Source organism: Camelus ferus, chromosome 6 (assembly GCF_009834535.1).
Source record: "Camelus ferus isolate YT-003-E chromosome 6, BCGSAC_Cfer_1.0, whole genome shotgun sequence".
Classification (NCBI taxonomy): domain Eukaryota; kingdom Metazoa; phylum Chordata; class Mammalia; order Artiodactyla; family Camelidae; genus Camelus; species Camelus ferus.
Genome location: NC_045701.1, coordinates 86,783,311 through 86,927,489, shown reverse-complemented (window position 1 = coordinate 86,927,489; position 144,179 = coordinate 86,783,311). Strand labels below are relative to the sequence as shown.

Below are 144,179 nucleotides of genomic sequence, written 5' to 3'. Positions count from 1 at the left end.
CTGGGAAAAGGTCTCTGCCTATCTGCCGTTCACATAACCAACCAAGGGAGAGAGTCAGAACGTATATAAAGAAGGTCTACAAGTCATTTAAAAAAAAAAAAAAAAAAAGACAAACAATCCAAAGGAAAGACTGAGCAGGCATTTTACAGGGCAAGAAACACAGAGAGCCCACAAGCATATAAAACGATGTTCTGCCTTGCAAATAACTGGGAGAGGCAAACTGGATGTCCATGGGTTCCAGCAGTTGTACAGGGTCCAAAGGGGGCCCACATATCCCATTAGGAAGCAATGTGATTGCTAATAAAATAAGGACGTATTTTTTCTATTTTTTCTATTTATATGTGTTATTTCTTTCCAATGGCTGCTAAGAAGGTTAGGAAATTAACACACCCAGTCTGGCCACTGCAGAGGGTCAGCCAACATCTGACCCACCTGCCACCTGACAGTGGAGACTGGCCTTTTTTCAGAATTCAGGATGGGGTTGTCACACCAACCAGCCAGCCAGCCACCTGGATCCAGCCACGTCTCACGCACCATTAGCAGCTCCGGCATGGCATCATGGCCTCCTCATGTGGGCTCGCTTATCATTGTTACACGCAGCCTTCTTAGGCACAAGGAGACAAAAGCAGCAGTTGGGGAACCCTGTGCTGATTCCCATCCCGCCTCCACCTCTCCGTGCTGTGTGGTCATGGGCCTGTTATTTCCCACTCTGGGTGCCCATTGGCCCATGGGCCAGTGGCCTTGCAGAGCAATGAGTGAGCAATTAAACCCTTAAAATCTATCTGCAATGGCCCCTGGTACGTGTCTCTGAGGCGCAAACCACCATGAGTCGCCTGGCAATGGTGGAGCATCTCATCCCCGGGAGGGAGGGTTGTTCTCGGAAACGTCAGTCACCCAGGGTTGCCATAACAAAGTACCACTCACTAAAAGATTTAAACAATCGAAATGCATTGTCTCAGAATTCTGAAGGTGCAAGTCCACGATGAGGGTGTCGTCACCCAAGATCAAGGTGTTGGTTCCTTCCAAGGATGGGAGGGAAAATCTGTTCATGCTTCTCCCCCAGCTGCTGGAAGCCTCCAGCATCCTCGGCTTGTAGATGGTTTTCTCCCTGCGTCTTCACGTCGTTTTCCATCTGGGTGTCTCTCTGTGCGAATTTCCCCTCTATATCAGGGCACCAGTCATACTGGATTAGGGGACCACCCTAACGACCTCATTTTAACTCAACTACCTCCATAGAACGTCACATTCTGAGATACTGGAGGTTAGGACTTCCCCATATCTTTTGGGGGGTGAACACAATTCAACCCATAACATTGAGCAACAGTGACAACAAAATGTGTCGATGCAGCTCCTCCTCACCTCTAACCAACTAGAGGGCGTGGATCCTTCCAGAAGGCAGTCCACCACTATCACTAGGGAGGCGGGAAGGTGGCAAAGAGGAATCAAGGGCGGCATCTGTCGGATCCTCATGGTCAGAGGTCAAGTGCATGGCCATGCTGCCTGGGTTTGAATTCCCAGCTTTGTCCTTTACTAACTCTGTGAACTCAGGCAATTTCCCTAAACCCTAGAAGCCTCAGTTCTTTCTTCTGCCAAATAAGAATAAAGTCGTGGTCCCTGACTGTGAGAATCGAGAAGATGCGTGGAAACGCCCAGCACAGTGCCGGCACGTGGTGTGCCCTGGATGAGCCAGAACCATTATTACTGTTTGTGTCTCCAGTTTCTGGCACATTGTGGGTGCTCCATCCTTGTGTGGAGAGTAAGTCTGAGAATCAGAGAATATCTAAATGTGAGCCAATACGTTGACATAATTTTTCCAGGCTTAGAAATGATCACTAAACTTCCTTGCTGATGGAAATAACAAATTGCACCCTGGAGTTGGAAAGGTCACCAATGCCGGTGCGTGTTTCCACCAGGGGCGCCTTCCGAGAGAGAAGGCAGCTCCACAGTTTCTCCCACTGTCGAGACTGATAAATGTTTTACACTTATTTACAAGGCAGAGCAATTATGTATAATTATTCCATAATGCAAACACATTATGAGTATGTACAGCACCCCGATTCCCCCTCCTCGTAAGGAGTCTGGCTGAACTGTGTGTGAAAGAGATTTTGTGTAATTGAAATTTGGAACAGGTGTAGGAAGGAAAAGAGGCTTCCTGGCGGAGGTGAAGGAACCTGCCATAATACCGCTCAGGAAAGCTCTCCTAGGGAGGACTGGGGACGGCCCTGTTGCTGAGGAATCCCGCACGTGAGAGCGTCACACATGACGGGCCGAGAAATCGAGGCCGCCAGTGAAGAGATCCTCACCCTAACACGACCCTCTTTGTTTTTCTTCATGGCACTTGTCCTTCTGAAAATATCTTCTCTGGCTCCCTTGTCCATGGCCCACGTGCGCCACTGGAAGGGGAAAATGGGAGGTCTTGTTTACCAGTGTGTCCCTGCAGCCTCCGCACCCCAAAGAGGGCCAGGCACACTGTAGGTGCTCAGTAAATACCAGTGAAATAAGCAAGTGAATCAATGAATTCGTCACTCCCCGCAGGGAAGGAGTAACGGGGGAGGAATCAGCACTAAATGAGCACATGATCATATTCACTCTCACCGACACTCTTGGGGTTTGGGGTGTGACCTCCAATGGCAGATGAGGACCCTGGTCTCAGAAGCACCGAGATCACACAGGTACAACACTGGGGAGATGAGAATCTGGCTCAGGCTTGGGTTCCGTCCGCTGTACTGAACACCTGTCTTCCCCATCTAACACCAACATCCCAAAAAAGGGGGCGTGTTGTATGGGTGCCCAGGACATCATAAATCCCCCAACTGAACGCACTGCCGTGGTCAAAGGAGCCGCCAGACACAGAAGCTGTTTTCAAAAAAGAAAGGGGGATCCAAGCATCCCCCGGAGGCTGTCCGTCAGGGGAGCTCATTTTCCCAACAGCTGAGTGGAAACTTGAACTACAGCCTCTCAACCTGAACTTCGACTTGGCCTAATTCTATATTGAGCAACGACAGTTTGCCATCTGTCCTGGGTCTGGCCCGCGGAGGACCTCAAAGGGCAGATCTAATCTCCCCTCGCTTGGTCTTGACATTCAAATCCTGTCTGCTCTTACTTAAGAAACAATAACAGCATTGATGCCCTGGCCCCTCACAGATGGCTGGACAGTCTCCTGCCCCCTTGTCTGTCCCTCCATCTGAGAGAGTCAGGAAGGGACGGTCACTTTAAACAGAGGGTGAAGCTGATAAAAGCCCTCAAAGAGCATTTTAATTAGGATGTGATAAATGAAACGTGTGCACCTTTGCCCCAGTGTCAACTGGAGAAGCCGCGTGGAGAGAGAGTGGACTTGGGAGTCAGACTGTGGCTAGATCCTGGCTCCCTCAGTACTAGCTGTGTGACCTTGGACAAGATACTTTATTTCTCTGTTCAGCTATCTTAGCTAGAAAAATAGCCCCTTCCCCATGGAGTTACTGAAGATTTAATTTAATAGGATAATGTATGTAAATCACCTTGGATCCCACGCAGAATGAGCTTCTTAAACAGTAGGTATTATTGTTAGTAGATTACTTAGGCAAATATGTCTTAAGCCAAAGAAGTCTCCGGGAACACAGCTGCAAAGCTTTTTCTTTGTTGAGCTAAGCCCTTCCCAGAACTTGTCCAGAAAGTCAGTTCATCACAGGGCTATGAGAGACCTTAGAAGTCATTTGATCTGCCCACTTTAAAGATGGGGAAACCAAGGACCAGAGAAAAGGGTTGGCCAATGCCACCCAGCGAGACAATGGTGGAGCCAGAAGTGGAACCCCCAGGTCCCAGAATTTTCCCTTTTAGCTTCTCCCACTCTATACATTCTGTATCAGTCACTGTTGCTGCATAACAAATATCCCCAAATGTAGTGACTTTAAACAGATTTTATCTGTATTCACTTGCTGGGCTGCCAAAACAAAATACCACAGATCAAGTGGCTGAAACAACAGAAATTTATTTTTTCATAGTTCTGTAGGGTAGAAGTCCAAGATCAAGGTGTCAGCAAGTTTGGTTCCCCTGAGGCCTCTCTCCTTGGCTTGCAAATGGCCATCTTCCCCGTGTCTTCACCTGGCCTCTCCTCTGTGCACCCACATCCCTGGTGTTTCTTCTTCTCATTAGGACTCCAGTCCTATTGGAACTAGAGCCCCACCTTTATGACCTCATTTAACCTAAATCACCTCTTTAAAGGCCCCATCTCCAAACACCGTTACATCCTAAGGTACTCGGGGTCAGGACGGCAGCTTATGAATTTCGAGGAGGGGGACGTAGTTCAGCCCCAGACTGTATCTCTCACTGTTTCTGCAGGTCGGGGGGGTTGGAAAGGCTCAGGGAGCAGTTCTGCTGGGGGTTTCCTGCCGTAGCAGTCAGATGGTGGCTGAGATGGGACAGTGGGGGCTGGCGCATCTGGGGACCAGCGGGCATTTCTTTCTCTTCACATAGTCTCAGGGCTTTCCCAGGTGCTCCCTCCCTGAGGACTAGTTTGGACTTCCCCAGGCAGCAGGGCTGCTCACCTGGCAGCACAGGGCCCCAGCCCAAGGGATCAGCCAACAAGCTGGCAGTGGTGCAGCCCCTTCTGTGGGTCACAAGCCCCAAGCTGTACTGGGTTGAAGAGTGTTCCCCCAAATCATGTACACCCAGAACCTCAGAATGTCACTTTATTTGGACACAGGGTCTCTGCAGACATCATCAGTTAAAATGAGATCCTCTGGGAGTAAGATGGGCCCTCGGTCCAGTGTGACTTGTGTCTTCATAACAGAGGAGGGTCAGCTCCAGAGACACAGAGGAGACACAGGGGAGAAGGCCACGGGAAGACAGAAGAAGAGACTGCAGTGACCCAGCTGCAAGGATGCCGGGGCCTGCCGGCCGCCCCCAGACTCAGAGAGGCAGAGAAGGAGTCTCCCCTAGAGCCTTCAGAGGGAGAGGGGCCCTGCCAACACCTTGAATTGCTGGTGCTCAAGAATCAACAACAGGAGAGCAAATTCCTGCTCTTTGAAGTCACCCAGTTTGGGTAATTGTTACAGCAGCCACCGACAGCGGAGACGCAAGCCCACTCAGATTCAGGGGGAAGGGAGCTAGACCCCCACCACCTCCAGAGGGAAAGTGGCAGAGTTCTAGAAAAGCACAGGAGAGCTCACAGGGACCACCTTTGAATAGAACCATCTGCCACAAACTCTGAGTGGAAAAGTAACCTGAAGTCACAAGCCTCCAGGCCCTCCAGAGCCAATCCAAGCTCTCTGGGCGGACCCCCGCCCCCAGCCTAGAGAGCTCCTGGACCACTTAGGATGGTGGCAGGACTGGGGGGAGGAATGGAGGTGGAGGCTGCCTCAGGTGGGCAGAGATGCTGGGGAGGAACGCCTTCTGGACCAGATGGAGCAGGCAAACACCCCATGACCCTTGAAGTCAGAACAGAGAAGTTTACCAGGTGACATCAGGAGTCTGTCCGAGCTTAAGGGAAGTTTCACCTTTGCAAGGCTGGCTGGGGCTGGAGAGGAGGCTCCTTCTGATTCTAGAAGCTCTCTGCCCAGCTGGAGCTGCTCCAGGCTGCCCAGCCCAACTTCTGTCCTGCCCTCTTACCACCACGCCCTACACTGGGGCCAGAGAGAAATGTATTTTGCATTTCAAACGTCAACCTTGACTCAGAGGGTAAGGTTTCTGGGGTGAAGGGGACCTCCAGCTTCCCAAGGCTGCATGCTGAGACCAGTCCCCAGAAGTCCCCACAGTAAATCCTCACTGTTCAGTCAGCTGGGCTGCTAAGGGCTGCAGTAAACCAAAGCTCTGCCTGGGGCTGCCTTGATCTCACAGGAGGTGTTTGACTTCCTCACAGTGCAAGACCAGAAGTAGGGCAGCTCCAGGCGTCCTGTACCTGTTAAGGAGACCCTAGTGCAAGTAAAAGCAAACTCACAAGTGATTGATGGCTCCAAGTACAATAGAGGTTTACTTACCATTCATGTAAAGCCCAAAGCAGGGTTCAGACCGGCAGGTGTCTCTTCTCCAAGTTGTGATGCAGGGACCTAGGCTCCTTCCATCCGCGGCTTCTCCGTCTTCAATGTGTGGCCTCCGACAGCTCCATGCTCGACTACATCACTCCTGCAGAAAGAGAAAAAAAGCAGTGATGAGCTCAGAGGTGGAGGGTTGCTCATTCCCTGTCTCCCTGACAAGAACACAGGCTCTGTGAGGACAGAAAGATGAGTCTGTTTTATGCTTTAATATACCACCAATGCCATGCTGTCCTTGGAACACTGCAGACCCTCAATAGGTCTATGTTGGATGAATGAATAAAAGGGCTATGAGGGCAATCTGGGCTGTGTGCTTCCTGACTCACATCCAGCAGGACAAGGAAAAAGGAGTAAAAAAATCATGTTCCTCCAATCATGAAACATGTTCCTCCTTTATCTGGCTCTTGAATCTGACCAGGCCAGTTTAGGAGGCATGTCTGCCCCAAGACTAGGATCCACCACCCTCAGTGAGCTGGCTCTTGTTTTCCACTTTGTCCCTCATGGTTGCAGTATGGCTGCCATAGCCCCAAGCATTGCATCTTCACACTGTTGTGTCCAAACAAAGAAATAAAAAGGAAGACCCTAGCAAAAGGAACACCCCACCCCATATACACCTCTCTTTTCTTGTCAGAGAGGAAAATCTTTTCCCGATGCTTTCCTGTGCATCTCACAATCCAAAACTAAAACACATGACCACACCTAGCAGCAAGGGAGCCTGGCTAAGGGAGTATCAGGATTTGTGAGCCTCCTGTGTGGAATGTGGGCAAGGGCGAAGGGTAGGCAGCCAGCAGGGTTGGCCACATAGCCTTATGCAAGACCAGCTCAATGTAGGACATGGTAGAAGCTGCATGGAGGAGGCGTCCAGGCTATCTTGGGGGGAGGTGCCAGGCAAGATCAGAACCGGCACAAGCCGCACAAAGTTCCCAGTTAATTAACTAGGGCAGAGACAGGTCTCCGAGTCTCCACGGCCCAGCCCAGAATCCTCCCTCCAGCTCCAGGAAGCCTCACACCATGGGAAGTGAGCAGGAAAGTCCTGGGAACAGCCCACTGGTAGGCTCAGAGGTACCTGCTCCCATAAGAACAAGCAGAAGGATGGGGATAAAACACTTCGCTGCAGAGAATAATGGCTTCTTTCAATTCAACCCTGCATCTCTGTAAAGGCTCCTCTCCACTGCGCACTGACCAAGGCAGAAACACCGGACATCACTCCTCACCCAGCCCACGGTGCCCCCACGTCCTTCCGAAGCTGTTTTCCTCCTTCTTTGGGCCACTATAATACACAGTACAATATATTTTTTCCTGGAAAGGAGCTATTTTATCAGTATTACGAAGCACCTTCAATTTGCCTCAACTTGTAACCACTGCTGAGGACCACTTCACTTTTAGTCCCTATTGTGTTGAATGTTATTCATTACTTTTTCTTATTTCCAGCAATATGTTTTCTATCAATGTGTATCTTTTGGAACTCTTTTTCTTTTAACAGGAATGAATTCTTTTCTACCGCAGTATTGCACGTGGAGAACACACATGCTAAGCCCCAGAGCGTCTTCGACTCCTTGGGAAGAAAAAGCAAAGTGGCACTGAATTCACGCTCTGTTTCCTGGCTTGTCCTCAGGACTTGCCAAGACCCACTCCCTCCACCTCCCACCCGCCTGATGAGGACGGGGCTCCGGGGGACCCAGGGCGGTGCTGGTCTTCCTGGTCATCCCAAGCTCTGGGGCTCGGTGGTCCCTGTGAACACAGATCTAAGACAGAGAGAGGTTCGGTAACTCTGGACATACATCCGCATTGGAAGGAAGGACTGCTCTGACAAAGGATGTGGTCACAAACGGTGACAAGCATGCCCAGCCTCGGCACGGGGGAGAGTCGGGCTGGGAGAAGAGTGGGCAAGTCACTGAGCCTGGGGAGCCCCCATAAGCCTCAGTGCCAATCTCTGCAAAGTGGGCTCATCCCCCAAGGCTGTGTGAGGGTCACTGTCTCTCCTGGTCATTGTGTGTGGCCGCCTCTCAAGGACAAGGCTCTCTCCCTGAGCATTGTGGCTGGTCTTTAGAAGAAGATAAAACTGCCAGCAGGGTTGTTGCTCGCTGGACCCAGCAGTTTGGGAGGGTAGAAAGGCAAGAAATGCCTCCTATCCTCAAGGTGTCCTGTCCAATGCTGCCTCCTCCAGGAAGCCTTCCTGTTGCTCCTTACAGGATGCATGGTGGGTCTGCACGTCTCTGCCTCACCTGAGCTTTCTTCACTCATGTCTGAAAGCCCAGAGCCTAATTTCTACTCAACACTCAGGAAACACTAGCTGACTCAATTGAGGCACCCAAGGGTGCAGACACAGGCAACCACAAAGTCCAACAGCGTCGGCCTCGGCAGCTCCAAGTGGGTAACGTGAGCGCAAGACGAGGGCTCCTAGAAACGCAGCTCCTTGGAGCCCAGCCGTAGGGGAGGCAAGGCCCATCCAGGGGCCGGGTCACGGCCGAGGCATGGTTTGGAAAGCTGAATCTCGTCATTTCCACGTCACGTGGAGCGCCTGAAACTAGCCAGCACCTGGAAGGCACGTTGCCATCTACAAAGAGCTCTGGGGACGGGAAGGGGAAACGTATTTGGAACGTCTGCCCCAGCGCTGGGTTAGTATCTTGAATGGGCAAGAAGCTCCTGCCAATCAGTAAAGGAAGGAGAGCAGATCGAACAGAAAAGTGAACAGAAGAAAAGAACTGGCAACGTAGAGAGGAAGAAAACGAAAGACCAACAGGTAACAGAGAGGTGCGTGGTGTGAGTAACCAGGGAAACGCTACTTAAAACAAAGATCGTGCGGTGCGTGCAGGAGACTGGAGACTATCAGGAAGCCGAGTTATGCCGAGTGCTGGCCACGACGTGGGCTTTGGCATCACTCAGTCAAATCAGATGCCGGGGACTCAAACGACCCCACTTGTGGGTTTGCAGCCCCGAGGAAGGGACCGAGCAGGGACCATGAGGGTGCTCACTGCAGCACCACAAAGTCATAGCAATGTTTCACTGAAACGAAGGCTCAGTCCGCTGTGAGAAGCGCCAATGTATTATGTACATCTGAAAAAGGAAGAATCCTCTGCCAGTGAAACCATGACCAAATGCTTTCTTGAAACTTAGAATTTTTATACTGGTTGAAGGGGGTCTTTTAGACTTGTTTAGACATGACTCTTTTCAAAACTTATTTTCCTCTCTTAGACACACAGAAAGAGAAAAATGTACATGAGACAGATTGAATGGTGTCTTCCTACTGCTCCTCCGTGTCCAGAGCCCAGCTCTTCCGAACCACCTATGACCGGAGTCATCGGGACCCATCTTTTTCTAAACTGCATGGCCTTCAGAGAATTCATCACGAACCGTCTCTTAACAGAGGGCTCTGCTGTCTCCTCCTGCCGCCGTTTAGGCACAGTCCCCCTTGCATGAGTTCCAGCCCTGGTAGTGGTGATGTCTGGGTGGGGGCAGGCTGCAGCAACTCCGTCACAACTGCCAGTAGCAAGCATAGGGACCACTTGATTTCAGAGATGTTAAAATAACAAAAAACGTGCACTTTAGAATCCCTGAGACATGGTATTTGTGGATTTGGAGGTCACCTGGGAATGATGGGGGACATGAGGCGGAGATACCAGTGAGGTTATGCTTTGGTTGGAAATGCATTGGGCAGGGCGCGCACATGGGACTCTACGTAAATCAGAACATCACGAAACCTATTGAGATGGTCCTCAATGTAGAGGGAAAGATAAAGAAAAGAGGGGCGTGGGGAGAAAGCAGGAAACTAACTAATTAAGTAATTAACAGCAAGAACAAGAGTGACGCAAACGAGAGCGGGGTCTTGATGATATTAAAAGAGGTCACGTGTTCAGTTCATTCAATCCTCACAGCTGTAACCACCCGCTCCCCACTGTCCCCCAGAACACAGATGGTGAACCTCAGGCTCTGAGACCTTGGATGGATGGATAACCAGGTCCAGGAGCCGGAAAACTCCCATTTATTGAGCACCTGTTGCCAGAAGCTCATTTAGTGTCCTGACAGTGTGCCGGGCAGGCATGACTGCCCTGACTTTGTAGATGCACAAACTGAGAGGGGAGTGCTCTTGCCTGGGGACACACAGCTCATCTGGACCAGGCTGAGATTTGAGCCTGGGAATGAGACTCCAAAACGTCCATCTCTCCACAAGTTGCCTATTTCACCGCATGCCCATTAAAGGCTCAGGCCAGGAGAGGGTGGCAGAAGAAACTCGGAGGAACTGGAGCCCAAGACCGTACCTGCAGGGAGTAGAAGGGCTCTGCGTGTTGAGAGAGGATGGGCACGGGGAGCTGCAGCCAGTGAAGGAGACAAATCCCATCTCACACCATGAAACTGTGTGATCAGATGGTCTCACTCACACAGGTTAACGCTCTGACAAACATGCGTGGCAGAGGAGGGCCGCAGCCACAGGGACAGTCTTGGTGGACAGACCACCCTGCACAGGTGTCCTTGCCACATCCATGCTCTGCCCAGACCTCCAGGCAGGGCTCAGAGCATCGTGCCTGAGCCCAATCCATCCTTCCTTCCAACTGCCAAGACACACTTTCACACCCAGTCTTGGGGTTAAGAGGGGCAGGTTGGGGGAGACTGATGCCCAAGGGATGGTTCTGATGCAGCAGGGTTAGTATTAAATTATATGCAAGTTGGAAGTCAGGGAGGCTTCTCGGAAGAGGTGATCTTTGAGCTGGCCAGAAAGAAGAATGACAGCAGCTCACCAAGGGACGTGGATGGAGAGTGAACGCCAGACTGAACGGGCTGCAGAGGACAGCGCTGTGCCGCAGGGAAGGGCGTGGCCTGCGTTGCACTGATGGAAGTTCTGAGCCTTGAAGACACGAGAACTCACTCAGGTAGGTTTGCTTTAAACCCTGCATCCTTTCTGCTCTATCCCAATGCCCTGCAGATACTCAAGGCAAAATAACCAACAGGGCACAGATGTGCCTGTCAAAAGGGAAGCAGACTGGGGGGACCTCAAACAGCTCCCGGTAACTGGAGCTGAAAGCAGAAAGAGTGATCATTCTCTCCTCCCAACATCCTCGTTACTTTACTTGTTCCATTTCTCTCCTAGTAGACTGTAGCCTCCACGAGGGCAGGGATTTTGGTTTGCTTTCTTCTTTGCTACATCTTCCTTATTTAGAACGATGTTTGTAGATAGCCAGCCTCAGTAAAAGCTTTGCTGAATGAATGAAATCTTGCATGTCTTACATCCATGCCAAGGTGCATAGTAGCTCCTTTCCCAAGGTACTGGGGTGGCCACCGGGGAATCTGAGCAGGGCTGGGACGTGCTCAGATCTGCTGGAGTAGGTAATGGTTAGGAGCCAGGCTGCCAAGGCATGACTCCTGAACCTACAACGGGCCAGCCTTGTAATTGTGTGCAGGTCACTGAATCTTAGCTTCCTCATGTGCAAAATGCAGATGAAAACAATATATCCTCTGCAGTGTTTTGTGAGCAAGAAATGAGTTAATACACATGGTGCCCAAAACAGTGCCCGGCACTTAGTTGACACTATGGAAGTGTTAGCCATGTATCTGTCAGTGTTTGCTGTGTAACAAACTCACCAAAGTTCATGACTTAAAATGGCAATTACTTATTTAACTCGCGATTCTGTCATTTGGTGATTTGAGTGGACCAAGTTTGCTCTGCTGTCCTGGCTGGGCTTACTGGTGTGTGTGTTGGCAATTAGTGACTTCACTCATTTGTCATTTACAGGGGGACCCAAGCATGTGTCTCTCTCATCTTCTGGCAGGCCATCTTGGGCATTGTCACGTGGTGGCAGCCATGGTGTTCCCAGGAGCAGAAAGAGACGTGCAAGCACTTTCCAAGCTCCCGTTTGCATCATTTTGCTAATAACCCACTGGCCAAAATGTATCCCGTAGCCACCCCAACTTTAAGGAGTAGAGAAATAGATTCCACCTCTTGATGGGAGGGGAAGAATCTGTGGCTGTTTTTACCATCCTGGGCTGCCTTTATATTTTCAGAAAAGCCAAAGACATCTAAAGAGACCCAGAAAGCCCTTGCCAACAGCCAGGTTTGATAGAAGACTGAGCGCTCTCCCGGCATGAGCAGTGGGAGAGCAGCCTGCCCTACCCTTTAACCCTACTTCCCAGTCCTCTGTCATAAAAACCAGTTATTTGGTATATGGTAGTGTATATATGTTAATCTCAAACTTGTAATTTATCCCTCCCTATCCACCCCTTTCCCCTTTGGTAACCATAGTTTGTTTTGATAAACAAGGACCTACTTTATAGCACAGGGAGCTATATTCAATATCTTGTAATAACCTATAATGGAGGAGAATCTGGAAAAGAATATGTATATATGTGTATGTATGATTGAATCACTATGCTGTATACTTGAAACTAACACAACATTATAAATCAGCTATACTTGAATTTTCAAAAATTGTTTTGAATGAAAAACAGTTATTTTGAGTGGTAAGAGAGCTAATGCCAGAGATTGACTTCTGCTCTGTCTCACACGGGCCTGACACTCTGGGTGATGCGGACAGGGGTGGAGTGGGGATGGGCTCAGAGCAGCCTCTCTTTCAGAGAGTGGTCAGCCTCTGTCTGAGGCATCCTTCTGAGGGTGGCATTCTCATCCTCAGTCTGTACAATCCAGCCTCTAAAAGCCCAGTCTTACTCTTCGCCTTCTCAAAAAATCATTTGAAATAAAAAAATTCTGCTCCAACTCCTCCCCATGATTACTGAGCTTTAGACCTGGGGAAGCAGACATTTCTCAACTGAGTCCTCCATCAGTAATGACCATTATTGCATAACTGGGGACATCGGAAGCAATGGAGGGCCCCGAGCGGCCAGGTCCGGGCTCCCACTCAAATGACGCCCTGAATCCAGCGGCTGGGAGACGGGGAAACGTGGGTAATTGAGACTCACAACTGTTCTGCAAAGCTTTCTAATTTTCTACAGTTAGTTCCTTTTCATTCTGCAGTGGGATCCTTTTGATAACTGACTTTCAAATACTATTTGTTTCATGGCGCACTGAACCAGGAATATTCCTGGCAGGGCTGAGCTGCACGATGGCTCTCAAAGGGGATTTCATCAGGGGAGCCAGCCCTACAGGTCTGGGGCACCCCCAACATGCCCACCACAGGCCAACACTCGAGCCCACCAGGTACGTTCACACAAGTATCAGTGTACAGAAGTCACGGCTTCACCCACATGTATGCAGAGCAACCACGCACGTGATCCCAGAATCCCTATGTTTTTTCTCTCACTTTACAAGATCTGGTGGCTTTAGAAGGACTAATGATAAACAAGGAAACCGAAGCTCATCAAAGTTGGACCAGCCCTTCACAATGAATTTTATTGCACACCTACTGCACGCCCAGCATCGGGAATATGGACGTGCATAAGTTAGGATGTTCTCAGCCTGGAGGCGGGGGTGCAGGGGTGCGGGGAAGAGAACAGGCAGACAAACAGTCATGATGCAGCGAGAAAGCCTGCGTGATAGAGATTTACACAAACGCAAAGTGGGGCAGAGAGGAGAGTAACTCTCTGTGGGGACTGAGGATGGAAAAGTCAAGTCAGGCCTTGAAGGATGTCCAGGAATCAACCTGGTGGAGGAGGGGTTCAGGCACCCCAGTTGGAGCAGCAAACAAATGTGGGGAAGGGGAGCGTTCCCCAGGACCCGCGTGCCAAGAGCGTGGCCGAGTGTGGACTGACCTCATGTCCTTGGCCTTGACAACACCCACGGGTTTTGTTGGCGTGTGCTATCCGACTGCTTTGCAAATCCATCCGCTTCCGGGCTTGCCTGGAACCTTTCCTGACGTCCCCGTGGGAAGCCACATACTCATTTCACTGGGGCTGTCACAACTCCAACCTCATTTGGATTCTTATTTTAGAATTGCCACTGGAGTCCATTCGTCGGCCACATAACGGGTTTGTTTTTATAGCAATACAATGTTTTTGATCCCAAATGCTATATTCCACAGCACGACTACCCATTTTGTTGCTGGATTTGGCGGCAAAGAATTTGGAACTATCTCCAAACATTAAATCTAGCCTCAAAGGTTGATGATGGCCTCTGCCCCGCGCATGCTCGAAGAAATACACTCTGGGGGAAGCGTGCACCTCAGCCTGCTGCCTTTTCCACCCCTGCCTGGGGGAGGAACCATCTGATCAGTAGCTGCCAGGACCCCCATTTGGGCTACTGCGGGCAGGGGACCTGGTGCCCAAAGGCTGAGGCCCCTGAGCGTCCATAGGTGGCACTTGTCCTTCATTTGTGGGGTTATTAAGCTGGCCCTGTCCTCGCCACCATGTAGGGAGTTCAGCCAACTCATTCTCATCCAAACGCGCTCACTTTCATTTCGGATTCTTGAAGCACAAAATCAGTCAGAGGAGCCCAAGATAACAAGATCTGGACGGGGGGCTAAAGCACTGAAGGAGGCTCTGCTTGCTTTGATAGACGACATACTTGTTAAGGTACCAACAATACGGAGTGTTTGTTTCAAGAAGTCTGGTGAGTAATGCAAAGCCACACCTCGCAGGCAGACGATGCTGGGGAGGGCAGCAACGCATTTTCCATTAAAAAGATTGGTAAAATCTTTTTCAAGGGAACGCGATCCTGAACCCAGAATGACGGTGGGAACCAAGAGCCCATTTCTAGACCAGAGTGCTAGTTGCAGGACCCCCCTCCCTCTCTCGTCGCGCGTGGAGGTGCCGCCCAGCACCCAGGCTGGGGTGTAAGCCCCCAGCCCAGAACCATCACCTCGAGGAGGGCACTGCGGTGCCGGGACTCCCACCCTGGCTCTCGGGAGTACATGCTGTGAACTATTGAAAATAAAACCCCGGGACCACACAGGGCATCCGGGAGGAGCACTGGCATTTCTAGGCTGGGACTTGGAGATTGAGGCGCCTGGGTGGGGCCTGCGGTCCCCGCTCCTGAGGGCAACCGGGGCAGCTGGCTGCCCGGCTTTCCACCCGCGCTGACGGGCCCGGTGACACCGTCACTCACCGAGAAAAGTTCACTTCCCAAAATACCACACGCTGCAGGTAAACGGAAGAAAGGTCAGCACGGTGGACGTGTGCGTGCTATAAACCGTCTCGTACATAAAAATTGCCTAATTACTGGGAGGACATGGAAGAGCACATATTACTCAGAGCAGCTGACCCTCGGGGCTCCGCACGAGGGGAGCGCATCTCGGGCCGCCTAGAACTTCAGACCTCAGGCTCGCGCCCGCTGCACAGAAAATGCCAGAATCCTTTCTGCCCCACCCCCGCCAGGAAAGCAATCTCTGTCCAAACAGCATGAAAACACCATATACATTTAAATCTTTTGTATTCATTTCATACTTAAATAATGTGACTGATCATCGCTTTTTACTCTTTGCTCTTGGATTTTCATTATGAAGATTCAGAAGGTATAAATTTCACCCGTTAGGTTTGGAAGCATGCATAACGTTATTTGAATGAATTAAATTTTGTTGACTTCTATTTCAATCAGAGTTTGAAATAAGATGGGTGAACATAGTGTTCCCCATCTCCTCTATTTTGCTGGGTACCCAATCTCTCTGTGCCCCAAACTCAGCAAATAGGGGCTCTGTATCATTCAAAGATCAAATCCCTTCTGAAGCAATACAATTCTCCTTTTAAAGATAACTTCATGATTCATTTATCCCACCAAAAAATCATTTATTATGTGTCTCTTATTTTCTAGACATTGGACATGAAGGATTAGGTCAGCAGATGTGTATTGTTCCAATATTTCTGTGAGCTTTTGGGAAAAAAACAACATATAGATATGTAATTATAAAAATAGTTGTTTATAAATGTAAAGCAGGGAGCCAATAGGAGGGATACCTAAGCTAGGCTGATGGAATCAGGGAAGGCTTCCTGGAGGAAGTGAAGCCAGACTCTTAAAGAATTAATGGGAATTAGTTAATTGGGAAAAAAGGAGAAAGGGCTTTGGGGGCAGTGGGAATGCCCCGTGCAAAGACACAGAGGTTTGATGGAGCAGCTCATTTGAAAAACTGCCAGTTGTTTGAGACACATGACACCACCATGAACCATGAGTGGCAAACTATTTTCAATTAGTTTTTCTGTGCAATAAATAGAGTTCCTTCTCAAGTCATCCTTCTTTCTCCCCTCAGGGTATGATTGTGAATCAGTGTCAAAAGTCCACACCATTTTTTTTTTTTTCAAAAGAAAATAGCCACTATTAGAGAGAATGCATCAGCCAGGGTAACAGAGATTTCTAGGCAGACAGACGGGAGTTAGAGGACTGAGGGGGCAGTGAGGCTCTGGGAAAAAAAAGTCTTGTGAAACGAGGATCCAGGGGCGACAGGAAGCAACTCTCTGATCATCACAGGACATATGGCAGATGCAAAATCAACCATGAAAAGGGGCTGGGTTCTGCAATCCCATCTCCCCGTATGCATGTGTGAACACACACACACACACACACACACACACACACCCCTAGGGGTCATCTGGGATGGCTCCTGGGTCATTTATTCAGGTAGAGGGTGGATCAGACCAGCAACAGTGATTGCGTGCCTGGGGAAGAAACCCCGGAAACAAGGGCTATTCCATCAGAAAGGAATACCTGCAGAGCAGAGAGTGGGTTGCATACATGCCAGGAGTCACCAGCATCCTAGTCACAGAGTCAAGGGCATCCCCAAGATCCCATCTGTCCACTCAGAAAAGAAAGGGTGGTTATGAGAGAGGGGACGGCCTGACCTCTTGAGGACTCCCAGAAATGTGGACTCTGGGAAGCCCACCCACAGAATGTGTCATGCAAATGTCCTCCAATGCTTTCCATTCACTGCAACTCCTTAACCTTGGGGTAAATTTGAACTGTTTTCTAAATTTCTACTATTTCCATTTTCCCAAAGAAAAGAGAAGTATTACAACCGGAACTCTTCTGGAAAGTCAACTACCCCAGGGAAATTCCTTATGGAATGCATTAATTACGCAACACACCAGTTACCCTGCTCAACCGATCTTTCCCAGTGCAGAGCTCTAGCGAGGCTAGCTGCTGTGCGGATCGCAGGAGAAACAGAGGGCATGGCCCCGGTGCAAATGAACTCACAACTTCCCAGGTGGGGAAGGAAGATTTCACATAGGAAATGGCAGCACACGGCAGAATGCAGCCAGGAGCCTGAAACACATGCTGAACTGGGGCTGTGGTCACCAGACCTTTATTGAACGTTCATTCCATCACCGGTTCATCACCTCTGCATCATCTGATGTCCGCCAAGCACCTTCCAGGTGCCAAGAACCATGGGGAACACAGGGGTGGAGCAGAGGCCAAGCGTTTCTTGCCGATGAGGAGCAAGACGTGAGGAGAAGACGTGACTGCCGTGTCGGGTGGGGGCTTAGGGGGGCTGCACCTGCGCTGCTGTGGGAACCTAGAGGAAGAAGGGCGCTGACCCGCCCCGACCCCGGGCAGCCGCATCTAGCAACAGAGCGCCTCTTCCCAACTCTGCATCCAGTCACATCACCGTGGCAGCTAGAAATTGGCCATGGCTGGGGGGTGGAATTGCCATGGAAACTGGAAACTACACATCAGGGCTCCTCCCCTCCAGGAAGCTGTTGTTAAACTTGCACCTGCTCGCTGTGCCCCACGGGCAGTCCTGGGACACTCAGTGAACTCCCTGCACCAAGACCCGCTCTCAGCTCAGGGTCCCTTCCCCGGGGCCCTGGCTTAGGCTGCCAGGTGATCTTAGGTGGGCAGCTCTGCACAGCAACCTGCCTCGACCCTGGGACCTCGGGCCCTTCACCTAATCTCACTGAGCCTTCTTTCCACTTCTCAAATGAGAGCCCGGGATGCCCAGGGCACCTGCAAGGTGGTGGAAAGGATACCTAACCCCCAACGGGACCTGGGACCTAACTCCTAGTGTCCCCATCTGTAAAATGGGGACAAGGCCCTCAGGTGGTTACGAGGACTAGAGGAGACCAGCGCCCAGCCTGGGACCATCTCTCTGCACCTGAATGAAAGGCTCCCGGACGGCGGTGCCCTGAGCACTGGATGCGTTTCTCCCCCAGAACCCAGTGGCTCAAAAACACACGCAGCGATTAGATGGAGCAGCCCCCGGCACTGAAGAGACACGGTAACCAACCGACCCAAACGCAAGATCTTTCACTCACATTTTTTCTTCTGTTGTCACTGTAAACAGAAGACAGTTAGAGAATTCTAGGAGAGGCCTTTAATGGCCAAAGAGTTAAATTAAACCACCTCTTTAGAACCACTCAGTTTTGCTTCCCACTGCCAGGCGACTGGCTAGCGCACGAGGAAGGTCTGTCTTGGGTTTCGGCATCACACTCCTGCTTCATGGACTGGCTTAGTTTTCCCCACCTGCCTCCGTCCGGCTACGGTGGAGGGCTAACGGTCACCTCGGAGCACGTTTGCTGTGTGGTTCTCTCCTTGTGGAGGATTTCTAGTAACCGACGACGCAGCATCATGCCTTTCCTGGAAGCAGACGAAAGCCACTTGTCCTTAGCGTTCTGCGGTGCACCTCGCTGATTCCCCAATTATGTGTTCGAGATGCAGTCTGAGACGCTGCTTCTGTGTGCCGTTTGGCAACGTGCTTTCCTGAGCTCTGTCTCACATTAATTGAAAACTAGCGGCAGGTGCCTGTCAGGTGGGGTTTAGCAAGTACAAATACAGGACATCCAGTTCCATTCGAACTTCAGATACATAATGAATCATAGTTTTAGGATAAGCATGTTCCAGGCAAGGTTGGGAGATATTTACATGAAGAAATTGCGTGCTCTCTGAAATTCAAGTGTAACTGGACAGCCTAGGTTTTATCTGGCAACCCTAAGGTCAGGGAACTTGCAGAAACCAGAGAGAAATCCGTGAGGTTCAAGTTGACGCAGCTTCAGGGAGTCTCCCTGATCTGAGTCATGGAAGACAGGTGTCACGTCAGCTGTCTCCCCACCAACTCTAACTCCTCGTGCGTCGTGGCTGCAGGAAGGCCATCTATGAGGGAAGACGAGACATGGCGACATTCCAGTGACCTGAAGTGAGAACTTCCTAGCTTAGAAACATCATGACTTTTAGAGGTACTGCTGGAGTAGTGGGTGGGGGGAATGCAGAGGCAGGAGTCCCCCCAAACTCCACACACACTGAACACAGCTTTGGCCACACAGATAGAGTGCCTTCTAATTGGTTTTCATCTCTGCCCTGTGAGCAGTTCCTGCCCCTCGGTCCATCACCTCCACATTCTTCTGGAAACAGAGGAGATCTGCAAGTTAAGATAAGAACCTCTGCCCTTTTATGTTGGCTAATGTCTGGATTTGGAGCCTGACTTTCCAAACAAGGACAGAGTGCTACATTATGCCTGAGAAGCTGGCGAAGGGGTGGGACGGGTGGGCAGCGGAGAGCGAGAGCTGGAATCAGAGAGAGATGGAGCTGGGGGAGAGAGAGATGGGGAGAGACAGAGAGAGACGGATGGAGATCTGAAACTGCAGCGCAGGACCCACCCTCGGCTGTGGACGGAAGGTGTGTGATAGATTCCCACCTGCATTCCAGGACCAAACCCCCGAAGAAAGGGATGGGGCGCATCCAAAATTCTCCACACGCCTGTGGCCTATCAGAGCAGGGCTACCAGGGCTCACATTCTGCCACCAAGGCGGCACCCGAGGGAGTGAATGACTGAGATGTCCTCACGGTCTGTTGTTAATTATAAAACTATAAAATTATGAAATTATAAAAGATCACCTTCCATGAGTTACAAGAAAATTCAAGGCTCATTACTTAACATCCCTGCCATTCAGGTCATGATCGGACACCAATAATTTATTGCTATTTTTAAAATTTTTATTTATTTTTTAAGTTTTATTTATTTTGGGGGGAAGGTAATTAGTATATATGTTTTAATGGAGGTACTGGGAATTGAACCAGGACCTCACGCATGTGAAGCATGCACTCTGCGACTGAGCTATACCCTCCCCGACAATTTATTGCTATTTTTAACTTCCTACTTCATAGGTGTGAAAGCCATTCATGTTGGTCACCAAGTATTCCCAGTTCTTCTTCCCAGGGCAGCCTGGGTCATGGAAATTTCAGAAAGAATAAATGCGTGTGATTTTTAAGCCACTGAGATTTTAGAACCGTGTGTCACGGCAGTATGACCTAGCCCACAGTACCTGATACAGCCAGGGTTGAAAACATTTAGGGGATGCAAGGGCCAGGTTGCAATGGCTGAGCATGGTGCCCGAGTTACGGAGATTGTGGTTGCAGGGGACAGTAGCAGAAAGGGTGGTTTGGGAGCCGGGCAGGTTTGGTCTCAGAGCCTGTTGTACCGCTCATGAGCCGTGTGACTTCGGGGAAATCATTTGAAATCTTCTGAGCATCAGACTCCCAGGAAATCATCGCAGCCTTGTCGCAGGGTCACTGTGAAGATGAGTGAGATAGTGCGTGTAGGAGAGCCCAGGGCCTGGGACGCAGCGCGTGCTCAGAAAGTTAATGCTATTAACAACATCTTGTATGTATTATTATTACAAGGTGGAGGCGCTAATACGAGACTCCCACAACAGTACTGCCTGGCACTCTCTGCTTGAAGTTTCCGGGCTGAGGAAGGAGCTTCCTGGCTCACTGGGGCTGCTGGTTCTCCTGGACTCAGTCACTTCTCTGTGTTGTGCCCACTCCTTGAACTCCCACCTCTTCAGGCTCCTGCCTCCTCCAGGATCTCAGGAAAGACCTATTCTTCTTTCACACAACAGACTTGCAAATACTTGTAGACACTGCCCTTCACCACACACTCCCCACGACCGCTTCTGTCCTCTTCTCCAAACCAAATGGTCCCAGTTTTTCCAGTGTCTCCTCATGTGACGTGGTTTCTTAACCGCTCTCCAGCCCTCCCACCCTCCTTTGGAAGCACCTCACTCTGTCCAGGTCCACGCAAACGGGGCACCGAGAAGTAGGCTATCGCCTGCAGAGAAGAGCAAGCCAGCCAAGGCGCCTCCATCCGCCGTCACCCTTCCGCTGACCGAGCCCGGGAGATGGTGCGCAACCCCGGCCTCCTTCCCCTCCCGGGACCTGCTGCCGGACCATGTCTTCTTCGTCCTATTCTTGGGTAACTGGGACTTTTTGCCTGAACTGGCAGATTAATTTCACTTCCCAGCTCTCCTCATCTTCTGACCTGTCATTCATTCAGCAAACATTTATCCCACATCAACCATGTGCCAGACACTGGGCTTAGTTCTGAGGCTACAAAGACCAAGACAAGAGGGCCACAGGCTGCTGAGGGAAATGGACTGGTGATCGGACTGATAATTTAATAATATCAAGAGTCATCCACTTAGCATCCAAAGTATAAACTGCTATTCCTAGTAAATGATTTCATCTGTAAGCACGATAAGCAGGTGTCTAGGTCTTTACACAAGGCGACTGAAGTGTGCAAAGGCAGGCTGCGCGTGGCGGCAGGGCAGCGGGGCCTCCTCTGGGTGAGCTCCGCCAGCCAGCTACGACTCCACCTGACGGCACAGCGCCCGTATTTTTGCACTTTTTGCAGGACATTTTGCCTTGTTAAAATAAAGTTTCACTCTTTTTATTCTTCCTAATTCCTGGCAAAGTAAATACACAAGGGAGGACGGGAGGGAAGGAAACTTTAAAACATGAAGAAAAGAAAAAGATTTAGGTTAGCATCATACTTACATAACTAAATCCAGAATATAGTATGACACTCACATTTGGAGACAGGCCCACTCTGGGTTGCTGGCATTTTTTAGTTTTTCTGTGATTACTCAAAAATCACCAAGAGTTTCCACCACCACACACCAGCACACTCCAGCTGTCCCCCAGGCTGCAAGCCATCAGTGCCTGATGGACAGCTGGATTCTCTGGATGTGCATCCTGAGCGCTGAGCATCCCTTAGAGAAGTATTGTCCTCTAACAGTTCTGCTTGTCCTTTCCTCCGCCTGCACTTGCATAGTGCCTGTGGGTACCCACTGACCTGGCAGAGCAGAGGGAGCCCCTGGAGGGCTCCCCTGAGCAGCATAGGACCCTGAGTTCCTCGGGGAGCTGGGAAGAGAGGTGCAGGGTTGAAAACTAGGCAGCTCACTTGGACCTTAGCCTTCCTTGGATAGGCGGGTAAAAGGACAAAATGAAGAAAACAGCTCAAAAAATGAAATAAAAGATTAGAGAAAAAAATAGGACGGAGGTCTAACAAGTAATTTCTAAGAGGTCCAGAAACATAAAACAGAAGTTGGAGGAAAGGAAATAATCTAAGAATACAAGAACATTTCTCAGAACTGAGAACAAAGTCCTCCGGTCTGAAAGGGCCACGGAGCCCAAGCCACATCCCATGACAGTTGAACCGGCCTCCGCAGTGGTCACCCCTGGCTTGCACCCTTGCTCCTTTGCAGCCCATCCTCCCACAGCAGCTCGGGCGGTCTCCTAAAAGGGGGAAGTGGAGCCCATCGCTCCTCTGTGTGTAACTTTCCAAGGGCTTTTCACATTTTTTGTTTTTAGTGGAGGGACTGGGGATTGACCCCATGACCTTGTGCTTGCTAAGCACACGCTCTACCACTGAGCTATACCCTCCCCACTAAAGCTTTTCATTTCAAATAGAATAAAATCCAAACTCCTTTCCATAGCCCTGCGTGATGTGGTGTCTGCTGAGCTCTCTGGCTTCACCCTCTGCCACTCCTTTTGTCCACCACTCCAGCCACACCCTACTCCCCAGACATGATGAGCTCAGAACCTTGACACTTGCTTTTGCCTCTATCTAGAACTGTCTTCTCCAGGCAGTTCCCTCCTTCTTGTCCCCCAGGCCCCAGCTCTAACATCACCTCATCAGAGGGATGGTCCCTGGCCACCCTGACTAACACAGCACCCGCTGTCCTCAGACGTTCTTCAAATTCATTTTCCTCTTTCATAGTCTTCACCTGAAATTATTGTAGTTATTTGCATAGTTCTTATCTTTTCTCCCTACCAGATTGCAAGGTCTGTAAGAGTGAAAACCTTATCTGTCTTATTCATGCAGAATGTCCAGAGTTTAGAACAGCGCCTGGGACAAAGTGAATGCTCAATATTTGACAACACTCTTAAAAAATCTGAAGGAAAAGAATTTTCAACCTAGGTTTCTATACCTAGCCAAATTATCACATGTGAAGATAAAGATATTTTTTCAGACATGAAAGGATTAAGAAAATTAACAATAACCTCCCATGTATATTTTTAAAGAAGCTTCTGGAGGGTGTATGAGTGCAAAGCAAGGGAGAAAACCAAGAAAGAAGAAACAGAAGCCAGGAGTAGGAGCTAGAAGACAGCCAAGTGGTAAAGAAACGTTCAGCATTACACGGAGGGGGCGCCCTAGGTGAAGGGCTGTGCAGGGACCCAGGGAATAACTGACATTCAATGGAGCAAGGAGGAAGGCTCCAGAAGGGATGCCTCTAATTACAAAAAGAAAACTAAATTGACAGATTTTCTGATACGGCTGAGTATGTAAAAGAAAAAGGCTACGGATGGATATGATAATGAGTCTGACAGAGTAACTGTGAAGAATCAAAAATATGTAGAAAACTTTACAAGTAATTTTTAAAAGTGAGGTCTTTCTTAATTCCAGGAGAAACAAAAAGTTTTCCAAAAAAAGGAAACAGTATCACAGTACATGGAAATAAACAATACCTACCTAGTCAAAATAATGTAAATAGTGACTACCAATTTCTCTAAAAATATGTAACTTTATTGAAACGATAGGAGAGGAAAGAGTAGAAGAGAGCTAAGATCTTTAATTTTTTTATTGAGTCATAGTCAGTTTACAATGTTGTGTCCATTTCCAGTGTAGAGCACAATTTTTCAGTCATACATGAATACACATATATTCATTTTCACATTCTTTTTCACTGTGAGCTGCCACAAGATCTTTCATCCTTTCTACTATAATAAGAACTCAATACTTGAGTTTTAAAATTGATAACTAGTGAGTTCACTGATGTCACATGACACAAGATCAACACACAAAGCTTAATTACATTTCTTTATACTAACAGTGAACCTGTGGAAACCAAAATTAAAAACACAACACCATTTACAGTTACTCCAAAGGAAATTAAATACTTAGGTATACACTTAACAAAATAAGTAAAGGACTGGCACGCTGAAACTTACAAGACGCTGATGAAAGAAATCAAAGATTTAAATAAATGGAAAGAGATTTGCGTTCACAGATAGGAGGACTCAAATAGTAAAGATGTCAATTCTCCCAAAATTGATATGTTTTAATGCCATTTCTATCAAAATTCCAGCAAATGTTTTATAAACATAAACCAATTTATAATAAAACTTATTCAGAAAGGCAAAGGTTCTAGAATAACCAAAACAATCTTAAAAATGGGCCAAGTGGGAGGAGTCCTTCTACTTAATATTAAGGCTTACTACATCACTACAATAATCAAAACAGCACCCTGGGTTGGCAGAGGGATGAACACAGAGATCAACGGAACAGAACAGAAAATCCAGAAATAAACCCACTTACAATATGTAAACTAAAAAAATCTGCAGTCTACTGTGTATATGTATTTACATGCAACATAATGTGAATGTGCAGTCGAACTGTAATAATTCTACCTCATAAAACTGAAAAAGGAGGAAAAAACCCACTTACAAACATGTCCAACTTATTTTTGACAAAGATGCAAAAGCAATTCAATGGAAGAAGGATAGTTTTTCAACAAATGGTCCTAGAACAACTGGATATCTATAGGCAAAAAACTGAATCTTGACTTAAAACTCAGACTTTATGCAAAAATTAACTCAAAATGGATGACAGGCTTAAATGTAAAACACAAAAATAAAACTTTTGGGGAAAAATGGAAAATCCTGAAAATTTAGAGCGAGGCTGAGTTCTTAGATTTGACGCTAAAAGCATGATCTGGACAAGGCAAAACCCACATGCCGGGTGGGCCTCACAGACTGAATGCCTGCGTCCCCTCAGACGCATCATGTTCAGTTCATCCCCTCAGTGTGACGGTATTAGGAGGCGGGGCCTTAGGAAGGTAATTAGAATTATATGAAGTCATGAGGATGGAGCCCTTATGAGTCCAAGAAAGCGTGCTTCCCCTCTCTGCCCCCTCTAAGTGAGGTTACAAAAAGCTGGTGGTCTGCAGCCGGAAGAAGGCCCTCACCAGAACCAGACCACGCTGGCACTCTAACCTGACTTCCACCCTATTTCTCCAGAACCCTGAGAAATCAGCCACCCAGTCTATGATGACTTTGTTACAAGCAGCCCGAGCTAAGACAATAGAGCTCTCTTAACTTTAGTATTCATAATTCAACTCTCCGGGCAAAAGAGTCTTCTCTATGGAAATTGGCTAGTCCCAGAGGGAATATCTTAGGATAATTACCTGGCAGTGCATCGCTTCAAATCCTGTCTCGCTCCAGCCCAAGCTGCAGTGACAGACTCCACATGGCTTCCCCCAGCTGCTGCGTGTAACCTGATGGCCACTCCTATACTTCCTTCTCTGGGGTCTGTATGAGAGGCCTGCCAGGAACAGTGGACGTTCCACACGTATGACTCAATAGTGTGGGAAACTTAGCACCCAGAGAAAGAGAGACGGGGTGGAGACTGTGAGATGCATTGCTGCGGGCTCCCTGGAAGGTCCTGCAAGATGTGAGTGCCTGTCACTCTCAGCTGTAGCCTGCCTGATGATGTATCCGCGTGACCGCTCTCCCTTCCTCCCTATTTCCATTCCCTTGTCCCTCACCTCTGCCGAGATCACGTTCACAAATATACGCTCTGCACATAAGCCTTCACCTCAGGCAGTTTTCTGAAGATCCCAGGTTAAGGATGAGGCCCTTCTAAAAATGGCCCCCCCAAGTCACTTTACAGGGAAGCCCCCCAAAAGACAGCTCTAAACCCCTCTCCTTCACACACACAGACTCAGAAGTCCCAATCACCTTTTAGTGGCCCACACTTCTATATAAACAGACAGCTGAGGAAGTGCCAGGCATTTGAGGAAACCATCTAAAATAAAGGACAAAGATCAAAACAAACAGGATGGGGCAGTGGGCACTTGCAGAGCTTGCAGAGGTCATGAAGGGACGAGACAGCTTCCAAACACTATAATTAAAACTCTCACAGATATAAGAAGATCCTGCATCCACGAGAAAGGACATTTGGAGAACAAAGAGCTCGTGGAAATTAAAAACATGACAGTAGAAAATTCTAAAAATCAGAAGAGTTAGAACAAAATATTGAGAAATCACCCAGGAAGTAGAGGGAAAAAGACAAAAGAAAGTAGGTGAGGGGAGAAGGAAAAATGCTTAGAGGATCAACCCATGGTCCCAACATCTGAACAGAAGTTAAGAGAGAACAGAATGGCTTCAAGTGTGCTCAACAGCAACGCTAGACCCTAGAAGATATCAGAGTAATGGCTTTAAAATGCTGAAGGGAAATTATATCCCATCTGTAACGCTAAACAAGTCAAACTACCAGCCAAGAGGAAAGGCAGAACAAAAGCACTTCCAGACATGCAAGATTTCAAAAACTTTACCTCCCACACATCTTCTTCTCAGGGAGCTAGTGGAGGGTGTGCTCTGCCAGACAAGAGGAGGAAACCAAAGAGGAAGGCCACACTGGGCCAGGAAACAGACGATCCAACACAGAAAAGATGCAAAGAGGAAGCCCCACAGTGAGGGAGAAGGAGCGGCCCAGGAAGACCACTGTGCAGACCAGCAAAGGTTTGGACATCTGTGCCTCAGGACCGCTCTAGGCTCCAGAGCCAACCACTTGCCTCCAGTGTAGACAGGCAAAGCCAGCCTCTCTCACTGACGGGAGCGCTAGCAGACTTTCACAGATGATGGTGCAAAACCGAGACTGACTGACGAGACAACACACCCCCAGACATCATGAGTAGTCACATTACAGTCAGGCATCTGACCTCATAGCTTGGCTACAGCCTCTATCCCAATAAATTGCAAATTAGGTGGTTTTCATTCTTTCCCCTTTCCTGTCTGTCTGTCTGTTTCTCTCTCTCTCACACACACACACACAAACACACACAAATGGATTCGCAGACAGTGGCTTTGGAAGGTTGTCCAAACCTACAACAGTTGTTATTTCTGGAGAGGGAACCTAAGGCTAGGGAAAAAGAAAGTTTCTCAAATTATTTATTTTGGTCATGGATTCTCTCAGTTTTTAATGCAATAAAAACAAGATTATTTTCTATCCAGACTCCTTGGAGGTCCATAATCTTCAATTTAAGACTTCATTATTTATCTTTTAAATAATTTATAAAAGATAAATAATTTTTCTCTTAAATGAAAGCATTTTTATATATTCTTGATGCTGAAAGTTAATTTTAGCACGTATATTTAAAATACAATAGGCTTCCAAATATATGATTTGCTATTTTAAAATTTCTACCAGTTACTTTTTCTCTGTCATCCTCTCTATATAGCCTTTTTCCCTCTTTAAATGGATTTTTTTAAGTGGCCACGTGTATTTTTAAATAATATTAACAGCATACGTGTGAGATACTCATTTTACAGATAATGCTTGGTGGGTGCTATGTGGGGATTCAGAGCAATGTCTTTATTGAAGTACAGTCAGTTTACAATGTTGTATCAACTTCTGGTGCACAGCATGTTTCAGTCATACATATACATGCATATATTCCGCTTCATATTTTTTCATTGTAAGTTACTACAAGATATTGAATGTAGTTCCCTGTGCTGTACAGTATAAACTGGTTGTTTGTCTATTTTATACATAGTAGTTAGAGCTTTTTTTGAAGTATAGTTGATGTACAATATTACAGAAGTTACAGGTGAACAATAAAATCACCGTTTACCTCTATGCCTACTGATTTGTATATCACGTAACCATACATGTATTACTTAATTATTCAAAGAGTGACTATTTCCTAAAAATTAGTTTAAAACGGTGTGCATGTCGGGGAGGCCTAACATTCACTTAAAGCGCGCAAAGCCCCTCCGTCAACAGCTAGAAGTTCCCTTGAAAGACTACAGCCAAGCTTCAGCCTTCATGGGAGAAAAAGCGCCAAGCCGTAACCTCTTAAGAGTCTGTGAGCCGATTTTCAAAGCCAGTTCTATTTTTATCAAAGGCCAATTCTTTATATGTATATTTTAACAGCATATTCACTTTATTGTATATAACCTAACACGGGTAGATGGCTTCCTTGCCCTCTTCCTTCAGCTTCCGGCAAAGGACAAAAACCGGCAGAAGGCCCGCTGGCGTTTCTGGTCCTTTGCTCTTCACCTCTGTCAGGGAGGCCACACCTACTGATGGCACCTTGGCCACCTGGCCAGAGGCTAGAGAAGCCGATCCGGAGGAAAGATCGCATGTGGACGTGGGCTACTTCACGCACTTGAAACGGAAGCCTGATTATAAACAACGTGGGCTGCACTGGAATTGGCCTGCCAGGTGGCCTTCAGGAGGGAGGACAGCGCCATCAGAGCTAAAGCCTGATGGCAGCTCTGGGGAGTCAGAGAAACCTGGGAAGTGGGACGTATCCAAACTTGTTTACTGCTTTAAAAACAAAGATTAAACTACAATTTCTAGTCCCTTCTGAATGGGGAAATAGAAGAAGCCACCATTTGGAGTTAGAAAAAAACCTGTATATTTTTGAAGCAGATAAACTATTCATTTCAAAGCAGACCATGGGCAACATCGTCACGATGGGAGTGGGGACGTGCTCAGATGCACTCAGCTGAGTCAGGGTGACAGGACCTCTTCGCCTACCGCTAGCTCTCCGCATCTTCATTCCCAGGGTCCTGATGACTCATAGACAAAAGGTCAACTGAACGTGCCTGGACTAGTCTAGTTTCTTTTGACAGCCTGCTTCACAAATTATAAAAAATTTTGAAATTAAGTATCTTTGAAAACGGAAAACAGACCCACTGTCCCAACGTGGAGGGAGGGGGCATTCAATGTAGAAAGTAAAATCATGGTTAAACCAATTTACAAAGGGTTGGGGGCAGGTGTCAGTGTTTAAAATGGTCGGAATTTTAAAACACGAACAATGGGGACTATCAATTAGGCACGAGGGCTCTGAGCCTGTATGCTGGCTCATCTACAATTTTTTTTAATGTCTGGCAGAATGTTTTACAAACTAAACCCAGCAAGACTACAATTCTACCAGAAGGTGCCTCAGATGGTTTTGCTAATAATTTTGATCAGCTGAAATGGAGAAAAACATCATTTCAATTATTCATTTTTCAAAACCTGTCAATGTTAACTTGGAATATTAAATGCCCCTTTCTTCCTCCCTCCATCACCTTCAACCAAACACTACCAAACCCCAAGAGGACCCTCTCAAAAAGGAAAAGGGGGTCAGCAGTGACATTTTCGAACATGTTAACGTACTAAAAATCTTGCTGACATTAATTTCTCATCCCTTGGAAGTGGCGTCCAGCTTACAGGTAACTTTGAGGAGAGGAGGTTCCTTTAGAGAAGTCAGGAGAGGCTGGAGCTGCTCCTGCTGCAGAGATGGAGCGCGAACCACCGTATATTGGCTTTTGTTTTAATAGCCTTTTAACCAACTTTGTTAATGGACTGAATGCAATTTAGATATGGAACTTGGCTAAAACGTAGCTTCAATTGGCTATTAAAATTTAAGAGCCAACTAAGATAGCTAATTACAAAAAAAGCTCCAGTGATAATGCTAAGCAGAATTAGTAATAGCAAATGACAGTCTGTCTAGTCTTATTCCCATAGGGAAAGAAACTCTTAACTGAGAAGTCAGCCAGACAATGCGCAGCAAACCTAATTGCATTACTGGTATTATGGCGTACAAATCTGGCAGCTCGCTGGGACAAGACAGGGAGTCAAGTCTGTCAAACGCGAGGCAGAAAGCAACTGACCCTCTTTTACATCCCAGTTATAGCAGGTTCCAAGAAATTTCAGCTTTATTCACAGTTGATGGGGAAGTGTTCCTTCCCGAGGAACCTCCCAGTCAAAGCCTAGCAGGGACCGAGCAGTGAGGACGATGGGAAACAGGCACCAAAAAGCAGCTCAAAAGGAACAGATCCTTCACGGACACAGAATTATATTCCCCGTTAGATATGTAGGTCTGAAAAAGACAACAGTAAACATCTGACCGCAAAAAAGTTGAGCTTGAGGGGGTGCGGGGGCAGCCTTCCACTCTGTCTCGTTACAGACGCCCTCCTCACGGCCTCAGCTCAAGTGCGGGCGGCTCTCCTGTGAACATTTACCATGTACGGTGGCCACTTTGGATCGGAGGTGCTGGAGTCTTTAACATTCCCTAGTCAAGTGTCTCCCTGCTGTGCCTGTAAATGTCAGTCCAGTTTTTTCACGGCTGTGCGCACAGATTAGAAACAGCAGGAGAGCTTGGGAGTATGACTACAATACCAGTCAGGACACTTGTCTTCGTGGCACTGCTCAAGAGATTCTTGGAATGCAGGACCCTGCTGTTTTCTAATATTTACACACAACTGGAGCCATCAGGAGCAGTAAATGCAGTCTAAAGGCGGCTTGCTGCTTTTGTTAGGGACTTTACATTCAAATAGAGATACCAACACCACCACCAAAAAAACCCCCACCGATTTATAAAGTTTCATACTCTGCTCTTCCCCCACCCAATTTTGCTGCTAAAAGACCAACCAGGTATTAGCGTGTCTGTGCACTTAGCTCGACCCTCCCTTCGGAACATCTTCTACGTGCATCATACAGTTCACTGGGAACAGCAGGGGTTCCAGATTCTTGACCTGAAATTGTGTTTGTGCCGGCTGGCTGTGGTTTCTCCGACCTCTACAGGAACAGGCAGGGCCTTGGAAACCATTTTGATGTAATTTCTGCCACCTTTGCTTTCTCAACACTTTGCACGACACATCAAACTTATTTGGGGCCTGCAGCACCTGGAATACAGACTTCTCTTTCAAAAGCCTAGTTAGGAACTTTAAAAGGGGGGGGGGGGGGGGTCAGACCCATTGTGACTGCATGTATATCTTAAGAAATGTCTTAATGATCCTTCTTAAAATTGTAGATTGCAGGGTAAATTACGTATTTGTCTCACGCTTCTAAACGTCTGTGAAGGCTGGGGCTACAAATTTGAAGGGTGCTTTACACCTTATTAAACTTATAAGTGATGTTTGTCAATTGTTTCTCAATAAAGCTGGAAAAAAAACTTCAGGGGGGTGACAGGAGGCAGTGGCGTGTTACACAAGGACCAGATCACACACCTTTGCAACTACAAACAGATCAGGGTGGGCACATTTCCCTAGTCAGATTGACTTAGCACCAAAATGTTCTGTAAGAGGTAATAAAATGAAGACAAAAAACAAAGTTCTTTTTTTTCGGAGGGTGGGGGAGTAAACTGCCCAGAACATAAAAGCCTTCTTAAGGATCTTAAAGGCACATTTTTCTCTCTAGAAAAGTTCAAGAAATAAACTGTTTCTCTCCTGGCCAGGCAATCTGATAGAATCAACATGTACTTCTAATTGTAACTTGCCCTGTGACAGACTGCCCTGGAACTTCCCAGTGTAAGTTAATCAGTTGCTTTACTCTGACTTTTAAGTACACATTCCACCCTCGTGAAGAAAGTTTGAGAACGTGCGTAGGGGAATCTCTCACATTTGGAAGTTATACCAAGAAGGCCCACCATGAACTTCTGTACGATTTTTCTGTCAAGATCAGAAAGAATTTTAAATACAGCGATTTCTCAGTTATTAAATCAGCTGTAGCCCAGGTGTTAGATAAGGTGATCATTTACGTAACTGTGATGACTTTTTGCTTCTGAGAGGTATCAGAAGCAGGACAACCTACAGGAAAATGGAAACAGATTTCAGGCTACTGTCCCGCCTCCCACCCCCGACCCCCAAACCCTGGATTCATGCCATCAAAACTCCTTCCTGCCTCTGAACTCCAGGCCCAAAGATTATCTTATAGATCATCTCCACTGGTAACTCAGACTGCTAACACATGTTGGACTTAACTAAATCAAAAACAGGAAAAGAGTTTTTTGAAGATCTTTTGCAATGGTTCATAAATAAAACTGTAATTTGCTCAATGAAGAAATTTTATAGGTAATTTCATGATGAGCCAAAACTACAAAAATCAGGAATATAACTCTTAAGTTGCAAAGTGCTACCACTATAGTAAAAGAAAACTCGCCAGTGTATGAATAACATCCTTAGTACAGTGGAGATAGTAAGCATTTTATTTATAACACAGCACTCACGTGACAGAGCGGCTGAAGCCATCTGGTCAGCAGCATCCTGGATGGAATCACTAATACAGCGTGAGACTGTCTTTCTCTAAAGACCCTTTTCCAGTATTACTTTTTCAGTGTGTCTTGTATTCTTTGTACCAGCAGAGCTTAATGAATGAGGGGTACATAGACTAACCTGTGGAACTTTAAAACACACACACAAAACTTCACCAAAGCAGCTATTACAATAAGGAAACATTATGTAAGCATAAAATGGACCAAAACATAACACAGCCAAAGGACAAGAGCTTTGATTTCTGTGGTGGTGATGAGATCATAAATGAATTTTTTTTCTTTCATTTCGATTTCTGTTAATGTGGTTTGGGCAGTAAATAAGAATTAATAAGTAAAATGGCACTAATTAAATCAGCGTGGTGTTGGCATAAGAACAGACGACAGATCAATGAAATCAAACCAACAGTCCAGAAACAGACCCTGGTATAAGAACTTAATATGCAATAAAGCAGGCCTCACAACCCACCGTGGAGAGGGGGTGGGGAAGAGAATTATCTGACAACTGGTCCTGAAGCTACTGGTTAGCTCCCCGGAAAAGACTCCACTGTGACCCTTGCCCGACGGCACACACACACCGAATTTTGTATGGATTAAAAATGCAGAAGCATTAAAACAAAAAATCTAGAAAAAGCCATGGTAAATATTTCTAATTTCAGGATGGGAAATATTTTAAAACAGTGGCAGGAATTGTAATGAAAAAGATCAATAGATTAAAGCCATAAACATTAAACCAACAAAAAATAAATTGGAAAAAGTCAGCAACAAACATGACAAAGGTTAAGATCATTACTATACAAACAGTACAAACACATCGAAAAGAAAATAGAATGATTAGCTTACAGATAAAAAACTGCTCAGGTTCACTAGCAATTAAAAAAATTTACCTTACCAAATTATAAAAATTAGTAGGATGACAAAAATGCAAGCTGAGCACTGATTTACTTGGCAAAGTGTCAACTGACGAAGTTCTGCAAAGCGAGCCAATTAAATGCATCAATAATCTTCCACTTTCATAGTCTTTCACCAGTGGTTCCCTTTTGAAAATCTAAGGAAATATTTGCACATGTGGATGAAGACTTCTGTCCAATTTTATTCCAGAATATTGTTTATAACATCCCTACACTGAAAACTTAAATGTCCAATGTTACGAAAATGGTCATGAAAGTATCATAAACCCATAATAAAAGATATACAAACATAAAAACTGTATTTATAAAGTATCTATAATAACATGGAAAAATTTAATGTTAGCTTTCAAAAGCAAAACATAAAGCTTTACATAAAGTATGGTATTTAAAGATAAAAATGCATAGAAAAGGCTGGAAAAAATGTTAACAGCAGTCACCTGTGGGTGGTACTAATATGGCTACTTTGTCTTTTGATACTTTTCTGCCTAAATTCTAAGTTTTCTTATATGATCATATATTATTAACATACCTCGATAACCAGAAGAACACAGAGCACTAAACACAGAACTTTAAAGGATAAACAAGCACATATGTACACACACAAATACATGCAATGTATCTGTATTTCCACCAGTAATTTACTGCTAAGCTACCAGGTCTTGATGCACACATCTAAGCTGGTAACTCAAATAATTGGGGTTTTGTTGCTCTGGCCTGTTAGTGTTTGATTTATCTTAAAAGATCACTACTGAAGAACGCCAGAAACTACCTTACATCAGAGCTTAGACGGTTACCAAAGACTTAGCAGTTGCTTTCTAGAAAATGCAGAGGACATGCAGCTCCCACTGTGTGAAGGACAAGGGCTGGTGCAGCTGTGGGTCCTCGACAGACCAGGAAACCTCAGCTCACTAAGGACCTACAGAAGCGCAGGGAAGGCAGGCCGCGAGGCGGCCAGGAGCACATGTCAACGTGGAAGCAGGACTGTGAAGGGACGACAGGGAACGGCAAAAGCCACTGGGCGCAGGAGACAGACAGCAATGACAATACACGACAAAAACAGTAAGCACAGAACTGAAAGGGCAAGGAGAAAAGCCCAACTCCCAATGACAAGGAAGCTATTTAACCACTTTTAAATGAAGGGGGAAAGGAGAACCAGAGAAAGGTGGGGAACAGAAGAACAGCACAACAAGGGTGCACAGCTGACGGATCAAACTGGCTACGAAGGCTACCAGTTCTCCTTTCCGCAGCCCTGCCAGTAGAGAAACGTTCGAGAAAGTGCCAGCACTTGTTAAAAACAATATGTGAGGAAATATCTGTTTTCTTAATATTTAACCAACAGGTTTTGCTATGTTTTTGTGTTTTGAAAAATAAAAAAAGGCTAAGGCATATACACAAAAACACACCACACACATTTTACCCTATTTTAAGCGTCAATGTGTTTGAAACAGAACTTGAGAGTTGATTTAGGTGTAACAAATAAGCTTGGGACCGTAACACTGATGAGCACGAAAATCCAACGTTCCACAGGAAACAGGAGGCGGCTCTGCCCCAAATCTAGTTCTCTATTCCATAAAGACACAGAGCCCTAGAACCTCAGGAGGCATTTAAAAGATTAACCTTTAAAGAAAGTCGGCAGATCTGCTTCGCATTTTTCAGCGTCTGACCACAGCAGTGATACAGGCCTCAAGTGACAACTGACCATCCACGTCAGAGAGCCGAAACTTAGCCCGCGTGATGGCTCAGAGCTGCTCAAACGCGGTGCAACCTCAACAGCTTCTGATAGTCTACATCCACCTGTACTATTATTTACTTAATATTTTCTTCAAATCAACTTGTTTTTTAAAAACTGAAATATCTACTTGAGGCTTCTCCTCAGCACTAGGGAGACCACCAGTTTAATGCGCTATTCATTTTGTGAATACATAGTAAAAGAGTGCTTAAGTATTTAAATAAAAGCATGTCTATACACTGTCTAAAACACCGTGCAGGTTACAAGTGTAAGGTGTGCCACCCGTAGAAAATACAACCCAACCCCAATTTCTCTAACAAAGTAAATCTTTAAATTGTTCACGTTGAAATTCCAAGATTTTGTTCCCAAGGTAACCATAAACAGTCCACATCTTAAAATTTCTAATCACTAAAACTCTAAAATGCTTGGTTTAGTGTACACATATTATATGCTACAAAAAAAAAACTGGTAAGAAAAATAATCTCCTGTGAATGAACAATAAGCCGTATATATATATTTATTTGACACGATATCCTTAAAGGAAACCAGTCTATAAAATCTTTGATCACACCACCGCTGGATTTAACTGCCTGATTTCTTACCATACAGTTTACATACTTACGTAATTCTCATATAATCTTTCAAATACATATATTTCATCCCTCACAGATGTACTTACTGCTCCATTTTTTTCCTTCATAATCTTTTCCCATCTTTGTACTTCTCATTTCATACAGCAGGTACTTAATAAATGCTTGCGGCATTGAATAAAGTCAATACAAACCAAATCTTATGGCCACAACAAATTGTGTATTTGTATTAAGCAAAAGGAGACCTTTATTTTAAGTTGTGTGTTTCCTTAAAAGTAAGGATTTTGCCAGATTTTATACACTCTGGAAAATATACAATGATTAGAAAAGTGCATGTCATAGTAATTTTTCTTATATGTACTCCAGAACCTCAAACACACAAAGCATGGAATAGCTTACAGGGTATAACCTTAAGATTGCAAACTTTTATAAATTAGGCTTTAATAAAATGTACAAAGTATTTATTTTAATTAAAAAAGTTTGTTTTTCAAAGACATAGGTGCTCTACTGCTATCTCCCTCCCAACAAGACTCACATGAAAAGAAGACACTTAATAAAGAAAAAGAGGAAAAGGTCAAATGAAAGGAAGAAAAGAAAAACTGGTTCACAGCATTTGATTTACTTCTGGACTCTCTTTCTGGTTTTCGAACCTTGAAGAGAAAACAAAAAAGATTTACATCATTAATCACTAATTTATAAAAGCAAAAGAACAGAAATGTAAGTATTTCCATACATGGCTATTAATATTTAAAAATCTAATTAACTATGATGATTTGTGGAGATGAAATTCATAACAAAGTTGTAACTGTTAATATCCTGAAAATCTCAGGAAATTGTGTCAACTTTTTAGTTTTGTCAGAACATACGCTAACCAAGTCTACATTCCAGTTTGAAGTTGTATCAGAATGCTTTCAATGTTAAAACATATCCCATTTTACACTGGTACTGAAATACTTCCCCCCAAATTCTTCTTATACAATTTACAACATTGACTCCTAATGTAAACTATAGCAACAGGATAGTACTCTTTGGGGGCAACACTGAGGTTCTACATACTACAAAAACCAAGGAATTTTATTCTAAATGTGTTGCTTTTTAAAGCCTGTCCCCTCTACCCTTTAGGTAGGAGGGCTGGGTGATTCCAAAATGCAAAGTCCTTTCCACTAGGAATTTCCACACACCAGCTGAGTGCCCTTCTAGAAAAGTGTTACATCTGAACTGTCTACCTTATGGCAGTTCCTCTCCAACTGTTCCTGGGCTAGAAGAAACCAGTGCTTCTTTACTGGGGGCATGAGGATCCCACCTCACCAAGAGACTCCATCCCCAGCTCCCACTCCCAACCCACCTCCACCTCCAGCACAGCAGAGGCAGAGGGACAAGCTGAAGGCCGATCACAGCTGCCTGTGCTGTGCTGGCAAGAGGCGTGCCTCCCACGCCCGGGCTGCCCTCTGCCAGGAAGGAGCAATAGTGTCGGGCTGAGGGCAGCGCGCAGCCCACAATTCATCAACGAACGCACTGAGCAACAAGAACAAGAGATCAATACTTCTTTTCTGAAACATACAGGACATTTTTTGAATCTAGGACAAAAATATCTACCACACATGCTGAATTATAAATAGTTTCTAAAGGTTTTCCGATTATAGGTTTATTTAATTACTTAATTGGAAGATTGGTCTGTTTTTCATTTTTCCAAGTTCTAATTTTTATTCAATTGTTCAATTCACGCAAACTTCAAACTTACACGAGTACTTTTTTTCTCGGTCTCTATAGCTGGTTTAAACTTCTGAGCTTTTTCTTCAATTTTTGAGATAGCCTTCTTTTAAAAATATCCCATGATAGATTTTTAAATTTTTACTTCAACAATTTTGAAATTAATTTTGCACAGACAACTGAGAACGTTGTGATTGTGAGATTGGCATAAAGAGTATCACAATCCCTTTCAATAAATTTTGAGTCTACAGTCGCATGACAGAGGACATGGAAGTTAACGATTTTCACTATATTCAAGTAGTAGTATTCTCATTAATGTCCTCATTGGACATTTTACTCTTAGATTAAATACTATTGCTGCTTATCCCCAATCTAGATTTAAAGTTTCTCATTGCAACTGAAAATGCCATCACTGCCTGGAATTTATTATACAGTCAATTTTATGCAACTTAAGAGACTTTGCTCCCAGTATCAATCCAATATTTTTCCCAATAATCAATTCTGACTGTTGCAAAAAAAAAACTATTACTCTTCTCATCTCTTTAAAATATACACTCATTTTCATAATTCTTTACTGCTAGTAAAAGGTCCAATCATAACTAACGTATAAAATTTAGCATTTGAAACATGAAATATACAAGGTGGGATGCCCTTATAACGCAGAAAGGAAAAACAAATGGGGAGTTTCTTTGTAGGGCACCTTAAAAATATCTCTTTCTCGATTAGACCACAGATATTCAAGGGGTAAACACAAATCATGCTTTCCCCAAAGAATTCTCAAGAATGGTCCAAAATCCAAGGTACTTCAAAAATAACACCAGCAAAAGCAGGTTGTTGAGTTCTGTCCATTTTTTGAACAGTAGGGACAATGTACACCAGCCATAAATATCATGGCTATATTAACTAATTTTTAATATAATTCTCAAATATTGGCATGATTTTGAAATGCCAGAATATGCATGGTTTTTAAAGGTTTATCATTTTTGTGGGGGAAAAAATTACCTGCAGTAAATTACCAAATTTTCTCAATTGGTAAAAATTATGCCTTGCATAAAAATAAAAGGATTAGAGGCCTCTGTTCTTCTTGAAAACCACCCTGTCACCCCCTCTTTCTTTGAGAAAACCTACACAATACACATTTTGAAAGCTTTCAGAATGTGTTCGTACACAATAGACCCCCAGCTAGTCAAAATGAGTTCAGGTGTATCAAGAAAATTACACACGTTTTTAAAATGGTCTAAATAGATATTAAAGGAAAGTTGCTCCCATTTTGCTACGCACAGCATTCTGAAAGATCACACAGTGAGAAAAATCTCTTACCATATTGTAAACCATAAATTGTGTTTGAAAATAAAATTGTTAATGAAGAAACTGACATTTCTAAAGCAGCTGTTAGAGGTAACCATTCTGAAACATGTTTATGACACAAAATCTTAAAGCTCTAAAACACAGAACTCACTGAATTGTATTATATATTTCTTTAAAAAAATTCAAATGTAATAATGTGCCTTCTCCTTCAAGTTACTTCAAGTTGATGAATACAAATACATATATTTTCATGAACCCTTGGCTTGTTTTTTTCCTTTTTTGATAGAAGCAGTAACATTTTACCATCTCAAGCAATATTTCTCTCATTTATGAATATTCAGATAGTAAAATACCTTAACTAGCCTTATACTTTAGGGGGAAAGAAAAGAATTAGAATAGGAAAAATCAGCATTTAATTAAAGCAATTCAGAGTTTATCTGAATAAAAAGAGAATTTGATTATTTGTTACCTTTTTTTAATATTAAAAAAATTTAGATTGTTCTCCTTAAATTAATGGTGGGGTCTACTCTCTTCTTTTGTCATTAATAAATAAAACAAAAATACTAATATATTTTCTCACAATAAAAACCATCAGTATAAGGACCTTAAATTAAAATGTTAGACATAAAAAACAGGCGAATTTAAAATCATTTATGTATCAAAACAAGTACCTCTGAGGCTCATTAAGAAAGTTCAGTCAACAGTGGCCTCTGGGCAGTGAAGAGAGGCCTGAGTCTTCCCCGGCGCGGCTGGGAATTCGCTCCGGTCCAAATGGGTATCAACCTTTCTGTAACAATGCAGGCCCTTCCCTAAACTGAAATTGTCCGTTTTTAAATTTAAGGGATTTTTTTCTTTTAAGTAAGAACATCACTCTATCTTTATAAATGCTCCTTAACGTTGCTCCCACCCCGTCACAGCTGCTGCTGCTAGCCTCTGGCCGAGACATGCTTCGACGTACTGCTGCGTGGGACGCCTCACTCCCTAATAACAAAATGAACAAGGCAGGGGAGCGGGGGAACAGGAGGGAATGGAAGATGACAGCACAGAAGTGAGAGGGACTAGCTATTTTAAAGCCTTTGGCTTCCAGAGCGAAGCTGTATACTCCCTCTTCAGATGGGCCAAGTATCCTCTCGGGTATATTTCAGATAAACCTAAGGATATATTGTCCATAATACATAATGAAGAAAATGTTAATAAAATCAGGGTGAAGACGATTTTCTTTGAAAGTAAATTTTTGCCTTCCACAAACACGTGCCGTGCCGCTGTCAAAGGGAAGGTAAAAATCCGTCACTGGCCTGACTCAATAAGGCACTTACCCTTTAGTGAAATTTCTACCAAAAATAAGCCTTTTTTGTTAGAAATTAGAAATATTTCAGGACCAATAAGCTAATAAACAAACAAAAGGCAGGTAAGAGAGAAATCTGGGGGGTGGGGGGATAGTACTGTAGACAGCAGAGTCTCTCTTCATTGAGGCAAGTAAACCAGCTCTCATGCAACCTGGAATGCATTTTTCCTTCACTGGGTCCCACGGGAGTGCCTGCACACTGCAGACCGGCCACTTACTAATCGGACCAAAGTCCAGCCTAGTCTTGCCCTCTGCAGATGCTGCCCTAGCTAACGTCGTTCTGGAACTACTCCACACTGAAGTGCCTTCAGCACCAGTTTATGAGCCACCGAAGAGATGACTTTATCCCTTGCTTTTTGCTTCAACAACTTTGAAAAGTGATGATTCAAGGCTTTAAAACCTTACACCCCTACTTGCGGAGAGAGAAGAAGAGCTGGCAGACTTGGTGGGGAAGAACCAGGAGGTTGGGCAAGTGGGACTGGGCAGCTGCGATAAGTCCTGCACGAACACTGACTCCTGACCTCACTCGCACGCCCAGAGTCGGGGGGTCAGTGAGAGGAAACCGACAGTGGCCTGAGAGGTGAGAGCTCCGGTCTCCACATCTAACCTTTTCACAACAGCTCTGCCACTTAAATGCTCCGTGTCTTGGGCTCCATATCTGCAAAATGAGAGGGAATTCTGGTCCCAGCTTCATGACTGTTGTGAGCACTAAGTAACACAATGTGTGAACAGAAGTCATTGTGATATGTACTGTACAAATGTAAGACCTTCTTCTATGTTTTTTCAGTTATAACATCAGAATGTTATGACGCAAACAGTTAACTCCTTATTTAGTGGGAGGAAATGAAATTTGCCTTTATATAAGAAAACAGCTAACAGGCAAGACTGTTCACTTACGGGTTTGTGTGGCCTCTTCTGTCCGTGTATCTGAGCATTCCATATCTTCAACACTAGATTCCATGCTTTCCTCAATTTCTTTCTTTCTCTTCTTACATACAAAAATTTTAAAAAAGAGAGAGATGGCGGGATGGTCAAATAAACAAATATATAAACTTACCAAATAGTAGTATATGTATGAATCTATGCAGGTCTGGGTGTGTCAGAACAACTTCAGGGCGGGCGTCACGGACAGAAAGAGGTGGGGGGTGAGAGAAGACGGAATTGAGGGGACCTCCGATTACACAGTCAGCTGGGAGGTGGGCGTATCTGTTATACCCACCTCTAGCCTTTCGTGCTTCTTACAGTTTATCATTGATAGCCGTGTTCTAACCATCAGGACTGATTACACAGATATTCTCTTTCAAAGCAGAGTGTTTTACACATTTGAGATTATGACTCAGGCCAGTGATCCCACTTTTATATGTGTACGGGAGCAGGGAGAAAAATCTACTTGAATAGGAAAATATATGCCTGGCTGACATATTTTATCAGTGGTCACACCCTATAAATTGGTGAAAATTCTATTCATCAATCAATAATGGCAAACTTCCAGTAAATGTTTTTATAACGTAAAGATTAAAAGAGCCACAAACCTTACTGTTAAGGAAGAGTCTTAAAAGTACTCAGCTCTCCTAAGATCTCAAAAACAGGCTGGATTTTCCACCACTCTCTCAGGCCTTTCCTATTTTCTATGTATTTTTCTAGCTGTGTTACTTAGGAATTATATTCTATATTCTGTCACCACTCATTCTTCCCAAATGTTCAATTTCTTTTTATTATTTTCTATCACTACAACATTTCTAACTAGTTCAGTCCTGTGTAAAGTTTTTTTTGAAAATACTTAACACCTCTGTAGGTATAACTCTAAAAGGACATTAGTAATAAATTTAAAGCTTTATATTTTTCATAAACTTTATCCCATTTAAATGTGTCACAATCCACATCAGAACCCATAGCTTCTCTAGGTTGACTAAAATAAGTTTGTGGCATTTAGGAAACCATCTGATCCTTCCCACATTTCACGGATGCAGGATGCATCAGGATGTCCTCGTTTATACTCTCTAACAATTAATATTAAGTGTAACTCTGCCTGAGAATTTTCCTCGCTTCGGCCATCTTGTGTGCGGCTACAGAAGGTGTAAGGCCTGCTGACAGCGCACTGCTCTCTTCCCTAACAGCAACCGTGGGTTCTGTTCTAAAGAGAACTACACGGAAGGCTCGACTCTATTCAAGCCACATTATCTGAAAACCTCCAAACGGTCAGGACTGTTATTATCTAGGTATTAAAATTAATCCCACTGGTTCAAAATATTCTTAAGGTAGCTGTGGAAAGATTAGAACTCAGAGATACCCACCATGTTCCTAAAGGAAATGCTTCACATATACAAAAATAACATCTTGACTTAAGAAACTTTAAAAGGCATTCATTTAGCGGATTTGTACATGGAGGTATTGCTTCTCAAAAATAGCTGTAAGAGTGGCAGTAACTTCATATAACTGATGAGAGAAGGGGAGAGTGCCTTACATCTTTCTTTTCCAAAGTGTTGCTTCATGATTACCATCTAAACCCTGCTGGGCTGAACAGATTGGTTCGATAATTACATACAATAACTGCAGTGGGCAGGTAACCCTCAGCTGGCACGGGGCAGCTCCCCTGTGAGAACTTCCATATGCAAACTGCACTGATGGAGTGCATTAGGTACATCTTTCCTGCCGGTGCACAGGCCTGATTAACGCCAGCCAAGACTCCAAGGTTAGCATGTCAGCAGATTTGTGATGCATTAGGCAGGAATAAACACAGACACTTTTGTTCGTTCGGACCAAAATTAAGGAGGAATATTTCAGTACTATATTGCTTTCCATATAGGAGAGGATGCATTTTCCAGTTTTAGGAGGGCAGATTTCTAAATGCTCATTATAAAGGGAGCTATCCAATACATTCTACCCAAGAACCTAGTGCATTCATCTTGTTTTCAAGCTTATTAAATAAAAAAAAAAAACTTTCTTAATCTCCGTGCAGGTAAATTACATAGGAATGAAAAGCAGACAGTATTCAACCAACAAAAGAACACCTGTGTTTTAAGCAGTAAACACTGGGTAAAGCGCTGAATTTCATTAAACCACACTTCGGTTGGGTATCTCTTGCCCAACTTTTCTGACAATGTATACAATTTGGATAAAAAGGGCCGATGGTCTACAGACTAAGAAATGAATAACAACAACAACAACAACAAACCCTGCCAGCGTAATAGTATTTAAGTATGTTATTTGTTTATAATGCAATGAGTAAAATTCCAAACAACTTGCTGCTAGTTTCTTTCTCCCGATTATCTCCAAACACTTCACTTCGTTATATGACATCTAAGGCTTCAGACGGTGCACATTTTGCTTCTCTCTGAAGAGAAAATGGCTTCACAAAGTGTGCTAATAATCTCTGACTTTTCTCGTATTCCATACCAAGTCTCACAGGCGCCTTTATTTGCCTTTATAAATGAAACAAAAATACTGTACAACACAAGAAGAACTTACAGGCTTAGGGTAGAGTTTTCTTTTAATTCAACATAGCTGAATTATCTTTTAAAAATTAAGTTTATTTCACAGGGCTTTAGTGTGTATATATTACACACTGTATATTTGAAGTGCTCAGATATGCTGGTGTAAAATTTAGTTAATTAGCAGCTTCTCACTTCTAATTTAGAAACAGGAAGACAAATCAGCTAGATGCATTTGGACTGATAATTTCCTAATAACCTAAATACTGATGGGAGACTAGTTATAGATGTAAAACTGTTTTAATTGAAAACAGAATACCAATCAGAGACAAAAACCATAGACCAATTCTTTGCATTCTAACTCAAATGTCAAAGATCATCCCTAGATGCTTTCAACGGCCTCTAAAAAAGCCAATCAGATTCACTGGCTTATCAAAGGAGCTGAGTACTCAAGGACTGTTGTTGGGTTTTGCCCCCGTATTACAAAAATCATAAATGTTTATTATAGAGACTTGCAATAGACAGTCTAAAACTTTTAAATGTTTGGGATTGCACATGTGTCAAAGAACAAAGAACTCTCAACACAAATATAAGACTGCAAAACTCATGTAGTCTTATTTTACTCATTTAATTAAGGCCACTTGAAATTCTCATGCAATGTATACATGTTATAAATTACTATTATATTACTTAACAGTAACCCCAAATAGAATACACTACTCAGCGAGGACTAAGAGGAACAAGACAGGACATATCATCTATGAAGGCAAAGCAAGTGCCTGTGTTATGCCACAATATTTACCAAACCAGTGGGTTTTAGTTAAAGTTCACTACGCACACAGACAGCCTCCTGAGGCTAAGAGATGACAGCTAGGAGAAGCTGCTCCGTGTCTGCTGGCAGCAGTGAGAAGTCAAGAACTCAGAGCTCTTGGTTCTTACCACAATTTCCTTCCACAGAACCACACTGCCTCCCCACATGGCCCTTCAGTGCGAAAAGCAGGTCCTAGCTGTTGTCACCTTAACGTGTCCCTTAACGTGTCCCTTCCTGCAGAGTCAGCCCGTGCCCACCCACCCCCGCATCCCTTCCACCTTGCTCAAACTAAAGAGGCAGATATTTATAAAGATACACATTTCAATGAAAATGTATGTACTAGTGAGGAATTAAATGATCTCAAGCCAAACATGAACAAGTTTTTTACAAAATAAATTAGGCTACATTAGAGTTCTTATTAAAAACAGACTGCCTGACCTCCCCTCAACAAAGCTATGTCCACAAAACACCTAACTGCCAAACACAGCCAGAAAATGGCAGACCTAGGCTGCCCTGGCACTCGGAAGTCCTCTGCTTCGTGGCAATTCCTGATGGTTTTTTTAGTATCAATCAATAGCTTCAGGAGAAAAAGTTAACTTCAAACTAATTAATTTGATTTATATTATTTCTAATATAAGTTAGAGAGCTAAATTTTGAAGCCTTTATTTCACAGTAATTACCACCTTATCTTTTTTGCAAAACCAACTTTTACCAATTCCCCATCATTTACTATTCAGAACAACCTATTTTAACACACATACTCACCAAGTGAAATGTAAGCCTGTCTTCATTCACATCTGCCCAATATACTCTATTTCATAAGCTGAACTTTTAAAGATGTATGATCTTAGTTCAAAAGATGTTATAAGATTCAAATGAAAACATTCTGTTCTATTCTCGACATCAAGAAACAAGAGAGACTTAAGAAAATTTAAATAATCAGGGAAACAACAGCATTAATAATACTGCAGTTAATGTTTACTGATTACTTGTTATGTGTCCAGCACTGTTCTAAGCACTTTATAAATCTAATTTAATCCACACAACAATCTTATAAGCAAGACAGATAACATTATTATTTCCACAGAAAGACAGCTTTAGTGGGGAGGGTATAGCTCAAGTAGTAGAGCGCACGCATAGCATGCAAAGGCCCTGAGTTCAGTCCCCAGTACCTCCTCTAAAAAGTAAAATTAATAAACCTAATTACCTCCCCCTTCAAAAAAGTAAAATAAATAAATAAATAAATAAATAAATAAATAAATAAATAAATATAAATAAATAAGAGCTTTAAAAAATTCATCTCTTATTAAAAAGAAATTCACACAAATGTTTAACTTAATTCCTAAAAACTAATCATGATACCAAAAAAAAATAGAATATTGGCCTAATAACTGTCCTTTGAGATCTAAGTTTTGAACACATCTTATAAGCATATCCTTTTGTTATGTCAAAAAATAAATCCCCTGGGCACCATTCAAGGCACTTATATGATGCCAAACTTCCTTCTATATCTCTTACAGCAAAGACCAAAAAAATGGCATGTGTGAATAACTGCCCAAATATACAAACTGGTCATATGGCTGGTAAATGCTATTCTTTAAAATCTCTTAGACTTAAATGCACCAAATCTCCTTTGTCTATTTGCAAAAGGGCTGCCTTCCACATAGAAGCTGGACTTCAGATACCCAGATTTTGGTCTGCAGTGGTTCTCAACTATATGAGCACAATGCAGTCACCTAGGAAATTTTTTAAAGATCCTGAGGCCTAGGTCCATCCCCATAGCTTTTAATTTATTTGGCCTGGGGTGCAACCCAAGCAGTAAGATTTTTAAAAGCTCCCAGGTGATTTCAGTACACAGCCAAGAATGCTACCCCCTGTCCTTCATCTGCAGTAGAATCACCTGAGGCACCTGTGGTACAGTGCCCTCCCAGACGAGACAAACATAGTGGAGAAGCAGGGATTCCTGATACCCCAAAAAATGAGCTATCTGGCCAAAGGTCTCTCATCCTCTGAATTGACAGAAATCAACCACAGGCAATGAAAACTACATTAAACTAACAGGTAAACAGGCATTCCAATTTTGGCAGAGGAAATAATTAAAATGAAAATTAGCCAATCAACAAAAAATATGAACATATAATAAAGACCACCAAAATCTAAGGAAAATCACAGAATCAAAAAAGAAAGACACTAAACTCAAACAGAAGAACTAATCTCTTTGCCAAAAGTTAACAGGAAAAAGTTATTATAATTATTATTCCCAAAAAGGTTTAAGAGGCTGTCACATCAATAAGATAAGAATAAGCTGACGTAGAAATAAGGTAACATTTCTTTTAAAACATGACTGAAAAATAGAACAGATGAAACTAGTGAGCTTGAAGAAGCCCACAGACCCACCAAGTGTCAAGGACAAAGAAAGAAAATCTGGTGGATGAGTTAGGAGACACAAAGAAGAGATGCTCGATTATTAAGTTCCCAGATTCGTGGAGTAAGTTCCCAAGGGAAAGAATGGAAACAGATGGAAATGAAATACATACGTAAAGGATAAATTTTTCAATGGGCATTAAATATTCAGATGAAAAGGGTCCACATCAAGTACTGAGAAGGATGAATGAGGTTTAAAAAACAAAACAGAACAAAAAACCACACACATACTTATTGGGAAATCAGAATTCCAAAGATAAAGAAAAAAGCAAGAAGCTTCAAGAGTGGAAAACATGTAACTCTAACAAGAAATAAAAATTAACACAACTGGATGCTAGAAGACAACAGACTCATGTTTTTAAAACTCTCCATACAGCTAAATTATTCTTCAACTAGAGCAAAATATAAACTGATTTGGGCTTTCCAAAATTCAAAATTTTACCATTCATGAACCCTCTTTTAAAAAATTACTTGGGCATACTTTGAAAAATGAATCCAAGGAAAAAAAAAAAACATGGACCCAAGAAAAAAGTGGTAACAACAACAACAAATCAGTTAAGACTCATGATTAATTCTAAAGAACTAATGACAACGCAGTCTACAAAAACAAAAACCTGAACTAAAATCGTAACTGACTGTAATACGGGAGATGGTTTGCGAGGCGCTGAGAGGGTAAAAGTAAAACATGTTTGGTTTACTCTTATGGAGGAAGGACACATGTTCTAGTTAACTCAATGTTCACACACACAAGTTAAAATGTGTTTAAAAAAAACAAAAAAAAACAAGGGTGGGATATTTGGAGGGTAATATTTCACAACCTGGTAGTATTTCACCACCCCAAAATCTGAAGAAATAAACCCAAAATAACAATTAAAAAATATTTCAGCAGCAAATAGTGGCAGAGCCTCACACCATAACCTCTGGGAAGGGTGGCCAAGAAGAGAGTCGGCACTTCAGGAGCAACGAGCTCTTACACACCCCGACAATTTTGTGGAAAAGAACATGAGTGAACACTATCCTGATATCTTCACCAATAGCCTCCAATTTACAAAATATAAGTAGGAATCTTAGAAGACAAGACTGGAAAAGCCCCTTAAAAAGAAGAGACATTCCTTACTCCACAGAAACTCATCAAAAGCAGAACCTACAATTCTGATTCTTCCCTAGCTGGGAAGAAGCCTGGAGAAAAAGGGCAGAACAATCAAATCATTCAGGATTAATTACCTCTAACAATAAACAAGGATTTATCAAAATATACAGCGAAAGAAAAAGAAATAAGTAAATATAAAGAGCTAAAGCCATGGAGAAGAGATCTCCGATGAAGTCTCTCTTCCACTGTGGATTAACTAACAACGCATTAGCACATCAGTGGATTTCACCACAGTTTTGCCTTTTCTGGGTAGGAAGAGAATTGAAGCAGCTACTGGGGAAAGACAGATAATCTGGCCTATAGTACCAGCTGAGCCATGGTTCTCCAGCTCTTCCCCAAGTGTGCACCTGTAGGCAAAGAAAATCAATTAACAATACTGAGCCCCCAAATCCCAAATACGAAGAAAATAAAAATAGTTTCATAAAACAGGAAAGCCAAGGATTCACAAATACAACGTGGTGAGTCCAGATAAAGCTATCCCTATTCAATATTAATAAGATGAAGAGAAAAAGCACGCCAACAGAGTTACAATAGTTGGGGCAAAGGAGAAAATGAAATAAATGACTATAGCATGCAAAAAATAGCTAAAGACACCACTCTGAAAGAAAATATATTCTTCCCCCCATAAGAAAATTTCATAAAATGCATTGGAAGTTTAGAATGAAAAGATTTTAAAGACTGAGACAATGAGAAATAATTTTAAAAGAAACAAGAGATAACAAGGAAACTACATAGCTAATAAACAGAATGATAATCATTAAAAAACTTATAAGTATATTAGAAACATCAAAAAACAGCAGACAGAGCTGACAACTGAATGAAGGAAACATTTGGAATAATCACAGGTGATGCAAAAGAAACAGACTAAGAATTAAGGAGTTAGAAGAAAACAGATATGGAAGATGTGTATGATTTCTACATAATCAGAGACAACTGTAAACATCACTGAGATAAATTAAAGAACACCTAAATAAATAAATATAGAGGTATACCATATTCATGGTACAGAAAAGAATATTGAGAAGATGTTAAGTTTTTCCCAAAACAATAGGGTGATGGTGGCCTCACAGAATGAGTTTGGAAATGGTCTTTCCTTTGCAATCTTTTTGGAATAGCTTCAGAAGGATAGGCATTAACTTCTCTAAATGGTTGCTAGAATTCACCTGTGAAGCCGTCTGGTCCTGGTCTTTTGTTTGCTGGGAGTTTTTAAATTACTGCTTCAATTGCAGTACTAGTAACTGGTCTGTTCATATTTTCTATTTCTTCCTGGTTCAGTCTTTGAAGATCATATCTTCCCAAGAATTTGTCCATTTCTTCTAGGTTGTCTATTTTATTGGTGTATAGTTGCTCGTAGTAGTTTTCTGTGGTGTCAGCTGTAACTTCTTTTTCATTTCTGATTTTATTGATTTGGGCCCTCTCCTTTTTTCTCTTCATGTGTCTGGTTAAAGGTTTATCAGTTTTATTTATCTTTTCAAAAAATAAGCTTTTAGTTTCATTGATCTTTTTCATTGTTGTTTTTTTTTAAGTCTCTATTTCATTTATTTCTGCTCTGATCATTGATTTATTTCCTTCTATTAACTTTGGGTATCAAAGACAATCTTAAAGAACAAAGTTGGAGGACTTACACTGTCAAGTATCACTATGAAGCCAGTAGTTCAAACAATGTGGCATTGATGGATGGATGAGCAGGTCAGTGGCACAGAATAGTGTATCCAGAAACAGACCCAACACATACAGTTACAGCTACATGCTGTGGAGACATTATGGTCTTTTCAATAAATGGTTTAGATCAACTAGATATCCATAGAGGGTAAATAAACACTGACTCACACCATGAGCAAAATCAACTCCTGTTAAATTATAGACTTAAATGAAAAACATAAGATAAAATTTCTTAATGAAAAAATATCTTCATGATCTTGAGGTAGACAAAATTTTCCTAAAATAGAATACACAAAACACTAGCCATAGTCAAAAAGACTGATAAATTAGGCTTCATTAAAGTGAAGAACTTAATGTTCTTCAAAATCAAAAGGTAGCACTTATTAAGAGAAGGAAAAGATAAAGCACAGACTTTTAAAAAAATGTACAATACATATATTGTATACACACAAAGGACTTACCTCTGCAAATCAAAAGAAAGCAGACAACCTAATTTTTTTTAATGGACAAAAGATCCGAAATTCACCTCACTAAAAAAGGATAATCAAGGCTCACGGGCATATAAAAAGATCAAAATCAATATTCTCAAGGAGATTAAATTAAAACTATAAATAAGCTATACAGAAACACAAGTAAACACTTACCAAATAGATAAAATTAAACATAATGTAATAGCTAGAGTCAGTGAGCAACCAGAGCTAAGCTGCAGGTGGGAGAGAAGACTGGGAAAACTGCTTGGCAGCATCTACAAAAGCTAAGCATACATAAGGGCTACACCCCAGTAATTCTACATATATAACTAACTCGAAATAAACATATGCTTCCCAAAAGAAATTATGAGCGTTCTTAACAGCATTATTGCAATCGCCAAAAACTGGAAACAATACAAACATCCATAAACAGCAGAAGGGATAAGTGAATTATGATATAGTCATATAATGGAGTACTACACAGGAAAAGCAAAAAACTTTCGTCACATGCAACAGCATGAAAATACAGATATACAAATGAATAAAAGACAGACCCAAAAGTATACAAAATGTATGGTACTACTGCTATTTTAATAGCAAAACTAATTACAGCGTTAGAAGTCTCTTAATGAAGGGATAATGGCTGGGGTTACTCTTAATGAAGGGATAAATGGCTGGGGATGGGACATGACAGAGGTTTCTGGGGTTCTTGCAATGATCCGTATCTTGATTTGGGTGATGTTTAAATGCATATGATCACTTTGTAAAGTTCAAATTCCACAGTTACTTGTGTACTTTTCTGTACATATATCGTAATCTCTCTTAAAAATTTAGGGAAAAAGATACTTGACCAAATCCAACCAAATAAGACAAGACTCAAAATGAAGAGCTCAATAATGGGGTACCTAAGGAAAGGAATTGCTAATAAACACTGAAATACACAGCTATGGTTAAACTACCATGAGAAAACAAAGAAACATATCAACGTCCACAAGTTAAATTTATATAATGAAAACATGGTTTCTATCATTTTATCATGCAAAAGCAGCTAGACAGATCTTCACCAAGTTTAGGTGGTATATTTGGGGCAATTTAATTTAAACTATAGGCTACATAGTATAAATTTAATATTGCACGAGCTGTGATCACCTCAGAGAGACAGGAAGCCAGCCACCAGAGAAGCTGCAGGCCACTGATTTGCACTGGAAGGAAGGCCTTTCTTTGCTCTTTGTACCATGTTCCAGGATGAGTACCAGCAGGAATTCATTACATATTTAACAATGGGTAATGATTTTTCAGAGAAACTCTAGAAAGGCCAACTAGCATAACTTAGGAAAAAAAAAACTGGGAAGTGGAAAGAAGAGTATGTATACATCATTCATAGGAAGCAACCATATATATTGCCAGAAAACAGAAAAATTGAAAACAGAAAAATTGACAATTGCAGGGCCATGCTCTAGACCTACTCAGTGAATCTCCAGGAATGAGACTTGAGAGATTCTAATGAACAGAGCTTTTTGCTGGCTTGGGCAAGTAACTTAATCAAAACCTTACAAGAAAATAGCTAATGGAAGTATTAATGCCCTTTTAACTTGCTGAGTTCTCTCCAGTAAATTAAGCTGTTCCTAACCCAGATGGGACAGGAAGAAATTCTTTAAGGATGGAACTACATATTATTGATCTTTGTAGCCCCAGGGACCTAACCTAGACCAGGGACATAAACTAGACCTTATATGTAATTGTAAGAATACACACTGAATCCAGTAACTGTTGGATCCATACTTTCAGGTTCTAATCAAGGTGCCTAGTTCTAACCAACAATAAAAATCCTTGGCTGCCATACTTTTTAAGAGCAGATTGATACTTAGTGTCTTTCTACTTCAGCTTCATCTCATCCCAAAATTCTGTGCTTTAAATAATACTCCTAGGTTATTAAAGCTAAAAACTTTTCCAAGTGGATAAATTCATATTTCACTATAATTTCCAAATTTACTATACCATAATCAAGCATAGCTGTAAAAAAATGGATCGAAATCTTGTTTCATTCTACTGTTGATCAATTCTTACAGGTTTTTTTTTTTTACCATAACAGATAGCTCTTAGGACTATAAAGAGAAATATATATTGAATTGATTAAACCTACCCCTTTCCAAAAGAGATTTGAGCCTTATAAAAACAAAGAACATATACTTTTTTTAAGTTTTAAAAAATTATGACAGAGGAAAAGAAGCAGCAGCAAATATACAACTACAAGGATTAATTCAGTTTGAATGATGAAACGTTATATTCAGCTCTGAACTTCCTGGTAACCGGAGCAAAAAAAGACATCTCGATTATTTATTCCTTCCCAAAAAAGAGATGACTACTAATTTCTCAAAGACGAAAGCTTTTCCTTGATGGAAGCCCCCAACTTTTCAGTCACTGGTGCTCTGAGTTTGTGTGTTTTAGATGTGGGTTATTTACAATTTATTTGAAGAAAACCTTTTTGAGGTTTAAAAAAAAAACTGCTCTGGTCCAACTCTCCCACTTTTACAAACAGAAAGAAAAAGGCCAACAAAACTGACAATTCAGCTACTGTTACACAGCTATCAGGCAGCTTCATGACCTTACCTAATCTTAACTTTCATTAATTTCTTTTTAGTACAAAAACAGTCCTGTGCCAGCTCTGAGGGAAAGACAAGCAATAGACTAATGAAGGAAATCTAATAGTTCAACTTTTCATTCTTTTTTTACCTCCTAAATGAAGCTTTATACACGTAGGGGATGATCCAACAAGAAATTTCCAGCTTTCTGAACTACCCAAGGACACAGGAGAATTATAAGGTCGCAGATGTTAGCTCTGCAGCAGACTGACCTATTCAGCTGTAAAGTCAGCCAACCTGCAGAAACCAAATTTTCTCTAGCACGTGGGTCCAAACAACAGTGATCTGCAAAGGAGAGGGGAATCGTCCTGGAAGAGATCTCACTGCAACAGAGCTCTTGGCTTCTCAATCAGCAGAATTTTAGAGAAAAACACTACAGAAGCCAGCTATAAATATTAATCTGTCCTAAGCAAGAAGATGCTGTATGTTTACATGTCTGCAAACTCTAAGTGTACTTCCTTACTGAAAAATTCCACTCAGCCTTCCATTTATCCTCTTCACTTCAAAGCTGGATGTGCTTTCTGCACAGTTGTTGACCACAAAAATGGAGCAGATGCAATTAAAACAAAACTTACAAAAGACAAAAAAAATGTATATGTAGATGCATATGTATAATTTCAGGTTCTGTGATGAAATTACAAGGAGACCTACTATTTATTTGCCAAAAAAACTCAAATTCATGATCCAATTTCAAAGTTCCTATCTCCTTTGTGAGTTAAAAAGAATTACAAAAATCTTTTAATATGCTGCTTATTATTTTAAAGAGAGAAAATTTGTTTTTAACTCTTTTTCTCATAGCTTGGAATATGAGATTTCCAAAGGAACGTACTGGAATTTACAGAATTAATAACAGTAAAGATGGCCAATAATATAAAAATTATTTTTCTTCTAAAAGTAGTTTTCCATTTAAAAGTAGCTAACATTTTACTACATAATTTTATATTATAAAGGAAATAAGTAAGTTGATCAATAATTATTAAAAATAACCAATAAGTGAATGCTTACCTATAAAATCTAAATTTTAAAGTGATAACCAGGTGTTATTTACCTGCTTATACAATACTTCTCCAATAAAGTTTATTATTTAACATTTCTTTCCAAAAAATTAATTCCCTTATATGCAGATACACAGCTTTATATAATGACATTTCTGTAAAGACCAAAATAATGTTCAAATGGTAAACACACCACAAACCAGGAAATTTTCAAATGGTAATTTTTCAAATACCAATTCTAAAAAGATAAATACTTGGACCACACCAACAGACAAGGAAAAAGTGAAAGACAAAATCAACTCTGAGGGGTGAGCTGGGAGAAAAGAACACACAGACTACGAGCTGAGTGCCCCGCCCACATCCCTCGGCCAGGTACCAGTAGCCCAGGCTAGGATCTTCGTACGAATTTCCTAATTCACTACTGGACATCTTTCTACAACCCTCTACATGTTTTTCCGTAGCATAAACAGTTTGCACTTACATAACAGTGATAAACCCTTGATGGTGAAGCAATCTGTTATTGTTCTCTTTACTGAGCTACTGATTTACTTGCCTAAAATTAGTATTTGCTGCAGTTACAGTCACAGGAAGCCCAAAGGAAAACTCAACAACAAAACTCACCTTTGCTTTTGTTTTTGTTTTCAAACCTCCATTCTCCACAACACTGAGGTCCAGTTTGCCATCGTCCTTACTTCCTACAGCTTTTAGTCCTTGCAAAAGAATATCTCGTAACTTCTCATAAAGAGGTTTTTCAGCATAGTCCAGTAATTTCACTGTTTCCATGTATTTAGCAATTTCATCTAAAAGAACATAACTATTCTGTAAATTTTTGTCATATATACCACATACTTGTCTCTTCTAAGAAAATAATAGATTTTTAACAGTAAAATTAGAAAGCAAATGTATTATCTTGTTAAACATTTTTTTTCAATCACTTCTTCAATGGAAAGTATGCTTTTGAATTCAGGAATTGTCAGATAAGTCAAATAAAAAAAGGATTTTGAGATACAATGTGAAAAACATTTTTTAATTGTGAGAGACAGTAAGATAGAAGACATGCCTAAAATTTAAATATATACAAAAATAACTGCTGTAGGTTCAAAGCTTTTTTAAAAAAGGACCTAAAATAAAGATTATGAAGCAAAAGGTGCTTAAGTACAATAAATATCATAGCCAGTATTTTTTTTTGCCATGGAAGCCACTAGTTCTATAGAAGACAGCTGCATTCTTTGTGCAAATGAGAAATAAAACATGAAAAACAGGTTAAAAAAAAAAGAAGCATGGCCTGGATTTCCTATAAAAGAGAAAAATCGACTTCTGAATAATAAAGGGTTTACTGTACACTGAGGCAGAAACAAATGCATAAAAAGAAATCTTCCTAGTTAAGACCAACAATTCTCAACATCCATCTAAAAATCCACTTTAGGCTAATGGCTCATGCATGTCTATCCCCAGCCTAGCCTTTCCACTGACCTCCAGACGTGTATATCCACTGACTCATACACCTGCTCTCCGTCTTCTCAAATCCCAACAAGTGCAAATCCAAACTCCTGACCAACCCCTAAAACCTGCTCCCCCTGCACTTTGCCCTTCTCTGAAACTTCCATCCTTTCAGATCCTCAAGCCGAGAATTCTCTCTTTCCACACCCAATAAATCAGGAAATCTTCAATGCTACATCCACACGTACGTACATATATAGTCATTCATTCACATATTCATTGAGCACCCACTACACACCAGGCATGATTCTAAATATTCAGGTACACAAGAAAAAAGAACCAAAAAATCCCCTCTTTGAACTATTAAAGGGGAATCTATAGAAAACCTAAAGCAAACATCACCAAATAAGGCAAAATACTGAAAGTTTTCTCTCTGAGAGAGGAAGATGGCAAGGAAGTCCTCTTGCACAACTTCTATTCAGCACAAAAGTCATGTACGTTTTTAGCCAGTACAGTGAGGCAAGAAAAGAATCAGAAGGCATAAAGAGTAGATTGGAAGATGTGAAACAGTTTATTCACAAATAGGACAGTGTATACAGAAAATCCTAAGGAATCTATAAAAAACTTCTAGAACCAATCTGTAAATTTAACAAGGTCACAGGATTATAAGATAACTATTTAAAATTTTATTCTACTTCTATATCCTAGCCAAAAGCAACTGGAAAAATAAAATTTAATAAAAATATATCACTTATAATAGCATCAAAAAGCATCAAATACATAGCAACAAGTATAATGAAAGATGGGAAAGATTTTTTTCCAGATTAAAACTCTAAGATACAGGTGAGAGAAATTAAGTGACCCCAAATTAAATGGAAGATATAAAGTATCAACAGTATAAAGATGTCAGTGCTCCCCATTAGTCCAGAGTCAATGCAGTCTCACTCAAAATTCCAGCAAACTGGAGAAGGGGATGTGTGTGGAATTGACAAGGTGACTTTAAAATATACACAGATATACAAAGTGTCAAGCAAAATAGCAAAGTCAAGTTTAAAGCAGAAACAGGGCTACAGAACTTGAACTACCAGATATTAGGATTTAAGATTAATTACTTATTACTATGGTAATTAAGACAGTGTGGCTCAAGAACAGACAAACAGAACAATGAAAGAGAAGACTCCAGAAACAGATCCACAGATGCACACCTGATTTAAGACAAAGGTGGCATCACAAGGAAAGAATGGTCCTTCCAAGAAAGGCCGCTGTTAACCCTCTTAACTATTCGAGGTGAGAGATGTGTTGGATTGTCTTGATCTTGGTAATCATTCTACACTGTATAGGTTCAGGCAGACCTCGGAGAGACCATGGGTTCAGTTCCAGACTGACAATAAAGCAAATATCACAATAAAGTCACAAGAATTTTTTGGCTTCCTAGTGCATATAAAAGTTATACCATAGTTTATTAAGTGTGTAATAGCATTATGTTTAAAAAAATGTACATACCTTAATTAAAAAATATTTTATTGCTAAAAAGATGCCAACCACTGTCTGAGCTTTCAGTGAGTCATAACCTTTAGGCAATAGTAATATCAAAGCAAACTGATCACAGATCATCAAACCAAATACAATGAAAAAGTGTGAAATAATGTGAGAATTACCAAAACGTGACACAGACCATGGAGTGAGCAACTGCTGCTGGGAAAATGGCAGCAATATGGACTCGCTCAACACAAGGTTGCCAAAAACCTTCAATTTGTGGAAAAAGAAAAAGAAATAACTATGAAGCACAATAAAGCAAAGCATAACAGCAGGGCTCTGCCTGCACATCCAATCATCACGCTGGACAACTGTATTTGTCAATTACTCCTCAATAGTTAGAAAATAAATTAAAACGTCCAAAAATGCAACAGTGGGAATGAATGTCACAAATGCAATACTGAAAGAAAAGGGACCCTAACAGAACCAGAACATTAAAAATCCCTGTGCTCCTGAAGTGATGTATGTTGTTCACCTGATTCCATTTCTATATAGTTCAAAAACAAAGCCTTGGTGTTGGAAGTTAGGCTAGTGATTCATCAGACCAGAAGGAGAGGCTCGTGACTGGCATGAGGCACTGGGGGTGGTGGGAGGGGTGGGGGCTGGATTCTGAGAAACCTATAACATCCCATTTCTTGAGGTGGTTGGTAGGCTGCAATTTTAAATGGATAAGGTCAGGGTAGACCTCCTTAAAACGGAGACAACAGAGCAAAGGCTTGACAAGACTTCTAAACATACCCAAATGGACCACTCCTCACTACCGCCACTGCTGCATTTTTGCTTGGATTATTGCAGTAGCCTCCTGACTGGCTCCTGCTTACACCCCGCCTTGTTTCCTTAGCTGTCTGTCTGTCTTTAAAACAGAAGCTGGAAAGATTTCTCTTAACAGACAATTCATGCCTCTCTTCACCTAAACCTTAAGGTCTCGCTCAAAGTAAAAGCCAAAGCCCTCGTGATGGCCTATGGGAAGGCATTCCTCAAACACCCCAGCACTTCCGCTCCTTCTGCCTAGAAACGCTCTTCCCCAGACGTCCACATGTCCCTCCCTGTCTCCTTCCTACAACCACTCAGGTGTCCGTCTCCTCAGCGAGGCCATTCACTCATTAGTTTACTGTTACTTTTCCCAACTAGCGCCCCAGCTTCACGAGGACAGGGACTCTTGCTTGCTTTGTTCACTAGGGGCTCCCTAGTGCCTGGAACAGTCCTCGGCACACAATGAAGTGTCAAAAAAAAAAAAAAAAGTTGAATTAATGAATGAAATTTGATTTCTTTACTGAAAGCACTGACTAATAACTGAGCGAGGCCCGCCTGTGGAAGGGACGCAGTCTGTCATGAGAGCTGGCCCCAGTGCAATGACTACACTTAACAAAACCTACACTCTTATATTAAGGGATAGTCCAGGCACCTCATGACTCCTCTTTCTCCAAGAAAACAAAATCCCTACAAACAATTAAGAAGTCTTTTCCTACCTGGCTTGTTTTTCTCAGGAAAACATTTGTCCATCAAACCCGCAATGTTTTCTCTGTATCTGTTAAAAATTAAAGAATGAGTCATTGTTTGAAGCTTGATGCCATGAAGAGTTATTAATATTTAATACCAGTAAATAGCACATTAAGCAGCATTGTGCTACACCCTAAACATGCTTATGGACATTCTTCTAAAATAAAATGAGCAAAAGACTAAGGAATTTTACCGTTTCATAAGTACTTTCTTATTTCTTCGTAAGTATCAGTTAAAACTATAGTTCCTGTCAAGAAGTTCTGACTAAATACATTTGTCTTATCATGATTTTGCCCAAAATAATTTATTAAAAGTTTTCCTTTACCTAATTTTGGAATCTCTAACATAGTTAGGATCTTTCAAATTATCCTCCCAAGGAAGATGGCCACTAAGCCACTGGATCATGCAATAGCCAAGGATTTCCAAATCACCACGTCTTGAGGGGGCTACGAACACAAAAGGAGCAGATTAAGCACACTGACACAGTGTCTGCGGCAGAACCTCAGGTGTATCTAAAACAATAAGGGAAAAGAGTCAACTCTACAGTCTTGTTCCTCATCATAAAATCTTGACTCAGTTTTTTAAAAAGCACTGTTACCTGGGGCAGTATACAAAAATAATTTACCTCCAATCAATAATTTACTTTAAAACCCAACTGGTAAACTTTAAATTTTCAAACCGAGAGTATCAGTCTAGGAAATAAGTTATAAAACAATGACACATTTCATACTGTCCTTGGAAAATGTGAAGACAGTAAAAGTGCTACAAGCTATTAAGAGGCCCAGAGAACTGGGGGGTTTAGCTCCTCCAGTGTTGGGCACAGAAAAGAAATGACTGCTGAAGAAACAGGCCAACTTGATAGGTGACAAATAACAGTTTATCGGTTACCAAGTTGCAGCTGCATAAGAAAGGTGAAGACTTTTAGGGAGGAAAAGATCCAACATTCCAGCTGAGCTAAATAAAAGCAGAAGTCATCATTGTAGCTGACTGACCCGCCTTCACGCCTGAAACCCTGGCGATCTTTGAAGGGTGGGAGGAGACGGGACACGGACGCACGCACGCACGCACGCACACAGGCGGCCCTGCTGCACAACTGCAGGAGCTTAGCACTCCCTTCTCCCCCCACCCTGCCTTGCCTCTTCAGTTCTGACTGATTTATCTACTTATCTATGATGCAGAATGAAGAACCGTGCAGGAGTCTAGCTGGAAACGTCAGCAGGGTACTTCTTGCTCAGGTGCCACTGACGTACCCACGCCATTGTGCGCGTCGATGCTGGTGAATTCAATCGTGCCATCGTGACATCTTTTGGGGTCTTCTTTGTATTCTTTGTGAATCCCTTCTGGGCAGTACCGATAAGCAAGGCCATAATCTACCAAGTACACCTAAAAATGTCCAAGCACCAAGACAAATTAAAGCCAAGGTGATGGCATATACACTCCTTTAAAGCCCAGAAACAAAATTCTGTCATTCGAGGGTAGACTCATCTACAAGGACGTGCCACAGTGCCCCAGACAAGTTAGGTCCAGTACGCAAACAGCAGCGAAAACTCAATTCCGAAAGACTTTTTATTTAAAGAAAAACATTAAATGACCATGTAGCTATAGTGCAGATAATAACCACTGGATTTTTTTAGACAAGTACGTGTTACACTTGTAAATAATCTTGTCTCTTCAACTTGAGCAAGGATTGTAAATCTTTTTTTTAATTCTTATTTTTTATTGAAGTGTAGTTGATTTACAACGTTAGTTTCAGGTGTACAGCAAAGTGATTCGGTTATACATACACATACATATTTATTTTCTTTTCAGATTCTTTTCCATTACAGCTCATTACAAGAAATTGAGTATAGTTCCCTGTGCTCTACAGTAGGTCCTCGTTGTTTATCTATTTTATATATAGTAGTGTGTGTCTATTAATCCCAAACTCCTAATCTAAAAGATTATAATCTTACACTACTTCTTACAGCACCCAGAACAAAACTGAGCACAGAGTAAACCATTAATACCTGTTGCACTACAGCTGCCACACACTGGGTGTAGGACGGCTAACTCAGCTGACACATGCTGTATTAGTTATTCCTCTCCTTCTTCACTTAAAAAATAATCAAATATCAATTCATTCCATAAAAACATTTCATAGATTATAATAATAATCTGAAGAACGTTTAGATGAGGCTCTTATCTACCTTTAAATATTATATATATTAACGTCAAGTCTTCATAATTAAAACCTAAATTCTGATATAACATATACACATATCTGCAGGCATGTGTGTGTGTATCTGACTAGCGTGCAAAGCTAGTAAATGTGGCTTTCCTCTAATCCAGAACCACACAGTGCACCTCTAACTCCCAGAAATGGTCTCACACATGCAGGCATCTAGTCACAGGAGAGAACTGGACTAGAACTAGGGGATGGGTCGAGACCACACATCTAACACTAGAAAAATAACCCCACCTGAAACATGTGCCCAAAGGGTAACAGAGCTGCAAACATATTTCCATCTAAACAAAAGGCAGCATGTTTTACTCAACTACAAATGGAAATAAATTGTATTTTTATTATATTATACAAGTCCAGTCTACTTCAATTAATTAATGGAATCCTTCAGAAAAAGAAAAATAAAGTATGACATTCAACATAAACACACTTAAAATTCTAAAATATTCCTTTCTTATACAAGATCAAGTAAGAGCACATGTGAAAGGGATTAAGCCGTGACCCAACTGTGTCTCCGAAACCCTACCTTTAGCAACATCATGGCATCAGCTTCAAGAAAATTATAAATCCCTCTACTCCAACTAAACTGACCCAAATAAAAGTATAGTAACATTAGCTTTTCTCCTTTCCTTAAGAAGTAAAAATTATAAAGAAAATGTAATAAACTTAAAAAAATGCTCATTTGAATTCCAAACACTATGGGTATACAAACTTAGACAGCTAAGATATTTCTGTAAACCAACTGATTTGAATAATCAACATGTTAAAGACCAAATTTTACAAGTAACAGAACACTTAACATTGATGGATTTCTTGAACAAAGGAAATTTTTTAAAAATGACAAAGCAGACAGGCAAACATAATTCACTGGTGCACTATATAATTTTAAGTTTCCACCCCCAAATAGCTATTTGAAATCCATTTTGTATCACAAGTACTTCTTCTGAATATTATTTAGGGCAAAATAGCCAACTTGATAAAGTGCCAACAAATCGCTTCAAAAATGTAGAATGTTAACTAGATAAAAGTGTCAAGAAGAAATATTATTATTACCATATCTACTTCAAAAAGTAAAACTTCTGCATGGGTTCAGAAGTTCATAGCAACCATATTTGTTTTCAAACAACAGGTTTTAAATGGTAGAAATTAAAGGTATAAAGCTACCTGGTCAGGATTCTTGTAGCTGAGAAGAAGATTTGAGGCCTTGATATCTCCGTGCACGTATTCATGCTCATGAATATACTCCAGAATATCCAGCTATGAAAGCATCATATAGAATAAATTAATGCAGTACCTGACACCAACCAGCAGAGGACCGAGCTTCAACACAACTAGCCTTTACTGGATTAAAAAGGAGAAGAATGTAGCTCACATACAATTCTTAAGCTTAGCTGCAAGACAGTTTTCCGAGAAAACCTTTTGGCATTTGCTTCATATATTTTCTGAAGGTCACTCCCAAAGCGATCCATTATCATAAACCTGTAACTGAAGACAAACAAGAAAAGCCAATGAACAAACTGCACCTCAGGAACACCTACTTTGCAATGAGTACTCTCCTTTCAAAGGAATTTTTTCAAGGCAATGTTTAGTAAGAAAGTAGACAGAAAGAAAAGACAAGGAAAGGAAGGAAGGAAGGAAAGATAAACATGTGAAACAAGTTCTCCCAACCAGAAATCTCAAGAGTTGCAAGAGCTTTCCTGTCCTGACTTACGCCTTGGGGCCTCCGGATCTCAGCAGGTTACAGGAGACAACATTCAACAACACCCACAGAGAGAACACAGCAGATCCAGTCACGGCGAAGACAAAATCCTCTGAGTAAGACTGACAGCACTGATTTCTGTCATTAAGTTAATTTTTATTTCTGAATATTAGCTTCCTGCTTGTGGCTGTTCTTCTGTTTTAAGGCACATTTTAGCAGTATTATTAACATTCTGATAAAATCAAGACTGTCAAGAGATGCTGTAACAACAGCTAAATACAATAAAACGGCTTAAATGGTGTAAAAGAATTACATACTAAGTACTCAATAGCCAAGATTGGAGGAAGAATAGATGTCCTGCAAAAATGTGAAGATTTTTGGTTTTGCCACAAACCGACTCTGTCACCTTGGTCAAGTCGTATTTCTTGTTTGGGCCCCAATTTCCACAGGTGTCAAATGTGAGAGTAGAGCCTTGTGCTTTCAGAGCTCTTTTCCAGCACCCAAATTCTAAGATTCAATAACCATGTCACATTTCAGTGCGTACAGAAAGGCATCACCCAGCTGCGGTAACACGGCTCAGCATGTGCTCTGAGGACCGCTTTCATCTTTATAGTTTTCTAGGTTCGGAGTTGTCTGATTAAATCGCTCAATAAATCAATAAAAACCAAGACCACACTCAAAATGTATCGAAGTATCTTCTAATAGGGACAAGGTTAATCATCATCACAACAAAAGCTGGCATTTACTGAAGCCTTGGTATGTTCACGGCACTGTCCTGAGCACTTGGATGTACCAGTGCATTTAAACCTCACATCACCCTTATAGGTAGGTGGTCCTTCAGCCCCATTTTACAGCAGAAGAAAACTGATCATTAGTAATTTGTCCTCTAGGAAGTGGTGGATCCATGCTTTTGACCACCAAACTAAACACCAAAATAAATAAATGTTAAGTAGGACACAAAAGCCAATTTATATGGTGTAGGCTTCTAAGATAAAAATACAATACAACAAGTTCAACAGGGAAGGAAGAGCTAACATTAAAACACAACATGCCGAACTAAAAATTCAGGATTCTACTTATTCTTGAACTGGAAGAGAATTAGAGATCATCTTTCTAAACATCTTTTAATAAAATAATTAATGTCTATAGAGGTAAAGTGATTTGTCCAAAGCCATGTAATTAGTCAGTGGCAAAAGGTATTCATTCATGTCAGACCCTTGGTACCCTGACCTCTACGATGATAAAGAGGGAACAGCAATTTTGACTTCCTGAGTCCCCTGTACAACAGGTTTGAAAGGTTGAGGGATGAGGCCAAGTTCACAGGTACATGTTTGTTTCTACAAATAAGTGATGTGTGTGTAATTATTATAAAATAATAGGTGAGTAACAAAAATACAACCTCTGCTGACACTCTGAAACGGAGCAAAAACACAATTGCTTAATTCAACCTGGGATCTGTTAATATATCACATGAAGTACTTTGTTTTTATTCACAGATCATGCCACCACAGTTCTAACCTCACCATTTCTAAATTATACACATCAACTAAAGCATGATTCTACATATTGCACAGAAATTTTTACCATATTCTGCAAGGATAGTTCTGCCACTGAGTACTAAACAGAAAGCTACTTTTAAATAACTCTTCTAAAGTAAAACCATCGATGTATAATTTCCTGGGGACTTGAATAAAACAATGCAAATAATGGGAATATACAAACCAGTGTAAATGATTTAATAATGACAGTAGCTAACATTTCCACGAGCCTAACACTGTTCTCAACACTATATTCATATCACTTCACGTGAGTTACAGGGCCAAGTACGGATTTCTGGCAGCTGGAAAGACAATCTTACTTTCTATTTTTTTTACTTTTGTAAGAACTAAAATGATTATTTTTAAGAGCATCAACCTAAAAAGTAAACGAATACTTTACAGGTGCTTAGTGTTCCCTTTTAGGAGCTCATTCTAGCAACTCCAATGTTACAGAAGAAACAGGCTGAGCGGTACAGCCACCACTGGGCTGTGGTGAGTCAGATGTGGCTCGAGTCCCTGCACTCCACAGCATCCTCTGGTCCACACGGGGGAGTTCTGTCCTGCAGCGCTCCTGTCAGTTCACAATCAGCTTTCCGCCCCACCATCTCCCAGGCCCTGATCACTTCACAGGAGCCACACTCACAGCCCTGTTTAATTGGCCCTTTGATTTATCACAAAATCAGTGATAAGAATGTATAAAGTGTGCTATCACAGTGTTGACAACTTTAAAGTCATCATCCCAAAGAAAAATAAATAAGCAAATCCGATAATAACAACGATAATGATTTCAATTAACATTTACTGAGCACATACTATGTGCCAGAAAATCCCGCTTATGAGTCACATGTTCTCGTCCCATCACAATAACTCCGTAAAGTAAGCACTGTTACCCCCATCTGACGGGTGAGGAAACATGGGAAACAAAGAGACTAGCCTAGGACTACCCCTGAAGAAGGCAAGTACATTCAAGTTCAGTGAGGTTTAGGTTTCATTGTGATACACTTTTGCTGCTGTTGTTTTTTTTTTTAAAGAAAAGTTTGTACTGAAATTCTAGAAGGAAGGGGAAAAAAAACTTGGTTATTCCAAGTCTAAAGTGACCTAGCCCCAGCCACACTTCCAATTATCTCTATAAAACGCAGGTTTTGATAACGTACCGCTTCTTAGGAACACGACTGTATACCAGGGTACAAATGTGTCTGCTTTTGAACAAGTCATCTGTAAGGAATTTTCCTGCCCAAGTTCCCCACAGCGAGGCTCCAATTCGCCATGTAAACCAATCCCCAAATGCCGCATTCACCCCGCATGTCGCTGTCCTTAGCTGGACAGCGTGCAGTAGCTCCCGGTCACCTCCTGCACACGGGCTCCCAACAGCCCTTCCCTCCAGGTCTTCATTATCTGCTTCAGCCTCTTTCTTTCTCCAAGTTATTTCCTTCTCTTCCGCATGCATGCCTCCTCCCCTTGTTAAAGCAAGGTAGCCAGGAGGCCACCCAGCAGGCCAGAAGCCTACTCTGCCCAGGGGTTCACGGCGCTCTCCCCTTGAGATGCTACCCCTTCTCTACAATGACTTTCTAAGGGATCGACGGTCCCTTTGAGAGTAAAAGCTAACACTTGCATGTGTTCCAACAGCTTTACACTTAGTACCCCTTCTTACGTGGGCAGGTGTTACTCTATCTCACAGATGAAAAACTGAGGCAAAAAGGAGTAACTTATCCAGCCATACACATTTTAAGGGGCAAAACAAAGATTTGAAATCAAGTGTCTGGCTCCAGAATCCTTGCTCCATGCTGTTTCTCCAGAAAATTTCACAAAAACTATAGAAACTTGTCTCAGCAAAACCATATATAACAAAATGTTACCTCGTTATTCCAGGGGATTCCTGTGCTCCCTAAGAGATGCCTGGGTTCCAGGGTAAGGACTCCCCGTGAACAACGACTGCCACCCGACGGCTCCTCTACTCTCCTCTCCGCCTCGTCTGACAGCACCAATTTGTCTCAAGCTCACCATCCTCTTACCCAAGTGCCTCACACGCTCATCACTGTGACCACTTTGACCCTGCCAGTGGCTGGTTTAAGAATCAGCTGTGATAAAACCCTGACCAAGAAAACCAGGGAAAGTCTGCCACAAAACCCCTGGGAAAGGTTTCCCTGCCAGGAAACTGAGACTCAGAAGCAGCAGCCCCCTTTTCTGCTGTTGGGTGTGTCTGCACGAGAAGCCCAGAGACGGACAGTCACCTTGGGACCGCACCATGGAGAACCAATAGCAAAGCTAAGATGAAGAGGGCCAAAGGGCAGGGTGAGGACGCTGGGCTCCTGATGACCACTAAAGAGAGCCGAGTCAGCTTTACCCCTCCCTGCAGCTAAAAGCATGCTTACCAACGCAGCCCCCGCTCCAGCTAAATCTACTCTTCAGCTCTCAGCTACCAACAAAACTCTGTGACATTCCATTCATTAATTCAGGTATTTTTAGTGCCAATTATGCATCAAAGTACTGGAGGTTTTCTCCAACTCAACAATGCCAGCAATATCCTCTCCACTCTGAACTCCTAAGACACGTATGAGTCAGAATCTCACAATTCAGCACTTAACTGGTCTCTGATTGTTTCATACAGGTTTGCTTTTTCTCACCAGTTAGACTGAAACCTCGTAAAGATGGGCAGATTATGTATCTAACGTGAAATGCCAAATTGAAGCCTGAGGGCTTCCTTTTACATAAACAGCATGGAGATTTTTGTCTGTTTATTTATTCATTTTTAAGGGAAAAAAATAATGCAGGCATGTCTGGCTTTGTTCCTACTTGTCAGCTAGGTTCCAGGCAGCTGCTACCACTTGGTTCAAGTCTCCTAGACGAGAGATAACACCTTGTTCATCTCTGTTGAATACATTCCACGCAGCCCAGGTGAAGGCCAAGCAGTACTGTAGACAGGTGCTTAGTACCCGATACCTGACTGAACAAACTGAACAGTAAATGCTCAGAAATGGAGAAGAAAAACAAAATCTGCATATTTTTACCTTTTTCCATTTTTATCATGTAGACCAGACCCCCAATACTTAGGAACACCCAGGTACTTCAGCTTGTGGGTACGAATCCATTTCTGAACTGCAAGTTAGAACACATGCTTGTGATTTCAATTCTGTGATACATAAGTAGTTTTCAAAAAATCATTAAGAAAAATAAGTAAGTAAATAAATAAATCACTAAGAACAGAATGTACTTATACATGCAATAAGACTTCACCTGTATTCATAAAAAAAAGAAGTGAACAGAACATTATACCCAGTAAATGAAAAGTACTTTATAATCAAAACATTTTTATTAACTCAGAAAACTTTGTTATCCTGCCCTAAACATGAAAAATCTGCAAAAGAAAATATTTTTTGAAAAATCATTTTAAAAAAATCAAACCACAGTACTGCAATTGCAATTAGTATCTCCAGTTCTGTGAATGTTTAGTTCCTTCCACAGAAAGACTTACTTTGCACCCCAATCTAAAAATCCTCAACCAGAAAGTCAAGTTCTAGGAGAGTCAGAAGGCTCTCTTGAGAGATTGCCAAGCCTGAGACCATCCTCCCAGGAGACTCCCTGGATCTTTAGAGGGGGTGGGAAGGGGGCGAGGGGAGGGGACCGGAGGACAGAAAGGACCAGGGCAGCTAAAAGAGTTCTCTTCCCTCGTAGTCTGTTCTAGTCCATCAGTTACTGCAGCCCTGCAGGCTGCGTTCTCCAGAGTTTAGAAAAATACTCAACAAGACTTGGAGATCCTTGAGCCATACTCAATAAATTCTCAATTTTTAACAATATTTCCTAAATCATATATTATTTGTTAACTAGATTAATATCAATATAAGTGAAATCTTATCATAACCAATCTATTAAGAGATCAAAATTCTTACATATAATTCTCATTTAAGTGGAATTTACCTATAAAGTAAAACATAACAAAATGTCATAATGTAAGATCCAATGCTCCAGTCTTGGCTTAAACAAAACAAAAATAGTGGTCATCTTAAAAGCATAAACATGTGTACGTGTTTCTTACTTTGTTCTGGTTTGGCAGCTCGCTGGTAGAACTTTAGTTCAGTAAAAAGAGGTCCATTGTCACTGGGTTCCTCAAAACATAAGAGTTAATTAGTACTAGCAGTAGTTAAAATTACTGAGTTACTGTCAATAAACTTTCAAAAAAGACATAAGTCAATTTTTCTTTCTAAACAATGATTTTGATATTTAACTTTATAAACTATATTTAAGATTAAGTAAAACTCTTCAAAAATGTTTCATATAGTCTCAGAAAAGTCCAGAAGTTTTATATTTCTCTCAAGTTCCACCTCTGTAAGTGATGAACTATACAGAATCAGATATGCAGCTCAGTCTTGGCAGAAGTTTAGGAAAATTGTTAAACTTATTCTCACATTTTTTAAGCTTCCTCTTAAGCAAGATCTGCAACCATGTTTACTGTTCCCCCAAGGGGCTACAATGTGCTTCTCAGATTTAATAAAATTTCAATACTTGATTTAAGTAATCAGTGGCAAAACCCCATGCCTTTCCTGTTTCTCATTTCAGCTATATCTAGCTTATCAGAACTGGCAGAAACCCAACCTTACCACAAAGAAGTGTTCTGGGACTCCAGAGAGAGCAAGTATGTCCATTTAACTTCATCTTTTCCTTTCTGGCCCTGATTCCCACGTTTTTCAAACTAAGGAGCCCTACAATTTACTTCCCACGTGATAATTTAGAGTCAAGAGGAAAATGAGGCTCAATAAGAACTGTTTTCCACCAACTTTACTGAACTACATTCATTTCCTATTTTAAGGGAAATTAGCAGTTAAAATTATTTGTAAAGAGGCTTATATTCACAAAAAGGTATTTGACACACAAGAAATATCAGCCTGTTGGGAGTTTTGCCTTGTTAAATAAATTTGGAAGAGTGAAAACAATCTTATAATTTTGTGGACTTAATAAATTTTGTCAAACTAAAATTGATTACTATTTATTTAATGTTTGACATTTTGCATTGATATTTTCTTGTTTATTAAGAATCTGCGAAAAAATGTGAAAAGTAGTGAAAACTTCAAATGAAGAAGCTAACATTCCTAAATGGATTTTAGGGCTGCCCTTCTGTTAGCCAGTATGGGAGGAAAGCTATTTTGGACAGAATACCCGTGTAACTGGAGTTCGAAGGTCAGTCGAGCATTAGAAGTGATGAGGTCCACTACCTTATCTGAGAGGAAATTTGTGATAATATGTAGATTTCTGCTACTAGAGATGCCTTTTACAGAGACTTAAAAATATGTTCATTTTTTTCATTCAAGATACCCCACTGTCATAGAAGCTAATTTTTCTCCTTAAGATTTAAATAAAACTTAACTCTCAAAACACACAGTTCTAATATTGCAGATTTCTTGTAATTCAGAAAAACAGGAGTCTTCAGTTAAAGTACTTACAGGAATAATGATTAGGCAATCTACAAAGAGTGAGGCAGTAGCTGGTTAAGTATTCAGCAGCAAACAGGCAACATACATAACCAGAAAATGAGCTTGCCTTACTTGTTACAGGTAAGTTTACCTTCCAGCCCAGCCTCGGAAGAGAATGGTATTCGAGGGCTGGGCACGTCATCGCCTCTTAAGAAGTAGAAACTAACCAACGCACCAAGGTGTGCCAAATCCCCAACTTGTGGACTCATCATCTCAAGTGTCACCATAGCCTGTGGTTCCTTTCCTCTCAGCAATGGTAGCTAGACAGACATTTGTGAAGGTTTAGAGCACGTGGCCGATAACAGGCCTTCTATAGGAGTAAGAGATTCAGTGTAAGAAACGAAGAAAGAAACAGAAATTCAAGGGAGGAATTTTGGCAAAGTTACTCTCCGAAGGCTAACTTTTACAATAGCTCATTAATATAACTCAGGTTTGAAAGGGATTTTCCTAAGACAAACCCTGGCCTATTACTACCATCAGTACAAAATTCTGATTTATTCACTTTCAACCTATGTCACATCAACTTTAATTTTCAAGCTTTCCTTCAGGCAGTAATTTATTAAACTTATAATGAAAATCAACCTATATAAATCAGGCTATTATAAAGAAAGCCCAATTACAATGAAGGCTCTTTGAGCTCATTTCACTTTTTCTAACCCAGTAAGATTCCATTATAACAAAATAAAGGAACTACTTCCTTGGCATTGCATTCTAGCCAAAGCTAGCTACTTCTGTTGAAGAAAATACCTTAACTCATAACTAAAATTTTATTAACATATTTCAAATCTAAACTACTTTGCCAACTCTATAATAGCCAAGATTTAGAAAAGAAATTGGGACTGACATTTTAACTAGAATATCACTAAACGTTTCTTTAAGACTTCTAAGTGTCAAAATGAAGATGACAACAGAAAAAAAATTAAAATGTGATATATTTCAATGGCACCATCTAAAAGCAACTGGCTGCCATTTAAAAATGAATCTGTATAAAGTTTCTCCTTCCTACCAAAAAATTACATGTGAATTGAAAATTCAGGTCACTTCTCATAACATCAGTGAGGGAAATTAAACATCAGTCTGCAAACTTCTTTCCATACAACTTCAGAGTCCAGATTTTTATTAGTACATACTGGGAAATGGCTATGAAATAAACAGCTGCTGGGAAACAAGACCCCAGAGCCTGACCGCCACCCCTAGCTCTGCTGTGAGCTCACTGACATGACGGCAAAGGGTAACTGAAGAACTAATTCATTATAAAGTCCGGTAGTAAGAAAACACAAAGGGATATTTTTCTCCTGGTATTACCTAACTTTTTAATTATCAATTTACCAGTTCTCTCTGCACATTTACTTTCTTGAAATGAAATATAGAGAGTGTCTCTCAGTTATTTAGAGGCAGAGATCACAAGTTCTCCACCTCTGGGGACCCCCACCACGACTCCAAGGCTGCTTCCCTACGTCAGTAAGGACTAAGGCCCTAAACAAAACCAGACATAGCCATCTGGTAGGAGAGAGAATATCTTTAGTATCTATCTTACCTAAACAACTATCTTAAATGTTAGTCTTAACTTCATTTCAAGACCAAATGTAAGAAATTTGGGACTAACTAACTGGAGCTCTTTCCTAGAGCAGATACCCGTATCAGCAGCAACCAAATTTTTAACAAGTCTTCCACATCACGGGGAAGCCCTACCAGAAGCACAGGGTACCTGCGTGCCCTACTGAATAAAAGGATCCCCAAGCAAAGGTAAACATAAGCATGCACATAGGACTCCACTGAAAATAATTAAGATGCTCTGGACGCCAGACTGCACCAGTGGTTCTCAACTTAGATGCACAAAAGAATGCCCTGAGAGACTTACTAAAAATACCAATAACCAGGCCCTGCACCCAGAGATTCTAACTGTCCTGCACAACCGGAGCTGAGAACCACTGTTCAACCTGATATAGTGTCACATTATTAAGTCTAATTTCCATTAAAAATCAATTTGCCCTTGATTATTTCTTTTATAACTTCTGCTGAGGTTTTTTTTTTTTCTTTCTCTAAAGATAAAATATCTTTTTAGGAAATCTGGAAATATTTTGATATATTTTCTTCATATAAATAGCTATTTTATAAAATTACCTCTATACCATATAGTTTTGCATCTTGCTTTTTTTGGTAATTAATTACAAAATTTCCCCAAATAATAATACTTGTTTGAAAATATGATATTTCATAGCCCCTGGTGTTTAAATGGCAAATGTTCATCAATAGTTCTGGTTTTAATACTGGAAAGATGTGATAATCATTTTATACGTTATGTTTGATGAACCATTTCACTTTTAACACTACAAAGCTCTGAGAGTAAGAAATGCAGAGAGTAAGGGACAGAGTTACGGCCAGCATCTCACAAGTGAAGGTGAATCATGAAGAGGCTGCCCTAAAAGGCCTCAGAGACAAGAGATGGGGAAGGTGGCATCAGGAAGTTACAAGGTGGTAAGAAATTATGGCTAAAAAGTCTTCAAAGGAATAAAAGAGGCATTTAAGGGTGGCATAAAGAAAACAAAATTTAAAACAGGTCCTTATCATCAAAAACTTAAAATCCAGTTAGGGAGATTTAATAAACACATAAAAAACTAAAACAGCTAGTGGCATGAGAAGGACATTAGAAAATGAATTATAAAATAAATGGAAATAGAGTGAGTGCTACAGAGGCTTAAAGGAGCTGAGAAAAGACAGGTATTAGGAAAAAAACAAGCAAACAGCAGTTATTAAACTGTCCCTTAGAAAGGAAAGAAAAAGTCAACATTGTTTTGTTTATGGCACTTTTCCAGGATCACAGACAAATTACGACTTTGAAAATGTTACTGAAATATTAAATGCAAAAGGGACATCAACTGAATATTTATCACTGTCCTAATTACAAAGGGAAGGCATAACATAGGCTAATGGAAACAGAACTAAATTAGGAGATAGGAGACACAGAGCACTGAACTAGGGCTGTAAACAAATGGCTTTAGACTTAGTAATGTAATTTGCTACCTTAAGCAGTTAGGAAATATTTGTTTCCACCCATTTTCTTTCTGTTAAGTAAAAAAGGTAGTAAAAGTAAACTCATACTGAATGACAACTAACATACTTAGAATTAACCCATAGGGAAGAAGAATATCATAATTTTAAAATAAAACACAATTTTTAAAAGCTCAGGTTATATAGAAGAAAAGACACAGTTACACACCAGCCCCACCTATGATATTCAGCATTGGCTCACTTTCCTTCCAAGACATGGAACCAACTGTACAGGGCAGCCAGCTGCAAAGTGCTCAGAGGTAACAGTTATTTTCTGAACCTCAAGATTATGAGAAGTCATCAGGGGACTTGCTTTCTTCTCACAATGGAAACTATTTAAAGATCCTAAGAAGAAACTAATCTTATCCATAGATTTTAATATTCTAATTTGTCATATCAAAGACAAATGCAGATAATATTCCATGCAAATTCCATGTAAATGACCCAGTTTAATAATAAAAACTTTTGTTTCTCTGATACAGCAGCAAACTAAATATTTCAAAAGGAATGTTATCCCACAAATGAGAAAGAAGAAAAATCCAACATGAAAAGGCATGAAGAAAAATCCAACATGAAAAGGCATGAAGAAAAGTGAAATGGTAGGGGAAACAAACCAATGACACACACCGTGAAGTCATCAACGTCACTTCTACTTCTACCCAATTAGCGCCCCCAGAGCAAACAAATATAAAAATTGGACAAAACACGGGAAATTACTGTTCTCAGACATCAGACAAAATAGACAGTATAGGACTGTGACTTCTAAAAGACAGAAAGCAAACAAGTGACCTGACCCATGACAGCCCCAGCTTTCTTCACAGAGACATCAGGAGGAAAGGACATTTAGGATACTGTGGGGCCAGAAGGGGAGACCTGACACCAAAATGAAACAAGATGAGAAACGTTTTAACTTTAGAAATATTAGAGAAAAAAATAAAGATCAATATGCCTCATGAACGAAGACATAAAAATTCTTAACAAAATATTAGCAAATCAATTCCAGCATTACGTAAAAAGCATAATGCACCATAACTGGAGTGTATGTTAAAAATACGTTAGTTCAATGCTCAAATACCGATCAATATAACTGCCACGTTAACAGAATAAAGGAGAATCCTATGGTCTATCTCAACAGATGCAGGAAAGGTATTCAGAAAATAAACAGGCAAACTGTAAACTGGGAGAAAATATTTACAACACATATATCTAAGAAAGGACTTGTCTCCAGAACAACTCTCTTACTACCAATTATAAAAAAGCAAAACAACCTAGTTATTTTAAAAAGTGGGAGGGGGAGGACCACAAAAGACTGAGGCGGCACTCCACACAGGAAAACATATGAATGGCCTATACGCACAATGAAAAAGTGCTCAAAATTGTCATCAAGTAAATATAAACTAAAACTATGAGACACGGCTGTATTCCTGATATCACAGCCAAGAAAACACATACACGCGACAACTCCAGGTGTTGAAGAGGATGTGGAGCAACCAGAACTCTCATACACACTAGCGAGTGCATAAGATGGTAAAACCACTTTGGAAATCCGTGTGGTACTTTTTTATAAATTTATATATACATCTTTCCTATAAAACAGCAATTGCACTTCTAGGTATTGATCCAGGAAAAACAAAAATACATGTACAAGAGCGTTTATGGACACTTTATTCATAATAGCCAAAAACTGGAAACAATCCAAATGTCCATCAACAGGAAATGGAAAACGAACTCTAATGTGGCTGCACGATGTAGTACTGCTACGCAGTGAGTCTGAGCAAGCAACTGAGACGCCAACAGTATGGATGAGCCTTTAAACGCTATGCTGAGCATACGAAGTCAGAGACAAAACAGTACATACTGTATAAATACCATTTATAGGACATTCTGGAACAGGAGTAACTAACCTACAGCAAAAAAAAAAAACAATTAGACAAGTGGTTTCCTCCAAGGGTGTGGGAAATAGGGGTTTGACCAGAAAAGGACGCAAGGAATATTTTCGGGGTGATGGAAATGCTCTATAATTTAATAGGGTTAGGCTTACACACACATATGCACTTGTCAAAAGTGTTCAATTGTTTATTTAATATCTATTTATTTTCTTGTGAAAACTATGGCCTGAATAAAAACGTGATGAAAACAATCACTAAAACAGTTCAGGTCCAAAAGAGCCATTAACTCATGAGGGATCAAATATAGTCCTTTTTGAAAAGAGAGTAAAATAAAACAAAACAAAACAAAAAACCTTGGGGTAATTCTAATTCTAGAATTCTGTAGCCTTTAGGGAAAAAAGGCAGGGTGTGGGACTTATGTGGTAACTTGCCCAAATAACAGACTCTGTTACTCTTCTATTTAACAAAAACTTGTTCTTCACAGGTACTAAAGAACTTTGAGAGAGCAGAGTTACAAACGTGCGTAAGCAAAAAAGATGCATACTATCTTGATAACAAAAAATAGTAGTTAAAATACCTTTTAGTGCACCAATATATAAACTGACCTGGCTATTCAAAGAATGTCTATGTCAGACAAGATGTTGTCCACCTTCACTCATTACAAACTAATTTCAATGTCAGAATACCAAAAAGAAGTTTCCAAGTGATGACAAATAATTTCATTTACTAAAATGAGAGGGGAAGGAAAGACAATTGGAAATAAAAAGAAAAAACTGACCAAGTGCAAATTCAGAAGCAAATGCAAGATAAAATACAATAAAATTTCACTGAAGCAGTATAGCTTTGTAGGATACAAATATAAAAAGCATCTCATCTATTGCAAATATAGCTGAAATTTTTAGAAGGAGCTGAATATTTTTACTCCACATCTGCAAATCTCCAGGCTTTCATTCATTTTCCACAAATACCAGTGCCCCTCTAACTCAAAAGAGAGGAGAACTTTTGAACCCAATTATTTAAAACTATAAAGCTACTTTTGTGTCTCATTTAATATTTATGAAGCATTACTTAAAATATAGTACTTAATGGTTTAATTAATTCTAGTTACCAAAAAGAATGTTTTATAAAATAAATACTACACTAAACAGAAAAAATCAGTTGAAACATTTTCTTACCACTTTTACAACACAGGGTGCATCGCTGCCCACCGATTTTGAAGAATTCTTATCAGCTGTTAGAAAAAGTGACATATGTAATATCAGAACAAGAAGTAGCATTATTATAAATAGTTTGTTACTAACTCTTTATTAACATTTAGGTCTGTATAATCTATAACCTCTTGATAGAATTAATTTCAGTTCCCAAATATGTGTTTCAGGATATCATTACTGTACATTTCATCAATTTTAAGACCTTTTTCCCCCCACAATTTAACACGTCTGAAATTGAAATGCATCTTACAATTGCTGCTATCTTCAATATGATCATCAATTAAGTATGGAAAACTGAGTTAAAGATTTCTTTAATTCAAAAGTACTCATGGCCTTTGATATGCTAATGTATGTTGTGAATTCCCAAGAGGATCATAACTGATGCAATTTCTTAAATTTAACAAACTAGGGAATCCTTTTAAGAAGGAGCATCAGGAAGGTAAGAAAAGAGGGAGCAAAAGCTCTAAAAAGCACTCGTTTGGGGGAAAAAAATTCATGTAGCTCAACAGTTCAGATATTGACATTAGAACTTTAAACCGCCACCCAGAGTAATTTTAATGTGGCTGTCATTTTGTTTCATAAAAATAAGAAGCACAGCTGCCTTGAAATGCTGAGTGAGGACTATAAGGGTGTCCAGATTCACTAAACAAATATTTTTACCATGTACCTACTATATGCCAGTTTCTAGGAAACTGATTTAGCAGTGAACAGGAAAAAACAATCTCTACACTTATGAAACCAACATTTCAGTGGTAGGAGAGACAACAACTAAAACAGAAAGTATGTTTGATGGTGGGAAGTGCTACCGAGGAAAAATTCAGCAGGAAAGGAAGGCAGAGAGTATTGCAAGTTAGTAAGAAAGAGAAACCTTGCTGACAGTGTGTCGTCGGAGCAGCGGTCGGCAGACGGCGAGGGAAGAAGCCATGTGAACACCTGGGGGAAGAACATTCCAGGCAGACAAAGGCCCTGATGTAGCTGGAGAGGAAGACATGAGGTGGCAGGTAATGGGGGGCAGATCAGAAAAGCAGCAGGGAACACGTGCAATAAGCTTGACAGGTAACATAGAGCTATTACTATGAGTGAGGTGGCAAGCCACTAGAAGCTTTCGAGAAGAGGAACAGTCTGCTCAGACTTCGATTTTCTGAAGAACTCTCCAGCTGCTTCATGGAGGACGGGGTGTGGAGGGCAAGGGCAGAGGGAGGGAGGGCAGTCAGGCTGTTACAATGCTCCGGGTGAGAAACGGTGGTGGCTGGAACCAGAGTTGTAGCAGACAAGGTCGTGATAAGTGCTCAGCCAATGAATGTATTTTGTGTGTGTTGTGTGTGTGTGTGTGTGTGTGTGTGTGTGTGTGTGTGTGTGTTTTGAGGGGGAAGGTAGTTAGATTTATTTATTTACTCATTTATTTATTTAAAGTGGTGATACCAGGGACTGAACCCAGGACCCAGTTCATGGTAAGCATGCACTCTACCACTGAGCTAACCCTGGTGAATGAATTTTCAAAGAAGAGCTAACAAGATTTATTTATGAATTAGACACAGAGGAGAAAAGGAGGGGAAAAGAGATAAGGATAACTCCAAGCTTTTGGTCTGAGCAACAGGAAAGAGAAAGTTGCTAGTTACTAAGATGGAGAAAACCGCAGGAGGAGCTGGTGTGCTGGGGGCCTTAAGTTTGAGATGCTCAGGCAGCTAATATACAAGTCTTGAATTCAGAAGAGTGGTCCAAGGTAGAGAAATAAATCTGAGTCAGCAACAGAGAAACACTATTCACTTAAAGCCATGAAACTGGAAGTGCCCCAGGGAGAGAGTGCAGACAGAGAAAAGAAGAAATCCTGGGACTGAGACCGAAGGCATTCTCGCATTAGACGCTGAAGAGACGAAGAGGGGCAGGCAAAGGAAGTCAAGGAACCATCAATCAGCTGGGAAGCAGCAGTATTTTGAACCGGCTGCAACTTCAGACTATAGAAGGAACACCACGTCATAAAAACGGCTAAGTGGGCAAATGAGTAAGTCTGAGCTCCTTAAGGAACACACCGCTTAGATACTGAATTAATAATAAAGCAAGGTTAAGTTATTTTTAAGTAAGTATTTACTGTACAAAATATTAAAATGAAGATAGCATCCCAATAATACTGCATGATTCCAATGAGGAAAGGGAGAAAAAGGAAGTTCAATAATTCATTCAAACAACGTATACTGTAAAATAGGCCAGGCACCAGGAAAACAATAAGCAACCGTTGTCGCATTGCCAAGAAGCACACGTTTATTCTGGAAGAAAGAAAAGAAGCTTCAAAGCGGCAAGAAAGCACTACGAAAGGGTTAACACAGGGGTGTTAAAAACAGTACCTGCCCTAAGCTCAGCTTTGTAAAAATGAAGCAAAAGAAGCATCACATACAAAGATCAAGAGGCAAAGGGCAGTATGATGGTCAAAGAACAGATTTTGAGAAAATTAAAGGGATGAAGATAAAAGTTACGCAGGGACCAGTCGACATGAAGGGTCTCTGTATGCCAATGCCAAAAATTTGGCACTTTATCCTCAGGGCGCTGGGGAGCCTTAAAGAAGTTTAAATAGACTAGATCACTCAAGCCACAATGGGAGTAACAGGATGCAGGGGGCAAGACTGAGCAGAGAAAATTCACTGCTATGCTGAGGATCCAGACAAGACGGAAAACCACCTGCACTAAGGGAGTATCAGCAGAGACAGAGAGAAACGAATGGATCTGAGAAGCCACACAGTTAAAGCAATGAAGACCAGACGAAGAACTGGGAATATCAGGGAAGCACCACTTGAGAATGCCTTCCCAGAGTCTGGCTTGAGGGGTGTCAGTCATTCAGACAATCCTCTCCTGATCATGACAGAGTCAGGAGATGAAAGATGGTGATATAAATTTCAGACACGCCTGTGGGTCATCCAGGGATCCCCTGAAGGCCACTGCCTATGGGCTTGGGCTCAGGGATCACTAGGCTGCAGATAGAAGATACGGGGATCAACAGCCCAGGGGTAATAACAGGGGCTGAGAGACGACGAGAGCACACAGAGGCCACAGAAGGAAAGGGGAGCCGAGGAGGGAAAGCTGGACAGCACAGAAGTACCTAGAAGAGGAATTAGCACATCCGGAGAGGGGAGGAAAACGGGAGGTGAAGGAGTGCTCTCATGGAAGACAACGGAAGCAATTTTTATAGGAAGGAAAGATAAACAGTATCAAATGCTGCAGAAAATATCTAAACAAAATTCAAAAGCAACCTTTTTAGCAGAAAATTATCATTAGCAGAAACTGCTGATGATCATGAATACAGCTGTTTTGGTATCAATGGGCACAGAGAGATAAAGAGGAGACAGCAATGTTAAAGCAAACCCCTTCCCAGATTGATCAATCCAGTTTTAAAAAAGCAAAGTTTTATTACAGAAATCTGTCAAACCATTGGATATTAAAAATACTTACTATTAGATGAAACTTTCTGATGATAAATACAAATACAGATAAAACAGCTAGCACACAGGCTAAGCAAGTTGCAGATTTGCCAAAGGTTACAAAAGCAAACTAACTAGTATAAAATGAAGAATTTACTTGTTTTAAGACAAGTTCCCATTCCTAACATGGGATGTCTTAGGCCCACACGTTCTGCAGCAGAGACAGCTTATATAATCTGCCATCTCTAAATCATAAGGTCAAAAATACATACCTGGCTGATATGGCTACTAACTAATCATTCATGACCTATGAGGATTTTCAGCTTAACTCAGCCTAGTTCACTGGAATGGGTTTGGTTCTGAACAAAACTAAAGAATTAATACCTATTTCCCCAAAGACAGGTGCCACTGAACTAGAGATTACATTTATAAAATATCGTGAAGTGCTGGTCTTTAAACTGCTTCTTGAACATACCTCCAGAGACTGGCTAACCAACTACTGGTCCTGGAAGCTGAGTCGGACCCCTCCTGAGTAAGTGCACCCGGTTTTATCTGTGTCAGTGGTTCTCAGACTTTCGCATGCGCCTCACTCCCCCGGAGGGCTTGTCCAGTCACACTGCTGGGCCCTCTCCCTAGAGCTGCTGATTCGCAGGTCTGGGGTGGGACCCGAGGACACGCAGTTCTAACAGCGACGCTCATCTAGCATTAATATTAGTATTCTGAGTAAGACATTGCTTGAAAGAAAAAAAGGGTTCACTGCTAAAAATGATTTTATAAGCCTCATGGCAGAAATTAAATAATTAAATCAAAATCAGAAGTGGAGTAAGAATATACAGTGGAAAAGCTGAGAGAAATATCAAAAGCAACCATGAAATGCATTGTATCACTACTAATATTCTTAGTGAAGCAGACACCTTTAGAAGCAATCAGGGAAAATATTTTTTAAATCAACAAATTAGTGCTCGCTTTGGCAGCACATATACTAAAATACTAAAACTGGAACGATACAGAGATTAGCATGGCCCTTGCGCAAGGATGACAAGCAAATTCGTGAAGCGTTCCATATTTTAAACTGGGAGTTCGAGATTTGCAAATATTAACTACTATATATAAAATAGATTAAAAACATTTCCTCTGTATAGCATAGGAAACTATATTCAATATTTTGTAGTAACCTATAATGAAAAAGAACATGAAAACGAATATATACGTGTATATGTGTGACTGAAACATTAGGCTGTACACCAAAAACTGATGCGTTATAACTGACTGCACTTCAGTTAAAAAATGAAAACAAAAACAAAAACAAATTAGTTAGCCTATAGAAGCTCAGGGTTCCACAATGGGTCCCCCAAAATTTCAGAGTAAATATGCTAATTAAATAGTACATTTCAGGCCTAACATGCCATTTCTAGGTCATTATCCTAAATTCCACTATAATGACTATTAGGGTTGTACAGAGAGAAAAAAAAAATCCATACCTATTAAAGATCTGAAAATCTCCAAATTAAACCAAAATAAAGGGAATACATCCTAATTGGGTGGAGGTGGGGAAAGAAAGGTATGGCTTCTTTGGGTCTCAAAGAAGATTATATAATCTTAAAAGATCTAGTCATATGCTCACTAATGACAATATTACAGATAGTTTATCCTCTGTTTCTATCATGATTAAAAAAATTAAAAAATAGCCATCCTCTCCATTCTACATTGGAGATGCCTTTTTGCCTAACCATACAATATTATGTTGACTGTAGATTACTAGGAACTGATCCTGTAAAAGTTCACAATTAAGAAACTATTTTGATAACAAAGCATATAAATCTTCGGATTGACAACTGGAAGTGGTCATACACTTACCAAGATATATACAGCCAAAACCACCTTGGCCAATGGGTGATCCCAGTTTCCATTCCTTTTTTGCCATGTCAGTGATTATCTCCCCAGCTGCAAAATGTTCTGCAAGATGTCTCTTTGCAGGGCCCTGTCTTCCAGCTTGAGCTGCTTTTACACGAGGCATTTTCACTACAACATAAAATAAAGCAACATTCAAAATCATAATCCTAGAAGTGTTGAAAACATTTTCACTAAGGAAAGCTCCTGTGCAACAAAGATGCTGTTCAAATTTCTACTTACTCTGAAAACTTAAGCAAAGGACATCTGTTTATTCTGATTTATAAGTGCTCAATCTTACTTGATTTTATCTCTTAACTTAGGAGAGGAAGCAATACATAAATGATCTATGCAATTACTGTCAAGAAAATATTTAAAGTTCCAGTGGTATAATATCATCTATGACTAAAAATGCTATTTAACAACAACAACAAAAAAAAGAATTGCTCTATGAAGTTGAGGGAGAAAAGTGCATCCATTTAGAATGCATACTTTATAGTAACACAATGAGAAATTTATAAAGGTTAATACTGAGGTGATAAGAACACAGTATAGGAACTGAAAACAAAGGACACTTAACATGAGGGGAAAGGGAAAGCATTTATGGCATGATAGCAGATGACACACATGGGCCCCCATCCATTCTCACAACGCTGTGAAAAATCACATTATCATCCCCATTCTACAGATGAGGAAATTAAGGTTCAGCAAAGTTAAACAAAGTGTCCAAGGTTAGATACCTAATAAGTGGTAGATCAACAGAAATCTGCACTGAGATTTCTGCACCCTGGCTCCAAAGCCTCCCCAACATGCCCCACAACTAGGAAAGTCACCATAACAAAGGAGCAGACCTTTCAATAGAGTGACAAGGAGAAACTGCGGCTGTTTAGTCATTTGGGTTCACCAAAAAGGCAAAGCTGGGGACCTCCAGCATGTCTACGCTTCTCATCAACTATCCTTCTGGAGGTCAGTCTCCACTCACTTTTTATCACTAACAGACAAGTTGAGTGTAATATTCAGGGAAAGTAGTGTTTTACTGTGAAAAGAACACTGGACAACAATGAAAAGATCTAGATTCCAGTCTAGGTATGATGCCAGTTTTGGGTGAACCTGATCAAGTCACTTCTCTCTGGGCTTTAAGGGCCCTCAGATGTAACTTACTTCATTGGGTGAAGGAACTTGATAAGCATGTGTGTGGTATGTGATTTCAAACACTCAGTTCTACACCTATTAATTGAAAAAGATTTAAAACAAATAGTTTTTAGGATCCTGTAGTTCCTAAAACTGTATTAGAGATACAGTAAAGAATAAAGAGTGATAAGAGACGTCAGGTGGTCTGCAACACCTGAAACGGCTATTCAGATCAAAGATACCTGACAATGTACAAAGTAAGTAGTTTGGTTTTGAGCCTAGATAGTCTAAATATGTACACGCTACGTTCGATTGGAAATTTTTTTTAGCAACTACCCACCTACTACCAATCCACATACACAAACTCCATTTATGCAAATGCTCTTTATTAATTTATTGGGGATATTTTATTTAACTTTTTTCTACAGAATACTGATACACCTTCATTGTCTAAATCTTCTCTAACTTAACAAAAAATCTTCAAAATAAATGAATGTGCCTGTTATTTCTTCATATCAAAATCCTTCAATCTTAGTTTGTAATCATTGTAGAATTTTCCTGAATGGAAGTTCAGTATAAACAATGACAGCCCAGACTCAAAACACCAAAAAAGGTGACTTTTACAGCTACAGTACTAAATTGAGTAAAATAAGACACACAGTACTTCCAAATACTAAAGTGAATACCTTCTAAATTTTATCCAACTCTATCAAGTCACCAGAGCAATCTCCCATTTGATGATTTCCTTATAGTAGTCAAGACAGTTTAAAATGAGTTTAAAAAAAAAAAACCTGTTTTATCTCTCTGTAACTCAAAATAGGAACTAGACTATCTTTTGTGTTTTTCTGGACTTCCTTTCCAAAAGAGGCAAAAATATTATATTTTAAACAAAGTATTATGGCTCAGCTTCTACTCAATATAAATTGTGGTCAATAAAAAGTTTTCCCTCTAAATTAAGTGGTTAGCTCTTATTATTAGTCTTATTCCTATAGTCTAACTGTAATAATTAATAAAGACTGAAAAGACTTTATTTCTTTCCTAACAACAGCCCACAGAATGGCTGTCATCACAGTCAGGCTACTCAACACCTGTACAGACCACTGCTTCCAAAGGTTCTCTGCTACTGAGACAGCGGGGGCAGCAGCACAGTTGAATCTCCCTAAGTTTTCCCATAAAACCAGACAGGACATTAAAGAGTGTAACTCAAAGTCCACAGACAACATCTATGACAAAACTAGGTGACAGCAGGCCCTATCTTCACAAAGTCCAAAATTCGAGTGGGTGAAGACACCACAGACAGCACCAAGATCTACGTGGTACCAGCAGCTGTAAAGGCAGAAGCAGAGGAGAGTATGGCACCTCTGATGAACCTGAGAACCCCCAATTTACCCACAGGTACTTCTCAGACACACAGAGACAATGTGAGAACAGCGGCTGAAACTGGGAAGGGCTGTGCACACTCCCACCGTGGGGGAGTGCGGGTCTGTGGTGGGGGCTGGAGCGGCTCTCGCAGGCTGGACTCCACAATTCTCAAAACTAACCAGCAGAAGTTCTCCTCTAGATCAAAGACTTGTGCGAGGAGAAACTGCTGGGAACAAAATCCAAACTCAGTATCACAAAGATAACACGTAGAAATGAAAAAGCAGCTTCAAATAAAAGTGGATTTAGGAGTTAGCCTCCATATTTCGACCACCACATCCAAAAAAAGAAAAAAAAAAAAAAAAGAAAAGGAGGCTCTAGAGAATGACATACCATCTAGAACTAACCGCACATTAAAAAAACAAAACTGAGCTAAACTAACTGCACATAAAACTCAGCAACAGAAAAAAATCAGGACCTAGTCCTACACAAGTTGATATTGAAAAAAGAGAAAAAAGAAAACATCCCTTCAGAAAAACACATAAGAAAAGCATACTCTCAAAAAGTTGAGAACTATAAACCAATATTTCAAATCAAGCCACCCAAAATCTTATATAAAAAGACTAAGATACATGGGAATTAGAAAAACTCAGAAAGCAAGTGATAGAAGAAAATAATTAAAAATAAAAGTCAAAATAATTTCAGAAATGAAGACTAAACGAGAAGGATCATCATACTGAATGAAATTTAAAAATAATAACTTAAGAGAAATAGAAAGTGAAAAGGAATAAACTTTAAAAATTAAAAAGGGTGATGGGGGTGGGTATAGCTCAGTGGCAGAGGGCATGCTCAGCATACACAGTGTCCTGAGTTTAATCCCCACTACATCCATTCAAAAATAATAATTAAATAATAACAATAAATTTTTTAAAAAATTGAAAAGCATGGAAAAGATTCTTAAAGTTTCAAGAGAAAAATCACAACTTTAAAGCGTGGGAAAAGAAAAACCAGTAAACATATAACAAAGGAAATCAAAGCATGGGAACAGAACACTAAAAATGCTTTAATTCAAAAAGACGTCCCTGCACTTAAAAACAAAACGTGAAACTACAAAGTGAAAGATCACATCACACACTAATCAACCAACACTAAGAAAGAGGCTAGTCTAGTAGAATTACTGAACTTAACAGTAAAAGAAAATATTCTTTGTATATGCACACTACAAAAAGGATATTTTGTAAGGAATATAAAATCATATTGTCATCACTTTGACAGCACCACTTTATGCCAGAAAAAAAAAGGTAACATATTTAAGACCCAAGGAAAGAAAACATGAACCAAAGGTTCTATGCTCAGTTAAACTTCAAGTCTAAAGACTTCAAAGTGTTATCAGCATGGAAGTGGAAAAATGGGTAAGAATCTGCTAGAGAACACATCTCAGATACCCAGAATCACCAGAGAAATGTCACTATAAGAACTGACAGTGAGCAGTAAGTAATATTTATTTGTAGAACTGAGTCTCAATGAGGGTTACAAAGGAGAGGATAGAATATGTGATGGGTACATGTTCTGACAATACGGACACAGTACAACATAGTAAAAATGGGAAAGCATGCAAAAAAAAAGCAACTTTTCAGTAATCATATTGTGGTGATAGTTGGTTTTGTTAACTGAGGCTATTGTAGGCAGAGATGTGGAAAATGCAAGTGAATAATTATATAATATTTTAACTGTCATCCCTTCTAGCCTTAAAAATCAGGATTCAAATATGGAAAAGGATGCAGATGATAGGAGAGACAGAATTGTACTTGCAAGTATTTTTTTTTAATTCAGAGGATATTTTATCTTTCACAGAAGCACATACACACACACACACCCTTCGCCCTTCACACACAAAAGCATAGAAATAATAAACAACCCAGTAGTAATGAGCAACCCTAGTATAGAAAATGTATTCTTGAAATACATTTCCTGTTAAACAGAACCAGGTTCCTAGAGGAAATGACTGATTCCCGGTCTGGAGCCGGAAATGTACACGATAAACTTGGAACATCTCATCATTTCCAGACGTCAAGGAAGCTATCAAAAACCGCTAGAGTTATGTCAAATACGTGTAAGAAGCCAACTTGGAAGATGTTCCCACTGACCAAAGATGAGCCAATTTCAGTCAATACAGATAATAACCACAATGGATCAAAACACACAAAGTGGATAAATCCAAGAGTTTATAACACTATGAAAACCTAAGTGGTCACCTCTAGAGGATAATAGGAAACCACTCAATTTTGAAAACCGGTGAATAAAGGGAAGAAATCAAGCATCTATCCTTTCTTTCTTATATGAATTATACCACTGGGTAACCAAATAGAAGATGAAGAGAAATTTCTCCTTATAGAAAAATTCCAGCTAATAAATGAGTAAGAATGGTTTAACTTAACACCATTTTCCCCTCCTAATGAATTACTGGATCTAGACATTGAGCACTGATAGCTACTAATATCAAAATATGAGAGATACCCAGACATATGCCTCCTGATGAAAGAATACACCACTACCCATGAAGTAATCCTGCCAAAAAAGAAAGAAATAAAAAATAAATAGACCCTGAGTCCCATCAAGTCTACCAATTCACAGGATATGAAGGGAGCAGAACAGGATAAACTACAACACAGGAATGCCATCAGCAGAATCTTAACTGTGGGAAACCCTACCATGCATATAATCCCATTTCTTCAACAGACAAAGGGCGAAAAAGAAGAGAGAGGAGAGAAGAAAACTAGATTTAAAAAGACTTAAAACAACATATCTAAAAGTATCTGGTAAATCTAAACCAGTGTTCCGGGATGCACATAAGAGTGATAAAACTATAAAGAAAAGAAAACAATTACCATAAAAGCTACAAGTTACTTTGGAGATGCACAAGGAAGTTGTGACTAGGACACATGGAGGGTACAGCAGTATTTCTAGACACAGGTGGTGGTCATAAGAGTACCTTATAATTCATTAAGTCTATATATTTGTTTAATAAGGTTTTCTGTATTGTGAAATATTTTATGATTTTTAAACATTAAAAAAAAAAATCCCTGTTCCTATAATTAACAATCACTAAGGGACCAAAACTGGAAATCTTTTCAGACTCCATGAGCTTGTTCAATCACACACACAAAAGAAAGAAAGGAAAGAAAGAAAGGAAAGAGAGAAAGAGAGAAAGAGAAAGAAAGAAAGAAAGAAAGAAAGAAAGAAAGAAAGAAAGAAAGAAAGAAAGAAAGAAAGAAAGAAAGAAAGAAAGAAAGAAAGAGAAAGGAAGGAAGGAAGGAAGGAAGGAAGGAAGGAAGGAAGGAAGGAAGGAAGAAAGATTTCTAAGTAAAATATGTACGTCATTTCCCGTGAACTACTGGTAGACTTTCACTTTTTTATTTAGGCAGTTCTTACATATTTTACATGTATTAAAAAAATTAGCTTTTGTATTTGCAAAGAGTCTTCTCAATTTATTTGTCTTTTGATATTGTTATTTTCAGCTTTTGGATTTCATATCATCCTTAGAAAGACCTCTCCCAGTCAAAAAGTTTTTTTTTTCTATCTCCCATGTTTTTAGTTACTTTATGGTATCACAAAATTTCCTGGTAAATTTTTTATCTGTCTACGCTTATACTGGTATAAGATATGAGGTTGGAATCTAGCTTCTTCCAATTGGCTATCTAGTTTTTATTTTTTAGTTAGTCATGCATGCATAATAGGACATCCACAGTGTTTGAGGAACTTAAACATTATCAAACTAACCCAAGTAAACTAAGTACAAAAAAAGTTCACATCAAAAAGACTTCAACAAATGCAGTTAGTATATCACATGCTTGTGCAGGGCAATTTCACATGACAACCATTTGTTTAAAAAAAAAAAAAACACCTGATTACAGTTATGATTCTTACAGCATGATGCTTGATTCTATTTGCTAACATTTTATTTAGGAATAAATTGATATTCACAAGTAAGATTGGTCTGTAGTTTTCTTTTTTCTACCAGAGTTATGTTTTGATATCAATATTATGCTCATTTCATAAAAAGACTTTAGAAGCTTTTCTTCTCTTACCACAATATAAAGAGTTTAAACAGCCTTTGAGTCATCTATCTATTCCTTAAAGGTTTTGAAGATCTCAACTGTGAAAGCCTGACAGTACCAAGTGTTGGTAAGGATGTGAAGCAAATGGAGTCCTCATACACTGTAAATGTTTGAACCACTCTGAAAATCTGTTTGGCATTGGCTGCTAATCAACCCAACAATTCCTCTCCTATGTATATACCTAAGAGAAATGAAAACAGGTCCTCCACAAGACATGTTAAAGAATGGTAACAGCAGCTTTACTCAAAATAGCCAAACACTGGAAACCCACATGTCCATCAACAGGAAAATGGATACAGTAAAAGACATGAACCTCCCAAACACTATGTTGAAAAAAAGAAGCCAGACCCCAGATGACACACTTTATGATTCCATTTCACTAATCTGTGACCAAAGAAGTCAAACTGTGGGTACCATTTAGGGGAGGAAAAGACTAAGAGTTGGAAGGTTTCTGGGGACCTGGGTCATGCTCCATACCCCAATCTGAGTGATATCTAAACTGTATGTTCACTTCATGAAAATTAATCAAGTTGTACACTTATGATTTATCTCATTCTACTTTTTTATTTACATAAAATTAACATAGTAAATTACACAAACCGTAAGTGTGATGAGAGTTAGGGTCCAATCAGGAGATAAAAAATACACAAGTAACTTAAACAAGAAAATTTCATATGAAACTTATTTATTTGTAAAAGGTGGTTGACTACTAAAAAGGGTAAAAGAGAACTCTAAGGAGTACAGACAGAGCAAACGCAGGGAGCAGTTACTGTCTGCAGGTTACAGGAGAGCCCACAGAGAGGAACTCTGCACTGGACAGGCTGCAGCTCCAGGCCACTGGGGGACTGCCAGCGGGCTAGAGCTGGTCCACAGGAATCCGCCCACTGGGGCACTGGTGGAATCAAGATACTGCCTACAGGGCGCTAAAGAATCACAGAGAGTAAGCACACTGGCAGCCACACCTTAAGAGAGGGTGAAAAAAACCCAAAAAAACAAAACAGAACAAAAAAAAGTCAGCAGGCACACTACAACAGCAAGAGAAGCCCCTTTCCCAGTGTGCCTAGCAGTGTCCCTCTCTCTTCCTCTATTGACAATAAATATCTAACATTGTGCTGGAAAGGAAAATTACAGGGTCTAGCTCAAGGATCACAGAGCAAAGAAAAAGGTGTACTTCGAGTTGAGGCAATAAATTGATAACCTGCAAATGTACACACAAGTTGACATATGTTTACATGTGCATACACACTCCACCCACAACCACCCTGCTCAAGTTCAAGAACATTTTCATCATGCCATCAAGTTTCCTAGTGCCCTTTCCTGCCAACACCCATCCCTGTTCTTCCTAACAAAGGCACCAGTTGTGCCCCTCAGGGTGGGCCACTTACTCTGAAGATCACTACTCTGCCAGCTTCGTCTGAGGTGAGTCTCAGACCTGAGTGTCCCCTGTCAGCATCCTTACCATGCCCCCAGCTGACCCTCACTGCACTTGGCAGCCCCACTTATTTTCCGGTTCAGAGTTAAAGAAGGCTCCTGGTTTCAAAGAATATGAACTCTGTGTGTCACAATCTCCTTTTCAGGGGGTTTCTGAAAAGGAGAAGTATTTAAAACCAGAAGTCCTTACTCAAAAACTGTAATAAATAACTTGACCATAAGCATTTGCCTCAGTAAGTTAGTGGATTTTAAAAGAACTTAAAATATCTATTTGAATTAAACAATTGCTTTAGTACATTACAGGTTGCTTCTGTATAATGAAACCAATAACTCCACTGAGGTTTCTATTAAAAGAATAAACTGGAGGGCACAAACCCCAACCAAACTAAATCTCTCTGCATAATTTCTACCCACTTGGAGCAAAGCTAATCCACTGTTACATAGCCAACCCAACAGAGAAGTTTCAAAGAAAAGAAAGTTTATCGTCCTATTACATAATCTGACCACCTCTTTTTCCACTGATATTAAATGAAACTCAGATGCAAGTGAAAAGCACATCAAAATGCAAATCAACACTGCCCTTTGCTAAAATCACTCACTGGTATATTCCATATTAGCATATCCACCAAAATTTAATTGTAAACAGAGTAATTATGGGACTAAAGTTATTAAATACACAAAGCAAGCTTGGAACTATACATATTCAAATAGAATTTCAGTGGCAGATCAACTTTTACATCTGAAACAATACCCTAATTAATAGTCAGCTCTTATAATAAAATGGTCCTCTGTTTTCCAGATAACATTCCAAAAAAAGTTCTGCTATGAATATTAAAATAAAGTTTTGTGAAGAGATTCTTAAAATTTCAATAGCTATATTTATCACAATATGGTACTGTATTTAGACAACTGGCATTTTTCAAGTCCTGGATTCAAATTTGGAAATTTTTTTTTTAATCTTTTGCTGAGCAGAGAAAAGAGCTTGAATGAATCAAACAATGCCACCCACTCACATTAATAAGCTCTCTGAATTCATCATGCCTAAACTGGGAAATCACAGTGCTGTCTGTATAAAGCTTGTCACACACCTGATGACTAGTGATAAATTTTCTCTAAAATAGGTATGCATGTCAGTTCCTCTGGGTGGGTCATATATTTTTATGAAACTTTCTTTAAAGTCATAAGCTTTGCTAATGTTTTTAAACTGAACAGAGACACACTGGTTCAAGGGTAATTTTGAACAAGCTCGTACTCACCATGCCATTAACATGGTACCAACGTATTCCTAGCTCCAGTTTTTGCAGTAGAAAGCTTTCTCTCACCCTCCCCGTCTACATTTGCTGACATCATTTCCATACGCAGAGATCTAGCTCTTCTTCAGTCAGACGTGACCTCTGACGTTTCAGTACTGGTCTTGCCTCTTATTACATTTGATAAATGTTCCCTGTAAGTTTATAAGCTCCCTAGGTACCAGAACTGTCTTACAATACACTGCATTTGGTAGGAATTCAATGAATGTGTAAAACTGTACAGCAAAGAGATTAAGCTTTTTTTCCCCTCAAGTATCTGATATCTAACTTTGTGCTTAATATATATCCAAATGCAGTGAAGATGCCACTCCTTTGAAAAGCCCAGGAACTGAAATCTCTTCCCACTGCCTACCAATGACCACATCCAACCCAATTTATTCTCCTCAAAACTATAACTTCCCTTCCTAACTCACAATTCTCAATAGATGACCTCATCTCCCAGTTTAGAGAAAACAGCCAGAAACAAATGGGAACTCCTGTATCTTTCCAAGACTCAAACCTACAAACCACCTGCACCCCCTTCAGGCCCAGCTTCACATCCATCCTATCTTCCTCCTCTTAGCACAACTTAGGGAAGCTCTCCTTCTCTATCAAACGTCAGGCCCTTCTTTGCCAGTATTTCATCCCCTCAGCATCCTCAGGACTTAAACTATTAATTAACGCTTCTTTCAAATATTCTCCCTCAACTAGATTCTGCCCAACAGCTTTTAAATATACTTGAGGCTCTTCCATTGAAAAAAGAAAAAAAGAAAGAAAAAAGCTTTTTAATTCCCCTGCACTATGATTCCAACTGCCTTCTCCCCATCAGTACTAAGTGTCTTAAACGTGTGTGTACTTACTAACCCTTCCTTTCTCCTCATCTCCCCACAGCGCACTCACCTGGACTCCACCTTCACACGCCCACTCCAGCCCAGATGGGTCATCTCATTGGTTCAGCTCGCTGCCCAGGGGCCTGCGACACCGCAGCGCACTCTTCCCTTCCTGGAGCATCTCATCCTCTTGCTTTCACCATACAACACTCTCCTGGTGTTCACCCCGCTGCTCTAGGCCACTCACAGCATAGGTAATCCAGGGGACACAACAGTGAGAACTAGCTCTTTCTTCCAAGGAGTTTGTTCCACTTTTTGATATACAGTTCTCCAAGATTGTTTCATGCTGAAAAAGCAGACCAACTACATTTCCACAGCTTACACCAAAATATAAATTTTGTAAGAGTAGATTATATAAGAAAATATAACTGATGGATGTGATTACTCCTTTAGGCTAACAGATCTCAAAAGAGTTCACAGTCTCAAAGAGATACCTGCACACCCATGTTCACGGCAGCCCTAGTCACGGTAACCGAAAGGCGGAAGCAACCTAACTATCCAGTCGCGGATGGGTGAGTAAACAAAACGCGGGTATACGTACAACAAATATTATGCAGCCTTAAAAAGGAAGAAAATTCTGACACACGTTACAACAGGGATGCACAAATACAAGTCGTATTATTTCAACGGCTGTTCTTATAGATGCTAATTACATAAACCTACTAGTTACCACAGCAGTAAATAAAGGTTAACTGTGAATTACGTGCACTTATGAAGAAGAGTAACGGTTTGTTCATTCACTCACTCAACAAACATTTATTGATAATCTGCCAGGTGCCAAGCACTGTTGTAGGCACTTGCTATCCTTCAAGGAACAAAATAAAGGTCCTACCTTTTGATATTTATATTCTAGCAGAAAGAGCTAGGTGATAAAAACAAACATCACGGGCAAATATCTAATATTTTAGAGAATATAGATGCTATGTTTAAAAAAATAAGGAAGCAGAGCAGGTCGGGGGGCTAGAGGACAGGGAGGGCACGGTGGCCAGGAGCAGCACACAGTATTAATAAGAGGGGTCACGATCGGTCCCCTTCAGAAGGTAAGATCTGAGCAAAGACTGGAAGGAGGTGAGGAAGTCAGCCATGTGAGTACCTGCGGCAGATACTCCAGGCAGAGCAGTGGGTGGTACAAAGATCTTGCGTCAGGAGAAGGCCAGGCAACCACGGAAGAGTGACGCCAGCGTGGCTGGTGTGCAGTGAGCAAGGGGGACGCAGGCAGAGAAGACACAGAGGGAGCGCGGCAGCAGCAGCTCAAGGGAGCCCCGGGGGCCGTGGCAGGGACTCTGGCTTCAGACAAAGGGTAAACACCACCTGGGACGTGTGTTATACTTGCATTTTAATTCACAACCCTTCAAGCAAAATAAAAATCCTACTCTGAAAGCTCGAGTCAAGAATTCTCCCATTGACCAATTTCTCACTAAAGTTTTTATATTTTTTGTATTTCTGGCTAACTTGTATTATTACACCCTCAAAATCCATTCCATGTATAGCCTGAACTTGATATAAATGCAAAATTTTAAGGGCCTTTGTCATTGAAGTTACCTCAAGGTAGGAATGGTTTTATAATGGATCAAATTCCACTTCTAAGAAGCAGCGGACAGGACTAGGCTCTACTCTCCCTTTAACTTAAATGTGAGTTACTGGGTAGTGTTACTAGAGTAAATGGTGTGCAACTTTTGGACAGGAAATATAAAAGCTTTTACCATGCTACACCTCCTTTTAAATTTAAAATAAAAACAACACCGAATCCCATGGAATCTTTTATTATTACAATGCATAGTGTCTGCTTCATTAATTCATTTGCTCAACAAGTATTTATGGAGCATATACTCTGTGCCAGAAACTGTTCTAGAAGATGGGAATAAAGCAGTGAATAAACCAGACAAAAATACCTGCTCTCACTGAGGTTATATTTTGTTTAGGAGAGACAGATCATTTTTTCTCAAAATTAAAACATGTGCTATGTCCAATGGAAACAAGTGCTAAGGGAAAAAATCATAAAGTAGGGACAAGGTGTGGGCGGTGGGACTAATGATGAAATTGAAAAGATGATCTGGTAAAGCCTACAAAAAAGTGACATTTAAGAAAAGACCTGAAAATCACGTGAGGGAAGCTAACCATGCAGGCATCCAGAGGAAGAGCCTCCCACATCAAGGGAGCAGCAAGTGCAAAGGCCAAAGGCAAGAGCACGCCAGCCTGTTCTGGCAGCAGCAAGGAGGCTGGTGCAGCTGGCACAGAGTTAGCACGGGGAAGAGCACTGGCTGATATCCAAGACGTAAAAGGGCAAGGTGTGGCCATCACGCCCAACATGCAGGCCACTCCAAGTACCCTGACCTTACATCCCAGTGAGGTGGGGAATCACAGGAAGGTTTCGAGCAGAGAAGCGGCATGCTCTGACTCAGGTTTTCAAAGGATCACTCCGGCTGATGCATCAAATAGACTGGGGGGCAAGGCAGAAACAGCTACCTGTTATTACAAAGGTGTGGCTATTGGAATAACCAATGACAACACTAATCCTCACTGAATAGTAAGAATGTCAGTTTTTTAAAAACTGATTTTAAGCCACTAAAGAGAGGGGTACAGAAAAACCCTAGGAGGTTTTAAAAATGTTTTTTAACTTAACACAAGCTACCCACCCCTAAAAAAGAAGTCTTCAGTGCCAAGTAGAAACAATCGGTATTAGTGACAGATGGTCTAGGAAACATGCTAATCATCTCTTACTTGAGATTTTCTGAGCTCTATCTTTATGGCAGTTTAGTTCATCAGGAAATTAAACATTTGAACTCATTTATTCCAAAGGCATTTATAAAACACCTCCAGAATATGTGCTGGAAAATGTGCTAGGGGCTGGAAATATAAACACAAATAAAATGCAACGTTTGGCTTCAAGAAGTTGCACTTAGCTTCATGCAGAAACGCCATCACACAATTACGATTTAATATTATACCATCAGCTTCAAACAAGGATCAATAAAGAGCCCTCCAGGTAAACAATGTTTCTGAATCCTTTGATAAAACTAATATTTATTAAAGACAGTGAGCAGTTGTTGACATCTACAATATCAAACGCTATCAGTTTCATGGTGGGAAAAAAGTGCCTCTCCCAGTGATGCAAGTGTTCAAGGTTTTAAGAGCTATGAAACTCCTGCTTCCTCTTTTAGAGAGTGCCAGGAATTTCAGAGCAAAAGTATACACTCAATTACATAGTGACCCACTGTGTGAGTCAGTAATTCTCAATGCTGGCTCCACATCATAATCACCAATGGAACTTTGAAACGATAAAGGCCCTCCTTCACAAGAGTCCCAGCATCTGTGTATCTTAACGCTGCACAGGGGGTTGTAATGCACGGACTGGAACATGGTCTAGACAGAGTCACCCCTCAGTATCCCTGGGAACTGGGTCCTGGACCCTCCAGACACCAAAATCTGCAGATGCTGAAGTCCTTTACATAAAATGGCACAACATTTGCATATAATCTATGCACATCCTCGCATACACTTTAAATCATATCTAGATTACTTAGAATACATTACACAACGTAAATGCTACATAAATAGCTGTCCATGTGGCAAATTCAAATTTTGCTTTTTGGAACTTTCTAGAAAAAAATTTTTCAAATATTTCTGATCCACAGTTAGCCGAATTTGCAGTCGACTGAATTTGTGGATGCAGAACCCGTGGATATGGAGGCCAACCGTATTCTGGTACATTTCCTTTCTTCATTAAATCATTCATTTTCAATGTAAGGGCCCTATTACATACAACTCTGTTTTACTAGAGGATTTTAATAAAAGCTCCCACCAGTTCATTTTAGAAGTTGGGTAAAAAAATTAGTCAATGAATGATTCAGGAGGAGCCCCTCAAAGTTGCTCCTTTCCCATCCCATCATATCCCAGGCCAAAACCACTCATTTGTATTTCAAACTTGTTTGAGATTAAGAAATAACTACATATTTTGGTGTAAATGACTTCCTGTCAATGTACTGTTAAGTCAAAGAATAAAATCAAACAGGAGATAATCGGTCAACAAGAAACTTCACCACCTCTTTTGCTAAATTACATTAAGAACAACTTGAAAGCAGTATCTCTAAAGACAGTTCTCTTAAAAACAAGCCAGCTAACCAGAAGTTTATTAATGCATTTGATTGGTGCTAAGAAATCCTCTGAAAAATAAAATACAGAATCTTGAGCTTAGATAGACACTTCCCAACAATACAGTCTTCTTCATATATTTACATCATTTTGTCCCTACAAATTCTACAGTTGAGACAGAACTGTAAGGATGACCACAGGAGTAAAAGCAGAGTTACTGCCCGTACCATTTAACACATACAACTGAGACACAGAAAGGTTAACTCTAAGTTCCTTTTAGGGACACCCACTCAGTCCCCTGGTTTCACTCACAGGAACACACGTACCAATAAAAGTATGAAAAAACAGTCACGGCTATATAGCACCTTTAGTAACATTAACAAAATAGGACTCAAATACGACACAACAAACCATGAGAATTTAGATGTGAACCTCCAGAGATAATGATCCCATAAATTCACAGGTTTATTCCTGAAAAACATTAAGCTAAACTCCAACTGTGATACAATCTTTAGAAGCAATTGTCATACCAGTCATGTTTTCACACCTAAGCTGGAAAGAACTAGGTGAAGACATGCTTCTAACTTTGAAAACTTAAGTGGATATCTTCAGAGAAGAAAAATGTCTCCCTAGTCAGATTTTCTAACTTGTATTAGAAAAGTGATTAATGTTAAATTCCAAAATGTTTTGGTATAGTAAGTAAAATGTTTAAAATACAGTATCAGATGTACTTCTCCAACTTTTATTTCCTTTAAATGATTTCCAAAAGTTCTAAAAGAGGAACACTGACTGTAGAATTAATTTTTAACTGAGAACACGCAGTGTGGTACAATTTCAAACACAAGACCAAGATACCGCATTGCCACCACTTCCCCAGAAAAGGAACAATTCCGTGAAGTCTCTGCTGTGTATTCCTTTCTGACTTCTGATGTAGTGGTGAAATGACCCAGTAATATTCCTCCATCAATGTCTTCGAGTAGAAACTAGAAACTTCCTGCTCTGGCCAGACAAAAGCATCAAATCTGAGAGAGGAGCAAGCCTGAAGATGCCGACTTCAAAGAGAGGTGACATCGGGCTCCTCGACCCATGAGCCCTAGGAAAACGGCTAAAAGGAATGCTTCTTCATGTAAAGCCAACACTGACACTTCTCTAACATTAGACATTTTGAATTATATTGCTAATATTTTCATATAACATTTAGTACATTATGATAGTCTTGTAAATGTCAGCTTTCCCATTTATTCTATTTGGGGGGAAAAATTAACTACCAAATTTTGTTTATGGTTATGGTTAATTGTCTGGGTGTTCACTATTAAATCTCCACAGGATTGCTACCAAACATCCTTCCTTATATATTCTTGCAGCAGGGCTCAAAAGAAGATTATTTCTAAATATTCTGAAAGAAATTAGGATGACCAAATAGTCAGACTATATTGGAAGAGTACAACCATCATTAAAAACCATGAAAAAAAACTCATGAAACCATAAAAAAAAACTTTTCAGAATCTGAGAGATAAAAAGGGTTTTCTAGCCAGCACACAAAATAAAACACACAAGGCATAAAGAAAATTGATACATTTGACAAAAATAAAAATAAAAATTCTCCACAGGTTAAAAAACACCATAAACAAATTCAAAAGACAAATGAAAAGTACCTACAGAACATACGACAAAAGGCTAATTTTCTCACGGCATATTAAAGAACCTTGAAATTACAAGAAAAAAGACAAAAAGCCCAGAATAATAATAGAAAACTGACATGGGAAGGAATTCATAGAAAAATAAATACAAATGACCTAAAAAGGAAAAAAGAACTTACTGGGAGAATTTTCAAATACATACAAAGTAGAGAAGTGATCTAATGAACTCCCACACACACATCACCCAGTTTTAACAATGTCCACACACTGCCAATTGCTACCCAACTCACTAGCCCCTCCCAAGATTATTTTAAAGCGTACCTCAAACACCACATCATTCCATATGTAAATACTCCTAACAGGGACTTTTTAAAAATACAGCCCCCACATATATCATTGTCATATCTAATGAAATTAACAATTCCTTAATATTACCTAAGTGTTTAAATCTCCTGTCTCAAAAAAAAAATTGTCTTATAGTTGATTTTTCAGTCACTAAAACTGGCTGATGATGGGTCTTTGAATCTCTTTAATGGACAAGTGTCACCTCTCTCTTTTATTACTTTCCTTTCCCCCTTGTCATTTGTCCTGCAAAATTTCCCACATTTTGAGTTTTGCTAATTATCCTAAAATTGTCACTTAACCTGTTTCTCTGTATTTTTTGTTACTGTGGTTGCTCAAATGTCCTGTATCTTTCCACCTTTCAGCAAACACACCTGCAGTTAAAGAAGCTGGGAGAACACATGCCGTGGTAACAGTGGGGCATCTCAGTAAGAGAGCACTGTGAAGAATCTATGATCGGATTTGGGCTTCGGTTGTATATTGGGGTAGGGTCTAGGGATGCAGTTGGAAAGTGGGCTAATTCTATGTTGGGTACTTCAATAAAACCTAAGGGAAGGAGGCTAGAACCAGGACACAGCAGTGAAGAAGCAGCGGTCACCCATTCTGGCCAGGAAGTCTGTGGGTGGCAGTGCCCTGGTTCTGTCTGTGCTCTGTCTCTTTCTCTCATGCTCTCAGAGGGCTCTGAGGTACTTCTACGTCTAAATGGAGAGCAGAGTGGCCTCGCTGTGATGCCAGGCCAGCTTCTGAGTGCCAGGGCTGCTGTTCACTCGTTTCTTTTGACACTGAAGCCCTTCGGGTTGACCACCGTGTCCCTCTGACACGGCGCCAGTAGTGCTGGATATTTTCCTTGCTTTCTAGTACAAGATGTTCCAGGTCCCTCATGTATATTTTCCTGTCCTAAATCTAAAATCAATCACTTCTACAAAGGGTCTCTCTCCTTTTAATGGAAAATGGTATTTAGAGACCAAAATCTGGGCCTTAGATATTCATTGCTCCCAGGCTGTCACTATTTCTAGGTCTTTGAGTGGACACAGCTAGATTTTTTTTTAAGAGAAAAATATCGTAAGTTTATACTGATATTCTTGTTCAAATTTAGGATTATAGAGTTTTTGCTTAACTTCTCTGACTTCATACTTGTTTCTCTTTTGTTAAAAAATCTTGGTTCTTAACAACATGAACCTAAACATTTCAGTGATAAGTCTTTTTCTTCTTTGAATTTTTTATAATTTTGTAAAATATTTACGTTTCCAAACACACAAGACTTCAGAAGTCTAGCTTCCATTCCTTCCCGTTCTTCTTGTCTTTCCCTTCTCATAACTGCTTTTATTAGTTTTTAGTTTATCCTTCCTTTTTCCTTTTTAAATACTAAAATATATTAACTGGAACCCCTACTTCTTAGATAATCGGTGGATTATACACCTTGTTCTTCACCATTATTTCTTTCACTAATACTATACCCTGGAGATCAAACAGGCTCAGCTTCATTTATTAATAAAATGCAAAATAAAATTACAGTGAGAATTTACAATTAAAAATCACATTTTTCAGCTATCAGATTGGCCAAGTTCAGAGTCAGAAAATGCACTGGGATGGTAAGAGTATGGGGAAAAAGACATCAATTTACCATTATCTATCAAAAACTTAACTGGCTCAGCAAGTTCACTTCCAGCAATTGATCCCATAGGTACATTCACATCCTGTCAAATGTACATGGATACTCACTGCAGAACTGTATATAATAACAAAAGACTAGAAATATCCTTAATTTATATCAAGAGAAAGTATTAAATGAATGATGACATAGTCACAGAATGGACTATTATGCTATTTTAAAAATGAGGTAGATCTATATACACTGATATGGTCTCCAAGACATAGTTAAGTGAAAAATGCATGGGAAGAACCATGTATAAAACATTTCTACTTACATGAAATGAAAAGACCTGTTACACACATGCTACGTGTGCCTGAACATATGTGATCAGCACCGCGGGAGCTGTGTAACAATGTACCCACCATGCGTGTATATACAGCATATTACTGGCAGGCTACATAATCAGTTGGTAGCAGAAAATGCCTTTGGGGTGGAAGTTTTCTTTTCAATCTTTATGCTTTTATATTGTTTAAATTTATTATTATGTGCATATACTAATTTTTCAGTTAAAACATTTTAAAGAATTCTTCATAAACAATAAAAGAGTTTTATTAAGTAAAATACTTTTTCCAGTGTTGTTAATCTGGAATTTGCTAGGGCTTCCTTTACACCAGGATGGGCTTAAGTGAGCCCTACCAACTGCCTCAAGTGAAAAACACAGCAGCCAACCATGTAGAAAACCCACTCCCAATACTTTCACTTGCAGACTCTACTATACTTTGATGTTTGATGTAAATACTAGGTCAGTCTTTAAAGAGCAATTCAGCCTCTAGTCTTTAGAGAGCAGTACAAGTCTCTGAAAGATTATTAACTGAAAGTGAATACTGACATCCAGTTGTTACATTAATATGATCAATTATTTTTGCCCAATTAATCCTAAATGAGTAAAAATATGAATAAATGATAAAAATAAATAAATCTATACCAGAAAAATCAATTACTATTATTTATAACTTACTGCTCTTACATATGAAATGAACTAATATGTAACAAGAACTGCTATCATCAACTATTAAGAGCCCATGTGGCGGGCTGTACGCTGGGTAATCTAAACGCATTCTCTCTAATTCTTACAATAACAACCAAAAAAATAGGTATTATTATATCGACTACACATACAAGGAAACTGAGGGTAAGAGGGGTCAAATAATTTGTCCATGCCCTTACAATCATGGACAGGTAAATTAACAGGGCCAAGATTCAAAAAATATGAACGGAAAGGGTAATTTCTGCAAAAACGTCTTTTTTCCCTAATTAGCAGAAGCATTGAGAGAGAGGGCACACTGCAGAAATTTGCAAAACAAAAAGTCTTAAGGTAAAATATTTGCTTTAATGACTAATAACATAAATATCATAAAAATAGTATAGAAGAGAAAACAGAAACATATTCACGTTACTATAAATACACAGCCTAACTCTGTTAAAAAGGATGACTTCCAAAGATCAAAATGATAAAACAAAATAAATCACTGATTTAAAGCTGTTCACAAGAATGTTTTTAGCTTATGTTTTATTAATATAAAATACTGACACAAATCCAGTCGAAAAAAACTTGATTTGATAAACTCCTGCAGAATATATGAAAAAGTGGTTAAGACAATAATGCATAAAAATAGTACCATGATGAGACTACCTTCTAGATTCCAGTGCAAAAACCCTGAAGATTCTAAAGTCAGTTTCTTCTGCAACTTTAGCATCTGGATGACGGCATTTTTGTTACCACTCCTTACTAAGTGGTCCTGACTAAAATCAACTACTCAAAAATCTAATTTTATCTACATGCAAAAGAAAGAAAAGTGAAAATCTCAGCACTGAGTAGTGTTGAGAGTACCAGACCATGTATTTTGCTAATGCAAGTTGTCAATGCAAAATGGCTTGAGAAACCTCTCAACCCTCCTGCTCACTACAGAGAGAATGAATGTCCCTGAACAAAATGCAAAATGGAAGAAAAATAAAGGAAGGAAGACCAAGGAAAAAATGTTTCTAGTTAAATACAAATCAGATTGAACATTAAAAGTTTAATGAACTCAATAATAAAGACAACACAATTTAAAAATTTGAATAGACCTTTCTCCAAAACAAACAACTGGCCAATAAGCACACAAAAAGATGCTCAACTTCATTAGTCATTAAGAGAAATGAAAATCAAAATCACAATGAGATACCACTTCACACATGCTAGGAAGGGTATTTCAAAAAAGACAGAAAATAACAAGTCCTGGTGAGGATTTGGAAGGTTCTGAACCCTCATGCACTGCTAGTGAAAAGGTAAAACGGTGCAGTCACTTTGGAAAACAGTTTGGCAGTTCCTGAAAAAGATTAAACAGAGTTACCATATGACCCAGCAATTCTAAAGGTACGTATACGCTCAAGAGAAAGGAAAACACAGTCCAGGCAAAAACTTGTGCATAAATGTTCACAGTAGCATTATTCATAATAGTCAAAAAATGGAAACAACTCAAACATCCTTCGGCTGATGAATGGATAAATGAAACGTGATGTACTCACACATTGGTACTACTCAGCAATAAAAAGAAAGAAAGCACTGATTCACGCTACAACATAGACAAACCTTAGAAACATGCGAAGTGAAAGAAGCTATTCACAAAAAGACCACATATTATATGACTCTCTTTATGTAAACTTTCCAGAATAGGTAAATTTATAGACTAAAGCAGATTACTAGTTTCTTAGGGCTGTGGGGGGTACAGGAGAGAATGGAAAGTGACTGCTAATTGGTAGCGGAGTTCTCTAAGGGTTGACGAAAATATTCTAAAATTAGATCATGGTGACGGTTGCTTGCAGTCCTCTGATTATACTAAACACCACTGAACAATACCTTTTAAATGAGTGAACTGTATGATAAATGAACTGTATCTTAATAAAGCTGATTTTTAAAAAAAGGTTAATGAGAGGAAAAAGGTGACACCAAGAATGCCAAAGGAAGTAACAGTAGCTACACTGGAGTTATGACTTTCTGTGTCAACGAAACTATACTTTCTGAAAGAAGGGGAGAAATCACCCCAACGCAGACTACTAAGAACACAAAGGAACCAGCAAATGGTAGATTTCGTTGCGTCATCAGTGTGGTTCCGGACTACAAGCAGAATGTAGCTATTTGGAAGATATGCCACTTTCCAGGAGCACACATGTAACATGGGAGAGAGAGCCTGCCCAGACTAGAACTCACTTGATCATGAATGACCTCTGCTGATTCCTGAAACTCTACATTGTATCTATGATTCTTAGAAGTTCAAGTAGGAAACTGAAGGAAGGGACAAGTAAAGTGAACAGTATATGTATATGTAAATGACATCCACAAATGGAACTGGTGTCCTGAACTGTGGCTTACTAAAACAGAATGATGAGCTCCTGGCAACTGACAAAGGACAAGTTCAGGAGAACATGTGGGTGCAAGGATTTGCCAACGTGATCAAGAAAGCTGTCTTTCACCAGTAGCTTAGATGAAAATCTAGCATACTCATCATATCTGGTGACAACATAAAGCTGGGAGGTATTAAGAACACATCAGATAACAGAAACCAGATCCAAGAAGCTTCTAATAAGCCTAAAGAAAACTGTAAACTAAGTAGAATGATCTAACAAACTAGAGTCAAAATGAAAATCAGAAAGCATTTCATTTAAATCCTTATTTCACAGGTGAAGCTGAGGCCAGAGGGGTTTAATATCATGCCCAAGTGATTAAAAGTGGTACATTAAAGATGGATTAAGGCTGAGAATACAGGAACCCTAACTCCCACACTCGTGTCCACCTGACCCAGTGCTACCTATTACTTGTATAGATAAGCATATGGGGGGAAAAAGAACCTCGATCCTTACCTCAGAACACAAAAATCAACTCCTCGAAACTGAGGCCTAAATGTGACAAGTAAAATAATAAAACTTCTAGACAATAACATAAGAAAATACATCCATTACCACAGGGTAGCAAAAACTTCTTAAATAAAACACAAAAAACACTAGCCATAAAAGAAAAGACTGGTAAACTGGAAATGATTAAAATTTAGAATTTCAGCTCACCAAAAAAAACACATTACAAGAGTGAAATTGCAAGCCATAGGATGGAAAGAAATTTTTACAGTTCATACAGTCAACAAAGGATTCATATCCAGAAAATACAACAATTCCAACATTTCTATAGGAAAAAAAGACAAACAACCCAATTTGTTTAAAATGGGCAAAAGACTTGAACAGGCACTTCACAACACAGGACATCTAAAATGTTTAAAGCACATGAAAATGTGCTCGAATCACTAGTTATTAGGGAAATGTCAATTACCACACTGCAATCTTCAACACAACCACAGAATGGTTAAAAATATTTTTAATTTTTCTAACTTTTTCTAAATAAAAGTTTTTATTTTTTAGCACCTTTATTGTGGTATGATACCTGTAAACTACACATATTCCAGATGTACAATTTGATGAATTTTGATAGCTGTATACACTAATGAAACCACCACCACAATCAAGATAGCTAACAGTTCCCTCACTCCCCAAGAGGGGCAAATTCTAAATTCCCCGTTTATCTCTTCCCATCCCCTTCCCCCAGGCAACCATTAATTTGTTCTCTATGTCTGTGAGTCTATTTCTGTTTTGTAGGTTCACTTGTGTCCTTCAAGATTCCACATACAAGCAATATCATATGACATTTTTCTTTCTCTTTCTGGTTTACTTCACTTAAAATGACAATCTCCAGATCCATCCATGTTGCTGCAAATGGCATTATTTCAGTCTTTTTTATAGCTGAGTAGTATTCCATTATATATATGGAATATATATATAGACACACACACATACATATACACCACATCTTCTTTATCTAGTCCTCTGTCGATTGACATTGGGTTGTTTCCATGTCTTTGCTATTATAAACATGTCTTTTCAAATCATATTTTTCTCTAGATATATGCCCAGGAGTGGGATTGCTGGATCATATGGCAAGTTTATTTTTAGTTTTTTAAGGAATTTCCATCCTGTCCTCCCCAGCGGCTGCACCAATTGATATTCCCACCAACAGTGTAGGAGGGTTCCCTTTTCTCCACAGTCTCTCCAGCATTTATCATTTGTGGACTTTTTAATGATGGCCATTCTGACTGGTGTGACATGGTATCTCATTATAGTTTTGATTTACATTTCTCTAACAATTAGTGATGTTGAGCATCTTTTCATGTGCTGGTTGGCCATCTGGATGTCTTCTTTGGAGAGATGTCTATTTAGGTCTTCTGCCCATCTTTTGATTGGGTTGTTTTTTTTTTTTGATATTAAGCTATATGAGCTGTTTGTATATTTTGGAAATTAGTCCCTTGTCAGTTACATCATTTGCAAATATTTTCTCCCATTCTGTAGGTTGTCTTTCATTTTGTTGACAGTATCCTTAGCTGTGCAAAGTTTTTAAGTTTAATTTGATCCTATCTGTTTATTTTTGCTTTTATTACTGCTGTGATTTACGTCAAAGAGCATTCTGCCTATGTTTTCCTCGAAGAGTTTTATAGTATCTCCTCTTACACTTAGGTCTTTAGTCCACTTTGAGTTTATTTTGGTATATGATAGTAGAAAGTGTTCTAACCTCAGTCTTTTTACAAGTAGCTGTCCAGTTTCCCAGCACCAAGTGCTGAAGAGACAAGTAAACCTTAGCACCAAGTGGAGGGGAGGCTGCAGAGCAACAGGAACTCTCACACTTTGCTGGTAGGAATATGAACTGGCACAACCCCTCTGGAATACTGCTTGGCAGTATGTATTAAAGCTGAAAATACGTATGTACCACAAGGAGCAATTCTACTCTTTGATATACACTCAACTAAAATGAATATATATGTGAATTAAGAAATAGGAACAAGAATGATTTAAGCAGCATTATTCATAATTTATGTTCCAAAGGAGAAACTACTCAAATTATCTACCCACGATAGAAGGGATAAATTGTGGTATATAATTTGTGGTGGTTTTTTAAAATGGTCATGAATTTTTTTTGACACATCTCCCATAAAGATGTGAGGTCTAAGTTCCTACTCCTCTAGTCTAGGCACACCTGTGACTATTTCAACCAATAGGATGCAGTGGAAGTGATGCTATATGACTTCTGAGGATTAAGTCACTCTCAGGAAGCTTCCTCTGGGAATCCAGACAACATGCTATGAAGAGTCAAGGCCTAGTGGAGAATCTGCAACCAGGGTACAGCCACCTTCATAGCAACCACTATGCTGGTGATAAAGTGATAAGACTTAGTCCCAGAACAGAAGAGGAAGCATATGCACTGAAGAAAATATAACACCAACCTAAGCCCCCTACACACATGCCGACATCCAGTTTAAGCTTGATGTCTCACTACAAGGGCCCAGAATGAGGACGCAGGAGCTCCCATCTCCAGACTGTTGCAGTTTTATCCACTACCAGAGGCTATGCTCACTAGGCATTTCCTAAACCTCCTCTCCCCCTCAAAGGAGTCTCTGTTTCTGGACACTGACATTAACCTTCCTCTGGTCATATATGATCCTCAACCCCATTATAGCCTTTTCAGCAGCAACAGCAGAACACTATCTAAACAGTCCACTTGGGACTCAAAGGTTGCAAAGAAGCAAAGCAAGTTTCAAGTAGATGTTTCTGCCTACAATGAAATTGTGTTTTAGATATACCACTGGAAAAATAAAACAGCTACTTTCAACAAAAAAAAAAAAGTAGGTGCTCTGGTTAACAATCCCAGATTATCCTGGTCTTCAAGACATCCCAGCCAAGGTACCATACATGTGAGGGAACCCCCTAAACGATTCTAGACACCAACCATCATAGAGCAGGGCAAGCTATCCTCACCAGATCCCTAACTGACAGAATCCATGGGCGTAATAAAATGGTTGTTGTTTTACCCCCTAAGTTTGGAGTGGTGTGTCATGTACTAATCAACAGTCAAAACTAATGTGTTATGCAATAATAGACAACCAGAACTACAGAACTACTAAAAAAAACACACAATGTACTATATGCAACAACATGGATGAATCTCAGACACAATGTTGAATAGAAGAAGCTTGGTTAAAAGGAGTATACAGAGTATAATTCCATTTACATGAGTTCAAAACCAGGTAAAACGAGGCTATAGTTACAGAAGTCAGAACAGTGGTTACTTTGAATGGGAATAATTACTAGAAAAGGGCTCAGTGGAGGCTTCTGGAGTGCAAGAACAGTGAACGCCTTGATCTTGGTGGTGGTTATTATAGTGTGTTCACTTTGTTAAGAAAAACAAAATCACTGAGCTAGCTACTGAAGATCTGTGCACTCTTCCCAGTATGTATTTTTTTTTTCAATCAGTAGAAGTAGATAACCTAACAGATGCATAGGTCTGAAGGAGAAATAATGAACGACTAAGTTTTCAGGCATAATTGACTAGGTCGTGTCATTAACTGAACAGTTAAACCATCAGGCAAATAAAAACAGGGGCAGAAAGCAGAGACTATGCCTTTTTCATTTTGTTTTCAAGTATCAACCTGAATACAAAATATTCAAATACTGACTCAGTACTTAACATAATCACTCCAGCTTCCAGATACTCCACATCCTGGAATCCAAAGATATTTCCATCTTACCGTGTCTACCCCTTCCTGGTCATCTTTGTTGCCTCCTTTCTGCCCAGCTACTTCTGTATATTGGGATTCCCCAGGCTTCCATCCCCAGCTCCCTTTTCATATATGTGCACATAGGCATGCATGCACATGCTTGCACACACACACACCCTTTTCTCCTGTATTTTCTAGTTTTTTGGTATTTTTAATCTCACTTGACAGAATCATCACCTACTTGTTCTTTTAAGTAGAAACTTCAGAATTGACCAAGAATGAGGACTACTGTTAGCTAAATTCAATAAAAGGAATTTAACAGGATAAAAATAAGTTCTCATGACTGGACCCCAAAAAAACAGGATGAAGAAGATATGGCTTAAATAGTTCTAGGGTTTTTATTCAACTCTAGGTTCAACGTATGACTTAGGAAAAAAGTGTTGTATCTAAAACAAGAGACGTAATTCTATTTTTTTTTTTATTCCTCAAGCCCTGCCTGGAGTACTGCATTCAATTTTAAGCACTACAGTTTAAAAATGGAATTAAATCAAAGGAAAGTCACCAATGTGATGAACTGACAGGAAAGCATGCCTTGTAAGAAACAAATAATGAATTTGATGGAGATGTTTCAACACGAAAAGACTGAAGACTTGAGGACCATCTTTGAGTACTTGAAAGAATGTTATGTGAAACAGGAATTCAGCTTGTTCAACAAGTCTCCAAAAGACAGAGCTGGGTAGGAGAAATAAGAAAGTAGACTTCCACTCAATATAAGAAAGAACTTACTAACAGTCAAAACTTTGTTAAAAACAGGACTGTCTGTCTCTAGAGCAGTAGTTCTGAAACAGGGACAATTTTGTCCCCCCGGCCAGGGATGCTACTGAACACTCAACGATCCAGAGAACAAACCCCTGCAACAAAGAACAACCTGTCTAAAATGTCAACAGTCCCATGGTTGAAAAACCCTCTTCTAGAGGTAGTGAGCTCCCTGTCGTTGGAGGTATTCCATTATAGACCAGAGAATGATGATATCCAATACATGACTTTCAAGAATGGTAGGAAGTGAGTCAATTTTTTTTTTCTGTTTCAGATAACTCTCCAGAGAAAAATGTCCTCAGGTATGTTACAGTGAGGATGATAATGGTGATAATGATAAACATTTACTGAATGCTTACAGTGGACCAGACATTATACCAAGTGATTCACTCTTCATGTTTCAAAGGTAATTGTCACAACCACCTTATGAAATAGCTATTATTTTACCTTGAGTTGATGGTAAAATTAGGTTGTCCTGTCATACAGCAATCTCTGAACTCAGATCTACCTGACTCCAAGTACGTACATCACTATCTAAACCATAAATACCTCAAAGCTTCTGTACTCGAGAAAACAAATGAAACAGCGCATATTCTAGAAGTAGTGGGACAATGTCTGAGCAGGTTTTTACTCACTGCAAACCTAGCTGGCTGGGAGAAAAAGGACAGGATTATTTGAAGTAGTCCTATGATGAAGGAGAGAACAATTATCCTGATTGTCCCCAATTGCCTACTTCTGTAAGAGCCAAGAAGCTCTTATATACCCATGGAATCTCAGTCAGAAGCTGAGATTAATGATGACATCCCTTTATCCATAGGCGTGAAAGCTCAGGATGGACAGACGTTTGAACATCCCCGACTGGGAATCCTGCCCTTAACAAATACACTAGATGCAGATACATGGTTTCTTGGCTGCCTCTACGCACGCCCATCTGTCAGGATGGCAGTGTGCCTGCTCACATGTTGGTCAAACTGTCACTAGGGCATAGGTGCCAAGCAATGATAGTTTTAAATGGGCAGCTTGCACAGCACTGTAAGAGCTTGCTCTTCTGCAGAAAAAAAAAAAAAAAAAAAACCCTTCGTGATAATACTGAAGGGTTGCAGTCACAAGTGAAATATTCTTGGTCAATCTCTACATTTCAGTGGAAAAAAGATCTAGACTTGTAGAAAAGAGTCAGACTAAAGAAATTAAATCAAATAGAAAAGGTACTGTGAAGACAAAGAAGTGGTGGCACTAAAGACTTTCACGCTGCCACTCTTTCATTAATACACATCATAGTAACCTATGCAGGAAAGTCCCTTGCTCAACAAGTCACCGTTGATGTTTGTAAAAATGGGGTATGCCTTTCCATGTTCTAAATTTAAAGGCAGAAATGCATGGATATTTAGTAGTTTGACATGAAGTAAGTTCTCTTTGTTGAGTGGTTATTTTTTAAATGACCTAAGTCTAATCTACAACCAAGATAATCTTTTAAATGCACAAAAAGAAAGCAGAAACCAAATAAGATTCCCGAAGATGAACAGAGGGGAAAAAAAACTGTAATTTGTTCGGGGAAAGAAATCAAGAACTGAAGTGGGTGTTAAGAAAACAGAAACTGAGTATTTTTTTTATCACAAATTAATAAATTAGGACTGGGGGGCTGTCACTTGTCACATTGCCTGACTATAAACAAAATGTCCCTAAACCGCATCTAGTTTCCTATTCTATCTAAGACCCTTTGGATCACTGGCATGAAGTATCTAATGTTCTTATCGCCTGGAAATTCTTCCCTCAGACTAAAAACTCATTGGCTACAATTTGATCCGTTTGTCCTCATTCAGTCCTCGGTGATTTTGAAGGACAACTGGTCATCATCATTCTCTGTACAGTTCTTCATATACAAGTATCAGCAGATACTGACTACATAATCCCTGAGTCTCTTCTTTGCCACGATAAATAAAAGTGATGCCATTAACTTTTCCTCATTGGACCAATGTGTCAACTCTTTGTTTTTATCATTTCAGTTGCTCACATCATGGACCCTTTTTAGGCCTGATAAGAAACGTCACCCACATCAACAATGAGCTAACAGAAACTACTCTTCTTCCCAGATGTACAAATTACTAAAAGTAGCATTAATATGAGGGAATCTGAAAATCCAGCAGAGTTCTCAGTATCCGTCACTGAGGACAGTGGCAAATCTACCATTATTTCTCTAGGAAACACTAAGGACTTAATGCTCTGAAGTGGCACCACTTTTTCTGGCTTTCTGGTAGATGTAACACAAAGTGCTAAGTCAAGTTAAGGGTCATGGCTATATCCTGGTCTTCCTACCAACCTATTACTGCCATACATGGCCATAAAACGTCTCTTGAAGACCATTTCTACCACCCGTTTTCTGCTCAAGAACCTACAATACCTCAAGTGGCCAATGAAACTAACCATAAATTAGCCAGCAGTTTTCTACACTCATGAGCCAACTATCCCCGCTTTACTTCTCTCCTCCCCCTCACTCCCATGACTCCCCCAAACAGCCAGTCCTTACTTACTTTCTCTAGGATCTAGCTTTGCTCATGCTATTCTCTAAAATGTAAAAATGTTTTCTCACTTCCTCTCAAATCTACACATATTTTTTCAAGACACAAGCCATGTCATACCTTCACCAATCTGTATTAATTTTCATAATTAATTATTCACTTCCTCCTATCTTCATTTTGTATATAATTTACAGTGTATGGTCAATTGATTTTTGATAAAGGTAAAAAAAATTCAATGGAGAAAGCATAGTCTTTTCAACAAATGGTTGTGGAACAGCTGGACATTCACAGACACACACACAAAAAAAACCAAAACATAAACAACATACCCTGCAAAAATTAACCCAAAATGGGTTCATAGATATAAATGTAAGACATAAAATTGTAAAACATTTAGAAGAAAACTTGGAACACCTTCCTGACCTAGGGGTTGGTAAAGAGTTCTTAGACATGCATGACACCAAAAACAGGATCCATACATCAATAAGTTGGACTTCATCAAAATTAAAAACTTCTGTGCTGCAGAAGACACTGGAAGAGAACAAAAAGACAAGCCACAAACTGAGAGAACGCATTTACAAATCACGTATCTGGCAAAGAACTTGCATTCAGAATATATAAAGGATACAGTCAACTCAACAAGGAGAAAACAAATAATCAATTAGAAAATGGACAAAAGATATGAAAAGACAAATCACCAAATAAGCTATGCATGTGTAGGGAGAAAAATGTTTCCCTTTAACTTCCCAGGTTCTTTTGACTGGTGTATTCATTATATTAAATAGGCATTAACAGGAGAAAAACAAATTTAATTACACTTCCGTAAAAATATGAGACCCAAGAGCAAGTCTGGCACTTGAGGCTTATATGCCACCCTGAGCTAAGGAATGGGACAGGAGCTGCCTTCAAAAGAGAGGAGGGTAATTCACGGGGCAGTAAGATCAGATGTCAGGTAATCAGAGGCCAAACAGGTCTTTCAGATAAAAGTTATCTCTGAAACAAGGTCTCTCTGAGCCAGGCCCCCTACCTAAATTCTTTTAGGCAGTTGAGGGGAGAGGTAAAAAGCTCTTCCTGAGTCTTTTGGGTCTCCACTGTCTTTGGCTTAAGGTAATCCACATGCCCTAGTGGCACATTTTGGAGAGGCTCGTTCTGAACCCCTTGAAATGGCTAATAAACACAGGTAAAGATGTTCATCATCATAAAGCCACCACGAGATACCACTACATACCTATCAAAATGGCTGACTTTAAAAAATGCCACCATCACCAAATGCTGGTAAAGATGTGGAGAAAATGAATCTCTCATACAGTGATGATAGGATTGTAAAACGGTATAGGTCTGGGAAAGTCTGCAGTTTCTTAGTAAGTTAAACACATACTTAACCCTACAACCCAACAGTTGCACTCTTGAGTATTTATCCTAAAAAAAATTAAAAACTTATATTCACACTAAAACCTGTACATGAGTGTTTACAGCAGCTTTACGTGCAACAGCCAAATGTTTTACTAGAAACAACCTACAGCCCCTCGTGAGTGAATAAAACATGTATAGAACGTGGCAGAGCCACACAGTGCACAAGCACAGCAGCGACCAAACAGGAAACTGACACTGACAGTGCTAGTAATTCACGAACTCACTCAAATTTCAGCTTTTACATTCTGTGTGTGTGTGTGTACATGTGTATATGGTTCTGTGACAGCTCATCATGGATGAAGATACATCTTACCATCACAATAATCCAGATACAGTCCTGTTCTGTCACCACAGAGAAACACCATCACGCTACACCTTTAGCCACATCAACTCACCCGGCCCTCACCTCAGCCTAAACTAATCTGTTCTCCATTTCCATAATTTTATTTCGAGAATGCTATGTAAATGGAATCCTAATCACACAACCTTTTGAGATTGTTGTTTTTTTTTTCACTCAGTACTATGGCCTTAAGCCCCATTCAAATTGCTGCTTGTGCCAACAGTCTGTTCCTTTTTGTTATGACTGGAGTTCCACTACAGGGCTATGCCACATTTTATTTGACCATTTACCCACTGAAGGACGCATGGGGCTGTTTCTGGATTTTGGTTATTATCAACAAAGCCGCTATGAACACTCACATACAGGTCTTTGTGTGAATGTAAGTTTTTATTTTCCCAGGATAAATGCCCTGGAGTGCAACTGCTGGGTCATATGTTCATACGTGCAATTAACTTTTTAAGAAACTGCAAAACTAATTCCCAGAGTAGTTGTACCATTTTACATTCCTACCAGCAATATATGAGGTAATGTAAATTTGAAAATCTCACACTTTCTACAATGTTTTCTAAAAGCCTGTAAAACCAGTAAGATTAAGACTCTTACATATAACCTCCCAGTTTTTAAATGAATTTTTAAAATTTTTTCCTGATTCCTAAATACTTCTTTTGTCTTATTACCTCTAACAAAGAATTTATAACTAGATATAATCTGTATTGTGATATCTCTGTTGCCACATCGAAGTAAACTACAATAAGAAGTGAAACAAAAGCAACTTTGCCAGTAGAAACGGCAACTTCCTGTGTCTCCATGTTCCACACACAGTCTGTGAAGACTGAAAGCTTAACAGCACTTCCCAGAACTTAGTATTATGAAATGTGATCACAACGCATTTATACATAGTATCATCATCAATGGCGTTTCTTCAGTTGTTACGTGGTAAAACAATCTGAGAAAAGCAATTAATCTGAAATAAAGCTGTAGTCAGCTGTAAGATTTCTAACTTCATGACTTTTTTTTTTTTTTTAATTCTGGCTACAACTTATAATCAGATAATGAAGTCTCTTTGGGGTTCTTGAAACAAGAAGCTAGATCTGGAGCAGACCCAAATGTAACCAGCAGAAAGACTGCCTGTCTGCAAAGAGCAAATGACATAAACACACAGAAAGAAACTACAGAGCTGTAAAAAGAGTGGGATGGTGCTGTCCTTGCTTCTAATGACTGTCCAGTTCTCATTCAGTCCCTTGTGGGACCCACTATGTCCTTCTGGATATTGAGCTCCATAAGACAAATGTGTCCTTACTATAAAGTACACAATTTTTGAAAAAGTATATGATCAAAATAAAAACATTCCTAAATCTCAAATTAATTAACCTTGCAGTTTAACTATATGACTTCCGTCTAGTGTATCTTCCCACTTACTATTGATAAACACTTTAGTGTCTGTATATGTTTAATACTCCTCCAGTGTGAACAACATCTAATTTTCAAATCTTAGAGTACTGGTTCCTATCCTATGGGCCAGAACCCATGGAGAGAGAAGAGTGATTGCAAAGAATCATCAAAATCCATGAACTTACATGAACACTAAATAAATAATACAATTCAAACAAAGTTGACAAAAAATGCTGTGGCTAACAAAATTCTTAATAAATGTACTGAAGAATGTTACTACAAGTAGTTTCCTGTCATCAGTATTTACCGGGGAATATTAAAAATCAAACTCCGATTACAGGGGGAAGGCCAGACTTCATACTTCTCTGGGCTCTCTAGAGAGCTTTTCTTTCTTAAAGTGTTGTCCATATGTCTTCCAGAAAGGAATGAGGGAATGCACTTGAGTTTGAGTGCAAAGATTTAAAACACTGGGAGAGATGGAGCAGGAATAATTGGGTAAGTGTATGAAATTACATCAAAACCACCACCTCAGAATGTTAGGTACTTAAATATCCCTCAGAAGCTAAAGGGGAAAAGTATCAAAGGGCACGGCCCTCTTTATGTCTTTATAATGGCAAGGAAGAACAGTCACAGGAATTTTGGTCAAAGGCGCCAAACGTATCCTACAGTATAAACACATCTTGGTTGCAGCCCCAAGCTAAATGCTTTGTCAAGATTCAATCACCTTTCTAAATTAATCTTTCATCCTTATTAAAAATTTCGTATTTTCTACATTTTATCTCTAAGAGTATAGTTTTTCCAATGTGTCATACATATTTGACCTCTTGTGTGCTGGATGCTAGATAACCAAAGTAAAAAAAAAAAACGATCTCTATTAATTTAAAAGAAAACTTGCTTCGACAAAACAGTACAATAGCAAGAATAGACTGCACCCTGCACAGTTCCCGGTGTTCAGCAGGCACATGACGTCTGGTGAATAAGTGAGTCCACTTCTGCTCACTCTGCAAAATAACCTTGGCAAGCATGGAAAATATCCTATCCATCTGAAATATACTATCCAGTCTTACTCAGTTACCAATCCATTCTCAAAATCCATCAAGACCAATTTCCATGAAAGCCTCACCGGCACACACAAAGAGGCAGCGTTTAATTTCCATTAGGTTCCCTGCCTGATATATGGAGATATCAGCATTTGCCCATTTGCATAAATTCATGAATCGTCCTTCATTTGATAGAAGGTAAGTTTTTAAGCTTTGCTTCATTTTCAGTAAGCTTTATTTATCAAATCAAAAATACTTTCAAAGTTTTATTTTTCAAATCAAAATTCTATTCATAGCACATATCTTATTAGGGATGGCTTTAAGGAAAAAAAAAAACATAGTTGTCAAAATAAAAATCTTGTTTTTCTTTCCTAGACATCTGGGACATTCACTTATATATTTATTATTATTTCACATTAGTTCTCAAGTTTAAAAAAAAAAAGCTGGCCTATTTAAGAAATTTAATTTTAGGGTCTGTCAACATTTTGAATGCATTACTGTTATTTTTAAAATATACACTTGCATCCTGGAATAAAACTCAGCATAAGCTTTCCATATAACCGTTTCCTGGGCACTTACTAACTCACTATATGCCAGGTTCTAGGCTTGACACATTCCTCCATTTTCTCATTTGTTTAACAAATACCCTCTCATAATTTCTGCAGCACTGAACATAAGAAGCCATTACACTCTAAACCTGGTATTTGTCCTACAGACTAGAATTAAATGGCCAGTAATGCTTAACACAAGTTTATTGTTATCGAGTTCAACTGTCTTACTACACTAACTCAGACTCTGATTAGCAGTGTTGAGGTGCACAGAGAACAGCACCTATGGTAACTTGAGTAGAGAAGGCCCTTGTTAAGTGACCACTTAAGTTACATTCCCTTCCACAGCTAGCAGATGATCACAACCTTATCTGTCCAGAAACTTAATTCCAATTACTACTTGCCATTTCGGAAAGCATCAACATAATCTGAATAAGATGATCATATAACGAATCCTTGCCTCCCTCTGAAACTGCTTTAAAATTGTAGATTAAATTCTGCCCAAAAGTATCACGCTCAGCATATCGTGAAAAGTAAGGTGCCATTATTCTGAACTCTTAAAAATAAATGCTGCCCTACTTTAATTCTTGCAAATTTCAGAGTCAACAGATGGGCAATTCCAGTTTAAGAAAAAGAAAAAGAATTAATGAGGCTCTTCAGCAGCTCCCTAAACCCACTACCTCCCAATAGCACAACTGGTATTTCCAAGCTGTTCCAAGAAGGGGAGATGGGGGAGGGAAAGGAACACGCAATACAAAGCAAGGGAAAAAAAAAAGGGGGGGGGGGGGGTAACTTGGTAGAAAAGAAGTTACAAAAATGGGTGGCCTCAATAGGAACCTAAGTGTCTACCTCTCCTCCCTCTCTCTCAACCCACCTACTCTGGTGCTATCTGTCAATTTAGATTACCTGAGAGTTTTGAGACCAGAGCCTAAACTTATTTCGACAGCAGGAAAAATTACTTGTTACCCTTGACTACAGCTGCACCAGTGTAGGGTGCCACCCTGCAGCCAGGGAGCGAGAACAGAGGAGGAACTGTCAGAGGAGCGCGAATACCCCTCATAAAACTCCTCACGGAGCTGGACGGCCCTGAACTTCGCCCTCAAGCGCAAGCTCCCACCAGGCCTGCCGCGGACAATGGCAGGTTAGAAACCGGCCGGCCTCCTCCCCATGCCCAGGCCTGGAAGGCTATCCCCAAGGGCGCAGGCTCCTTCCCCCATCTCAGGTCCAAGTCAGATGTTGCCTCCTCTGAGATGCCCTCCCTCGCCCCTACCCCTCCGGCCCACAGCCGCCTGTCCTCATCTTAAGGGAGCTTTTCAGCATCTGCAAATTGTCGCGCTTGCTTCTATTCCGTTTCCCCCGCACAGTGTGAGCTCCGAGATGGCGGAGGGACCTCGGCAGTCCAGGCCGGCCCACAGAGGCCATCTCTCAGACCGGGCCGAGCACCCCGGGCGCCGCGCAAATCTGACCCGCCTACAGGCCGTCAGAAGGGGGAACTAAGCCCAGAGAACCGGCCTGGCCGGTGCAGACAGCGCGGGGCCGCAGCGGGGCCTGAGGGAGACCCGGCGAGAGAGGACGCCCGAGCCGCGCCGTCCGCAGCCCCGGGCGCCGCCCGAGGTCACGGCCGCCCGGCCTCCCCGCGCCAGTCCACCCCCGGCCACCTCCCCGCGCCAGCCCAGCCCCCGGCCGCCCCCTCCGCGGTCCCTGCTCGGAGCCGGCGCCTTGGACCGCTTCGCGAGCGGGCGCCCTACCCCGAGCCGCAGACCCGTCGCCTTCTGCCCAGTACGAACTTCCCGCCGCTTTCGCCGACTTGCAACTTCGCTGCGACGCCGGCCCCGTCACACCCTGCAGTATGGAGCCTTCCAATTGGCTCGGGCGAGCGGGAGAGGCGGAGCGAGCGGGAACGCCCGGGGCGGGGCGGGGCGGAGCCTGCGCTGGCCCCCGCCGCCTCCCCAGGAATGCCGGGAGCCGCGATCCCGCGCTCCCACTGCATGCTGGGAAGTGGAGTCTTTTACAGGGAAAAGGCGCTCCCGGTTCGTGTGCTCCCGTGGGATTCTGGGAAATGTGGTCCACAGCCTGAGTCTATCCTTCTGGTAAAATGCTGTACGTGTCAATGCCGTAGGAACCGAAATAAATATTGCTGTTGTTCAAAGTAGCTTGATTAATTAAATAAGTGTGTTGATAAAGAGCTGGATACAAAAGAAGTCCTATGTTCCACTTTGGCCGAGCGTATCTGCCTGCTGATGCTTGCGTTTTCCCACCTTCTGGTCCACACCCTGGAACCCTCGGCAGCTTGGTTCAGTGCGCTATGGCCTGGCTGTGGAAGCAACAGCTCCCGGTTCAGATTCTAGCTCTTCCACTCTGTAGCTTTGTGACCAAAACTGCTTGACCTCTACGAGTCTCCGTTTCCTGTTTCTGTCAGAATTAAGTGAGATAACCTAGAGACAGTGCTTTGTACGTAGTTAATGCTCAATAAATAGTAGTAGTAATAGTATTCTGTCCCTCCACAGACATGTGTCTAAGCCCTATATGTCTGTCAAAGCCTATTTCAATGTCTGCCTAACCTTCCATAGTTATTCCATCTGTAATTTTCTCCTGCCACCATTTGCTTTGTAATTATCATGCATCGTCTAAGCCTTCATCACTCATGAGACTGTAAGCTTTTTGTGGACACAGTTCTAGGTCAAAATCACCAAAGCCATAGGCAGAGGGAGATTTACAGTGAATCAATGAAGCGTGAGCACAAGTCTCTTTCAAAGTTTTGTGTTGACAGTTTTGGGGTTGTTTTTATTTGCCAAGGTAAGATATTTTTGTACAATTTTCTTAAAGTGAACCCCCCAGATTGTGGGACCTTTGGTCCTCACAAAACCCAGAATGACTCTGTCCATTGGACAGTTCAGTATTGTGTCTGACGACTCACATTTGCCCCTCCAGATATCCTCACGTGCTCCAGATACTCCTCTAGTCTGCCCTCAGCCCCATGAGGCTGAGCTGTACAAACTACTTCTAGGTTCTTGTGCCCCTGGCTTCTGGAGGATTTGGCCAGTAGGGAAGGAAAGAAAATTGTTGCTGAAGGTGAGTATTCTGCTGGATCCTTGTTGGCAAGATCACCTCCCGTTGGCCTGGGCCCTCAGCTGAAGTCCACTGCTTCCTGGCCCTCCCCTCCAGCTTGCAGTGACAGCTCCCTCTCTTTGTGCCTGACTCTCGCAGCTGATAACACAATGACTGCTGCTGTGCCACAAATTACTGCTCCATCCCACCCCCACACCATTGCTAATACTCTTGTTGCAAATAAACCCTCTTTGAATTACCCTGTTTCAATGTGTCATCTCCTTCTTATTGAGACCCTGACGGAAACACACACACAAGGGGAGCGTGCAGTGAATGATTGTCGGCAGCGAAGTCTCAAGAGTCACACATCTCAGGGGTGTGGAATTCTCCCACAAGAATCTGTGGCCATAATCCACTGAAAGAAAGATATTCTACACACACACACACAGATACATACACTATGAAGACTCGGAACAGGGCTCACCTGTCATATTGTGACCGTGTTCCCCTAACCTCATGCAGAAGAAATATCCCTGCATCCATGCTGGGTTGACAGTTGGCCAGCCCTGAAGCACAATTAAATCAGCAAAAATGCTTGGAGTATCCCAAGATGAGAACAGAGTGTATTTATTCTGGAACTCATGGCCCCCTCCCCCCAAGTCGGATGGCTTACTGATAAACTGTACTTAAACGCAGCCATGTTCTAAGGCAGTTGACTTCAGCTCCAACATCACTCACATGTGCTGAGATGTCCTGCCAGTGCAGAGCATGGCAGGACATCAGTCCAGGCTGCCATCCCAGAGGCTGCCTGTCTGAGGTGCTGTAGGTGGGGATACAACTCTGGGTCATAGGAGGCCCTCAATGGATTTTTATGTGCTGATAGCTTGGTATCAAGATCAGGGTTATGGAGAAGATTGACCAGTAAGGACTTGCCAGAGCTGGGCTTCAGAATTGAAGAATTGAACTTGGAAAAGGAACAAGAATCTATAGTAAAAAGATAATCACAATTGGAAATGTGATGAAAACCACAATGAACAGCAAGAGATGTAAAAGATGTAAAAGAGGACATCAAAATCATAAAACAACGATGTCCTACAGTATAGCACAAGGAATTAGATTCAATACCTTGTAATAGCCTATAGTGAAAAAGAATATGAAAAGAAATATATGTATGTGTGTAACTGAGTCACTAGGCTGTACAGAAGAAATTAACACAACATTGTGAACTGACTATATTTAATAAAAGAAAAAAGAAAAAATCATAAAATATGGGGGAGGGGACTAGGAAAATGTAGATTTTTTTAAAGTATATTTGAGCCTATATGATTACCAGTTTAAAATAAAGAACAAGGTCACGACGTATAGCACAGGGAACTATATTCAGTATGTTATAGTAACCTGTGATGAAAAGAATATGAGAAGGAATATATGTATGTATATGTGTGACTGAAACATGCTATACACCAGAAATTGACACAACATTCTAAACTGACTATACTTCGATTTAAAAAGTAAATAAATAAAAATAAAAATAATTTTTCAACAATTAAAAAAAAAGAATTGCAGTCGGGAGGAAAGGTTCATGAGTACAGTCCTGCCATATGTTCCAAAAATATCTGTGCAGTGCAAACAAATGTTTACTGAGCACTTACTGTGAGCCAGGCATTGGGCTAACCAATGGGAACTCGGGGGGTCTGGTTTAACTAATTTTGGGGAGACCTTACTATGTGTTAGGTCCTGTGTTTTTCCACATACACTATCTCAGTTCTTAGAGAGGAAAAAAAATCAAAAAGTTTAAGGGATTCTAGGCCCCTGAATCTACTTCCAAATGTGGTTTTTACTGCCCCTCTATGCTCAGTCTCAGTACACGAGGATAATTCTTCTAGGGAAATAATTTTGGTGCTGTGATAGAGATTTGTACAAGATGCTGGCATAGTCAGGTAAAGGGATTCCTGGCCAAAGGGTCATTGTGGATGAAGCAAGGTGACCCCTGAGTGGGTTCAGCCCAATGAATAAAAATTTTTCCAGCTGCCTAGCAAGGGAAGACTAGCTTAACATCTATACATGGGGTCCATATAGATGTGCACTCTTTTATTTCCAAGAATCCTCCAACCCCGGTAACCCAAGCATAAATGCACAGAAAGGGAACAATGGTATGGGACACTTTGGGAAAAGGAGGGGAGGTTGGTGTAGCAAGACCATAGCAGAAACCCAGTCTGTGAAGTTCAGACAAGCATGATAGTCACTAGCAGTACTGCCCCGGCTGGCTTCGGCAGACCTTGGATCTACGGATGAGTCAGATCACCCGTCCTTGACCTTGTTGTTTTCATCTGTAGAATGGAAACAATCATCCTGGGCCAACAAGTTCTCTGCCTCCCCAGGCTGATGGGCGGTAAATGAGGTAATGTCTGAGAAGGACTTTGATCTTCCTGGAACAAAGCTGCTAGGGTGTCATTGCTCAGCGTAGGTCACCTAAAAACAACCCAAGGAGTTATTACCTGCTGGGAGGAGGGGAAAGAGAGGGACGCGGAGCAGAATATGTTTGGAAGTCCTCTGAGTACCCTGCCTCTGGTTTCCACTCCTCAATCCCCTTTTGATGTCTCATCCCATCCCAGGGACCCAGAATGCTTAGTTCCATTTTAGCAAGGACTTTTTTGCATTGACCATGTGCCAGTCATGGTGCCCTTACAGATTTATAATCCAATGGGAGAGCCAGACATGTCCACAGATCCTAGTAACTGTGATTCCTATGACCATTTATTATGTGCTGGGAAAACCATCTCATGTAACCCCGAGAGGTGGGTAACACAATCCCCAGTGTCCAGAGGAGGATACAAAATCCCAGAGAAATGGAATTATTTGCTCAAGGTCATACTGCTAGTGGCCAATCGATCTGGCTGACTCCAAGTCCATACTGATGACAATCGCAGCTGCTGGTGTCAGAAAATGTAATGAGACCAGAGCTAACTGGTAGCACACAGACTCCATGCAGTGAGAAGGCAGTAAGAAAAGCAAATTGTTCTGCCAGGCCTCATAGACAAGGTAACACTGACTTACTCACTCTGCTGAACAAATCTAGTGATGCCCACAGTAGAAGAAATAGGTTCTTTTGGATTTAATGATACAATAATTGATGATTATAGATAAGTCTAAGGTCAAAAGTAGATGAATGAGGTTTTAAAGTCCTGGGAAAATGTTCTCTTCTCCTTTCCTTCATCCTGATTATGATGGCATCAATGGTGAGGAGGATGGTGGTGGTGGTGGTGGTAGCAGCTTCCATTTATTAAGCTCTTTTATTAAGTGTAGTCGATTTCTTATTATGTGTTCATTTCTGGTGCACAACATAGTGATTCAGTTGTATGTGTGTGTGTGTATATATATTTATTCCTTTTCATATTCTTTTCATTATAGGCTATTACAAGATACTGAATACAGTTCCCTCTGCTGTACAGTAGGACCTTATTGTTTATCTATTTTATATATAGTAGTTAGTATCTGCACATCCTGAACTCCCAATTTATCCCTCCACCCCTCCCCAGTACAAATGAACTTTTTACAAAACAGAAACGGACTCACAGACATTTATTAAGTTTTAAGCACTTTCCAAGAATTGTGCTAATAATTTACAAGCAACATAGCAAGAAATTGTCACAATTACCCTTGGAGTGAGATTAGCCCTCCCACAGCTACAGAGATGAGAAAATTGAAGCTCAGAGAAGATAAGTAACTGACTCAAGGTCACACAGCTAGTAAGCGATACAGCTGGGCTTTAAGCCAAGGTTGAGACTGATTCAGAAGACCGAACATTTAACCACTCGCCACCAGTGCACCAACCAGGCATCATTTCATACGTTTCCATCTCCTGAGCAGGTTTTCAAGATGCCATAGCTGCTTGTCTTCTCTAAGTTCTGAGAGATTAGTGGTACAGAAAATTTTAATGTGTGAGCCTCTAAGAACGACTGGATTGTCTCACAGGGTGTTGGGGAGACTCTGCGAGCTGGGGATGATGTGTGCTGCCTGTGGTCAGGTTGCTTTCTGCCCCCTTGTCAGGGGGAGTGGCAGCTGTGGTCTACTGACACACACCTTTCTACCCCCTTCTACTGTCGCTTCCTGCTGCAGGACTGCACAGCCAAAACCCACATTTCCCAGGTGCTCAAGGTCTTAGGGCTCTGGATGCAAATGAGGTTCCCCAGGTGAGATTCCTCAAAGAAGATATGGAGGCAAAGTGAGGTGTCAACACGGTCATGGAGTCTTGGGATTGAACACATGGGTTCCAGTGCCATGTGTCCAATGCCGTGAGGGCCAGAGGGCAGTTGTGTTGGTGGCAGTAGGAGCGCTGTGATCCTTGGGTGGCAGGTCCAGTTGTCAGTTTGTGTGATAGAGAATTTCACCTTGCCCAAAAAGAGCCCTGGCCTTTGTCCTCAGCCTCTGCAAGGTGATCTCTAAAACCTTGGAATGCTGTGCCTGATAGGGGTGTCTTTGTTTGCCTGGGAGCCTTGAGTCACCAGATTGTCCAACAATATGACTTATGGTGGTGGCTGGTCATGCTGGAAGGGCCAACAATGCAATTTATGGTGGGGACTTTGGGTCACACAGTATTGGTCAACCTCCAGAGGGATTGGAGTCTGAGAGCAGGATGTGAGCAATGAATCACACCTTTTTGACGGAGCCCCAGGAATAACTCTGGACACTGAGGTTTGGACTAGATGGCAATACTCCATGTGGATTGTCACACACTGATACTGGGAAAGTAGCACTGTCCTAACTCCATGGGGCGAGGACAGCTGGAGCTCTGCATTTGGAACCCTCCTGGCCTCTGCTTCTGCCCATACAATTTTAACCTGCATCCTTTCCCCACAATAAACTGCATCCTTGAGTATAACAGCTTTTGGTGAGTTCTGTGAGTTCTTCTAGCAAAATATCAAAACTGAGAGCAGGGGGAGGGTATAGTTTGGTGGTAGAGCACATGTTTAGCATGCACGAGGTCCTCGGCTCAATCCCCACTACCTCTATTTAAAAAAAAAAAAAAAAAACCTATGAGTGGTTTGGGGAACTCCACACCAAACTTGCAGTTGGTGTCAGAAGTGAGAGTGGTGGGCAGTGTGCCTTCTAACTGTGCAAGTGGCTAGAACTCTCTCAGAATTCCTAGACTCTCCAGAACCAGTGGTGACTTCCTCATCCTTCCTCTTTTTGATTGTGGCAGAGCTAGTGGCTTCCCTGGCAAGTTTTGCCTGCTAGTCCAGCCCTTCAGCGATTTTATATGTACCAAACCCCCTATATTAAATCCCTTTGTGCTTAAAATACCTAGAACGGTCCCTGTGTCCTGCTTTAAATTTCATCTAGTACAAGAGAAGGGCTTGCCCTGATCAATGGCATCCCGTATCAGTTCTAACATGCAAGCTTTTCACATTTTAATGTCTCTGAAATCAGAGTATATCTTACAATCAATGCCAGTTGTAATTGGCGGTGATTTTATTTTTTCTGAATTAGTAGCACATAAAATAATGGAGCCTTTTAGAACTGATGGAGTCTTAGATTGGATTGAATTCTAGGATATCTAGGGCTTGCATCCTCGGACTTTCTCTCCACATAATCGCTCCTTTTCATTCCACTCCCCACGTGCCACACTGGATCTGTCATGCCCAACTCCCAAGCGATGCAGCTTTCCTCCTTTCTCCCACTCCACACTTTTTGAAAGTGAAGACAAACATCTTTAGAGAAAGAAAGAAGCAAGTGGTTATGCGAAAGGAGTGTGGGTTTTGTGAAGGAGGCAGACCCAAGTCTGGAAACTCCCTCTGCCATTTAATTGCTGTGTGACCTTGGATAAATTATTAACCTCACTGAGCTTCCTCCCTCATCTGCAAATACTAGCAGCTGTTGGGATTAAATGAGATAGCATGTGTAAAGTTCCTGGCCCCTGGCAGGCACTCAGTAAAGGTTGTTTCCTCCTCCTTCAGCTCATCCCTCTCTTATTGCCCACCTTCCAAACATCACGAGGTCCACCTCTCACGTCACTCAATCTCCAGGAGCCAAGCCTCAACCATCATTTACCATCAGTGGCTTGCCATAGACCCAGGTCAAATACACATACATGTTCACATCCAGCTGCCAAGTTGCAAACTAGGAAAGGAATGAGAGCTTTTCCAAAAACAAAAGCAAATTGTTGCTTTTATCTTTGCAGCCATCCAACTCTGGTTATGTTTTGATTTCAGGGCTGCTCCAAGATTCTAGGACAAAAGGCACTATATATAAGCATTATTATGAGACTCAAAGGGGCTTTGAGCAAAACAAAATCCTTTTATCACAAGAGAATTGGAGAGACTTGTTGCCAAATATAGTCATTGCATGGAAAATGCATTTTTCCTCTTTTTCCACACATCATCACCATCACCACCTCCTTGCTTTAGCTAAAACCATAGCCTATCAATTAGTTAATAGGCAAATATTTTAAAATAATAGCAGCTAATGTATTTTAACAGGTACCAAGTGCCAGACATGGTCCCTAGTACTGTATATCTAGTATCTCCTTCGGTTTTCCCAGGAGCTCTGTGAAGTAGGTACCATTATTAGCCCATTTTACAGGTGAGGAAATTAAGTCTTGGAGAATTTAGGCAACTCACCCAAAGTCATACAGCCAATAAGTGATGGAGGCAGGATTTGAACTAAACTGTAAGGTGTCAAAGATTGTGTTCTTCCTCCATGTCAAAGGGGATGTGGGATTACACGGGGAAGAAAGCACATGGCCCCAGATCTTCAGAAATCTGGAATCTGATCATTGAGATAAGTGTCAAGCTTGGGTGTAGAGTAACAGAATTCCAAAACACAGCGAAAGGGAACAGGAATGAAAAATCACTGCACGTCTGTCATGGGAGGCCTTGAGAAGATGCTGACTTATTTAATCCTTATCATCAACCCAAAGCCAGGTCTTATTATGATGACCTAACATGTGAGAGCAGGTCCTTTAACTGTATTTGTAGCTCGTTAATGACAGAATGGGGTTTTATACCCAGGATGGTCTGACTCCAAGGCCAAGATAACGCCACACCACCTACTAAAACTAGATCAGTGGACTTTCCACTCTCCTCTTTTTCTGCATCTATGGCTCTGGTTAATACCTTGAGAGAGAATGAATAACCAGGTTGCTGATAAATTATACTCATGTCTAGCAAACAAATTAATTGTTTTGCCTCTCATGGGTGTGGCTGGCTTGCAGACCGTTAGTGACCACTGATCAAAGAAACCCAGGCTGCAATTCACCAGAATGCTTGAATTTCCCAGGATTTGCATTTCACACCAGGTCGCTGAGCTCAGCCAGTATTTTCATGAGCTAACACCTGCAACAGCAGCAAAGAGCATGATCTAACCAAGGGAACATTTATCTTTGGGAATTAAAATGTAAGCCACAGGATAATTTGTGAACTTGATCATTCTTTTCACTGTCATTGGTCTTAGCTTAGCAAAGAGATAAGGCAAGGCCTTGGCTGTTTTAAAAATCTGTGAAGCAGCTTTAAGAGGATTACAGGACATAGTGCAGAGCCCTTTGGCACATCCAGTAGTTTAACTGAAGTTTATTCATTTACTGTTTAACAAAGGTTTACTGAGCACCTACTATGGCCCAGGTGCTGTGCGAGGATCTCCGGAGAGGATAAACCAGACAGGACTGCTGTCTCTAAGAGGCCACACTCTATCAGGACAGAAGGACACGAAGTGACAGTTACAGGATGGGGGTGGCTGCTTATGAGAGGGGATGGCTGTTCCCACCCTCAGTTTCCCTTAAGGAAAATTCCATTCCGCATCCCAGGGGAAGCACTGTTAGAAAGGAATTTCAGCCCTTCTCCCACCCACTCCTCACCAATTAGAAGTGACCTGTGAGATTGGTAAGACTGAGACAAGGAATCGAGCATGGGGCTGAGTACCTTCTTCTCCCTCTCTCATCCTCTGTCTCTCTGTCTGACCTGCCTGCCTGCTCCTGCCTCCAAGGAATATGAAGGCTCAGGTCAGGACCCGCCCCGCCTTCCTGACTCAGGTCTAGAAGCACTGTGCTGAGGACCACAGATGTAAGGGGCAGGGAACCCCACTGCATCTGACTGCATATGGCTTGGCTGAGGGCAGTTGCTCCAAAGTTTAGATCTGAAGCCAGAGTCTGAAGAAGCCCATTCATCCACAGGTCAAGCCATATTCTCCCAACCAGCTTTACTGATTATAAAGTTTGCATTCTAATATTCACCTGTTTCATTCTGTGTCTATATTTCAGTTTCTTGCAAAACTCAGAGGAAAGGAGATGGAGTGGTAGTTAATAGAATTCCGAACCCCCCATAGCTGTGACAGGGAAAGGAGGAGGGCGTGAAGGAACCGTACATATGTATGCGTGTGAAAGAAAGAAGAAATGCCCAACCCAGCAAGGGGAGTGGCTGTGGGTAAGGCTGGACCTTCAAGTGGAGTTCTGAAGGATGAGTGGATGTGAATCGGGCAGACAGGGATGGGAAGGACCTTCCTGGCAGGGGGAAAGGCATATGCAAAGGCATGGAGGGTGCAAGTGGCTTGGGGCGCGTGAGAAATTGTAAAAGGCTACCTTAGTCTTGTGACCCTTCACGGACTGCACCTTCTTTAGCTGCGGCCCCTCTCATGCCACCAACGTCTACATCTGTGTCTTCCAGTCTCTGTCTCCTCTTTGACCCTCTCTTTGACCTCTCCAGTATGCTGTCGGCCTCTTTCACATGACCGAAAGCATCCTTGCTCTGGTCCCCAGTGACCGCGCATTACTAATTACAATGACCGTTGTTTGGTTCTGATCTCACCTGGCCTCCTCACAGCATTTGACGCTGTTGCCCATTGGCTCGCCTTAAACCGCTTCCTCCCCCTGGTCTCTGTAACTCCACTCTGCCTAGTTTCTGTTCTTCTTTTCTGAAAGCTCCTTCGCAGGGTCTCCTGCCACCACTTCTCTGGCCCCAACTTCTAGGTCTCCAAGGTCCTTTTCTTTATGTCCATATCTACAGATTTCAGAGGGTGGAGAGACAGACTTGGGAAGCATGAGCACGTGGTTGGCCTGTTAGAAATGACAATGGATTATCTGTGAGAACGGATGAATTACCCCAAGGAGCGAATGTAGATTAAAAAAAGAATGGCTCCGTCATACTCACCTCCCGCAGGGCAGCAGCCCACAGCAGGCAGAAACGGAAGGGGATTTGGACCCTGAAAGCAGGGAGCCCCACCACGGGAGATCCATGCTTATCTGACTTTTCCACTGAGGACACCCTCCAGTCTACAGGCCACCTGGTGGCTAGAACTCCAGAAGAAAGCCACAATCTTTTCAGCTGGAGGAATCAGGGTGGTGTCTCAGCTGCCAGAGTGGTTGGAAACTGGGGACGGAGGGGCGGGGATCACAGGAGGGAGGGAGTCACTGGCGCAGCCCTAAAACCTCCATATAAACGCCCCAGAAGTCTTGGGGTGATTAATGAATTGCACCTGCATGAGCAAAGCTCTGAGCTGCCCAAAGGGAAGCTACAATTGAACGACTGAAAGAGAGGCAGAGATTTCAGCTGCTGCCCACTGCAAGGGAGATTTGAGCTTGATCAATTTCAGGCTGTCCATTGAAACCCAAAAAGTACCAAGCCTGAACAGGAACGGATCTGTCCGAGGACCAGGGACCTGCGAAACGGAGACCTAGCAATGTCAGTAGCTTATTTTAGACCTGCAGCTAATGAGGGACAGCGCTGGGGTTCAAACCCAAGGGCTCTGACTCCAGAGCCCGTGCCCTCAACCTCCCCCCTCTCAGCACCCAGCATCCTCCCTTTAAAGCACTCATCCTATTTTCAGGTCCTTGAGAAACCTCCGTGTTGTTTTCCATGGTGGCTGCACCAATTTACATTCCCACCAACAGTGTACAAGGGTTCCCTTTTCTCCACACTCTTGCCAACATTTGTTATTTGTGGTCTTTTTGATGGTGGCCATTCTGACAGGTGTGAGATGATGTGACTTTGATTTGTGCTTCCCTGGTATTGGTGATGTTGAGCAACTTTTAGTATTCCTGTGAGCCATCTGCATTTCCTCTTTTGGAAAAAATGTCTGTTCAGTTCCTCTGCCCATATTTTAAATGGGTTGCTTATTTGCTTTTTAATTGAAGTGCAATCGATTTAAAAAAAAGAAAAATGAAAGCTGTTTTATAGGTTTAAATGGGGAAGAGGGCTGTGATAAATAGGAGAATCAGAGCGTCAGTAGGTTTAGGGAAGATATTATAACTGTTCAGGTTAGTGGTCACTAATGTAAAATTAAAACAATCAGTGTGGTTTTGTGTTTTTCCCCAGTCATATTCAGCTAAGCAGTTGCACACATGTAATGGATAAAGCTTGGATAAAATCAGAACAGTACTCAGTCAAAGTGTTTTATTAAGATAACCAGAAGAATTAAATATTTGTATAAAGTAATGATTTTAATGGCTGACCATGGAATTTAGGCTAGAAATGAGGCATGTAGGGACACAGAAAACATAGCAGAATCAATGAATTGTGGGATCTGAAAATTAATGGACTCAGGAAACGAGAGAAAGTGAACTGTTAGATACTTGCTTCTCCTCCACTTTCTTGAATCCACCTTCCTATTTTACCTTACTTTAATTATTATATTTGTTGTAAGCTTTTTCTATCTCTATAATTTTGTTTATATAGCATTTCCATTTTGAACCATAAATAAAGCACTCGCCACCAAAGTCAACATCCAGGGTCATTGCATTTTTCAGCTGTTTTTCTCCTGCACCAGACAAAAGATTCCTGAGAGCAGAGGGCTTGCACAGTGCCTGGTACACAGCCCAATAAAAATGTGTTGAATGAATAAATGAATAGTTTGGGGCGGCTGACTCGCCAAAGCATATGCGCATATAGTGTATTAATATATTTTCTATTAGCAAAGACATATCATTAAAAATGCATTCCTGCAGTGTAATTTCACCTCCTCTTATGATCAGGGAGGGAATTAAATCACCAATAATCACTCTGGTTTGTAGCTGGGTTTATGTGTGCGTATCTGTTACTATTTTTAAGCCAGATCAGGAATTTCTAAGTGTGATATGAATGACTCGGTATTTTGATTAATCAGCTCAGTAGGGGAAATGTCCATGGGTAATCAGCCTGAGCAGAGAGACAGGGCACATGCTGAGAATGAATGGTGGGAGGGAGAAAAGTGAGGGAGAAAGACCGAAGTCAGAGTTTTTTAATTTATAGTCAGAGGGGCAGTTTGAGTCAACACTACAGGACTTACGAAGTTTCTGTTTTTATCATAAACTTAGGTTGGCAGTTAGGTTGGCAGTTGTATCAGTTTCCTGTGGCTGCCTCGACGAACTGCCACAAATGGTGACTTAAAAGAACAGAAGAGTATTCTCTCACAGCTCTGAAGGCCGGAAGTCCAAAATCAAAGTGTCAACAGAGTCACGCTCCCTCAAAAACTCAAGGGGAGAAGCCTTCCTCGACTCTTACAGCTTCTGGTGGCTCCAGGCATTTTTCAGGGTTCCTTGGCCCTCAGCAGCATCACTCCAGGCTCTGCCTCCGTCTTCACATGGACTTCTTTGTGCATCAAATCCCCCTCTCCTTCCTCTTTTAAGGACCACCAGTCCTTGGATTTAGGGCCTACCCTAAACCCAGGAAGATCTCATCTCAAAACCTTTAACCTGATTACAGCTGCACAGATCCTGTTTCCTCATAAGGTCACATTCGCAGGTACAGGGTTAGGACTTGGACACATCTTGTTGGGGACACGATTCAGCCCACGACACCAACCATGGTGACGTCGCTGCCGTAATTCGGCATGGAATACAGATGAGGATTCATCTTGATGGAATACAGAGAGCAGGCTGTCATTTGTGCTGACAATTTCCCACTGACACCAGCTGCTGCTAGGCACGTCCCCTGCTGCCACATTGAAGTGCTCTGGCCCAAGCACAGCCAGTCTCAAAGGTCCCCACTCTCCAGAGATGGAAACAGAGACTGAAAAGTTTAAACCAGCTGCTCAAGGTCACACACAGTGAGGAGTCAAGGTCTGAACCCAGATGTGTCTTCCCCAAAGCCAGGCATATGCCCTCCCACACTGCCGGAAACACTCCCATTATTAGAAAGCCATTGTAATCCTTAAACCCCTTTGTTAAAATACGAACTTTTCCAGAGAGAGGATTCTCAAGCCTTCGTGGAAACCCTGATTGTGGGAGAGTCTATTAGGTCCCCTTCTGGAACCCAAGAGATCCCAGAGGTATCTGTAGGGAGAGAAGCAGGACCTCTGATATAAGGTAAATTTACAAATCGAGAATCGATGCCCAGAGAGGTTAAGTGACTTGACCAAGAGTACACAGCAAATCAGTAGCATAATTGGAAATCACATCTGAGATTCCTGACTCTGTGTAAGGAAACTTGGAAGGCATCAGCCAACCTGAAACAGCCTGCATTGACTGTGTCAAAGGGTTGCTATCAGCGGAAGCAAGTATAAACAGCGAAGCCCTAACCAGACTCTGCGAAGAGACTCCCCTGGATCAGCCCTTTCCAGGAGGCCTCCCTGGCTGCATAGCTCAAAGAGGAGGGCTCAGGAGCTTGGAGAGGAGGGTAAGAGACCTGAATTTTCTTTGTAGGCCTGCTACTGAAGACTTAGGTGACCTTGAGCAAGTCACTTCTCCCTTTTGAGCCTCAGTCTCTTTAACTTGAAGCAAAAACAGTTGGATTTAATAACCTCAAAAGTGTTGCAGGCACTGAGTATTTATTATCCATAAGCTTCTACAGCTTGAGTGAGCCTGGGAGCCAGCTAGAGCTAGCTCCCACCCCAGATGGATATCTGTTGTTTCATTCTCTCGACATCCTCCCTGCCGTTCCTCCATCAGCAACTTCCGCAAGGCCAATGGGGAAACATCCTGTGTGACTTTCACTTTACAGTCAGAACGGGCTGACCTCACTCCCAGCTTCTACTCTGGGCGGGCATGTGGCACAGGCCTGGCCAATTGATGTAGTTTGTACCTGAAAATGGTGATTGGCTCAGGGATAGACAATTTATCCCTGTGATCCAATCTGGGCCCATGAGATTCAATCCAGAGGTTTAGGTGGAAACATTGGGGGAAAGAAGTTCTCCTTCTGCTGGCGTGGCCGAACAGGGAGCATATGAACCTGGGGCAAAGGGAGGGGAGCACAAAGGGGGAGCCTGAATGACCCCGATGCCAAGAGACAGAAGGGAATCGAGTCCTGGTAACGCTGCTGGAGCCTCTGACCGCACCCTTGCCTGAACCCAGAACACTCCTGAGATCTTCAGTGACATGAGCCCTTATAGTCACTTTTTTTTTTTCTTTTTTTGCTTAAGCCACTTTGAGTTATCACTTACAACTACGTTTCCAGATTGATTCAAAAGCCCTCATTTTAAGGATGGGGAAATGGAAACCAAGAATGGAAAAATGGCTTTTCCGTATAATCTGAGAGCAGGAAGCTCCTCAGAGCCCAGCAGGTCCAATTCCCACTATTTGCAGATAAAGAAACCGGTGTCCAAAATGAGTCGGAACTTCTCATGTGTACACACACACACACACACACACACACACACACACAGTGGTATAAGTCGTCTTACTACAATGCTGAGAAACTCTGTTTATCATCAAACATTTCATACATCCTATTACACGTGAGAGAATTGTCATCTAGCCTGGTGCTGTGAAATGCTTTTTCCCATAATGGAATTTTACTCTGGAAGTGTGTTTTGGTATTAAAAGGTTCCACTTTATAATGTCGATGGTTCAGTCTGTGATCTAAAAGGCACTTAAACGCTTTGAACAAGAGGCATGAAAAGCTTTTATTGCAAAAGCCCTACTAGATCTGCCAGTCTGGCCATTGATCCTTTTCCCCAGAGGGCTCCTCTGGAAGCAGCAGCTAATCCCACGGCAGGCCTGGATCTCCAGCTAGTGCGTAAGACCCGTTTCAGACGGCTGCTCTTTCTCTCGGTCCAGCTGCAGGTATCAAAACCAGTCTGGTTGGACAGCAACGAGCTTCTTCAGGCACGTGGCTCAAGCCAAGACATGTAAGGCGTCCAAAATTAAGAATTAAGCCCATGGAGCTTAATTCTAACTTCCTTTGTTATTTCCAGTGTGTGTCCTTGGCTGGGTCACCTCATCTGTAATGTAAGTTCCATAACACCAGCTCCCAGTGTTCTTGGGAGGGGCCAGTCTATTACAGGTGCTGAGAAGCCTGGTACATATAGGCGCTCGAAGAATGTAGGTTCCCTGTCCCTGGTTGACCCGATTCTCTAATAACTGAAGGATTTGGGGTCTCATTGAGAGCAGAGGTGCAGTGGAAAGAAGCTAACTTGGAGCGTGGAGACCACCGATCTCTTAGCTTTACCGTGGGCAGGTCATTCACTTCTCAAGCCTCCACTTCCTCATTTTAAAGGGGCATTCAAATATGTCACAGATCTGTCATGATAAGATTCTCAACATTATGAAGCATCAGGGAACTGCAAATCAAAACCATAATGAGCTATCACACACCTGTCAGAATGGTTGTCATCAAAAAGAACACAAACAACAAATGTTAGTGAGGATGTGGAGAAAAGGAAACCCTCATATGCTGTTGGTGGGGATGTAAATTGATGCAGCCATTGTGGAAAACAGTTTGGAGGTTGCTCAAAAAAACTAAAAATAGAACTACCATATGACCCACAATTCCACGCCTGGGTATATACCCCAAAAAATTAAAAAAATAAGAACACTAATTCAAAAAGGTACATGCACCCCAATGTTCATAGCAGCATTATTTACAATAGCCAAGATATGAAAGCAGTGTAAGTGTCCATTAACAGATGAATGGATAAGGAAGATGTGGTGTGTGTGTGTATATCACATGCATTCATTCCATTGTGTGTGCGCGCGCGCGCGCACACACACACACACACACACACAATGGAATACTACTCAGCCATAAAAAAGAAGGAACATTTGCTATTTGCAGCAACATGAATAGACTTGGAGGGTATTATGCTAAGTGAAATAAGTCAGACAGAGAAAGACAAATGCTGTATGATATCACATATATGTGGAATCTAGAAAATACAACAAACTAGTGAATATAACAAAAAAGAAGCTGACTCACAGTTACAGAGAATAAACTAATGGTTACCAGTGTAGAGAGGGAGGGAGGGTCAATATAAGGGTAGGGGATTAAAAGATACCAACTATTATGTACAAAATAAGCTACAAAGATATATCATACAACATCGGGAATACAGCCAATATTTTGTAATAACTATAAATGAAGTAAAAACTTTAAAAACTGTGAATCACTATATTGTACACCTGTAACTTACATAATATTATACATCAGTTGTGCTTCAATTTGAAAAAATGAGGGAACAGGAGAACTGTCACTGTCCTTTATGCTGTGCGTGAGCCCATATGGCTGCCTCCATCCCCGGTTCCATGTGACCTTTTAGCCCAATCACCTGACATGGAAAAGAAAAATGATTAGCATCGCTTGGTAATTGACAGTTGCCAATATCTGGAGTCCAGGGGCCTTTGCTCCACTGCCAGGTGGTCAGGGGGTAAAGGCAGGAGTAGTCCCTGAGAGGGGCTACAGGGCAGACTAGAATAATAGAACAACGTTTCCCAGAGACGGGACCATGGACCAGTGGTCCTAGAAGAGTTCCAGAGTGAAGTTTGGGAAACATGGCATCCTGTACTTTCTATGAGGAGATTGTCAATGCTCATCGGTGTACTTAACTCCTACAGTCAGATGGAAATTTTAAAATTTTGTTCAGTCTTGGGTTTCCCAAACATATTCCACCACAGAACATCTTCCCCACAAGCGACCTCTAACACCATTTCACAGCACCAAGGGAAGGCAGAACACCCTTGGGGAGCAGGGTGTTAAGCTTCCAGATACTGAAACAGAATTTTCAGTTATTTCTTAGCTCTGATATTCCTGCTGATAATACCTCATATGCTTCCACTCAAGGAGTAATGTGAATTCTCAGGCCACGCCATCCACCAGTTCTCAAAGCACTTGCTCCTACATTCATTCCACGTTCACAAAATGCACTCTGCTTCCGTGTCCTCTTCTAGGCAAAGACAACCCCCACCCCCCAAAAAAATACAGCTCCTGGCTTCAAGGATCTCATTGTCTATAAGGGAAGAAGGAGACATGAACAGGTCATTACCATGCAGAGTGACAAGGTCCATAAGGTAAAGGTGCACCCTGTAGGGTGGGATGGGGCGGGGTAGACGTCAGGGGGCTTTGTTGAAAGATGAGCTGCTGCTGGAGGAAGTGGTCAGAGGAGCAGGAACGCTGCACAGGCAGCACATGCCAAGGCCCCAGAGGAAGACAAGAGGGCTTCTGGAATTACAGGTACAGTCGGGTCTCCACATCTGCAGATTCTGGATCCATCCAGATGGTTGAATCCTTGGATCTAGAACCCATGGATGTGGAGGGCTGACTGGGCAGTATATAAAAGGGGTTTGAGCATACACAGATTTTGGTATCCACGGGGTGGGGCCCCGGAACCAATTCCCCCATGGATATGAATGAACTAGTGTCATTAAATTATGCTGGAGAATAGGGGATGAGTGGAGAGGAGTAGAGAGGTAAGTAGAGGCCAGACTAGGAAGAATGTATTGAGCCCCGCATGCCGAGGAGCTTAGGTATCCTTTGCAGACAATTGAAGACCTCTATGATTGTGAGTGTGTGTGTGTTTGTGCGTATGTGTAAGGGGCAGGGGGGTGACATGGTTAGACTTGTAGTTAAGAATGTTAGTTCTGAGACCCCATGGAGAAGGGCTTGGAGAAACCACTTAGAATATTAAATAATGGCTGGAAAGCAAGATGAGTTTTAAAGCTTAAAAATGGCTGCAAATTCTATCAATCTTCTGATGGAGAGGGGGAGATTATTTCCCTTCCTCTTGAATTGGGACTGGCCTTAGTGACTTGCTTGGCCAATAGAATGTGGGAGAAGGTCCACTGCGTAAATTCTAAGACTAAGGGATGGTGTATTTGCCATCAGAAGCCAGTTCAGTCAGCTTCAGTTCTTTGAGGTACGGGGAAGCCAGGGGTCTGGAATCACAGAGGGAAGACTCCAGGCTCCGTGCGCCACTGCCCATCCCTCTGCAGCTCCCGCATCGCATGGCTGTCTCAATTTCCAGCATGAAAAGTTATTGACATTTTGAATTTTTGGGTTCTAATTAAATTTCAAGACTTTCTCTGTGGAAAAAAAAAAAAAAAAAAAAAACCACTTGGAGTATCCACCTAGCCTTGGAATACTCATTTTGGAAGGGGGCCAGCTGTCCAATTCTCCTAGGACCACCATGCTGGAAGGAAACCCAAGCTAGCCACTTGGAGAGGCCTGTATTGAGAGCGAGATGCCCAGCCAGCCCCAGCTGTGCTAGTCGTCCCAGCCCAGGCATCAGATATGTGAGTGTAAACGCCAACGTGGTTAGTCCAGTCCTAGCAAACACAGCCAGGGGCCAGGACCGAGGCTCTAGCAGCGCAGCCTTGGTTGAGCTGCTCAGCCATCTCCAGCTGTTCAAGTCATCTCAGCCGAGGCCAAGCCATCGTGGAGCAGGGACCTGCTGTCTCGCGCCCCTGCCCCCATTCCTACCCCACAAAACTGTGCATATGATGAAACGGCTGTTGGCTAATGCCACTAAATTCAGAGCTGGTTCAGTACGCAGTAAGAGATACCCAGAACACTGGACAAGCTCAGAGTCACATCTCGTTTTAAAATATCCTGTTAAAAGAGAGGAAGTAGTGTGCATAGACACGTGCACTTGCACGCACACACACACACACACACACACACTCTTCTCAGGCACATCTCCTATTTCATTGTTCATTCTCACCCTGTCTCCTGCCCCAGCAGGTGTTGCTTCATTTAGCCACAGTTCTGAAGTCATGCGGACAGTGGCCCATTTGGGGAAGAACACAGCATAAATAAGAACATCACTAGTAGATGGGTTTCGTTAATTAATGAGAATTTAATGCAATTCCAGGAGCCTAGCAACAACACCATGTCAGTCGGTGTCTCAGTCCCATGGCACGATCATCTCTGCAGCAAGTTGTGTTCCTGAGTCAAATCTGAGCCCTCGCTGTGACGCCTGCAGAAACCTCCCTGTGGGGAAGGCACTTGGGGGAACTGCGAGCCATTCGTCTCCTCCCGAGGATAGGAGTCCACCTGGAAGAGCCAAAGCTCAGCCTCCCCTCCCCCTTCTGAGCGGAAGGGGCAGGGCTGAGAGGCCTTGGGGAGGGGAGCCATTCCCAGAGGGAGAAAGAGAGTCCTGGATGCCTAGAGTGAGCATCCTCGCCAGGCCCTCCCGGAGAGGCCCAGGCCCTGAAAGTGTTTGTTGAACTGAATGAGAGCAGGACCGAACCCCAGCCCGGCCCCAGGTCGCACGTAGGCAGCTGCGACCACTGCTCCTTCGCATCTGGCAGGGGGCCTGCTCACCAAGCGCCCCCTCTGTGGCCAGTGCCGCGGGCAGGAGGCGAGAGGCAGGGGCCGCAGCCTACAGAATGGCAGCCTGCCGGGCGTCTGATCGGGTAGCTGACCCAAGAGGGGCGAATAAGGCCCTTCCTCCGAGGATTCTGAATTGAAAGATGGGGAAGGGAGATGATGAAAGAGAGAGAAATGGACACCAAGACCTCCTGAGACAGAGAGTGAGACAGAAAGAGAGAGAGAGGGAGAGAGAATCTGAATGGTCTTTGGCCTTGGTTCCAGCCCCTGAGGCTGGCAAAGTCCACCTGTACGAGGCAGGAGTTGAGGATTCCTTTCATCGGGACCTCCGATGAGGACCACTGGGTCCTCTAAGGAAGGCTGCTAAGTATGCCCGCCACCACGAGCCTTGGTGGGCTGTTTCACAACAGCACAGTGAAAAACAGGAGAAATCTTGGCAAACTTTAAAGAAAATAGTTAATTGCCACTGACATTCTCCTTTTCGTGACACAAGCAGGCTCTGGGTTTAATCACATGCATTATTGTAATCAGCCTGCCAATCACATTTTGAAATATTTCATTTTTGACATAATTACAGTAGAATATCCACTACCCATCAACAATATGGGTAAGGCAAGATTGATATTGTGTTTCCAAGTGGGACCTGACAAAGCCATCACAGCTTTTGTTCGGAGGAAGAAAGGTAGGCTGGCTAGCATCCCCCTCTCATGTGAGGACGGGGTTGAGCGAGACTGTCTCGCTCGTCACTCACAAGAGGCTGGAAAACCCCGCTCGTCGGAACTGTCACTGGGAATTTTCAATTATTCAAGCCTTGCACGCGTGATTCTCATTGAAGTAACAAATTCAACATAAGTGCTCTAACCCGAGGCCTTTGTGCGTAGACAGTATTGTGAAACGGAGACCTATTGTGAATCGCTATTTATGTTAATTTACCTCATTTTACTTATTAGTTCCTTGCTGTATGTCAGTTTATCCGTGTCAGCTACTCTCAAAAGACAGAACAGGTTCATGAGACGCTGCAAATTTGGATGTGCGACCTTCCTAGGTAGTGGGGCCGTGACCACCCCGCCACCATCCCCCGTTTGGTCTCTTTTTTTCAAGCCAGAGCTTTGCCTTTATTCCCGACAGTGAGTATGAGAAGCCCTGGGAAAATCTGCAGATTGTTCAGAGAAGGGCCTTTTTGTTTGTTTGTTTTGCATTCAGAGTTCTTGTCCTTCAAGAGAAGGAATTTTACGCACTTAGTTGAAGTGCTGAAGTTGGTGCTGGGGTCCGAGGAGAGAGTGTTCTCACTCAGATCTTTTTTCTAGAAGCATTCCTCCTTCAGGACATGTACTGGGTGTGTTTGACCAACAGAAGGTGGCACGATAGCTGGGTCTAGGAAAGAGGATTAGGGCTCAGCAGCCTGCCTCTGAGGCAACTGGACCTCAGATGTCTTCACACACCGAAGCGCTGCCGGCACACCCGGGGCCCTGAGCCTTTCTCAGCAAGGCCAGGGCACCTGCAAACCTCCTCTGGGGCCCACATCCTCAGACTTCCGGAGTCCAGAACCGGGATGAGGGGAGCATGTGTTCCTGTTATTTAAGCCACCCAGCGTGTGGTGCTCTGTTATGCTGGCCCCAGCAGACCCATACACCCAGTAAGGCAGATGGCCGAATTAACCGAAACTGCGTTCCCCACTGCCCCTCCTCCATTCCTGGTTAGCCAAGGCTGACCTGCTTTCGGGCTGGAAGATGTTGTGTCATTGAACGCAGGCAGATGAGTGTGCCATCTGGGGCCTCCCACCCCCAGCGGTGACCATTTAAATAGTTTCCTAGGGTCATATTATATGGTGTCTCACATAATAGGACCTGGAGAAAAGAAAAAAGAAAAGGAGAGAGGGAAGAAGAAAGGAAAGAAGGAAGGCAGCAGATACTCGGAAATGAGCATTCCAGGCAGAGGGAACAGTAAGTACAAATACCATGAGGGAGGATCATGCCTGGTGGGTTTGCAGAAGAGGCCAGAAAGATCCTGATGAGGGAGAGGCAGAAAAAGAGGGAACAAATATATAATGGAAATGAGAACAAAGCATAATTATGAAGAGAACAGTTTTTTAAAAGAGAAGTTGTTGAAAATGTGGTTTATACTAATTAAGTGAGGCAGTGGTTGCAGCAAGAACCCAAAATAAGCAGCTTAAACAAAGGAGAAGTCAACTTTCCACTTGCACAACTGTCCAGAGCTGGTGTGGCAGCCTCACGGCGCGAAGGACTCAGGCTCTTTCTGCTGTATCGATCTCCATCCCAGCTCGTAGCAGGCTGACTCTTCCCTGGGTCCCCCTTCTAGGCAGCACACTGAGGGAAGAAGGCGAACACTCCCACCTGTAAAGGCACGTGCCAGAAGGGTCACACAGCATCACTTCCTTGACAGGAATTCTGAAATCCTTCACAATCTGAACGTTGGCATTTAGTCACATCCAACCACAGGAGAGGTTAGGGAACGTTGTCTCCTTCCAGGCATTTATACCCAGCTACAAATCCAAGGTTCTCTTATCTGAGAGAAAGGAGAGAACAGATATTGGAGACAATTAGTAGTCCCTGCCATAGTAGCTGAGGATCTGTCCCTAAAAAACCACCAAGCCAGAGGATGTGAAGAGCTAATTCTCCCAAATCTTCAAAAAATAGTTTCACATATCAACTACTTAGAGGGGGAAAGGACAGAAATTTTCCTAGTTCATCCTTGTGGGTTGGCATGACCCTAAAAACAAGAATAGTGAACACATTAAAAAAAAAAAAAAGTAGGCCAGTATAGTTTATAAATATAAAAGCAAATCCTAAATAAAACATGAATGATGGTCTGTGAAGGGAATAATGCAACTTGATGGAGTAGGGTGGGATCCCAGAAATGCAAATATGGTTCAGCATTAGGAAGTCCACCTCATTAACAGGTTCAAGGAGAAAATCATATGGTCACCTCAAAGGTTGTTAAAAAATAACCTGGTGAAATCAAGCACCAAATCCTGGATATAAAAATAGAACAAACTGCTTGTTAACTAGAAATAGAAGGAGATTTATTTAAGTGGTTAAAGAGTATTGTGACACAGATAGTTCCAGCCCCCTCCATATCCATTCTCTCTTTCTCCCTTTTTGTAATGTACCCATTATATGGCCACTAAACCAGAGACTACATTTCCCAGCCTTCCTTGCAGTTAGGTGTGATCAGGTGATTAAGTTCAAGCCAATAGGATGTGAGTGGAAATGACATCTACAATTGCTAGGTTATTGCTCTAAAGAGGAGCTGTTTCTGCTAGACTTCCATATCTCCCTTCCAGCTGGCTGGAAAGTGATAAGGACCAGAGCAAGTCTGGAAGATACCTAAGGAGACTGGCAGAACCAGCCCAGGGCTGCTTACCCTGGCTCACTCATACAGTACTCACCAGAAATCACAACAAACATAATTTCCAATGATGAATCAGAGAAGCATCCCCATTAAAGTCAGGAACAAGAAAAGGATAGCTGTCATCTGTATTGCTCCACATTTTTCCATTTTTCTGGATGTATCAGCCAAAGAAATTAGGTGAAAATAAAATAATAAATATTAGAAAGGAAGACTAAAATTTTCACTACATGCAGGCATTATTATTATCTGCTTTCTTACTAAAAAAAGTACTATAAATTTTAAGATATTTTGACTAGTGGCTGGAAGATAGAAAGAAAAGATTTTCCATACATAACAATGACCAATTAGAAAATACATAGGAAAAAATTTCATTCACCAAAAGCCAAACAAGGACAAACAAACCAACAAATACACAAAAATAAACTTTACAAGCAATGTGCATATCCCATGTGGAAAAAAAAAACTAAAAACATTAATGACATACTATTTTAAGATGGTGAACTCTGCTATAAAGATGTTAATACTCCCTAAATTAACTTGTAAATGTTATGTATTCCCAATGAAATTTTTATAGAACTTAGTAAGCTGATTTCCAAGTTCATCTGTAAAAGAAAATACAAAAGAGTGTCCAAGAAAAACAAAAATATCAAACATCTTAAGATGCTATAGTAGCTAGAGCAATATGGCATCAACACAGAAATAAACAAATATATTAATGAAACAAGATAGACAGCACAAAAAAAGAACCACTGTATAAATGACAATTTCCCTTGTGGTAAAGATGGCATCTTAAATCAATGGTAACCATGGACTATTCAATAAATGACTTTGGGATAACTGGTTCCCCACTTAGAAATTAGTTTTAGAATCCTACCTCAAACTGTACGCAATAATCAATTTAAGATAAATCAAACAGCTAAGAGTGAAATTTTAAGACATGAAAGCATAGAAATAAAACAGCAGAGAACATTTTTTAGAATGCCGAATGGGCGAAACCTTCCTAAGCAAGGCATGACACCCAGGAGCCACCAAGAATAGATCTCAAACTCACATCTTTCATGGGTCTGGCAGATTATAGAGTCATGAATCCATTGGGGGTGAAGTTGTCACAGGATAGTGGAGTCTAGGCGAATAAAAGGATGCATGACCCACCTAAAGGCATCCAAAATTTTAACTCCTAAAGCACTGTGCAGGCTAATCAAAAAATTCTTGGGGCCCAAATGCAATCCACTGGTTGTCAATTTGCAACTGCTATATTATCACATAAAAGAAAAGATGAACACAAGACTATACAGTACAGCACAGGGAAATATATACAAGATCTTATGGTAGCTCACGGAGGAAAAAATGTGACAATGAATATATATATGTTCATGCATAATTGAAAAATTATGCTCTACACTGGAATTTGACACAACATTGTAAAATTATTATAAATCAATAAAAAATGTTAAAAAAAAGAAAAGATGAACAAACTTGATACCCTCCCTCAAAAAAAATCTTAAAATTCTGTAAGATGAAAAAGCACTATAATTTATAATACAAGTAATATTCTAAAGAAAAGATTTACAAAATTATAATAGACAGTGAATTAATACCTGACCTATGGTGCTTGTTACGGGCTGAATTGTGTCCCTTAAAAAGATTGGTTGGTAGGGGTGGGGTATAGCTCAGTGGTAGAGCACATGCTTAGCATGCATGAGGTCTTGGGTTCAATCCCCAGTGCCTCCATTTAAAAAAAAAAAAAAAAAGGATCGGTTTAAGTCCTAACCCCCAATACTCAAAATGTGACCTTAAGATGAGGTCATTTGGATGGCCCCAATCCAACATGACTGGTACCTTCATTAGAAGGGGAAAACAGGCACAGAGACCCAGAAACACACAGGGAGAAGGTCATGTGATGATGGAGGCAGAGACTGGAGTGATGTCCCTACACACCAAATAACGCCCAGGACCGCAGCACCACCAGACGCTAAGAGAAAGGCTCGGAACGGACTCCCCCTTGCAGCCTCTGGGGAGAGCGGGGTCCTGCGACACCTTCATTTCAGGCTTGCATCCTCTGAGACTGTGGAAGGATGCATTTCTGTTTCTTTCAGTCTCCCCAGTTTGTGGTGAAGCCAGTGCAGTGCCTTAAGTGATGTGGCCCCTCCCCTCGCTCCCTGGGCTCCAGCACGCTGGTGCCTTGGCCATTCCTGAGCAGCCCTGCTGCTCTTCCACCTCAGGGCTCAGCACGTGCTGCTCCTTCTCTCTGGGACGTTCTTCTCCCCGCACCGCCGGGTCTCTGTTTAAATGTCATCTTATTGATGAGGTCTTTCCTGACTACTCTTTTTTTTTTTTAAAAATAGCAACCCTTCCCCATCCCACGCTGGCCGTCCTTCTCTTCCTTCCCTGCTTTGTTTTTCTCTAGGATAACGTTCACAGCTCTGGAACATACCGTATCATATGCTTGTTTATCTGCCCGTTGCCTGTCTCCCTCACCCCCCAGCAAAATGTAATCTCCTGGAGGGCAGGGGTCTTGGGTCTTCTAGTTATGGCTCTGGCAAGCATCGACTCGTAGTGGCTACTCAAGGAATATCTGTCAAATACATAAATATCTGTTAAATAAGTGAATTTATAAGATAATTCCCACAAAGTAAAGCAGAAAGCCTGACAGAAAATAGGATGTGTGTACAGGTAATTCACTGATGAAATATGAAGTAATTCACTTAAATAAATATATGAAAGATTCTTATCATTATTATAGAATAGGTAAAAATTAAAACAATGCAACATCATTTTTCACCTAAAAAAACTAAAACAAAAATTAATATTAATTTTTTGTGTGTATTTTGTGTTGGTCAGAGAGCAAGAGAAAGTCCTCTCTTCTCCTGTTGGCTGGAGTGTCCGTGGTAAGACTGAGAAAGGACCCTATGGACGTCATCCATCAAAACTCTTGAGTAATCAGCCTTAACTAAGTAGGTCCACTTCTAGCGCTCCATCCTAGAGAAATATGTACACATGTGCATGGGAGCCTGCATCATCAGCATGTCCACAATAGCACTGGGAACAGCCTGTCGGTCCATCCACATGGGAGCATAAATGATCGTAGCTCTGTGCTGTTGGAATAGTACAAGGAAGTTAAAAAGAATGAGATAAACTGAAATTGCTAACAGAGCAGATTTTCAAGACAGCTGCAAAAACTGGGTCACAGAATCGTACACAAATATGATCCTACTTATGCTTTTAGAAATTTTAAATATTCTCACATGCATCGTAGATGTCTGTAAATAATAGTAAAAAGGACCAGAGAGATATATGGGAAACTGAACAGTCATCTGGGAGGGGCAGTGGTCCTGGGAGGGCATGGATGGAGGTTTAGAAATTTTACTTGTTCGTTCAGTGGCCCTGGGCAAATAATTCACGTGCATGTGATCATCCAGCTAATCCATGTGGGACCTGGAGCAAAAATTCAGGTCCCTGGGGTCTTAGTCCAGGGAGGTTCCCCTGTTCTGCAGTGCCTCCAGAATATCAACCTGGACAGCCGTGTTAATAAGAAGACTAAATGAGATACCACACCCTTCCCCCAAAACCTATAATAGGATAGGCAAGAAGCATCACGTGCCAAACACGACCAGCTGTATTTCCTGCGCACCAGGATAAGTTCCTTGTAATAACTATGATGCTTCTTCAAGGTTGTCCAAGCAACCTTCCTGAAGCTGACATTCTAAACGTGCCCCTTTATCTACAGTTCCTTCTGCCACTGGAGATCATGTTTCAGAGGACAGGATTTAGGCTTCCGAGCCAGGAGGACATCAGTTTTAAGTCACTTTCCACCACTTATCAAGCCTTTTTGAGCCTCAACTCCTTATTTACAAAATGGAGATAACAGTTCCTCATAGGGTTATCATGAAGATTAAGTGAGAAAATGACTGGAAAATGCCAAGCACCATGCTTGGCATACAGTAGTCATTCAGTAAATACATTCCTTCCCCTCTGTCTCATTCAGCTATAATTGGGAGCCTCGCACCCCTCTTACAAGAGAAACAAAGATTTCTTTTCCAAGGCACCAAAAGTAAAATAAGCATTTCTGTGCTGAGAGGCAAAGCCTTACAGGATTATAAAGGAATAAGGGGCTCTCTGATTGGAAGAAACCTAACAGATTAGTTTGTACAAACAACCTATCTAGGTCCTAAAGTCTCTCTATAACCTGTGCTTGAATGCTTCCAATGCCAGAGAAAGCGTTATTCTCTAGGAGGATCTGCTCCTTCAATCCACCTACCACCCCATCCATCCCTCCCACCCACCTACCTCATTCACCCATCCATCCATCCACCTACCTCATCCATCCATCCATCCATCCACCCATCTATCCATCTACCTACCTCATCCATCTACCCATCCATCCACCCATCTATCCACCCACCCCATCCATCCATCATCTATCCACCCACCTCATCCACCTCATCCACCTCATCCATCCATCCATCCATCCATCCACCACCCCATCCACCTCATTCACTCATCCATCCATCCACCTACCTCATCCATCCATTCATCCACCTCACCATCCATTCATCCAACTGACCATCCATCCATCCATACATACATACACCCATCTATCCATCCACCTACCTCACCCATCTACCCATCCATCTACCCACCCCTCCCATCCACCCATCCACCCAACCATCCATCCATCCATCCATCCATCTGTCCATCCATTCAGCCACCTAGCCGCAGCACCATTCCACAAACACCAGACAGGGTGGAAGACACTGGAGCTTTTGTATTGAACACATCACAGCTGGGATGTCAAGGAACTCAAAAGCCTAGTGCGCGTAAGCAACAATAACACACTGTGTCAAGTGCTATAATAGAGTCCTCTTTAAGCTGCTGTGGGAGAATGGAAATGATAGCTTCATAGGGTGTCAGAGAAATCCCCAGCAGGAACGGCATTTTAGCCAGGAGCTGAAGAATGTCTGAGAGATCTTCCCTAAGCCAAGAAGAGAGGAAGGACATTACAGACAGAGGGAACAGAAAACTGAATACAGAAAGGTACGCACACAACATGCCCCCAAAATTGCAAATAGTAGGGTGGGGGTGGGGGGCGCGTAGGAGGGAGGAGAAGGGGCAGGAGGAGGAGAATCAAACAGCAGGCCCGGAAAGGTGACAGAAAAGCTTTGAAATCCCTGCTTAAGGAAAAGGTTTAGTGAGTAAAATAGTTATTCTCCAGAAATCTCCTTAAGAAAATATGCAAAGAATCCCAGTGATGTTCTTACATGAATCTGCACTGCCGGCTTGGGTTTAGATGCAGCTTTGCAGAATATATTTTTTAAAGTTTCATTATGCCACTGTACATCAAAATAGGCCAATATAAATTATAATACGGTCATGCCAATAGGACTTGCAAACACAATATTTTAAGTTTATATTGCATTCCAAGACCCATAAAAATTATTCCGAATGGCTGTTGGCTTTTTGAAGCCAAATGAAAAGGTATTTGCAATTTGATTATTAACAAATCAAATCACT

The 144,179-nt window shown here is 41.4% G+C and overlaps 1 protein-coding gene and 1 non-coding gene across 5 annotated transcripts; one reads left to right on the top strand and one right to left on the bottom strand.

Moving 5' to 3' along the window:
* Positions 1-35,336: 35,336 nt before the first annotated feature.
* On the bottom strand, positions 35,337-115,648 carry VRK1 (VRK serine/threonine kinase 1). 4 transcript variants are annotated; one of them, XR_004320924.1, is made up of 14 exons: positions 115,554-115,648; positions 80,191-80,355; positions 74,888-74,943; positions 67,341-67,410; positions 66,316-66,403; positions 61,447-61,555; positions 61,235-61,327; positions 59,100-59,232; positions 58,175-58,295; positions 57,819-57,877; positions 53,995-54,173; positions 49,230-49,354; positions 40,686-40,776; positions 35,337-36,075 (listed from the first exon to the last, which is right to left on the bottom strand). XR_004320924.1 is itself a non-coding variant. In XM_032482594.1 (13 exons), exons 2-13 carry the CDS (start codon positions 80,348-80,350, stop codon positions 36,044-36,046), a joined length of 1,188 nt encoding a protein of 395 aa, XP_032338485.1. In that variant the 5' UTR covers positions 80,351-80,355; positions 115,554-115,648; the 3' UTR covers positions 35,337-36,043. The 4 variants fall into 4 exon arrangements, 2 of the variants coding, with proteins under 2 accessions (XP_032338485.1, XP_032338484.1); XR_004320925.1 differs by having other exon boundaries at positions 40,686-40,773; XM_032482594.1 differs by lacking the exon at positions 49,230-49,354 and having other exon boundaries at positions 40,686-40,773.
* On the top strand, positions 79,302-79,403 carry LOC116664635. Its single transcript, XR_004321153.1, has one exon. It is a non-coding gene; the product is annotated as a U6 spliceosomal RNA (small nuclear RNA).
* Positions 115,649-144,179: the final 28,531 nt, after the last annotated feature.

Excerpts from the sequence above, each read along its gene's own strand:
- VRK1 (XM_032482593.1), bottom strand. The coding sequence starts at position 80,350 with ATGCCTCGTGTAAAAGCAGCTCAAGCTGGAAGACAGGGCCCTGCAAAG. Across the intron at positions 61,328-61,446 it reads TGCAGCTAAGCTTAAGAATT|CTGGATATTCTGGAGTATAT; the intron begins GTATGTGAGCTA and ends ATGCTTTCATAG. Across the intron at positions 40,777-53,994 it reads AAACAAAAACAAAAGCAAAG|AAGAGAAAGAAAGAAATTGA; the intron begins GTGAGTTTTGTT and ends TTTGTATGTAAG.